Source organism: Lissotriton vulgaris, chromosome 7 (assembly GCF_964263255.1).
Source record: "Lissotriton vulgaris chromosome 7, aLisVul1.2, whole genome shotgun sequence".
NCBI classification, from domain to species: domain Eukaryota; kingdom Metazoa; phylum Chordata; class Amphibia; order Caudata; family Salamandridae; genus Lissotriton; species Lissotriton vulgaris.
In genome coordinates this window covers 1,365,805,465-1,365,949,643 of record NC_141695.1, presented here as the reverse complement: position 1 = coordinate 1,365,949,643, position 144,179 = coordinate 1,365,805,465, and the positions used below count along the sequence as shown (strand labels likewise).

General features: G+C 45.8%; 1 protein-coding gene and 1 pseudogene across 1 annotated transcript; both read left to right on the top strand.

Annotated features, from left to right (window-relative positions):
• Positions 1-23,783: 23,783 nt before the first annotated feature.
• LOC147703715 (endogenous retrovirus group V member 1 Env polyprotein-like) lies at positions 23,784-84,494 on the top strand (annotated as a pseudogene).
• Positions 84,495-89,918: 5,424 nt separating this feature from the next.
• Positions 89,919-142,034, top strand: LOC147703714 (uncharacterized). Its single transcript, XM_086929545.1, has 6 exons — positions 89,919-90,406; positions 112,833-112,844; positions 114,959-115,032; positions 138,993-139,082; positions 140,604-140,744; positions 141,670-142,034. Exons 1-6 carry the CDS (start codon positions 89,919-89,921, stop codon positions 142,032-142,034), a joined length of 1,170 nt encoding a protein of 389 aa, XP_086785671.1.
• The last annotated feature ends 2,145 nt before the right edge of the window (positions 142,035-144,179 follow it).

The following is a 144,179-nucleotide window of genomic DNA, read 5'->3' as shown; positions in this document are numbered from 1 at the left end:
GCGGGATCCCAGGCTCGTCAGCCCGCTGCTCAAGGGAGCTTTAAGTTACAAAGAGGGGTGGGGTCGCACACTACTCGCACACCGGCGGAAGTTGCCCCTGAGGACTCTGGTCATTGTAGTAGAGTGTTCGCGATGCATCATCTTTCGATCTTGCTATCTTCGCTGTCTTCGCCATCCCTGGACACGTGTTTCGGGTTATCAACCCTCGTCAGCAGGGATAGGCAGTGTTCTGGGGTCGCCGATGGCTGCCAATATCTGCCAGGTATAGTACCACTCCGGCGCGTAGGGGCGGGATCCCAGGCTCGTCAGCCCGCTGCTCAAGGGAGCTTTAAGTTACAAAGAGGGGTGGGGTCGCACACTACTCGCACACCGGCGGAAGTTGCCCCTGAGGACTCTGGTCATTGTAGTAGAGTGTTCGCGATGCATCATCTTTCGATCTTGCTATCTTCGCTGTCTTCGCCATCCCTGGACATGTTTTTCGGGTTATCAACCCTCGTCAGCAGGGATAGGCAGTGTTCTGGGGTCGCCGATGGCTGCCAATATCTGCCAGGTATAGTACCACTCCGGCGCGTAGGTGCGGGATGCCAGGCTCGTCAGCCCGCTGCTCAAGGAAGCTTTAAGTTACAAAGAGGGGTGGGGTCGCACACTACTCGCACACCGGCGGAAGTTGCCCCTGAGGACTCTGGTCATTGTAGTAGAGTGTTCGCGATGCATCATCTTTCGATCTTGCTATCTTCGCTGTCTTCGCCATCCCTGGACACGTGTTTCGGGTTATCAACCCTCGTCAGCAGGGATAGGCAGTGTTCTGGGGTCGCCGATGGCTGCCAATATCTGCCAGGTATAGTACCACTCCGGCGCGTAGGTGCGGGATCCCAGGCTCGTCAGACCGCTGCTCAAGGGAGCTTTAAGTTACAAAGAGGGGTGGGGTCGCACACTACTCACACACCGGCGGAAGTTGCCCCTGAGGACTCTGGTCATTGTCGTAGAGTATTCGCGATGCATCATCTTTCGATCTTGCTATCTTCGCTGTCTTTGCCATCCCTGGACACGTGTTTCGGGTTATCAACCCTCGTCAGCAGGGATAGGCAGTGTTCTGGGGTCGCCAATGGCTGCCAATATCTGCCAGGTATAGTACCACTCCGGCGCGTAGGTGCGGGATCCCAGGCTCGTCAGCCCGCTGCTCAAGGGAGCTTTAAGTTACAAAGAGGGGTGGAGTCGCACACTACTCGCACACCGGCGGAAGTTGCCCCTGAGGACTCTGGTCATTGTAGTAGAGTGTTCGCGATGCATCATCTTTCGATCTTGCTATCTTCGCTGTCTTCGCCATCCCTGGACACGTGTTTCGGGTTATCCACCCTCGTCAGCAGGGATAGGCAGTGTTCTGGGGTCGCCGATGGCTGCCAATATCTGCCAGGTATAGTACCACTCCGGTGCGTAGGTGCGGGATCCCAGGCTCGTCAGCCCGCTGCTCAAGGGAGCTTTAAGTTACAAAGAGGGGGGGGTCGCACACTACTCGCACACCTGCGGAAGTTGCCCCTGAGGACTCTGGTCATTGTAGTAGAGTGTTCGCGATGCATCATCTTTCGATCTTGCTATCTTCGCTGTCTTCGCCATCCCTGGACATGTGTTTCAATCAATCAATCAATCAGTGACACTTATAGAGCGCGCTACATACCTGTAGGGTCTCAAGGCGCTTGGGGGAGGGGGGCGTGCCGCTACTGCTCGAACAGCCAGGTCTTCAGCTTCTTCCTGAAGGAGAGGTGGTCTTGGGTCAGGCGCAGGTTGGTCGGGAGGGAGTTCCAGGTCTTGGCGGCCAGGTAGGAGAAGGACCTTCCTCCTGTAGTCGCTCTTCGGATGCGGGGGACGGCGGCGAGGGCGTGGTTGGCTGATCGGAGGTGGCGTTATCAGGGATAGGCAGTGTTCTGGGGTCGCCGATGGCTGCCAATATCTGCCAGGTATAGTACCACTCCGGCGCATAGGTGCGGGATCCCAGGCTCATCAGCCCGCTGCTCAAGGGAGCTTTAAGTTACAAAGAGGGGTGGGGTCGCACACTACTCGCACACCGGCGGAAGTTGCCCCTGAGGACTCTGGTCATTGTAGTAGAGTGTTCGCGATGCATCATCTTTCGATCTTGCTATCTTCGCTGTCTTCGCCATCCCTGGACACGTGTTTCGGGTTATCAACCCTCGTCAGCAGGGATAGGCAGTGTTCTGGGGTCGCCGATGGCTGCCAATATCTGCCAGGTATAGTACCACTCCGGCGCGTAGGGGCGGGATCCCAGGCTCGTCAGCCCGCTGCTCAAGGGAGCTTTAAGTTACAAAGAGGGGTGGGGTCGCACACTACTCGCACACCGGCGGAAGTTGCCCCTGAGGACTCTGGTCATTGTAGTAGAGTGTTCGCGATGCATCATCTTTCGATCTTGCTATCTTCGCTGTCTTCGCCATCCCTGGACATGTTTTTCGGGTTATCAACCCTCGTCAGCAGGGATAGGCAGTGTTCTGGGGTCGCCGATGGCTGCCAATATCTGCCAGGTATAGTACCACTCCGGCGCGTAGGTGCGGGATGCCAGGCTCGTCAGCCCGCTGCTCAAGGAAGCTTTAAGTTACAAAGAGGGGTGGGGTCGCACACTACTCGCACACCGGCGGAAGTTGCCCCTGAGGACTCTGGTCATTGTAGTAGAGTGTTCGCGATGCATCATCTTTCGATCTTGCTATCTTCGCTGTCTTCGCCATCCCTGGACACGTGTTTCGGGTTATCAACCCTCGTCAGCAGGGATAGGCAGTGTTCTGGGGTCGCCGATGGCTGCCAATATCTGCCAGGTATAGTACCACTCCGGCGCGTAGGTGCGGGATCCCAGGCTCGTCAGACCGCTGCTCAAGGGAGCTTTAAGTTACAAAGAGGGGTGGGGTCGCACACTACTCACACACCGGCGGAAGTTGCCCCTGAGGACTCTGGTCATTGTCGTAGAGTATTCGCGATGCATCATCTTTCGATCTTGCTATCTTCGCTGTCTTTGCCATCCCTGGACACGTGTTTCGGGTTATCAACCCTCGTCAGCAGGGATAGGCAGTGTTCTGGGGTCGCCAATGGCTGCCAATATCTGCCAGGTATAGTACCACTCCGGCGCGTAGGTGCGGGATCCCAGGCTCGTCAGCCCGCTGCTCAAGGGAGCTTTAAGTTACAAAGAGGGGTGGAGTCGCACACTACTCGCACACCGGCGGAAGTTGCCCCTGAGGACTCTGGTCATTGTAGTAGAGTGTTCGCGATGCATCATCTTTCGATCTTGCTATCTTCGCTGTCTTCGCCATCCCTGGACACGTGTTTCGGGTTATCCACCCTCGTCAGCAGGGATAGGCAGTGTTCTGGGGTCGCCGATGGCTGCCAATATCTGCCAGGTATAGTACCACTCCGGTGCGTAGGTGCGGGATCCCAGGCTCGTCAGCCCGCTGCTCAAGGGAGCTTTAAGTTACAAAGAGGGGGGGGTCGCACACTACTCGCACACCTGCGGAAGTTGCCCCTGAGGACTCTGGTCATTGTAGTAGAGTGTTCGCGATGCATCATCTTTCGATCTTGCTATCTTCGCTGTCTTCGCCATCCCTGGACATGTGTTTCAATCAATCAATCAATCAGTGACACTTATAGAGCGCGCTACATACCTGTAGGGTCTCAAGGCGCTTGGGGGAGGGGGGCGTGCCGCTACTGCTCGAACAGCCAGGTCTTCAGCTTCTTCCTGAAGGAGAGGTGGTCTTGGGTCAGGCGCAGGTTGGTCGGGAGGGAGTTCCAGGTCTTGGCGGCCAGGTAGGAGAAGGACCTTCCTCCTGTAGTCGCTCTTCGGATGCGGGGGACGGCGGCGAGGGCGTGGTTGGCTGATCGGAGGTGGCGTTATCAGGGATAGGCAGTGTTCTGGGGTCGCCGATGGCTGCCAATATCTGCCAGGTATAGTACCACTCCGGCGCATAGGTGCGGGATCCCAGGCTCATCAGCCCGCTGCTCAAGGGAGCTTTAAGTTACAAAGAGGGGTGGGGTCGCACACTACTCGCACACCGGCGGAAGTTGCCCCTGAGGACTCTGGTCATTGTAGTAGAGTGTTCGCGATGCATCATCTTTCGATCTTGCTATCTTCGCTGTCTTCGCCATCCCTGGACACGTTTTTCGGGTTATCAACCCTCGTCAGCAGGGATAGGCAGTGTTCTGGGGTCGCCGATGGCTGCCAATATCTGCCAGTTATAGTACCACTCCGGCGCGTAGGTGCGGGATCCCAGGCTCGTCAGCCCGCTGCTCAAGGGAGCTTTAAGTTACAAAGAGGGGTGGGGTCGCACACTACTCGCACACCGGCGGAAGTTGCCCCTGAGGACTCTGGTCATTGTAGTAGAGTATTCGCGATGCATCATCTTTCGATCTTGCTATCTTCGCTGTCTTCGCCATCCCTGGACACGTGTTTTGGGTTATCAACCCTCGTCAGCAGGGATAGGCAGTGTTCTGGGGTCGCCGATGGCTGCCAATATCTGCCAGGTATAGTACCACTCCGGCGCGTAGGTGCGGGATCCCAGGCTCATCAGCCCGCTGCTCAAGGGAGCTTTAAGTTACAAAGAGGGGTGGGGTCGCACACTACTCGCACACCAGCGGAAGTTGCCCCTGAGGACTCTGGTCATTGTAGTAGAGTGTTCGCGATGCATCATCTTTCGATCTTGCTATCTTTGCTGTCTTCGCCATCCCTGGACACGTGTTTCGGGTTATCAACCCTCGTCAGCAGGGATAGGCAGTGTTCTGGGGTCGCCGATGGCTGCCAATATCTGCCAGGTATAGTACCACTCCGGCGCGTAGGTGCGGGATCCCAGGCTCGTCAGCCCGCTGCTCAAGGGAGCTTTAAGTTACAAAGAGGGGGGGTCGCACACTACTCGCACACCGGCGGAAGTTGCCCCTGAGGACTCTGGTCATTGTAGTAGAGTGTTCGCGATGCATCATCTTTCGATCTTGCTATCTTCGCTGTCTTCGCCATCCCTGGACACGTGTTTCGGGTTATCAACCCTCGTCAGCAGGGATAGGCAGTGTTCTGGGGTCGCCGATGGCTGCCAATATCTGCCAGGTATAGTACCACTCCGGCGCGTAGGTGCGGGATCCCAGGCTCGTCAGCCCGCTGCTCATGGGAGCTTTAAGTTACAAAGAGGGGTAGGGTCGCACACTACTCGCACACCGGCGGAAGTTGCCCCTGAGGACTCTGGTCATTGTAGTAGAGTGTTCGCGATGCATCATCTTTCGATCTTGCTATCTTCGCTGTCTTCGCCATCCCTGGACACGTGTTTCGGGTTATCAACCCTCGTCAGCAGGGATAGGCAGTGTTCTGGGGTCGCCGATGGCTGCCAATATCTGCCAGGCATAGTGCCACTCCGGCGCGTAGGTGAGGGATCCCAGGCTCGTCAGCCCGCTGCTCAAGGGAGCTTTAAGTTACAAAGAGGGGTGGGGTTGCACACTACTCGCACACCGGCGGAAGTTGCCCCTGAGGACTCTGGTCATTGTAGTAGAGTGTTCGCGATGCATCATCTTTCGATCTTGCTATCTTCGCTGTCTTCGCCATCCCTGGACACGTGTTTCGAGTTATCAACCCTCGTCAGCAGGGATAGGCAGTGTTCTGGGGTCGCCGATGGCTGCCAATATCTGCCAGGTATAGTACCACTCCGGCGCGTAGGTGCGGGATCCCAGGCTCGTCAGCCCGCTGCTCAAGGGAGCTTTAAGTTACAAAGAGGGGTGGGGTTGCACACTACTCACACACCGGCGGAAGTTGCCCCTGAGGACTCTGGTCATTGTAGTAGAGTGTTCGCGATGCATCATCTTTCGATCTTGCTATCTTCGCTGTCTTCGCCATCCCTGGACACGTGTTTTGGGTTATCAACCCTCGTCAGCAGGGATAGGCAGTGTTCTGGGGTCGCCGATGGCTGCCAGGTATAGTACCACTCCGGCGCGTAGGTGCGGGATCCCAGCCTAGGACACTATAGAAAACATTCTCTCTACCAGAGATGACATTACCCCAACTCAGAATTCATACTGCAATGCCTGGAGTTTGTCCTCCTTGAAAATTACTTTGATTTCAATAATACCCTGTTTAAACAAACTAACGGTGTCAGCATGGGGGCCAGTTGTGCCCCTAGCATCGCCTGTTTATACATGGGAGAATTTGAACGCACCAACATCTTCAACGAAATGGCCCCCTTCCATGAAAATATCAGAGGTTGGCGTCGATTTATCAACAATATCTTTCTGATTTGGGGGGGGGGCCACACGTCCCTGGAGGAATACATCTTATGGCTGAATGCGGCTGACCCCAATCTACGTTTCACCAGCCACCATAGCCATCAAAGGATTGAATTCCTGGACATTTGGGTAGAACATCAGGATAATCTTTTAAAAGTATCCTTATACACCAAGCCCACTGCCAGGAACACCCTTTTACAATACCCCAGCTTTCATCCCAGGAATCAAAAAGACAGCATCCCATACAGCCAGTTCCTTCGTATCAGAAGGAACTGTACTGATATGAGCGATTATTTACTACAATCTGACATCTTGAAAGAAAAGCTATTTCATCGAGGCTACCCCAGAAAGCTTATCAAGGACTCATTCAAAAGAGCCAGATACGCCAATCGAGACCTGATGTTTGAACCCTCCATACCTGAGCCCCTGGAACGACTGGTTTACATCACACGTCACTCCAACATGAACCATAAAATCAGTCAGGCTATCAGCTCTAGCTGGCACCTGCTTAACTTGGAGAAAGAGCAAACTCCCCTTGATCGACCGATATTTGCGTTCAGAAGGAACAAAAACCTGAAAAACCATCTTGTCAGGGGGAGAATGCCGGAGGCCCCTCCCAGTATCCAAAAGGCCATCACTAATTCGGACCCTATTTTTGGCAACCACCAATTTGGCACCTGCCATGCTTGCCCACACGCCATCATAGGCGACTCAGTGAGCACCACCGAGTGGATGCTATCGGTGGCACGAAACAAAAAAATGACCAACTGTCGAACTGCCAATATTATTTACATCATCCTCTGTCCCTGTAACTTGCCCTATGTGGGTGAGACCGGACGTGAATGCCGCCTGAGAATCGGGAAACACAAATCCAACATTCGAAATAAAAAAACATCTGCCCCACTAGTTTCCCACTGGCTGGATAAAGGCCACAGTGAAAAAGACCTCTGATGGTTCATTTTGGAGAAAATAATGGCACAGCCTGGAAATGATCCTGTCAACCTCCGTAAGAAAAGAGAGGTTTTCTAGATCTTTATGTTCAATTCAGTCTCTAAAGGCCATAATGAAGAATGTCCATGGTCCAATGCCATTCTCTGAACCCTATGCTCTAGAACCATGGCCCGCCTGAAAGCAGTATGACTGAAAGATCTGACCCCTACTATCTTTCACCGCTATTTGTCTCCCCAGTGAGCTTCTCTCTTTTTAACCTCCAGCTATATTTCGGTTGTGAGGCCTTTTGCCTCTAAAGAGCTTCGATCTCCTGATTATAATGAGGTCTCCTATCTCTCAACCTTATGCTTATCCACTACAAGATGGCCGCTGCTATCTATTCGATCCCCTTATACACTCCGTGGGATCTGGTAAGAATCCTAATTTGCAACTTTGCGGGTTTGCAACAATTCCGGGTTGCCTCTTGACTCACTCATAGATGGCCAACTGTGCTCCTCGGATCTATATCAGTGCCCAACAGCGTTAATCCTTATAAGAGCCCCCTATGTTTGACCCTCGTATCTGACTCCCTACCTGCCCTAAGATGGCCGCCGCGTTGACTCTGTCCTATCCCCTAGTCCGCCTTTTGTGTTGCCCACCCCATCTTGTGGAAATGGCTCCCAAATGCCGCAGGACCGTTCTCGCGCGTCGCGTTTCTCTTCCACACCTGATCCAGTTCCGCAAACGAACTTTAAAAGGCTGCCCCTACACTCGGCATTTCTCTGTTCACCTCCCTCTAAGAGAGGACGTCGCTACGCAGCTCTTGCCGACTTTGAAGATCCAGGTAATGCCTAACCCCGCCAGCACCGCAGCAGCGCGCCAACTCCCTTGATACCGGCTTTATTGGCCGCTCTTTAAATATTCTTTTTCCCTTATAGATCCTTCCCCTCCCCTGCTGGCGATCCTGTATGTGCCCCATCCTCTTCAGGACCCGTCTATGACCCTGGACGACCCTAAGATCCTGATCGGCTAAAAATGCCCCTATCCCCGTCGCCATGGGGTAAGAGTGTATTCTGCTGTGATCTTGCACCCTGCCCCCTTATCGGTTTTGGATGCATGTTGAATAGGTGTTTATTTAACTCTGACAGGGCCCTCCCTGGCTTCCTGCGACCCTATCATTGACCCGAACTTGACGGGAAATCAATCCAGGTTTTAATAAATGACCCATCTGAGACGCCTTTCTCCTGCTACGTTTGGGAATTCAGACCTACTCCAGTGGAATTTTTGGTCGCTATTTTGCCGAATTTAGGTAAACCCGCTACCTTCTCCCCCTGCACCCCTAATCATTTTCTAGTCATCTAGCTCTGAATTTGACCAAACCGCCTTTCCCTTATTATTCTCTTTAGGTGTTTCATCTCCTTATCCACAGAACTTGTTCCCTAAATCTTTAAAATCCGCCTGACTAAACTAATATCCTATACAGAAGAAGAATATCCCTGGGACACTCGATGTTTTACCAGGTAATTCTCTCTTGATTGCCCTCGTCGCCCTCCTCCCCCCCACATCCCCCCTCTAATCCTTAGGAAGCTTAGACGCAATCAACCCCCGCAAACGCTTACAAACGGTGTCTGATTCTAACTGTGCCTCTATCTATAGGAATACCCGGGGTGTTTCTTGCTGTGAACCTTGAAACTTCCTAAATATCCACCCACTGGATTCTTCAACCTAGATCCCCGCCTCCAGAGAATCACATACCATTTGATGCAGAGAACTTTCCCTGATGCCCACGAAGTCCGCTAGACGGTAGACTTCTTTAACAATTTCAATTTTCAATTCAAAAAGTGCTTTATTCGAGTATTACTCATAAAAGCAAGACAAACATACATACAATTAAAAAAGCAATTAAATTTACATGATCAATCAAACAAGCACATACGTATTTTGACAATTTAAAAACAATGACACATCATATGTACAGGTGCAAAAATCATTATCGTCGACAAATAGAGACCAGAGGGGAATGATCATAATAACAGTGTAAATATCCCCGGGAGATCATACATTAAAAAAGAATTCATTGCATTAAAAAATCAATATTAAGCCGATGACAGATTACATAAACAGAGAATAGACAAGTGTCTAGCAGTCTCTGGTCATTTAAAAAAAAAAAAAAAAATTCAGAGAATAAACGTTAGTTTAGCAGTCTCTGGCTATTTACTAAACAGTTACAGAGAATAGACAAACGTCTAGCAGTCTCTGAACGACTTGATGGCAGTATTTAACTTGCCAGCAGTCTCATCCTTATAACCCACGCCCATCCCAGGTACTTTGCAATTGCAATATTGATCCATTCTTCAGTGGTAGATTTTACTATACGCAGTGCCACCATACTACTTTTTGTACCTAAATTCCTACACATAGGAGCCAACCAGGCTTGCCTTGGGGCAGCATATACTGGGCAACAAAACAGAAAATGACCTAGGGTTTCTTTTCCTACCCCACAGGCTGGACATAGTACTGCCCCCCCTGTTTTCCATTTAGCTGTTAAGTTACAGAGTGGGAGCGAACCTACCCTCAATTGAAATAACAATTTCCTGTCCAGGGGGTTCATTATGTAGTCCCAGTACTTTTCATAAATGGGGAACATTTTAGTTTCTAAGTAGCCAGTGGTCATAGTCCCACTGTTGGTGTTAAGTAAGCTACTATTAGCTACGTGTTCCCAAAATATGTCTTTTAACACAGTCTTAGAGGGAAATAAAGCCCCAGCAGGATCTGCCCATAAGGCATGAAGTCCTAGATTGAACAGTGCAGTCTTTAATGTTTTAAACCACCTGATTTTATTGTAATGATCAGCTTTAATGACATCAGAGAACCCCTCCGCATAATGAGAGAGTTCTGGTGTGGTCCAAAGTCTGCGCCAGAATAATATCGGGCGCAGTTTGGCCTTTTCCGTAAGCTCTCTTCTACCTAACTCGTAACGCAGGGGCAATAGTGGGCTGCTCTGTGGAGTACCCGTCAATGACCTCAAAAATTTATTTTCGGATAGTTGGAGTTCATGGAGGTTTTCATACCCCCATAGCTCCGCACCATACAAGGCAGACCCAATTACTTTTGCCTCGTATATTGTCAGTGGTGGTTTAATTGGTTTAGTCATTGACTTCCTATGCTCCTTAATTATAGCCCCAGATAGCTGCTTGTGCCTTAATGTAGCGATGTTAAGGTGTTGCTGCCACTTATTGTCATTGGAGATCAAGATCCCCAGATAGGTGAAGGATTTTACAACTTCGAGAATGCGGCCACTCATGGTAATATTCGATTTAAAATTTCTATGTGGGTTAAAAGCCATGAGTTTTGTCTTGGTCGCATTCACCTCAAGTCCATGGTCAGTACAGAACCCGTCAAATATTGCCAATGCTTTTTGTAAGCCACTGGGGGTTTATGATAAAATTAAAGTGTCATCGGCGAACATTAAAATGGGGACTTTCTCCCCAGCAAGAGAAGGGGCATCCACAGCCTGAGATTGCATGGGGGAAACAACACCATTAACAAAGAGGGTAAACAGAGTAGGGGCCATTGAACATCCCTGCCGAACCCCGCGCTCAACAGGAAATTCGGCAGTGTTGTTCCCGTATCCTCCCCATCTTATTTTGGCATAGTTGCCCTCATGCAGTCGCATAATTAAAATCAACAGATCCCCAGGGACCCCTAGTGTCTCAAGCACTTCCCACAGTTTCGCCCTCGGTACCAGGTCGAAGGCAGCCCGCAAATCAACAAATGCTGCATACAGGCTGCCTCCCCCTAGCACCACGGTCTTCCACTGTATTAGTTGAAAACGGAAGACTTGATCCACAGTGCTGGTTGCCCTGCGAAATCCGGCCTGAAAGGGGGATAAAATGTTGTGTTCATCAACCCAATCCAGCAACCTGTTGACAACTACTCGGCCCACTATTTTCTGGATGGTATCTTTTAAACTAATGGGGCGATAGTTACCGGGCTGTGCCCGATCTCCTTTTTTGTATATAGGGATGATTACAGCACCCCTCCAAGTCACTGGGATATCTGCCCCCCTGGTAATCAAATTTATCAACAAAAGAATGTATCTGCACCATCTATCAGTGTCATTCAGGAAAACATCTGCCGGCACCCCGTCAATACCAGGAGCCCGCCCACTACGAACAGTTTTTAAGGCAGCGAGTATTTCATTCTTAGTGAAGATGTCATCCCCAGTAGGTAAACCGTGCGTGCACCTTCTATCCACTGCCTGATCTCTAGAAGCATACTGCTCGCTAAAGAACTTAACCCAAGCATCCTGGGGGACATTATTAGTGCTTGCTTCTTCTATCCTATCATGTCCCCATTTAACTATATGCCAAAATAACCTGGAGTCCTTACGGTCGCTAGCATTTTTCAGGTTGTTCCAGTGTGCCTCATCCCAATCTTTTTTCGCTCTTACTATACATTGTTTGTAATGCTTCCTGGCAGATCTAATTGCCTCTAAATTCTTGTTCTTAATCGCATCACCCAAGGAGGTTCTTGCCAGCCTACATTCGTGATTGTACCAACGTGCTGGTCTGTGGGCATGCATCTTTTTATTTGCCGGTTTCAGGAAATGGCCTCTAATTTCATCAAAGAGAGCTTCATGGACCTTGGTGGCATTATTTATACTAGAAAGAAGCCCAGTTTCACCCTCAAGGGCCATGATGGCCTTGTCAGTTGCCATGTTTATTTTTTCCATAACCAGCTGATCAGTTTTAACACTAGTCCACCTCAGCCTACGTAAATCGTTTGTAGGTACAATCAACGGGGGTAAGGGATCGATAGAAGCACTGGGGGCAATCACATCAGACAGCCACCATTTGTGGAGGACGCAAAGAGGATTATGGTCACTCTCAAGCCTTTCCTTAACCTCCATATCAACAATGGATGACCATAGGGCCATACAGCATATAACATAGTCAATACGTCTCTTGGATCTTCCATTGTCAAAGGTCATGGCTGATACTCTGTCTGACTTAGTACGACCATTCAGAGCCCTTAGCCCATATTCAAGGCACATAGCATTGAGGCTTAAGATATCCTCGGTCCAGCGAGTTATTGGGGTTAAATCAAGTGCAGGGATTTCCCACAGATTATCTTCCTCCGCACCTAAAAAAGCCTCACCAGTATCAAGGGGTTCAAAAGTACGGTTTAGGTCTCCTGCCAGTATGATGTTATTCCCAGAAGAGTGAGTGTCTAGGTAACTGTACAGTGACGATAAGACCGCAGATTTACCAGCATTTCCCCCTCTAACATATAAGTTATAGATGTCAATGGGAGTAGAGGAGTCCCTCTCTAGTCTAATGAGCTGGATGTCTTTGTGATTTAGCTCTATATTTTTTACTAGGATCTTCAGGGACTGACGGACCCATATAGTGAGACCTCCCATTGGTCTCCCCTTGGGACCTTTGATGGTCGGTACATAATAATTCAGATACCCCAATGCATAAACAGGATCACAGGCCCAAGTTTCTTGGAAAATACAGACGTCATACTTGCTGACAAATTCAAACCACTCTCCACAATCCATTTTGGAACATAGCCCAGCTATATTTCAAGATAGTAGGTTCCCAGAGGCATGCTCCCCACATAAATCAGAACTGAGAACAGGCCTGTTCGTATTTACATCCACATTGACATTACCTTCTACTATTAGATGTGTTAATCCTACTAAAACGTCTGGAGTACATAACCCTTTTGGAGAGCCTATGGCTCGATTATGCCCCCCTGTTGCACACAAGGATGAGGGTATTTGCAGCTGAGGCATACAATTAGTTATTTGTCAATCACAAGCATCTAGATTGGAAAGAGCAGAAAATCTGTTTTCTAAACCTAGTCCCCACTCAACGGAACCAAAATTCTTACTAGCCCTTTTGGTTACAACGTTCCATTTTGTTCTTAAGGTGCTTGGATTGGGGCCTCTGCCTTTTCGAGGGTAAAAGAAGTCAAGGGTCAGTGGTACGATAGAAGTGGAGCGTCTCTGTGGCGGAAAAATATTAGGCAGTATATTAGGTAATGCATCAGGGTGTGAGAGATTAAGCACAACGCAATCGCCCTTGAACTTTTTTTCTCTGTTCCCAATCCATTCCACTCTTCTTGCATTTACCAGTTCCTCAGCCAGTTGCTGTTTCCCCCACGGAGATATGGCCATGTTGTTGGTTAGCCAAGATAAAGATTTATTTACAAGCGATGCTGTTGATTCAGCTTCACCGGAAGCCAGAGGGGGTACATTTGCTAAAACAAGAACTAATGGCGAGGCTTCCACCACCAGCTCAAATGACCCTTTCGAGGTATTAGGTTCAACAATAGAATGGGCGGGGGGTGCAACACCAGAGCTAATTTCCGGTAGGTTCATCAGAGGAGCCACTGGGGGGTTTGGAATAACAGTGGGTGGCAATTTATTTGCTAAAATGTCATTAACCAGAGGTTGTACATTGGACGTAATGACTTCAGGGAGTTTCCCTACTTCACCCAGCGTTTTACCAAGAAGACCTTCCAGTTTAGTCACTTCAGCGGATAGCTTATCAATTTTGCTTATCAGAGGTTTGACTATACCTTTGATTTTTATGTCCATCAGACTGCAAAATTTCTGAAGTAGAATATTAGAGAAGGTTGCATATGTTTCCCCCGAGGGATCATCCTCCTCCACACAAGAGGTTTTCCTTGGTGGTGTTGCAATTTTGTTTTTAGCTGACCTTAACCCCGGTCATTTTTGTATAGCTTTTCTTTTAACCCCTGTAATCCTTGGTGCTGGAATTGGAACAATGGGAGGGGTAATAAGCTCACAGATCATAGGACTCAGAGGCACTACGTCAATGTCATTGATATCTTCGGTGCTGGCCACTATGCCACTTGGTTGAATGGTGACAGTATCCTGTGAGGGAGCTTGTGCCACTCCGGAGAGGCTAGTGTTTATCAGGTTAAAAGGATCCTCTGTTTCTATATCTACTAGTGGGGATTGTGTGGATGAATCCAAACCCAGAGAGGACCTTCTATCACTGTTTATTTTCGCCACTACCTGGACTAAATAGTTCTCCATAGTGTTAGTTGCAGGCGTTGACTTTTTACCAGGCAAACCAGGCATGTGTGCAGATGGCTAGGTAACAGGACGTAATGTTGGGATATGAAGAAGCGAATTACCTGACAGACGATAGGTTTGCAGCTCAATGAACGTCTGTAGGCCTGTAGGTGTTTGGGCAGAGTTCCTGGCCCAACCCAACCTTGTCCGACCTCGGACGGCCTCAGACGGCCCGCCCTTTGCCCGGGCTTAGCCCGCGCGCGTCCCGCGTGCGCGCTCCCCAGAGCAATTATATAGTTAGAGGAGGTGGGGGCGGGAAGAGGACCAGCTGCGGCAGATTAACAACACACTGCCCGCTGGTCCTCGCAGTCCCGCTGGAGTCCGGTTTCAATCACTTCACCGCCCACTGGCCCGAGTCTCCTTCCTTGAGCGGCACCCGCGGAGCGGGAGCCGCAAAAAGTGGACAGATTAAGGCTGAAGTCCTGGGGGTATAACGGCAATCAAACACACCACTCCCGTAGTTTCCCAGGCAGAGGAATCCGCCGAAATGCAGGTAGCGCAGCACTTATCAGAATCCGGGAGGTGGGGGCGGGAAGAGGACCAGCTGTGGCAGATTAACAACACACTGCCCGCTGGTCCTCGCAGTCCCGCTGGAGTCCGGTTTCAATCACTTCACCGCCCACTGGCCCGAGTCTCCTTCCTTGAGCGGCACCCGCGGAGCGGGAGCCGCGAAAAGTGGACAGATTAAGGCTGAAGTCCTGGGGGTATAACGGCAATCAAACACACCACTCCCGTAGTTTCCCAGGACTTTTTTAACGTGAAAAGAGGTAAGCCCCGTTCTCCTACCCAGTATCAGATCGGCTAATACTCCTATGCCTCTTCAAATTATTCTGGAGACATCCCCGTGCGGTGAAAATGCTTTTCCCCACATGCGGAAAATCCTTCCTAAACCACTCTCTGTCGACCATCTTCCGATCCACTGCTGGAATCTGAAATTAGGTCTATTAATGCTTTGAATGTCCGCTTTACCATCATGCTACTAATGAAATAAAAATGAAAAAAGAAAAAACTGCTCACTGTTGCTTTAAATCTTGAACTGTCCTGTTGCTACCCCCTGTTCTTAAAGTGAGGAATTCTTTAGTATAAATGGATTGTACGTTTGCAAGCATACTGGTTCTCTGCCTGGTTAGTGTATATTACCCGGGGCTCATCCACGCTCTGCCCCATGTGTTCCTCCCATTGAGGAAGAACCCAAATACTTTGAGTGACCTCGTTTTCAGAGCCTAGACACGCACCTTGATTTAGCCTAATATATGAATGTTTTTTAAACTTCTTTTTATATACTTGTACCTGTATAAAACATTTTTTTAATCATGCCAATCATGATAAATGTATTCTAGAATTCTTGAATGTATATATCAGATATGTATCAACTCATATGACTTAAATATAATAAACTCCCTCTTTCATTCACAGTGTGTATGTCCCCACCCCTTGGTCCTAGCAGCTTTAAAATCTGTTACCTGCAGGCTATAATGTACCTCCATTATTTTATGTGTGTGATTGTATTATTATAGTGAGTTAGTTTGAGAGTGAGTGTATGTTTAGTGAATGACTGCGGAAGTGTGTGGGACATGAATACATGTTTTGTTCTCTGTGAAGCCTAATTGTGACCTACATTATATGTAATGTACAATACACTGTTGCACATTTGTCTTAAAGTCCATACATGGATTTAAATATGAACCACCATTTTATTAATAAATCAACTCTATTTTCATAAAAAGGTGTATCTAACTTGTGTGATGTTTTGTTGACTCTGATACTGTGGAAATAAAATTGACAATTGTGCCCCATCATTTCCCTATTTCTGCCTGACAGCCATTTTTCTATTCAGTCAAGCACCCATTTTGTGTGACATCCATTTTGTCTTCAGACCCACAAGCAAGACACCCTGCCTCTGGCACCCCATTCATTGACCACACATTTCTGTGGTTCTGCCAATTCTGGGAACCAGCAGCAGATAGTTCCTGTTTTCTTAACTGTAAGACACCCTGCACCTGGCATCTTAGTTCATTGAACACTCCTTCCTGTGCTTCAGCCAATTCCCAGAAACAGCAGACAGTTCCTGTCTTAAGAAATAGTTCCTGGCCTTGACTGCAAGCCAGAAAGCAAATGGTCTCTGTTTTACACAAGATAGTTCCTTTTTTTGACTCTTGTGGTTCAGCCAATTCCCAGAGCCAGCAAGATAGTTCCTGCTTTACACAAGATGGTTCCTGTTCTTGACTCTAAGCCAGAGATAAACCCCCAAATGAGTAAGGGCCTTCAACTGAAAGAGAACACATTTCCACACATCTTATGCCCTCTCACGAGACACAAGACACGCCCCTACCTTGACACATCTGTTGGAAATTACTGCTTGTCACTTCCCTTTTTTTTGTCATTTCTCTTTTCTTCTTTTGCCTATTGACTGAAAACTGTATAAATATTCTGTTGTGTGAATAAAGCTGCAGACCACTCCTGTACCCGCTTGGTGCTGGAGCTCTCCCCTTAACTCGAGTTACTGGACCCTTTTTTTTGTACTCGAGCACCATGGACTACTCTCCTTGCTTTAACTGAAATTATGATTATTAAGTATAGAAATTCTGAGATGAGGTAATATTGAATTAATTTACCACATTAATTGGCGCCCAACAGGGACGTTCCCTTTTCCCCACGCGCCAGCGATATTGGACCCGGTACTGTCCCCTCCTGACCTTTGACGGACTACAAAATATACAACGCGGGGAATTCCCGCTAACTCCCTCGAGGCAAAGAGGGGGACCAACTGCGGCCCGGCATCCACACGAGGCGGTGAGGAAAATTGCGGAACGTCCTGAACCAGAGCCCAACCTGTGAAGAGACGAGTCCGAGGTTCTGCGAGCCCCACCTTAGAAGCTGCACGCATTTCAAGATCTTCAAGAGGCCTTCCACTTATTTTTTCGGTGAGTACTGCTGAAAAGTATAAAGACGAGCCCACAGCTTTTGTGGGTGCAGTAAAGATACATGTTTTTGTTGGTTTCTCACCTATCTTTGGTGAGGACTGTTAAACTAGTATAAAAGACGGACTCACCACTTTGTGGGTGCGGTAAAGATACATATGTTTGTTGGTTTCTCACTTATTTTGTGAGGACTGCTAAACTAGTATAAAAGACGGACTCACCACTTTCGTGGGTACGGTAAAGTTATATATTCTGTTTGTTTTTTTCTTTTTCTCTCAATTCTAAATCTTTGAAAAGTCTTGCCATCATGCCTATTTTCTCGAAAATACGTAAGATAGCAACCAAAAGGAGTATTCTTGAGAGGGAAATTCCCCTTCCTCCTTGGGATACTCCAGGACACTTCATGTATGCAAAACATGGTGTCAGTGCAATTATTTATTGTGATTTATGGGTGGATTATACTAAAGACCTAGAACACAGATATAGATGGCCTGAAAATGGTACTTTTGACATGGAATGTATTATAAAATTAGAGGAACAGTTGTGGAAGAAAAAGGGTGTCCGCCAGTCACAAAGTGACTTGGTGGAATTATGGAGAAAAGAAGCCCATAGGAGGCAACAGAAGGAATTGCATAAAGTTGAAATGGGTAAGAGAATGTCAGAGCAGGCCAAGAAAGAACACTTACAAGAAATAGGGAAAGAAGTAGTTAGTGAAAGGAATAAAAGGGAACAATCAGCCATTTCTACTTGTTTTTATCCTGTATTGCCATCTACACCTGAAAACCTTAACATTGCACCACCTGACACAACCTACTGCCCCATCACCAGAGGATACTTTCACCAATTTCCTCTTAGATACTCCACCTCCATATGAGGTTCCAGTAATTCAACACCCTCTGCCTCCGCCACCCCTTTTACAACATAACACTCCACCTCTTACTCCAGAAGGGGGTGCCGTAGGTCCAGACCCAGGTAAAACAATTCCCGACTGCCCCTATGACCCGACTCCGAGCAACACAGGGGAGGTGGGCCGAATAAGTAAAATACTTCGTGACTCCTGGGAAGAAATAAGACATCTACCAGCAATTGACACGTACGTACTGGAGAGAACTCACGAACCATTAACGCTATGACTACAAGAAGATCACACCCTGTACAAATGCACATGTATAGGTTCCTCCTTTGCTGTTTCATAAAACACATACAAGCAGAGGAAAGAAATGTACCAGTTTCACTTTTTGACATATTAGATTCCGCATCCGACCACACTAGTCTAGAACTTATAAATGATGCACTAGACAGGTTCACCCGTAAGGTGACCCGTATTCTGCAAAACTTGCAAACAAATGAAGAGAATAAGAAACTTGAGGAGGAAATTACTGAACCTACTGAAAAAGTCCTACCCATTCGTTCTTCCGCCCCTAATTCACGAACACCCCCGCCTACATTCCTCCAAAGTCACTCTGAACGGTCATCTCCAGATGAGTTATTTGAAAATACATCCAATGCATTAGACTACTGGTTAGACCAGGAACCTCCGCTTACACCGGAGGAGGAGGAAATAGCCAGAACTGTGACCCTATGGGTCTCTCAATATAAGATATAAGACAATGATCTCATAGCCCAACTTTTTCTAGCATTACCACGCTCACATCAAAGATTAGCAAGTCTCTACGTGGTACAACATCTCATCACACTCAATGACACTCATTTTAAACATGATCCAAGACTCGAAGATTTTCTGTCTAACTGCGTTGATAACATGTTCCTCCACAATAGTTCGGTTTTTCTCAACACATTTATAGATTTTAGACAGAAATACCAGAAAACGACTGAATATAAATCTTTCAATAATACTTGTGGACCAATTAATAGACTTCCTCAAACACGTCAGTTCCCCATGAGAGAGGTCCACCCCAGAGCTGACACGAATGGCGCGCTACAACGCGTTTTTATTTATGTACCCTTGACAAAACTTGAGTTACTAAGGATAAAATAGATGGTTCCCTCTCACTCAAAGGATCCTGCTGGATTCTTTAAAGAATTAGGAGATGTATTAATGATGGGAACATATACTCTTTCTGATATCACAGCAATTCTGAAATTATTGTTGCCATCGGGTATATATGACAAACTAAGAGAAAAAGATTGGGAAGTAGCAGGTGAACACATTAGATGGACCGAACTTCAGAATGACGAAAATACTAGAGTAGCAGGTCAAGGTATAGGAGACAGACTAAAAGCACTTCCTGGCACTATTTTAAAGGTGCTACCACGTTACTGACAGTGAAAAAGGAGGACTGGGATACCATTTCCTCCTGCAAACAGAAACATGGTGAAGACATAGGAGATTATTACACCAGACTTGAAAAATGTTTTGCGGTAAATAGCGGCCTTACCCCGACAAGCGAAGCTTACCCGCATCTGTTTGTTTCCAAATTAGTAGACAACGCCTTGCCAGCTATTAAGGAAAGAGTACTAAAAGTAGGAAGTACCTGGCAAGCACATACACCATCACAGGTGTTACAAATGCTACAATATCACCAAAATTGCATTAGGGATGAAGAAGAAAATGATAAGAAACGCATGAAAGACACCAAGATGAAAGCATTAGTAGCCCAAACTGCACCCCAGTGCCAACAGACACCAGGTAGCCAGACAAACGTGAAGAGCACTTGTAATTATTGCAAAAAGATGGGACATTTTGTTAAAGACTGCCCTGTCTTAAAGCACAATTTGGCTACTGGTAAGACACAGCCTCATCCATATCAGCCAAAACAGAATGTTTCCCAAGGCAGTTCAACACCTTCAGTTCCACCGACAACAAAAATGGCCCAAATGAACATTATAGACAGCGACTACACTGAATACTACCCAGATTTTTCATGATGTTGCCCAGGGAGAGAAGATGACAAACTGCCCCTAATCCCCATCCCAGTAGATCAGAATGGCCCATTTATAGAGGTCCGACTTCTTGGGAAGGATAAAAAATTTCTAATAGACACTGGGGCCAGTAAAACAACAATAAGCCATCAAGAGGTCCCAGAGGCTCCTCTCTCGGGTTCAAAAAGTATTTCTCTGGGTTTCTCCGGACAACCTGTGACAAACTCCACGTCAAAACCACTGCCCTTGCAGGTTGGTCCTCTCACAACAACTACAGATCTTATATTGACAAAATCATGTCCAGAAAATTTGCTTGATATAAAAACATTGAAAGAATTAGGAGCCGTTATTGTTTGCTCACCTAAAGATGTCAGATTATTTCTACGAGATTTTAAGGGCAACTCACACAAGTAGAGAATTAGACGAGCGTTTGAAAGATTTGCCACACACCCTTTGGGCCACTGATTCCACCACAGTAGGATGTATCGAAATAACACCTCACAAGGTTACACTGAAAGAGGGAGCCCAACTACCACGTATAAGACAATACAAAATTCCACCTCAAGCTGAACAAGCATTAATGTTAATTATTCAGGACCTAATACAGTCAGGTGTGATTAAAGAAACAACTTCGAACATTTGCAAATCACCTGTTTTACCAGTTCATAAAAAAGTGGAACCAGGAACACCACCTGTCTACAGACTAGTGGTGGATTTGAGAGAGCTCAATAAATGTGTCATTCCACAACACCCTGTGGTCCCAGACATCTCCACTTTACTCACAGCCATAGATGCAGAAGCAACGCATTTTTCTGTCATTGACTTAAAAAACGCATTCTTCAGTATACCCATTCACCCAGACAGTCAATACCTTTTCGGCTTCTCCTTACAAGGACGAAGTTTCCAATTCACAAGAGCTCCTCAAGGTTTCACCGAAAGTCCAAGTGTATATAGCCAAGCGCTGAAAAGACAATTGGATACTATTCAAATGCCCACGGATACAGCCATACTACAATATGTTGATGATATCCTCATTACGGCCAGATCCGACGCAGCATGTGCTGAAGCATCACTACTAGTACTAGAATTCCTACCTGCAAATGGCCATAAAGTTTCCCCTGGTAAGCTCCAATTTTGTTTACAGCAAGTGGCATACTTAGGGCACTTGCTGTCAAAGAAGGGTAGGCAGCTTACACAGGAACGCATCCAGCTCATACAACAAATACCACAACCAACAGCACAGAAACAAGTTTGAGCTTCTGTTGGTCTCACCTCATATTGTAGACAGTGGATCCCACAATTTGCACTCATTTCTAAACCATTAGTGCAGCTGACAAAACTCGAAGCTGGCGCTACTCCACAATTACCCTGGACAGATGAACACACGCAAGCTTTTCAGTCTCTTAAAAAGGCTATGTGTCAAGCCCCAGTGTTAGCAACACCTGATTACACCAAAGATTTTACATTGTTTGTAACAGAAAACTCAGGTACAGCACTATCAGTCCTGACCCAACTTCAAGCAGACAGACATAGACCATGTGGTTATTTTTCAAGTACATTAGATCCAGTAGCACAAGCATTACCTGCATGTCTAAAATCAGTAGCAGCTACTGCACAAGCTATTAGACAAAGCGATGCTATTGTATTGGGACATCATCTGATAGTCCAGATCCCACACGCTGTAGAACTTCTGATAAACAGAACGCAAACACAGCATCTGACAATAACCAGACTCACCGGATATGAGATGACGCTTTTTCAGCCACATATTGAGATTAGACGATGCAACATTTTAAACCCAGCAACACTGTTGCCACTGACCTCTCCTACTGGACAACTTCACGATTGTATTGACATAACTGATTTAGTGACCAAACCCAGACCAGATTTACAAGATACTCCCCTTTCTAAGGCAGAAATGACACTTTTTGTTGATGGTTCTTGCATGAGACTCCCCACTGGAGAACTAGCAGCAGCCTATGCTGTCACAAATGGTACAAACACCTTGGAAGCACACAAGATAGAGATACTGTCAGCACAAGCAGCCGAACTCAGCACTAACACAAGCATGTCACTTAGCAAAAGGAAAATCAGTTAACATTTACACTGATTCACAGTACGCTTTCGGGGTTGTACACAACTTCGGCACATTGTGGAAAGAGAGAGGATTCCTCACATCACATGGGTCTAAAATACAGCATGCTACACTCATCACTGCCCTCCTAGAGGCCAGTCAGTTACCATCGAAAGTTGCAGTATTAAAGTGTAAAGCACACACAAAAGGAACCGATGAAATATCAAAAGGAAATGATTCCGCAGACAGTGCAGCCAAATTAGCAGCAAACACAGAATTGAATATACTACACCGCCAATACGCAATACGAGACCCCTTTTCTGACATCCAGTATGTCCTAAGTAACACCACACCACAGGAACTGCTAGAATGGAAGGAAAAAGGAGGGGTCCTTACAGATCAGGGTTGGATGACACCTGAAAGAGCAGTATGGTTTCTGCCGGATGCTATGGTACAGGTTATAATAAACACCATACATGGACCAGCGCATCTGGGAGAAAAAGCAATGTTAGACAGCATACAGAACATATGGCACAACAAACATTTGAGAGCTGCAGCCAAACAAAAAGTTAAAACGTGCATGATTTGTAATCAGTTCAACCCAGGTAAAGGCACAAAGGTGGAGCAGGGTGGATTCCAACCCCCTGACCATCCATTTGAAGTTCTCCAAAGGAACTATATCCAGATGGAGAGATGTAGAGGTCACAAGTATGTGCTAGTTGTAGTATGTGCTCTGACCAGATGGACAGAAGCCTATCCCGTCCCAGATTACACTGCAATGACAACTGCTAAGCAACTAGTAAGAGAATATTTCCCGAGATATAGGTTGCCCCGTGTCATCTAATCAGACAACGGCCAGCCCTTCTCCTCTGAACTCATGAAGCAAGTGTCTCTTCTGTTAGGGTACACTTGGAAATTTCACTGTGTAAGACATCCTCAAGCAGCAGGTCTAGTAGAGAGACACAACCAGACTTTGAAGACAAAATTGGCCGAGATATGTACAGACAAAGGCGTGGACTGGATGGTAGCCTTACCGGTTGCCCTCTTCTACATGCGTATGGTAGCACATTCCAGAACTGGTCTATCTCCGTATGAGGTGGTCTTTGGCAGACCACCAAATATGTGGGGTATGCCAATGCCTAAAAAAATTACTGATGTAGACAGCAGAATATTGACTGATTACCTGGCTTCCTTGATGTCTGCACTCCAATCTTGTCGTTCACAGGTGGCTGCAGCCTTCCCTGACAAAACAGCCCCTGGAGAACACACCATCCGACCCGGCGACTGGGTGATGATAAGAAACTTCGACAGGACCAGTCCTCTTCAGCCCAGGTGGAAGACTTCGAAGCTTGCGCTCCTAACCACACGGACGGCGGTGAAGGTCGAAGGCAGGAAGGGCTGGCTACACGCGAGCCACTGCCGAAAATATTTTGGACAAAGAAACACTGTTGCCGGCGAACCCGCCAACCCTAGTGACATTGTAACAGAACAATCTTTTGTGCCCTTGGAACTGAACCCACAACAAGAATATAAATCAAAGTTGAGGTCTGCCATCCGGACTCTGGCTAATTAAGTCCACTGGGCGCAGGTCCAGTGGTGAAGCGGTTGGAGCATGGGGATGGATTTAAACACCTTGACTATGTGGGAAAAAGACAGAATGAAACACAGAAAGAAGAACTTTAAGAACTTGCGTAGGGGTTCTATCATATGTTTAATGATATTGTTTTTCTTCATAACCATTATGACGTGTCTTGGTTGGATCCTCCACACTGTTTTTCCTCCAACACCACACACCTCTCATGCACCCAACAGCACTCAGGAACATACATATCATGACCTACCCCCTCATGAACAAGCCCATAGACTAGCCTTGCAAAACAATACCTTTATACAGATGTTACACTACACTCATCAGGCCAGCAATAGCACAAATTGCTGGACATGTGGTCGCCTCCCACCTCATCAGAAAAAGGGAGGGATGCCTCTTTTCCCCTTTCCATTTTCCTATAATGGGACTTGTGAAGCCTGGTTCGCCCTAATAACAGCTGACGATACTACCCCCACCTCCTGCCCTGACGGAAATAATTCATGCAAGAATGGGTGGCCATGGGGGGACTTAAACAAGGTACTTAATGCTGCCTGTTACCCAAATAAAGATGGAAATCCTCAGGCGACAGGTACAGTCCTAGAAAGTGAAGAATACAAGCAAGGGAACATGACCATGTCCTACAAGATGTTAAATACTAAACCTAAAAAGAATGCTGGTCCCCCTTCCATCTCGGTTTCACCAGTAAAAGGACACCTGTGCATCCAGAAAAATGGCTCTGTTCCATTAGGACACAGTGACTGTCATACCACTAAAAGTTTTGAAGACAGAGGAAAGTCCTAATTTCTAGCATCTCGCCATACTTATTTCATCTGTGGCCAAACGGCATATGTGCAGCTGCCCTTGAACTGGGGGGGAACTTGCTATATAGCATTCCTGTTACCCCCTGTCTTTGTGGCCCCATCCACTTACCACCGAGACCTCCTGGTGCTCCATGTCAGACATAAAAGAACGATCAATACCTCCTTGGTTGACCAAACAGAAACCTCATGGGAACAGTATACAGATTTTAACAAAGGGTTCTTCTTCTTTGTTGGGCCTGTACAGAACAGCAAGCTTATACGCAGGTTGACAAGGACCTTAGAGGCTGTTGTAAACCAGACGGCGTCTGCCCTGGGGAGCTTAACCCAGGAGCAGTCCGCCATACGATTGGTTACTTTCCAAAATCGCCTTGTCCTTGACATCATCCTGGTTGACAGAGGCGGAGCCTGTAAAATTATAGGCTCTAGCTGCTGTATATTTATTCCTGATAATTCCCCATCTGTATACACGGCCATAACAAAATTACACAAGATAGCCGTAAGTTTACATCAAGAACCTGGCACTTGGACGTGGTCTGATTGGTTCTGGAAGATAATATCGTCCTGGGGATGGCAACTGCTGTCAGCAGCAGGTATAATATTCCTGATAATAACTGGATGCTGCCTTTGCATCCAATGTGGCCCTGCCCTATGCGGTCTATGCGCTGCAAACTGCATTCCTAAACCACTTGTCCAGCAGAGAGAAAGGGAAAGAATTATGCTACAAGAATGTATAGATGATCTCATGCAAATTGAGATATAATGTAGGTACACTCTGGGGCAAGGAGGGAATGTGGAAATAAAATTGACAATTGTGCCCCATAATTTCCCTGTTTCTGCCTGACAGCCATTTTTCTATTCAGACAAGCACCCATTTTGTGTGACATCCATTTTGTCTTTTATGTGTGTGATTGTATTATTATAGTGAGTTAGTTTGAGAGTGAGTGTATGTTTAGTGAATGACTGCGGAAGTGTGTGGGACATGAATAAATGTTTTGTTCTCTGTGAAGCCTAATTGTGACCTACATTATATGTAATGTACAATACACTGTTGCACATTTGTCTTAAAGTCCATACATGGATTTAAATATGAACCACCATTTTATTAATAAATCAACTCTATTTTCATAAAAAGGTGTATCTAACTTGTGTGATGTTTTGTTGACTCTGATACTGTGGAAATAAAATTGACAATTGTGCCCCATCATTTCCCTATTTCTGCCTGACAGCCATTTTTCTATTCAGACAAGCACCCATTTTGTGTGACATCCATTTTGTCTTCAGACCCACAAGCAAGACACCCTGCCTCTGGCACCCCATTCATTGACCACACATTTCTGTGGTTCTGCCAATTCTGAGAACCAGCAGCAGATAGTTCCTGTTTTCTTAACTGTAAGACACCCTGCACCTGGCATCTTAGTTCATTGACCACCCCTTCCTGTACTTAAGCCAATTCCCAGAACCAACAGACAGCTCCTGTCTTAAGAAATAGTTCCTGTCATTGACTGCAAGCCAGAGAGCAGATGGTCTCTGTTTGACACAAGATAGTTCCTCTTTTTGACTCTTGTGGTTCAGCCAATTCCCAGAACCAGCAAGATAGTTCCTGTTTTACACAAGATGGTTCCTGTTCTTGACTCTAAGCCAGAGATAAACCCCTGAATGAGTAAGGGCCATCAACTGAAAGAGAACACATTTCCACACATCACATGCCCTCTCACGAGACACAAGACACGCCCCTACCTCGACACATCTGTTGGAAATTACTGCTTGTCACTTCCCTTTTTCTTGTCACTTCTCTTTTCTTCTTTTGCCTATTGACTGAAAACTGTATAAATATTCTGATGTGTGAATAAAGCTGCAGACCACTCCTGCTCCCGCTTGGTGCTGGAGCTCTCCCCTTAACTCGAGTTACTGGACCCTTTTTTTTGTACTCGAGCACCATGGACTACTCTCCTTGCTTTAACTGAAATTATGATTATTAAGTATAGAAATTCTGAGATGAGGTAATATTGAATTAATTTACCACAATACGTAGAATTGTGTCACCACTCCCCATATCATTAGGATCCCCCCTTTTGGGACCCACAAATTAACTCTGGCAGGGTTTACTTGTTCTATTTAGCCGACATCAGAAAATGTTGACTATCAAAACATAATAAGCAAATACAATCACAACATTAAAAAAGTTGGTCCTTTTGTCGACGCGTTTCGGTGTCTTTTCTTTATGTGTAAACACCTTCCTCAGGACAGAACATTAAAAAACATCAAGTCTTCAATCCTCCTAAATGTAGAGGATCTGAGTCTAAACTCTGGTACGATACTTCAGGCATTCACCGCAGTATAGAAGAGGCAATCCATTTATGTGGTGCCTAAATTCAGCTGCCCACTCTAAATGCTTTCCGTCATCTCAATCCTATCAATCATAACAATCGGAGGTCGTTTTGTAATCACCCCTTCGTTGGTTCCTTGTGAACGAGGGTACTGTTCAATTCTTTCTTCAGATTTGTTGAAATAAATAGTCGTAGGGTTATTATTAATTAACCCCAGTGGACCTTCTGCCGCCACTTCTTAAATATTTGTGGGGCGGTAGGGACCTTCATGTGTCCTTCCGACAGCATAATTGAGAAACACAGAAAGGAAATATTTTTGTTTATTACTTGTATTACCCGGTCCTTTCTGGTTTTTCTGGAGAACTCTCTTTGTTTGGAGTTTTACAGAGATATGTGCCACTCCTGCGCACACTCCTATGCTGGTGCAAAAAGGACTGTCGTGTGCCAATGTGGGCACCCTTGCACCGTGGTGCAAGGGTGTCAGTGTTGGCACTTGACTGTTTTTTTTGTGCGAGTGCAAGGGGAAACACATGGGGTGCACCAAATTTCTATGACTGCGGTGCATTCCTGTGTTTTTGAAATTACGCAAAGTGGCACTGCTAAATTTCTTGCACCACTCCATTGTGCCATTTCTAGTTGAATATGCCCCTTGGTAAGTACATGTCACCATTCACAGCAATACTACCATGTGTGGGCTGCCTGACACATATCACCCTATAACAACCTGCTTATGCCAGTCCATTGAATAGGGGCACGCATGATGTAGGTGTTGTAGGCACATAAGAGTCAATGTATGATCAGGGTGCCATCACTATGTGTCAGTAAGTTGGCTGCCAGGACCAAAATCCCAACAGCCAGAGTAGGCATTTACGCATACAAGTGCATGAGACTGATTAAAACAATGTGTGACACCCTGCAGATAACCAACTCTGATCCTGATGAAATTGGGTGAACATCAGTAATCGTAATCTGACTAGACAAACAGGGCCCATCCACCCAGAGAAGGCACACATAGGTAGTGAGAAAACGCTGAGATCAAGTCATCTGAAAGGGAAATACAGTGAGATTTGCAATCCACACCCTTGTGTAACAGGTTTCCTGAGCATCAATGAGGAAATGAGGTGCATATCCACGAGGGGAATGCGCCACCTGAACGTCACCTTTCCCTACGTTCTGGTGAAATAATGTCCTGCACCATATTTACTGAGTGATGTTAAGTCACTTTGTGTGGCTTAACTCCACTTTGTAAATATGGTAACCTTTCATACAGTTTTATGTGGCAAAGAGGCTTGCAATGGGTGTTGCTGTGGGTTGTCCACCGCAATGCCCATTTATTTTAACACTGTCCCATATTTACAAGGATCTGCAAATCTGAGTCAGTGCCAAAAAAGTATGTGATGCAAAAGCAGGCGTTAATTTGGCGCAACAAGAACTATTTTAAATTCTTCTCATTATTGATATTTTAAATGTGAGCTGCATTGTGCAGCACACATGGAGCAAAATGCATTTACTGATTGTTTTTGTGCAGGAAGGTGTCCCTACCTGCCCAAAAACAAAACTCATTAGATAATGACGACCTGCTACTTTTTTTGTGTGCGAAAAAGCAGCAGATATAGAAGTAGCAAATTTCCATTATTGATTGTTTATGTGCTGGAAGAGACACCTTCCTGCGCATAAACATTCATCCCTGCAATACAGGTACCCTTGCAGTATGGTGCAAGGGTGATGCTAGTTAGAAATGTTCTGCATAAGCATAAGGGAAAACACAGGGGTGCACCATAATCTTGTATATACACCACATCGCTGCATTAATGAAATGACTGCAAAATTTTCTGCTGCGCTTCCCAATTTCCTCGTATATATGCCCCCGAAATTAAAATGTATTGCACCTTCATTATTAACTTGATTACTCAAGTCAACATCTAAGAGAGGTCAGCAATAGTAATTCTTCTTTGCATTGCAGAGGATGCACCTTTATCTCCTGGCCAGCAGCCTGTCACTGACTTTCAGCGATGATGGAGATGAGGACACCCTCCATACCATCGACCAGGACACCATCCAAGAACAACTGGACTCCATCGGGACACCATCTCCGGACATGGTTAGGGTCAACAGCGTAGTGGGGTCTCCACATTCCCTGCCTACCAACCAATACGCACCACCTGCCTCCCCACCCAGAGCCCTGGACTCCGATGATCCACAGATTACCTTCCAGTGCACCGTGGTAGGAGTCCAGTGGGAGCTGTAAAGCAGGTGTGGGCTGGGATGGAGACCATCGCGGCCACCCTAGAGGGAATCCATGGGCGGCTCACTCTCAATAGAGCCTCCTACTCTCCGCCGCCTCCAGCAGTCCCTGGCTGCCATCGCTGGTGCCATGAGTCAGAGGCATGAACAAATGCCCTGCCAGAGTGGCACCAGTAACGTGGCCAACCAGCTGGAGGCAATAAGGAGCATCTTAGAGTCCGTGAAGGGGAATCAGGACTCCCAATTTGCTGCCATGGCTGCCTACCACCGCAACATTGCTTTCTGTGTTGCAAAACCAGCAGATCTTCCTCACTGCTGTGCTGCCTCATGTGTTGGCACAGATGAATGCTGCTGCAGAAACGAGATACCCATCTTACGGCCCTGATGTGTGTGTGCCTCCCTCGGCTGACACATCCACAACACCACCCTCATGGGAGACACCACACGCATCAGAGGAGGAATATGTGGATGGCACATCTTTCCAAAGAAAAGTGTCTAGTAGCAGTCATCTTTGTCACATATCCAGTTTCCCCTTTGCCCTAAGCTTATGAACATGCCAGGGAACATCTGCTGCCACTGTCCTGATTTTGCCCTGGTCCCCATTGCCAATTGCGGACTGTTAATGTCACCTATCCTCCCTAATGACATTGTTGTCATCCTCCTCACTGAAGCACTTCTAACCTCCACGTGTTCCATGACATGTTCCCCACATGGATGCCTATTTGGACATCTGTTAGACTTGGCATCTTTTAGCATGTTTCCCCTGACGTTTTGATTTCTGACCTCCAGGTTTTGACTCTGTTTTTGCTGGTTTAATGATTCTGCGCACTTTCCTCACTGCGGTCCAGTGGTAAAGTGCAAGTGCTACTGTATAAAATGTGTTATGGATTGGTGTTTCCATGATTGGTATATTTGATTTATGTGTCAGTCCCTAGTAAAGTGCACTCCCTCATGTGATGACTGGAAAGACGCCTGGGGCCCCATTAGGATGGCGGCCGGGCTTTGCCTGCCCGCCATCCTATCGGAAATCGGGACCGCCCGCTCTAAGGGCGGGGGTCCCGCACGCACCATTAGGATGTGCCCGCCACTGTGGCGGGCACATCCTGTATTTTTAGTATTGTGGCGGGCGGAGCTCTGTGCTCCGCCCGCCACAATACTAGAAATGCTTTGTAGCATTTACATAATCAAAGCGGCAGGCACCGCGCGGTGCCTACCGCTTTGATTATGTAAATGCAGGGGGGTACCACAGGTACCCCCCCGGGTGCCACCCCCCTTTGGCCTTCACTCTGGGGGCCCACAGGGGGCCCCCAGAGTGAACACCGCATGCCTTTCCGTGGCGGCATTGCCGCCACAGAAAGGCATTGAAAAATGCCCATTGTAATATTGCGGGCGGTGTCTGACAGACACCGCCTGCATGTTACTCGTTTTCCGCCCCGGCCGCAAGGCGACCGGGGCGGAAAAGTGGCGGGCGGTGTTTGCCTCCACTGCGGTCCCCCCCCGCCATTCTAATGTGGCGGGGGGGAAAAGGGTGGCGGGCGGATCGCCACCGCCACCATGGCGGTGGCGATCCGCCCGACATCCTAAAGGACCCCCTTGTGTCTTGACAAGGCGTCTTTCCAGTCATCCTACGATTGATGTTTACAGTCATGTTGATTATAATAACTCACCTTCGGAGTAAGAATTTTAGTCCCTGAGCTCCCCGGCAGCTGGTATGAGATAAGCAAGCTGCTTGAGGTCTACAGTGAGCAAGTGTCCAGTAGTGGTGTGGCAGCAAATTGTGTGGCCCTGAAGAATCTGCCAAAAATGTTCATGGCAAAGAAACATGTCGGCGTTAGGTAATGGTTTGCTAAATTAGCTACCAGCCTTTTTAATTCAACAGAGTACACCCATGTTTCAATAAAACTTGCGGAAGGGTGGCACTGTTGATTTTAAGCACTTTTGTTTCTCACAAGCAGATTCATTTTGCTACCACATTTTTCCCTGCACTTCTTTGTTTGTTGTTTTGGACACACTTTCTTTTGAACCGAATGATGACCAATGATGAGAAAGGGGCCCAGTCTGAAGTTTACATACTAGTTGCCCTGATGGTGGTGTTCCCGTGAGGTGTCATTCGGTTCTTAACACATTTTTTTACCTTTATGTGCTACACATTTGGCATTGATTTAAGGTTCCAGACAAATGTTTGGACTCGCTCTAGCTGACTGTCAGAGAACGTTTGGTCATTAGGTTTTGTCCTTTTTAGTTAGAAATATTTTGGACGTTGTGCAGTATGACATCCCCGAACAAAATATAAAATACTGGGGAATATAACGGTGAGCCGTACTTTTTGACTGATCTGAGATAAGCCTGACTGCTCGTGCCAAGCTACCAAGGGGTGAGCAGGAGTTATTTTAGGAGTGTAACTCCCTTATACTGACTAGAGTGGTGGTTCCGGCCTGGCTTCGGTGCAAACCTTATACAACAAAAATTGGTATCAAAGGAAACAATACTGAACACTTTTTCTCAAGTAGAGCACATTTAATTACCCTCTCAGAAATAATCATTGTTCATAGTGAATGTATCAAAATCAATCTATCACACACACAGGGCAATGACGCCTATCCAAAAACCCCTCTTTAACCACTAAAAATCTAACCCACCCCTACAAAACCAATAAAAGCACAAACCCTACACTATCACTATGACTACACTAACCTAACCTAAGCTATAACAAGCATTTGCAATGCAATCGGTCTCGCTTTTGGGACTTTCTAAGTATTCAGCCATGCAGCACAGGCTGGCACAGCTGTGGAAAAGGCAATCATGTGGGATGTGTCAGTCACTTATTAGGTCACACACTGACATTGTGCAGTAATACGTCTAAATTATACATGGTACTTACCCCAGACTAACGTCTGCAGTTACAATGTGCTGTGCGATGAATCTGACAATGGAATCTTGGAGGAGGGGCCACGGGGTGTGTGGTGGCTGCCGGGGTGTGGCTGGTAGTGCTTTCGCCAGCAGGGCTGCTGATATGTGCAGTATCTCTCGGCTGCCAGATGTAAGTGGCGTCTACTAGTGCTTCTGTACCAACAGCTGTTGGATGTAGGCAGTGTTTGTTGGCTTTGATACCTAGGCATTCTAGTGAAGGTGGTGTCTGTCGCTTTTTGCGTGTCATACCGGTGGAAGGAATGTTCAAAGTACAAGTGTAAATACTAAATGTACTAAAAGTACAGATGGTATTTATAAAACAAGCATGTGCCTTGGGGTCTACTCTGGAAGGGAGTGTATGTAAACTTTGAAGATGGGTGCATATTAGCAACAAAACCAGACCAACTTTACTATAGGCGAGGTGGCTGCGTTGTCACTGCTACAGTATCTACGGACAGCTCTTTCTGGGCAAGGTGTACTGGAAAGAACTGCAATGTTAAAAAGACTGCACATGTTTAAAAAATAACATAAAAACACATCTAGTGAGTTTGGAATTTAAAGTAAACCCACCTCAGATCGGACGACTGCAGCCATGCTGAAAGCCCCAGGCTGCGGCACACCTGCACCAGAGACACCGGGGCCACGGTGCGAATGTTGAGAGTTGATGCCTTGGGGTGGCGTACTGCCTTACCCTAGTAGTTTTCCCAATTATTATACACCCAATTGGTGTTGGTTTGTGTAGGGTTAAGGATATTATTACAACGCACAATAGGGACACTTTGCAATTACTGTTTTTAATTGCTGCCAGGTTTTGAGACTGAGGAGGACCCGACGCACTTAAAACCTTGCATGTAAGTAGCAGGGTTGCTGGGTTTTGAATACTTTTAGTGTAAGCACAGTCAAGAGTTTGAAAACCTTTTCCCGGGAGAATGTGCAGAGAAAATGAGTGGCTACTTTAAGTAACAGTTCATCATAGAATGTACTGCCCATTCTTATAATGGATTTTGGGAAATATGTAATACTTTTATGGATTTCACGGATTGCTTCTTTAGAATGTACGTATTTCTTTTATAGAGCTTTCTTGTGATTAGGAGCTACTTCGTAGCACTAGTGAGTTGACAGAAGTTCGCCTGTGTTGTCCCTTTCCTGACAAATGGAGATTGTAAGATTCAGTACTTTCCAACGCTGGTTCTCGGTAAGCCTGGACTGTCTGTCTGGGCGCCTGGTGTGGTTCAGTCGACTGTTGCCCTAAATCTGTCATTAGCCAAGAAAACGTCATGGAGTGAGCTATACTACCTGTGATAAAGACCAGTGCATTTTGGCATCAACAGTACATCGGAGGCGAATTGCCTTTAGTAGAAAGGGATCAGACAGGGGCTTTAAGTAGGCCGGGTCCTGCCGGTGCTCAGCACAGGCAGTTTTCAAAAGCAGGTACCGAGACGGGTCCCTATTGGGCTCTCCATTTTATCCTCAGGATGAAAAACAACCCTTAACTTTGCAATAGTACAAGCCGTCACTGCCTTTGATGTGAGTTCAAAGAGACATTTTTTTTTTTTTCAATTCAATTCAATCTTTATTATGTTTTGGAACTCCATAGAGGTCCACATAAAAAAAACACACAATACAAAACTCCATTCATTACCAGAGAGACAGTTTACAACAATTACCGCAATACAAAGTAATTCATAGATACATATATCATAGGCAATCCTTCAATAAATAGCTAAAAAGCATTTAAAAAAATTAAAAATGTTAAAACAGAATCTCTCATTTGGGGGGTTATATAGGGCAGACATAAAGGAATTAGCATTTAAAATACCCATTTGCAAGCATATTTGCCTTAACCATTTTCGACGAAATGGACGTAGCGCTGGACATATAAAAAGAACATGCATTCGGTCTTGAGTGGACAGGTGACAAAAGTCACAGATTGCAGGGACTCCATACCATTTAAACAAAAGATTATTTAGGGGTAGCAAGCCCTGCCTCAGGAGTAACCAGAATCTCCGGACGCCGTGGGGCAAATTCCAAGTGACGTAAGGTTGCACTAATTTTCTTGCGAATGAGTCAGTAAGGGGATTAATACCTTTCTTAGCAAGGATCAAGGCACTGTCCAATCTGTAGGTAAGGTCCCATGAGGCCTCTTTCAAGACAGACTTTAACTGGGCTGCGGATAAGGAAAAGAGGGTACTCTCCTCCAACTGCAGAAGCGATACAGCCTTTCTAAAGTTTTTAACAATTAGGGAATATTCTCCTAAACCTCCCAATAATTCTGCCATTAAAAGGATCTCATAGTCCCCGTTTCTCCTCTGGCTATGCTTGCGACCCAGCGAACTACAGCTGCCAGGCCCTGCACCCAACTGCTGCGCAGACCAAACTCAAGTCTGCAAGCGGCCACTGAGCAGGCGGAATTAATAGAGGTTACACTTCTTAACAATTTTCCTTCAACCACATTTAAAAAATCCCAATGCTTTAAGTCGACCAGTTCCAATCCATACAAGAGGGTAGGGGAATTTTTGCCCTGAAGACTTCCAATAAATAAGAAAAGTGCCTTCTTCCCATTGCCGAGTACAATGCACTTAAGCTTCTCCCTTGGGATAAGGCTTTCCGGGCATTGTTGTCGATATGGGATTTATCACTTAGGGTGTCTGAGATTAATTTTCCTAAGAGACATGTTTTTCAGTTTTATATAGAGCGAGCTTGGTGCGCTTTACATGAGCACCAGTTACTGAGAGGCAAGGAAGATGCCTTCTGTTTCAAGAACAAAAGCCTTCGGACATGCCAGATTCATGACTTTGTCAGCATTTTGGCTCCCATTTTAAATATGCAAATAATGGGGGGGTGTCGCATTTTCCACTGAAAATGCATCTTTTGATTACCTTGTAATGCTGCTGCAGTTCGAAGATTCTACACAAAATCAAAATCTGGCAGACAGTTAGCATGTTTGGCACTTGGCATCTCGAGCTATTTGCCTGAACCATAAAAGAGAAGAAAGGGCAAAGTAAAGGCCGGAGGAGGCTAGTGTTTTGCTAAAAACGTAGACAGTGTTAGATGACTGCGTTAAAGTTAAGATACCAGTGGGAATAAGAACTTTATTTGATTAAAAGTATAATCATAAAAGCAAAACATACATACCATACATATACAAAACTGAGAGATTAAAATTACCAAAATGTAATAGGATACCAGTGGTCGGCTTGATAACTCTTTGTGAAGCTGGAGGCTGGTTGCAGAGCTTGGGCAAAGAAGAGTCCCTCTGCCCAACTTTTCATTACATTCCCATAGGCAATCGCTGTTGGCAGAAGAGTGGTTTGAACGCTGGGATTGGCTGTAGGCCTGGCCAAGGAATATAACCAACAGCCATGCACCGTGGGGGGTTTTTGCATGGTGGGTTGATTGCATGGCTTGGCCTAAGGCAAGCTTCTCCCGTTCTGGGTCTGAAAGAAGCTTGCAGTGCAGCTGCCTGCATTGTGACTGTTGTGTCTCTGAGGCATATTTGGACTACTACTATCAAGGCTCTACTTCAGTGCTTAATTTGAGCCAGTGGTGGCCGGAGGGGCTCACCAGAATTTATTTTTTAGCACCATACTTTGACCCACAGCAAGAGGGAGAAAAAACACAAAAGGAGGAGGAAGAGAAAGCCCAAAAACAGGCACAAAGGGTGAAAGCAGGAATGACAACGAACCTATGAGGGTAAAACTAAGTAGTAGGGAGTGTCTGGTTATTGAAGAAAGGCATGAGGTGATATCAAGTCTACATGGCCTTGGTATACAGCACTCCGGAGATTAGTCGGCGCCACCTGTGGGCTTCTGAGAAATACGTTGGGCACCCGCACTTATTATTTTACTAATTAAGCACTGCTTCTACCGGCTCTTTGTGTGTGGCAGTTTTGTACTGTAGCCAATCCTGTTTTACTTGCGCAGGCTTCTTCTGTACTGTGAGTGATTAAAGCTACCACTGCTTCTGGCCGCGATGAACCTGTTGTGTCGGTCATGGACGTATGCGCTCCTGTACAGCTGTGCGTGGGAAGATAGAGCAGCTGCAGGCTGAGCTGTACAAACCTGCTGTGTACGAGTGTGTTACTCATCTGTGTCACACTGCCGTCCAGGACGATGCTTGGTTTGTTGTGTGCACGCATGATGGAAGCTTGCACTGCTGGTGTGCGACACTGCATGAATCTGCGCTGTGGGGGTGGGTGGGGGTTTATATCTTTCTTGTACTGCTGGTGCCAGTGCTGTGAATGCTGCCGCCCAAGCCGTAATATTGGGCGTGGGAAAAGAGCCACACTCCTGCTCCAAAAAACAAGCATTTGCAATGCAATGGTCTCGGCATCATTAAAGGTAGAGCTATTGGCATTGCACATGACATTTCTTTTTTTTCTTTAAATCATAAATAAATGGCATTGTCATTTACAATGCCATTTCACAGCACTCTGCACTCAACAGCACACACCACTCTGCACCTGCACTCACTACTCTGCACTCACTACTCTGCACTCACTACTCTGCACTCACTACTCTGCACTCACTACTCTGCATTCTGCACACTCACTCTGCACTCACTACTCTGCACTCACTACTCTGCACTCACTACTCTGCGCTCACTACTCTGCACTCACTACTCTGCACTCACAAGAACTTACAAAAGAACAAAGTGAGACAAAAATAGCAGCTTGTGTTTTTGCAGTGATGGAGACAGCCGTGCTTCAGCTTGTAAAATAAGTACTTAAAGCAACAACAACAAATCTATACCAGTGCTGCATGCGGTGACTTCCTGAACATCTCAAAACCAGCGTTCATTGTGTAGCAATTAGAGAACGCGCTTTGAAGGCGAACAATTTTCAAGGACGAACATTAAAGATATTTTACCCTTAGACTGTAAGTTTACAGTTTTCTCGAAAATTGAAGCAAGCATCAAACCTTGAAGGACTTGATCGAGCATGGTTAGGGAAAAACATCTTGACCAACCACCTGTGTAGCTGCCCACGTGTGAATCGAGCAGCGGATGCCGTTTCTTCGGGCATGATTCACACAAGTAAATAAATATGCAGCTCAAGTGTGTGATGAGGTCACTGGATGGGCACGTGCAGAAAGAACCGAGGGTGTAGTCGTGAACACTGCCAAAACAGCTTTCAGACAAGGGCTTCAAGAGAGGTTTAGTGCACTAAAGTTTGGCGCGCATTCCAACAAGCACTGGTGAAGGCAAAAGGTGTTGCCTTTTAATCAGATTGTCAAGTTATTGACTTTGCAAATGCTTGCTAGCAAAGAATTGTGTAAAAAATAAAAAAAAACTGTTCAAAATACTGGAGGAATAGGAAATGCATATCTTATGGTAATTCGAAAATGTATAGTGAATTCACTATTTTCAGTATTTGATTTTTTTGGGTGCTTTATTTTGCAAATACTTCTTGCTCAAGAAACTCTGAACATCATTTAAAAAGAAATCTTGAAGTGGCCTATAACTTTATGTTTTCACCTTAATGTGCCCACAAGTATTTTATTCTTATCTACTGGTATATGTATTGCTCTAGTTCGCAGCAATTCCTTATCAAACCAGAAAAATATCTTTGCACGGTCTTGCAGTTAAACCACAGGCATAATGTAAAATGTACTTTACTGTTTTGATTTCATTGTTCCTAATTCTTTCTTCCGAGGCCTGTCAGGGCATATGGTGAAAAACAAATAAAAGGCACACACTCCTCGAACTTCAATCATGGTTGACTACACTACTCTGACACTGTTGCCACTAGGCCACCAGTTCTACAAACCCATTAACTTAGCAAAAATATTTTGACCTCAAATGCGGTTGTGTTAGCCATTTATTATATTTTGGGGCAGAGGTGAGAAATGCTGTCTACAGCGTGATGTGCAACTTTTCAGGTATGGTTTCTAGTTAGAGCCACATGCTTTTGTGATAGACGACTAAGCAGTGAACCCAATGTAAGCAGGGTGCAAGGAATAAAAGTAACGTTTTCTCCAAATATGCTCAATTATATGCATACTCGAGGGACGTGTTCCAGAGGTCCAGGTTAATGTATATGAGAAAGATCCATGAATTTAAGAAAAACATTAGGGCTTTAGGAAGCGTTTATTCATTTGGAATGAAACATGATCAGCATATTAACATATCTATATTCAATGTTCTCAATGTTGCACATTTCACTTAATTAAAATACTTACAAAAGCAAGTGCACATTTACCGACTCACTTAATCTCACTCAGTGAATTTATTAAACAGACATTAAACACACACAGTCCCTTTCTCAATTAAAATATCGATTTGAGCTTTCACATTTCATGCTGGGGGTAAGAAAATGCCTCTTTTTGGCAAAGTCACCTCAACTTTTTTTTGACTGATGCAGCTGTTTTTTTTTTACTCTGTGCACTGGGACATGCACAAAAAATAGGCATTTCTGCCTACAAACATACCACATGGCTGTTCCTAACAACACATAAAACAGTATCGCGCATACGCTGCTTAGCACCCACATGCTACAGGCGTGTTGCTAACCTTACTTATACCACCAGAGCACTGCTGCTCACACAGATACCCAGGTGCACTTCTAACATGACAAACGCGGGGGGGCACTACTAAACAAACACCTATCACAGGTTCAACACAAACTACACACATGATTTTAAATAGTGGTGCTAACTGCGCACCTTTCACAGGTGAAATACAAACTACACGAAGGGTGCACTGCTAACCACCCCGCCATCACGAGGGCCCTGCCAGCTGCACGGCACCGGTGACCTGTTCACCACCCCGGCATGACAAGAGTGCCAAGACACACACGTGCCACATACACTGTTCTTACCACACTGTTATCACAAAAACCACAGGTGCACTGCAAACCACACACACATTCCACAGGTGCACTGCTACTCACACACATGCCACAGATGCAGTGCGGGGCACACCGTTACCACAGCTACACTGCAAACAGTGCCAAATGCATACCGCAGTCCCAAGACTAACCACATCCATGCCGCATGTCTAGGGCTAACTACATAGAAAGCACAGACGTGTTGCTAACAACGCACACACAGCACGTGCAGTGCCAACCACACTGGGAGGACAGGTGCAGCTTCCCAAACACACCCTCCCGGGGCACTGTCCCCGGGCGGGCACCCCCTCCGCGTGCCCTGCGCGCGCCACGGCGGCCGCACTGCCCTTACCTCAGGGGGTGTGCCAGGGTGAACCGCCGCTGCACACGGCTGCTCCGATTCAACAGCAGCTTCCGAAACAGCAGAGGCGAGTTGCGGGGCGAGTTCAGCGGCGAGTTGCGGGGCGAGTGGCGGGGGGAGTTGAGGGGAGAGTGGCGGGGGGAGCTGAGCGGGGAGGTCCGCAGAGAGATCACATGACATGACCAGCGCCACCGGGGTCGGGACCTTCTTGGAATTCAGCATCTTTGGCGTCCGGGGGCCACAAATCCTCTCGAGAGTCAAAAGCCACCAATTGGGGGGTATCTTCTATTGGGCTAGCAAAGAATCATCGTGGCTAGCTGCCCGGGCTGCTCCTTGGCACAGAGTGGGCTGGCAGAGGATGACACAGAGCATCAGTTTCAAAGTCTAACAGAGTCCTGGAGAGAAGCAACAGGCAAAAGTCCGCCTGCAACTCCGAGTCCCATCAGCCTCTTCTCTCTGTTTCTATTAGTTTTATTGTTGTTGTAATTATTAATGATCCAACAAGGCGCCCGCTCCACAGCCAGGTGGAGTAACTCCCACTGCCCCCGGAATTCCGCCGCGGCCGCACCGGAAGTCAGGCAAGGTCGCCCATGACGGGGGCGGAGCCGCGACCGGAAGAGGAGGCAGGCGGAGGAAATGCGTGGAGCGGCCCGGGGCTCCTGCGAGCGTGGAGAGCCCCGGGGCCGACAACAGGACGTTGCACACGTGTTGCGGGGCTCCCTTGACCAAGAGGGAGTCCCGGGAAAGGAGCCGCAGCGTCAACTCTCCCTGCCGGTGCGGAGAGCGGAGTACCCCAGATCGCCACAGTAAGTTAAAGGGGAGAGGGGGGGGCGGTGCGCGCGCGTGTGTGTGCGCGCGTGTATGTGTGTGTGTGTGTGTGTGTGTGTGTGTGTGTATGAGTGGGGGGGTTCTGTATGTATGTGCGTGCGTGAGCGCTTCTGTTTCTATGTATGCGCATGCGTGTGTTGTGTGGGAGCCTCGCGCAGCGCCCGTACTAATGCGCGTGCCAGTTTAGATTCGCCTGCGCGCGGCCAGGAGTGTCTCCTGGGGAGAACACTCGCTGACAAAAGATCTCGGCGGAGACGCGCTTCCGCGCGTTGACGCCGAGACCTAAAAAGGATGAAACTGTGAAAAGGAAGCAAATTTAAAATTGCAGTGACAGCGCCCAGAAGCCAGGGCTTTGAGGAATCGTTCATTTGCCACTACCACGCTAGCAAAGTCCTCGCTCACCTCCTGCTAACTTGCTCCGAATCCTCATCTCCTGTACAATCGTTAGCCAAGCTTTAAATGGCTAACAATCAGGCCCCCGGGAGAGCCAGTCACAGGTCTTAATGACACCCATCTGTGCTCAGCGGAGGAGAGAGGACCACTGCTGCTCGCCCTGTCCCAAAACAGCTTCTGAACACCTACAGATGGACACCTGAAGGGGCTGGGCCACTAGAAACCACAAGTACTGGCACATTCTGTCTTTGCCAATGCAGACATAGTGCCGTCGCTAATGTTGGTTAGCATCGGCAAAAGTGCTTTAAGCAAACGCATACCGAAAAAAAAGCACCCGCTGATTCAATCGTGAGAAAGTGAGAACACAGGGGCATATTACCAAGCAATAGCGATAATTATCGCTATTGCTTGGTTAGAGACAAACATTTACCGCAGCGCTGCGGCGATTTTTACCGCAAATAAACCTTGGTATTACCAAGGTTTAACGCAAATGCGGTAAAAATCGCCGCAAAGCATGAATATCGCTGAAAAGTCAGCGATATTCATGCATTAGCGAGCTAATGCTCTTAGCCATGTTATCCACCTCCCATTGGATAACATGGCTAAGAACTGCTCAGGGCAGGTGTAAGCTTTTGGAGATATTCCCGCTTAGCGCGAATATCTCCAAAAGTTGGTAATAGGAGATAGCGATGTTAGCGACTGTTTTCAGTTGCTAACATCTTGGCACGCCCACTTTGCATCTCATTAGTGATAAATATCACTGACATGCAAAGTGGGGCCCAAGATGGTCGCTATCTTCTACTAGCTGTCGCTAACAGGTGTTAGCGGCAGCTAGGTAATAGGGAGATAATTTTATCTCCGCTTTCTTGGCTTTTAAAGCCAAAAAAGCGGAGATAAACCCCCTTGATAATATGCCCCACACTTATGCCCCCAGAAATCCCTCGGGGCTCCACGCGCAGTGCAACGGGCATGGTGCCCGACAGACATGCGGCTCCCATTAAATTAAGCGGACGCCTTGATTAAATGAGGCACTAGGAGGCCCCAGGTTGGATGATTAAAAATAAAAAAATTAAAAAAAGAAGAATAATAGTAATGTAGACAGTGGGCGCAGGGCTAGAATCTCTAGCGTGGCGCACCTGCATATTAAATTAAGGCAAGCGCCGTAGTAGAACATAAAGCACAGAATTTGCAGAAAATATCAAAAGTAAAAGCATCGCTTTACGAGAGCACTTTTAAAGCTTAGGATAGTTACGTATTAAGGGATATATCAACAAGGCGCCGATAAAAAAGTATCGCCGAAAAGCGGCGATAATTTTATCGCTATATCAGCAAGGTCACGCTATCGCGTGAATCCTTGCCTCAGCGCCTTTTCCGTAACGCCCACCTTTGCATCTCTAATGAGATGCAAAGTGGGCATTCCAGCTCAAAATAACTGGAGAAATGTCGCTAATCAACATTTCTCCAATTATCAATGGGCACGCTAACAAGCATAGCGATAAGAAAAGTAGCGCTAACCTTGGTTATCGTTACTTTCCTTACGCCTGCTTTGCCTTTGACTAAACAATGTTAGCCAATGGGTGGTGGATTATAGGGCTGAGACCACCCAGCCCTATCAACGAGGATATTGCAGTTTTCCGTGGAACATCGCTGGAAAACCAGCGATGTTCCATGGAAAGCATCGCTATCACAGGAATTATTATCGCCATTGCGCTATTCGTTGGTAATATAGCGCTAGCATGGCGATATTTATCTGTGATAGCCGGCGATAATATTTCCTCAGGCTAAGGGTGGCCAGCGATAATTATCGCTGCCGCTTGTTGATATGACCCTGTATACCTCTAACAGTTAGTCTCAATTTGATTTGGCATTCAAAATAACGAACAGTCTGGTGGCTTACGGCACATCTCAAAAGATATGGCTATTAATGAATAGTTGTAAACACCAAATGTCATTCGGAGGCACAAAACTGGGTCCTACGCACTGAAAAAGTACTCACTATTATAGCGCAATATATAGCACCTAGTAAGACTACACCCGTAACATTTACAACAAACGCTCTCGGCTTCTGATGCCACATACATTCAGATGAGTGCATTGAAACTGGCAGGGATGGGCGTGTGCATGGCATGGGCCTGCGACTACAGTGCAGAGCGAGGTCTTCATCTGGACGGCTTACCTAGAGTTGCTGCTTCGCATTCCTCTGCCCCCTACCCGTCCTTCATCTTCCGTCAATTTCTTTGCTCCCTGGGCGACATCCGCCATCAAAGATCTTTGAGCCGGCTCTAGGCTCATGGTGGCCCTGGGCAAGGAGCGTAGGTAGGGGGCCCGGAAGAGGGGGTCCGGGCGGGGCAGAGCGCGCAGGCCAGTAAAGAGGGGAGGGGGCCAGGGTGTTTAGAAGTGGAACAGAGCCGGAGGCCGTCAAATCCCTGCCAGGGGCCACCACGCAAATATGTATCCATCCTCAGAGGATTAATATATTAAGGATATATATTGGTGTGGTGGCCCCTGGGGTGTGGTGGCCCTGTGCAGGTGCACAGCTTGCACATGCCTAAAGCCGGCCCTGCGCCTACTCAAAGGCAGCCACCGATACCCATGGAAAGCACAATGCACACGTATATGCGAAGCTTTCTCAAGGGCGAGCATCCATCTTGTTGATGATTGGCATGCCTGATAGTACGCCTATCAGGCTTTACAATCAGAGAGGGAACTATGAATGTTACTAACTTTTTTAATTAATGCGTGAAGAGTTTAAGCTATTGACATTGTAAATGACAATGTTTTTTATTGATCTGTTTTGATAATTAACACATAAATAAAATTCATTGTAATTGTCATTTACAATGCCAATACCTCTGTTACGTGAAATGTCATTTGTCTGGGTGTAATTGCGGTGCCGGATCTGTGAGTTTAACGTCTACTGGGGATATCGGTTTGTATTAGTCTGTCAGTCATAGGATCGAATCATAGCAGGGGAGACTCAACTTTTCATCCTTCTAAGGTCAACAAAACGAGTAACATTCAGTTGCATCATTAGATCTATTATTTGGGTCCTAAGGCAGGGGACACATCCTAAAAAAAGAAGTGGGTTGACGCTGACGTCACAACGGGAAGTGACATCACGAAAGGTGGCTTGCACTCATTTGCAGTTTATAGTTATCAAGCTCCCGGTAAAATAAGTGGGGGGACGCCGTCCACCCGCGTGGTACCCAGACTCGAGCCCTGTTCTAAGGGATAGATTATGTTGTGTTTTGTAAAAGCCCAGTATTAGCAGTGCACAGTGTGCGTTTCAGGCGTGCAGGAGCCAGCATAGCTGGCAAGCACATGCACCGCCGCCAATTTGTTCTTTGCTTTGTGGTGTTGAAGCAGCAGTGGGCCATGCTGCAGAGGGTTGTATGACGACCCATCGAGTGCAACGTCCTCGTGTGCGTTCGCATCGCAGACAAAACATCGCAATGGCACTTACATCGGCCATTTTCTCATCGCACGACGTTGCGCCGCAAAGGCGGCCTTGAAACAGGATCGCGTGTCACATCGGCGACATAACATCGCGCGACATGACAACGCTAGATTTTTTGTAGTTGTACTCGAGAAGCCTTTCTCTCCCGGCTCAGCCGCCCCTCAAGAAAAGTTGATTATTTCCAACACTGATGTCACTTCCCCAGCAGTACAATGCGATAATATTAAAAATGTCTGTCCCTGCTACGGAAACTCATTTTATCTGTGCTGCATCTATTGCAATGCCAAATTGCCTGTCCCTGGCTTTGTTACCCCCCCCTGCGGAAACTAGCTCCTTGTTAATTTGTGGCCAGCCACCTACTCATCCAGCTCACAAACAGATGAATCGATATCAAAACACAATACAGCATTACAACTTCCAGTGCTGCCACTTACTCCAAGTCCCCATGAATATTTAAGTCCAAAGGTGGATGCCAATTTAATGCTCACGAACTCCGCCTTTCAACACGGCGGCGCTCCACTCAGGCAAAGCACCTAGCACCCAGAAGTGAACTGAAAGCATGTTCATTCTAACAATCAGGGCACCCCTCTTCAGGAGAGAAGCGCCTAGAAGTAGTGCAGGTCATGCTACTTATATTCACACATCTCATTCATTTTTTTCTTTTATCTAGATCTTCCTTTCCATTATTAAGTTTGAACTCCAACCTTAGGTAAACACAGTTTAGGCAGCTGTTAGCAGGATACTAAACGAAAGCTGAACAGTAGTCCGGCTCAAGGCGGTGTACTCGCACAACTGCAGCATCCTTGACCACGGCTGGTCTCTTTCAGAAATGTGAAAACAGCATCCCTTGCTTCCTCGATAAAGGACAGGCAGCTGTTGGAAATGTGATGTACGCTCTGGTGATGGAAGCTGTGGATCTTGCTGGCAAAGAATATATAGAAAAATAATGGGTCAAGCAAATAGAGGAGCCACATGTGCCTACTTGTGAGGAGTTGTAAACTTGACTGAAAAAATATATATGCTCTTGCTATCAGTGGATGGTAGGAGGCTTGAACCTCGCCTGTCAGCACCAAAGTCTGTGTATGTTTCCGTCAGACCACATGTCGTTGCAGTGATTGATGCTGATGTTTCGCTTTCTTAAATAAACATAGTTCGAAATATGCGCTGCTTTGCTTGTTTGTGCTAGTATATGCGCTGCGCTGCTTCCCATTGTAAGTAAATTCGATGTCATCAGCAATTGTGCTCGCATATTGTACATCATTTAAAAAACATGATTCAGAGCAACATTTGGCATGTCAGGACCAGACCGTATTTTAGTGCTGGCTTTGGCTTACCTGTCTCGCCTGTGTCATGCATCACAAACATGTAATACAGAAACATACACTGACTGAAATAAACATTGTTCTTTAATAATTGTGCTCGCTTCCCATATGCGTTGCTTAAAGTAAACACTAGCAGGTGTTTAAGAAATATCATATGTTAATGTGAACATATTTAAGTATATTTTTGTTAATTCCAAAATATATATGCTCGTGCTATCAGTGGATATGCGTTGCTTAAAGTAAACACTAGCAGGTGTTTAAGAAATATCATATGTTAATGTGAACATATTTAAGTATATTTTTGATAATTCCAAAATAATATATCTGCTCTTGCTATCAGTGGATGGTAGGAGGCTTGAACCTCGCCTGTCAGCACCAAAGTCTGTGTATGTTTTTGTCAGACCACATGTGGTTGCAGTGATTGACGCTGATGTTTTGCTTACTTAAATAAACATACTTCGAAATATGCGCATACTTCGAAATATGCGCTGCTTTGCTTGTTTGTGCTAGCATATGCACTGCTTCCCATTGTAAGTAAATTCGATGTCATCAGCAACTGTGCTCGCATATTGAAATGACATAAATACACATTCTTCTTTAATAATTGTGCTCGCTTTATTGAACGTGTTGAGCATGTGAGCGACTTAAATAAACATTGTTCTTTTATAAACATTTTTGTTTTATAACTGTGCAAACATATTTAAGTATGTGCTCGCATATTGAAATGCCATAAATACACCTTCTTCTTTAATAATTGTGCTCGCTTTATTGAACGTGTTGAGCATGTCAGCGACTTAAATAAACATTGTTCTTTTCTAATTGTGCTCGCAAAGTGTCAGCATATGCGCTGCTTCCAAGTAAATTCGATGTCATAGTTACCGATGTAATAGTCAATGCGATGCACATGCATGCGTCCTGATGGCATGCGATGTGATGACGGGCACGATGTAATCGCCTCGTTGAAAAGTCAGCGCGATGCGATGTATCCGATGTACGGGGCGCTTCCCGCTGCAGAGGAGTGCACAGCTGATTCTATGGAACAAAGTTCCCATCCATCCCTGAAACTGTTTCCACAGACCTGCACACCTAGCCTGGCAGAGACTGCCTGCATTCAGAGACTAGGAAAGATCGGGGTGCAATAGGTAGATGGTGAAATGTCTTGTAATATACCTCAATAGCTTGAGTGCCCCTGTGGAGAGCTCTATCAGTAACATGAAGGCCACAGAGCTAATTCCTGGTGGGGCTGATTCACTCTCTCATCCTTATGCCGTTAATAAAGCCTTATAGCCCACCGTAGAGGGCTATACCGGCTATTAAAGGCCCTCTCCTGCGTTTAAGGCCCGAGCCAAAGGTGAGGACCTTTAACAAGGGAGAGGGACTTTAACCCTTTCGCTGCGGCGGCTATTCCGCCGCAGCGCAAACAGGGCGGGGCAGCCGCGCGGCGGCCGCATGCTGGTGACAGAACCGCTCCATCACCAGCCGCGGTTGAGCTGTGCTCATGACGGAGCGGTTCCGTCATGGCCTGCCCCGCTCAATAGAACGCGCCGCGCAGGCGCGGCGGCTGGGCCATGACGGAACCGCTCCGTCATCAGCACAGCGCTACCGCAGCTGATGTCGGAGCGGTTCCGTCATCAGCAGGGGAGGGGTTAATAGCCGGTATAGCCCAGCTACGAAGGGCTATGAGGCTATTAGAACATTCTGTCACCAGAGGGCAGAATGTTCTAACAAATAAAACAAAGCATTCAGGGAGCACGAGGGGATTGAAATCCCCTCAGGCTCCCTGAAGCCTTTGTGCATAGCCAGAGCTGTGAACAAAGAAACATTGGAATGTTGGAGCTCTGGGCTTATACCAGCCATTATAAGTCCGGAGCACTCCATTGTTTTCAATGGAGCTCCCAACATTCCAATGTTCTAATATAGCCTTATAGCCTGCCGTAGAGGGCTATACCGGCTATTAAAGGCCCTCTCCAGCGTTAAAGGCCCCGAGCCGAAGGCGAGGGCCTTTAACAAGGGAGAGGGACTTTAATAACGGTATAGCCCATCTGTGAAGGGCTATAAGGCTATTAGAAGATTCTGTCACTAGAGGACAGAATGTTCAAACAAAAAAACAAAGCCTTTTGTGAGCGTGAGGGGATTGGAATCCCCTCAGGCTCCCTGAACCATTTGTTCACAGCCAGAGCTGTGAACAAAGAAACATTGGAATGTTGGAGCTCCAGGCTTATACCAGCCATTATAAGCCCAGAGCACTCCATTGTTTTCAATGGAGCTCCCAACATTCCAATGTTCCAATAATAGGTGCATCCTTGTGTTGTGGTATAAGAACCAGTGTCAACTGGTAATAGGTAACCCTGGCATTTAGTAGTGCCAAGGATTGGCTGCTATAAAAAACTTTGGAAACAAAACAGGTGATGGGCCGAATGTGGATCAATGTCACACATTCACCCCAGTCCAAAGATCTGGGCCCAAATCCATCGTTTTTTTGCACTCCACACCAACCTGGGTTAGACAATGGCGATATGCAAATCAGCTCTGACCCTGTGCCCCATGGGAACAGTCCAGTCCGAACTACAAAAGCCATGTCCTTCCCAGAACGGAATCAAGCATCCGAGGACCGGACCGGTTTCGAGGTAACACCTCTCATCAGCCCGGCTAGCTTGACTCCAGTGGTGTGGAGTGCCTGGGACCCACGTCTGAGCATCCCCAGCGCACTTATGGCGAATTTGCAAACAAAACAGGTGATGGACCGAATGTGGATCAATGTCACACATTCACCCCAGTCCAAAGATCTGGGCCCAAATCCATCGTTTTTTTGCACTCCACACCACCCTGGGTTAGACAATGGCGATATGCAAATCAGCTCTTGAAGGACTGGGTTTTTCTAAGACCCAGCGGTGCCAGGGATAACACCTGAAACCTTCGTGGGTTACCTGTTCAGGCGTACAAATGACAGAGACACGGGACACTTCCTTCGGCGTCAAAGATTCGAGGTTTATTTACTGCAGGGAACACAGAAGTCACAAGAAGTACATAGCATGTAAGTTCAAGGAGACTGCTTCAAATTGTATCTGTGGATCGCTCCTTTTATACAGTTTTTCGTCATACGACAACATGGCAAACAAAAGATTACAATCCGGTTCCCACAGTAAATTTCATAGGGGGTCGCTTTCATGTATTCAGGGTCCCGGAACATAATTACAGTAGCATCGCCAGTTCCCAACTGTAAAAGAACATCTTCCCACCATTAGTGCATTCCATTCGGCTGTAAACAAATCAAGGAAGAGTCAGAAACAGGTGCAGAGGAAGACGAGGATAGCGAACAGATCGAAAAGAGTGTAAAGGGGGTGGTATTAGGAAACACGATTTCAGGGATCAAAGGAGACGTGCCTAATGAATGCACAACTGAGACAATAGACCGGCACGGCAAGATGAGCCTCGAGTGGGGCCATCTGCCTTGCAGTGTCATCCCCCTCGTCATAAAGACATCCTCAAAGGAACACGTGTCTTCCGCAAGAGTTTGGGAATCCCAGGGTCATGAAGCGAACAGTGTCCGTTCGCTGGCTACTGGAGGGCAAGAAACAAAATGGATGCCATATCTAAAATGGAACCCGTGGGTTCAGATAAAGAAACCCACGAAACAAATGAACGGTTTAGGTTAGCACAGCGAAAACGCGTACACCCACTAAACTCGTCATTTGCGGTTCATAGATACCAGACTCGACCATATTCGAGCGAGTCGAAAACACCACTTACAATTGTCACGGAACCTCAGACGCTCCTTTTGCCCTCATGTAGGCAAGCACTAGTCGCAATCAGAATCGATCTCGATATTCATCAGACCATCCAGATGTTGCTGCAACATCATTCTATCCATCAATGTTTCCTTGGTAACAGGGGGCCGTCTTATACACGTCGTAGCACAGAGGCCACATAAGGCAGGACCACACTGCACACAAAGACAACACGTGAACAGAAATGCTACAACAACCCCAATGATCATCAGAATTTTCCAACCCCACATCGACATTAGGCCCCAAAACCACCCTAGTAGCGTCCAATCCCCTACGTCCACGTGTATGGACTCGGAGATCTTATGCAACTTCGAGATGGCTTGATAGACAGTTGGAGCGTTGTCAGGAATGAAAATGCAGCAACTCGAATGGATCACTTACATACTCCACCTCGATCTGCAAGGACAACGTCTAAAACCATACGGTTTTGTAACGTCATAAGCCTGTCCGCCTGAAGCTCTGCTGTTATATTACCAAGGGCACTTGCAGTGATATTAGCAGTCGATTCCACCACTCGAGTCAACTGTCTCAGGTTCCTACTATTGATCATAGGTCCCCAAAACGGCAAGAAACCCTTAAAGAAGTCTCCTGCTTCTTGACCGGCAGTGTCTTCTTCGCTAATCACGCCTCTCACGACTCTGGTTTTGTGATAATCCGACCCAACAGTAAAGGTCGGCGGCAACAGATTCGCAATATAACAGGTGCCTGAGAAATCACGAGGCAACCATGTATATGCGTGGTCATAACAAACAAAGTACGTACCCTTGGCAGTCAAAAGAACAGGGGAAGAGAGCGTTGGTAAAGCATACGTTTCCGTACAAGCACTCCTCCCGAGCTGCACTCGCGGACTTCGGCCAAGGCCTTTCAAACAGAAATTACCGAGATGGGGTACGATCCAGATCGGAGACGAGCTTTTAAGCTGCTGATCACCCACTGACCTGCTATACTCAGCCTCACTCAGATCTCTGTATGCTCGCACCTCTTCCTCTGGGATAAGCGATGCGTCAAAGATATCCCTATCTAAATCGGCAATCGCTCTTGCCAAAGGCTTGTGGTACGGGCCAGGACCTTGATCTGCAGTGCGTGGCTCTCGATGGGGGTAGGAATCTAGTGCGCTACGAAACATTGTTTGGAATGCTCGAGCTGAACCCTGGGAACTGTAAGGAAGGACCAAGTACGGAATTCCCCTATCTGTGGTATGTGGCATTAACCCACACACCCAACAGTTGGAAGTGTTCTTCACCAACTGATGTTGATGGAGGAGCTGAACGAAGGAATTGTTCATGAATTCCGCACGTCTAACCTGCTCGTGTTGGGGTAAGAGGTGAAAGGAATGAGGAGAAACAGTGGAAGTAGGTTTAGGTTCAGAAGAAGGGGTAGGATGAAGCAGAAGGCAATAGTGACTGTATCGCATAATACACTCCACCCACCAATAACGAGGAAACAGTTAGGAACAGTAGGAACACCTGAAACATAAAGCAGTTAGTACGTGCAATCCTATGCAATTCAAATCTTTGTGCTTGAGTCTTCTCCACTTTCGACAGCTTTGAGAAAGCCATCCTCTAAAACCGTCCGCAACGTTCTGTGTAGCAATGGTCAATCCCCAGGAGTTCCTAGGAATCGACGGCCTCCAACCTAGTGTCAGGACCTACTAAACAGAAGGAAGTACCCGCACGGCCCTACGGTCACCTGGATGTAGGGTTCTTTTAATCAAGCAATATATACAAAATCTCCTAGCTGTGGACAAAAACACATGTGTGGAAAAGAACTCAGAATACAAACAGAAACCACAATTATTCAAAATGTTCAGGATGATAATGGGGGTAACGTGGATTTCAAACGAAAAAACAAAAATAATTTTATTAGTCTCTAGTATTGGAACGAAGAAAATATCTAGTTCTTCCAGGACGAGTCTGCTCTTCAAAGAATTGGTCGGATGATGAAACAGAGTCCTGTCGGTCAGACGATAGTTCAGATCTTGAATTCTCCAATGGCAAAGGTTCAATAGTATTATCTGGCTGCACTGAAGTATCTCCCACAGGCTGAGCGTCACTGAAAGGCACAAAGTTCGACAAAGCTTCCGTTTCAGATGCGGCAATGCCAGTCCTCACCCACGAGTCCGCTGGTAAAGGTATTGGTACCTTTTTGGTGTGGGTGGCGTGCACCCAATGTTTGCGTCCCTCCAAACGAACAGCGGTTCTCGTGGCGAGTAGCACTTGGAAGGGTCCAATGAACCTCGGCTCGAGGTTTCGCTTCCGGCCAAAATTCCTTGTCACCACCCAGTCTCCGGGTTGGAGCTGGTGGCCTGGACCCTCCGTCTGCGCCGGCAGTGCTTCAAAGACCTGTTGATGAATTAACCTCAGTTTAGCAGTCAGATCATGAAGATAATCAATCAGCATTGGATATTCAAGACTTGTGAATGCACTGGGTCTAGGAACCCCCCAAATATTTGCAGGACGGCCGAACACAATCTCATATGGGCTGAGCCCTACTCGAGAGTGTACAGTCGCCCTAGTTGACAGAAGAGCCAGAGGCAAAGCGTCGGGCCACGACAGACCAGTCGTAGCCTGAATCTTTGCGAGTTTTAGTTTTAGAGTACCATTGTACCCCTCAACCAAACCTGCTGACTGGGGATGGTTGGCGCTATGGAATTTTTGTGTAATTCCAAGGCCCTTACACACACTCTTCATCACACTTCCCACAAACTCACTTCCTTTATCAGACCATACAATCCGTGGCATTCCATACCGAGGAAAGTATTCCTTCAGTAGGAATTTCGCTGTGGACAGGGCAGTATTGTCTTTAAGAGGATAAGCTTCGATCCATCGGGAGAATGCGCAAACCACAACTAAAACGTACTTCAGGTTATTACATCGCTCCATATGGATGAAGTCTAGCTGAATTACCTCAAAGGGACAAGTAGGAGGAGCAAAGTGACCAGGGGGTGTAGGAGTGCCCTTTCCAGGATTGTACATCATACATATCATGCAATTCTTGACCAATCTCTCAGCACACTTAGCAATACCATCATTCTTCCAAACGGGGAACAACAACTTGCAGATACCTTTCGCACTAATATGTGACAAACCGTGTGCCATGGTCACAACAGCTAACACATATGCATCCGGCAACATCCATCTTTGCTTCTCCGACAAATCGATCCAACATCCATTCGCATCCAATTTTCCTGTGCTCTCCTTCCACTTGGTCTTTTCAGTTTCGGTGGCCTCATTCTGAATCGCTTTCACGCTTTCAATAGTGTCCTCACACATACCAGTTTCTGCAGGCCACCTTACCGAACTCGTCACATACATTCTAGTTGTAAGGTTTCTCGCAGTCTCCTTAGCGATCTCATCAGTAACCGCATTGCCATGACCAACATCATCTGTCACCTTACGGTGCGCACTGCATTTAATAATCGCCACCTGTTTGGGCAATGTGAGTGCGTCTAAAAGTTTGTGCTGTCCATGCTGGATCTTCGTACCATGCGATGTCATAAAACCTCTCTCTCGCCACAATCGTCCAAAGCGATGGGCGACGCCAAAGGCATACTGGCTGTTGGTAAACACATTCACCCGCTTCCCTTTCGACAAAACACACGCTCTCGTCAATGCAATTAACTCCGCCGCCTGAGCAGAATTCTGATTCAATCTCGCAGTTTCCACAACCGTACTCAACGTTACCACAGCATACGCAGTCGTCACATCACCATTCGGCAACTTAAAACATGAACCGTCCACATACAAAGTACCATCGGGGTCTTCCAATGGAGTGTTTTTTAGGTCAACACGACCCTTCGTTTCTTCCTCAGTCCGCAAATAACAATCATGTGGTAATACCTCGTCTGATTCCACATTGATAGGCAACAATGTCGCCGGGTTCAGAACATTGCAGCGCTTTATTTGGATGTGACTTGCCAAAAGCGTCAACTCTTAACCGGACAACCTTGCGCTAGTCAAGTGTTGGGTTTTCGTACGATTTAAGAGAGTGTCAACTGCATGCGGAACCATCACCGTAAGCATATTATCTATGACCAATCCCGCAGATTGTCGGATGGACACTGCAGCTGCCGCTGTCGCTCTTAGACAACTCGGCAATGCTCTAGCTACTGGGTCCAAGGTCGAGTAAAAATATGCACATGGACGCTGCTTACCGCCAAATTGTTGTGTCAAAACACTCAATGCACAACCCTCTCTCTCGTGAACATATAGTGTAAACGGCTTGCTGTAGTCAGGAGTACCTAACACAGGGGCCGAACACAACGCATCACACAGTTCAGAAAAACTTTTCCGACACTCTTCCGTCCATGGCAAAGGAGTCGGAACATCCTTGCACGTGAGGGCTACCAATGGCTTCGCTAGCAATGAAAAATTTGGAATCCATTGCCTGCAGTATGACGTGATACCTAAAAAGGCACGCACATCTCTCTGAGTTGTTGGCACAGTCATTCGAGCAATCGCTGCAATTCTCTCTGGGGTCAACCTTCTTCCCTCCTTTGACAATAAGTGACCTAGATAGGTTACTTCTTGGCAACAATATTGCAGTTTAGAAGGAGACACCTTATGATGTAAGTCATAGAGATGTTGTAACAGAGACACCGTAGCAGTTTTGCAAATCTCACGTGTGTCCGCAGCCACCAATAAGTCATTGACATATTGGATCAAAGCCGCACCAGCCGGTAACACAAACGCGTCAAGCTGGGTTTTCAGGGCTTGGCTGTATATAGATGGACTTTCACAATAGCCCTGAGGAGCGCATTTAAACCTAAAGCTGCGTCCACCTAACGAGAAACCGAATAGGTCCCTGCTTTCCTCAGCAATCGGAATGCTAAAGAAAGCATTCTTCAAATCGATCACTGAGAACCAAGAAGCAGTTGCTGGAATCAGAGTCAGTAAAGCCGTAATGTCAGGCACCACAGGGAACTGAGGAATCACAATGTTGTTCACCTCCCGTAAATCAATGACAAAACGATAAACAGGAGGCTTAGATGGATCAGTGCGTTTCAGAATAGGTAACACAGGGCTATTACACACGTTTCCCCGAGTCTCCTCGATAACATCTTTCTCAATCAAGTCATAGATGATCGATAACAATGCTCGCTCACCATCAAGGGAGATACGATACTGGGGAATACGTGGCAATCGCACATTTGATTTCAATTGGACAACATAAGGGGAGATATCAAGCAGGACCACGTCATTGGGACCCGTTGCCCACAAAGATGCAGGAAGAGAACTCAATTCCGGTGGGAGCTTATCAGATGACAAGTACATGGGAGAGATTACTCTCTGACTCAATGTGAGCTCCACACCCGCAGGAGAACAATACAAAGTCACATATAACCTTTTCAGCAAATCCAGGCCCAAAAGATTTTCACCACAACCAGTAGTCAAAATCAGAGGAGCTTTCAGCTCACGAGGCCCAATTGTAAGGGGCAAAGGGCGAGAAACCGGATTGCTAACGGGGGCGCCAGAGAATCCAACAGAAACATTTGTTAAGCCAGACAAAGGTGCGCCAGGGAGTTTCGAATGCATGATGGAACTTTTCGCTGCACCAGTGTCCAACAGAAAAGGCTCAACGACGCCCGATGTGGTAACTGCGACGTAAGGCCCTCTCTGATCAACCGGAACTGATACTACTCCCTCTCTCTGTCTATGGCTGTCCTAGTAGTTACCGTCATCAATATCATGCTCGATGTAACAATCATCCACATGATACTGTGCTGATCTCCCCGACGAGGAACCACGCTGATCAAAGCAATTATTGGAATCAGACAAATTATTAGAACGTTCATTTTGATTCTGATTAACACCACGACCTCTACCTCGAGAAGCTGGTTGAGGACCACTACGACCTCCTCTAGACGAATTACCGTTATTCCGATCGCGCAAAACTGGACAATCAAATTTCAAATGACCCTCACCTCTACAATAGGCACACTGATTGTACCCAAGCATAGATCTCTGCGAAGGAGAGTCATTCCGTGACTGCGACCTAGTGGGCTGCGATTGTGATCTAATCCGCTATTGAGAATCGTTTTGATTTGAGCGCGGAGGATACGCTTGTTGTAACAAAACTTTCGTTTTGAGCTCTTTCGTCTTTTTATCCGCACGATCATTTTCCTCCTTTTCTCTATTTTCATAATATTGAGCCGTGGCCAATATCTGAGCAGAGGTAGAAACAGCCCACGCACTTTCTGAATTTTTCAATTTGTTGCTAAGTTCAGGCAACAAATTCGATACAAATTTATCCACAAACAATCTCTGACCTCCCTCAGTGCCCATATCTTGACCACTGTGATCGATGAATGCCTCCTCAAATCTCGTACAGAAATCGGAGACACTCTTGTCCTTCTTTTGCTTACAGGCAGACAATTTATCCCAATTGACTTTCATAGCTGGCATAAGTGTCTTCATAAGCGTAATTATTCTTTGAGGCAAAGCCGTAATTAACTGCTCAGGCTTAGCCCTACCAACCTGTAATGCATCAGCCACCACAAGAGCAGCCCAATCACCGCCTAACTCAGCTGCGTGATTCTCTTGACGGATTTTTGCCCAAACCGGTTGCGGTACGACATTGCCGAACAACATATTGATGTCGGCAAGATTCATTATCGTAGCATCCACTAATTGGGACAATTGTTTATAGTACCCTGCAGGATTCTTGCGAGGGTCAGGCAAAGATTGCTTAACCTGCAAAACTTCCGATCGTTTCCATGGAAGGTGTATCCACACTCTCTGGAAGTGTGGCAGGATAGCAGGATTAGCAGTCGCATCACCTGGCATATACACTGGGGGAACTTCACGCATGGGATATTGACCAGGCGTTGCCATCCATTCTTCAGTATCATCTTTAAACAATGCACGAGGTATTACAGTGGGACGAAAGGATAGAAGATGTTCTACAGCACGTCGAACATTATTACCCACGATCATACCACTCGAAAACTGAAGCTGTAGTTCAGTAACATCGATCGGTACTTCGTTTACTTCATCATTTGATATCGCTTCACGTAAAAATTTACACATTTCGTCAAAAACGAACCTCTGTGTGGCTCATTGAATTGAGAAAAGGTCTCAAGAATTATGCGTGGGGGATTTTTAAGGGGATACCTAATCCAATTACGCGCCATATTGATTAACGTGTCACGTTCCCTACCACCAGGAAGCTGACTTCGTCGTTGGGGAACATCAGAAACGTCGGACCCAAGAGTCGGTCCAAAAGGAGAATAGAGATTAGCAACAGTATTAGGAATGCGTCTTCGAAGAGACGGAGAAGAAGAAAAAAGTACAGGAGCAACAATATGAGGACTAAACACCGGAGCAGTAGAAGCGGTAGGAGTAGGTGCAAGAGCAGAAGTGACAGAAGGAGCAGTTTGAGAAGACATAGGTAATGGAGCGGTAGGAACAGAAGCAGGTAAAGGAATAGGAACAAAAGGATTCGCAGGGACAGGACCAATAACAGGCTGACCAGCAGCCGCCGGAACAACAGGTTGGGGGACAGGAGAAACCACAGGGGCTGCGGTATCTTGTGCATATGGAGGTGGCGACTTCAATAGATAGGACAACAAAGGGTCCTCTACTGCTTCCTCTCCCTTCTTATCTGTACCCGTTGGTAAAGCGGGATAACATTTATCCACTGTCATACGTTGTAATCTATCAAAAACTTCCTTTTCCTTCTCTTCTTTGTCTCGCTGAAACTGCTCTGCATTTCTCATCGTCGTAACGATACCTTCTCTCTTATTACGCTTAAGCTGCTTGATTTCTTTCTGCTTTGACTCTTTGCGCCATAACCAAAAGGAATCAAACATGGCCGGCCTTGCTTTTCTTTGAAACAATTTAGCTTCAAGATTATCTAAAATTGATGTTTCGAAACTACCATGAGGTGGCCAACTAAGGACACCGTCATCTTTTGTATAGCGGACCCAGCAATCATTATATGCAATAGGACCCACTCCATGTCGACTATATAATTCATAAACCGGAGTTCCAACTGGAGGTATCGGACATGAGTCCTCCAATCGGGAATCCGCACCACAACCTTTAAAACAACTGAACAAAGTACTACGGCCAGGCATCGCGCACACTAACCGAGTTTCACAAACGTCAAGGGTTATTGGATTACAATGTCCCCGCAAAAATGCAAAAACCCTCGGTTTTTGGCGACTGCAGTCGTCAAATAGAACAACTAAGAGCAAAATACGAAGAACCACAAATGCAATAGAACCATGCAACAACTAAGCACCCACAACAACTAAGGATTCTGGGGAGCGACCCACAAATACTTAACTCAAAGAACAATGGCGTCACCAGGAAGGCCCGTCAATCGTCTCGCTGTACAAAGGTCTACGCCAGGCGCCAAAACAGGTCTACAGTCAGGGCAGTAGACCGTCGCAGCCGTCAGGAGGCGGGGATCTTCGCGGGAAAAGTCTTCGGGCCACTTGTTTCGACAACAGGATCGATGAAGCGGGGTGCACCTTCCCTCGGAGATTTCACACGAAGTTCCTCACGATCGTCGGGCTTTGGACCGGTACCGCTGATGCAGCCCCACGTTGGGCACCAACTGAAGGACTGGGTTTTTCTAAGACCCAGCGGTGCCAGGGATAACACCTGAAACCTTCATGGGTTACCTGTTCCGGCGTACAAATGACAGAGACACGGGACACTTCCTTCGGCGTCAAAGATTCGAGGTTTATTTACTGCAGGGAACACAGAAGTCACAAGAAGTACATAGCATGTAAGTTCAAGGAGACTGCTTCAAATTGTATCTGTGGATCGCTCCTTTTATACAGTTTTTCGTCATACGACAACATGGCAAACAAAAGATTACAACCCGGTTCCCACAGTAAATTTCATAGGGGGTCGCTTTCATGTATTCAGGGTCCCGGGACATAATTACAGTAGCATCGCCAGTTCCCAACTGTAAAAGTACATCTTCCCACCATTAGTGCATTCCATTCGGCTGTAAACGAATCAAGGAAGAGTCAGAAACAGGTGCAGAGGAAGACGAGGATAGCGAACAGATTGAAAAGAGTGTAAAGGGGGTGTGTTAGAACTGGCTATTTCTGGTAGGCTAAGGCTGACGCCATAGCCAGGCAGAAACCACCATTCTAGTCAGGGCAAGGAAGTCACACGCCAAGATAACCTCTGCTCACCCCCTTGGTAGCTTGGCTCAAGCAGTAAGGCTAAACTCGGAGGCAATGTGTAAAGCATTTGCGCCAGCGCACAACAGCAACAACATACTAGGCACACCACAGAAGAGACTCCACACAAGGTTATTATAAAAATAACTTTTGTATTGTAAAAACACATCAGATAAAATCACACATATACATTGTGCCAACTGGCACAGGCAATATTCACAGGGATTATGTACACAAGACAGGGCCACAAGGGCCACTGTCATATTCAGATATCGCACTTCTAGATAAAATGTAGAATATAAAATCACTTCTAGAATGAAATAGTAAAACATAAAATGGTAATCACAAAGATAACAACCAGTAACCACTGGTAACAGGAACCAGGACCTTACTAGGACCACCTGTACTAAGAAAGAAGAACCACCTAAGTATCACACAGCATTAGGGGTCTAAGAAAGAATACATTACTCATGATGCAATAAACCTACATTCAGAGGAGTAGAAAAGACAACCACCTAAGTATCACTCAGCATTTAGGGGTCTAGGAAAAGGACACATTACCCATGATGCAATAACCTACATTCAGAGGAGTAAGAATAGAGCACATGATGCAATAAACTACAGTCAGGGGTGCAGCGCAAGAAGACACATGATGACTAAACATTCAGAGGTGCAGCGCATGGAAAGGAAGACACATAATGCATAAACATTCAGAGGTGCTAAGAATCAATAGCGCAAAAACTCACACAAGCAATAACTATTTAAAAGCATAGAAATCACATTGCGCCTACACTACATAAGCCACTACCTGTGGCAGTCCCTAGGCCAACTGGCCTTGTGGGGCAAAGATGCCCTGGGTCCAAAGTCAGGGCGCGCTGCCATGCAGCGCCAGTCCAAAGTACAAAAAGCCTAAACGTGGCAGGTGCCCACAAAGTGCTGGGCACCTGGGCATCGCAATAAAATAAACTGCGACAGGGTCCTCACTGACCCTTGGGCGCAAACTGCGCCATGCTGGAGCCACACAGGCTCTGGGACACATACACTGTGCACGTTGGAGCCACACAGGCTCTGGCCAACACTGGTCAAACGTTGGAGCCACACAGGCTCTTAAAAACACATATGGCCCCTCTGAGCCATGCAGGCTCTCTCAGCGAAATACCCCCTCTGAGCCTAGCAGGCTCGTAGAACATCTATGGGGTCGTTGGAGCCCCCTCTGGGGCTCGATGTCACGGAAATGGCCCCCGAGCCTCTCTGGGCCCATAAAACAAATCTGCCCCCTTAGAGCCTCCATGGCTCTGAACACACGTTAGGGGCAAGGAGCCTCTCGGGGCTCTACACGCGTTGGGGCGACCCGCTGCCAACCGGGGCCGCCCTTGAAGCCCTCGTGGCTTCATATGCACCAGGAGCGTGACGTTGGGGCGGCCCACTGCCATCTGGGGCCGCCCTTGAAGCCTTCGTGGCTTCAATGCATCGAGCGCGAGCTCGCGCTTTGGGAGGGGCGGACACCGACGACGTGTCCCGGCGCCCCTCCCCTCTTCTCTGCCTCGCCCTGCCCCAGCCCAGACTCACCGGCGGGCTCCTCCGGGCGGCGGCTCTTCCTCGCTCGCGGTGGGGGCAGGCACCGTCAATGTGCCTCGCGCCCCCGCCGCGTCTCTCCGCCTCTCTCCTCCAATGCCGCCGGGCTCCCTCAGCTCACGGGAGCCCGGCCGACCTGCGGCCATACAGCGCCATCTTCACTCCTCTCCCCGGCCATCTTCAAAACACGCCCGGGAGCCAGCCAATGACAGCGCGGCTCCCGGGACCAGCCCCTGGGAGATGCCGAGCCGTCAGCCAATCAGGGCGCGGCCTCGGCGATGACGCGGCGGCGCTGGGCCAATCCCAGCGCGGCGTTACTGGAGGGGCTCGTCTCGCTGGGCCAATAGGAGCGCGGCGGCTTCGATCTTCGCTACCGCAGCTCCTGGTCCTCGTCCTGGCCCCGGGCAGCGGCAATCACGGCGTGGGCAGCCAAAGTCGGACAAAATTAACAATAAGCGAGGTGGGCACTCGCCAGGGCGGCCAAAGCGCTCCTCAGCGCTATAATCCAAATAAAATTCTCTACAGCGCCAGAAAACAGGCAGAGCGCTCCCAGGCGCTCCGGGGGAAGCACAGCGCTTCCTGCAGGCAAATGCAGCTCCTCCATGCTGCAACAAGGTCCCAGAGATTCCAAGGGGCAAGCAAAGTCCCCCCCTCAGCCCAGCAAGGCAGAGGGGTCCCCCAGGAGTCCAGGAAAGTCCATCAGAGGTCCAGGAGCTGGGCAGGACCCAGGGATTCCCCTGAGCCCCAGCAGCAGCATGCCCCTGGCAGATTCAAGTCAGAAACAAGAACAATTTGGAAGGGGATACAACCCCTTTTTATACAGTGCAAAACCTTTGAAGTTCTTTGAAGTCCTTTGAAGCAGGCAGTGTGAGAACCAGCTGGACTGGTTTAGAGGGAAGTCCCCTTCAGTATCAGGGACAGAGGTGTCAGTCGCCCAGCGGGAGGTGGAGCCAGCTTTGTAGTTACACAGGAACAGCCCTTCACTATCAGGTGCCATCTCCTCCCACTTCCCTGGCAGCAGATGCTGCCTTTCATCCATGGGCTGACTTCAGACAACCTCCTGGGCTCTCCAGCCCCTGTCATCCTCAAACCAGACAGTCAATCCACAAGCAGGCCCATGCACTCTGGGCCAGGCTCACCAGCCAATCACACGCTAGCACCAACGTGCACAAATATGCCAACTTCCAAAAGTAGGACTTCTAGACTAGACACAGCCATGCTGCATACATCATTTTGCAGCATTCATTCTCACGAGTTCTCTCATACCAAACTCGCCCCTGCACTCCCCACGCATCAGGAACTACCATGGGCATACATACTCCCCATTCATTCCTATGGGAGGGCAGGTCACTCACCATTCATCCACAGAGAGCTCAAGCACTTTATACTGTACCACAGTGAAAAAGTGCGCAGAGGCCTAAAATCACCAATACCAGGTTCCATAAATAGGCTAGGAAAACGCAAAAAGTCTAGGGGTGAACCTGCCTAATGGGCCGGGTCCAACACAACCCCCTTCCAGCCAAAACGCAGGGTAGACCAATCACACCACTGATGGGCTTCACTGCTTTGGGCGACAAAACCACGGACACGGCCTCGCACAGCAGGGACACCGTCCAGTTTTTCGCCACTCTGAACCTACCTGGTTTCCTCCAAATAATAACTCTCTGACTCAACTAGGGTACCCCACTGGTACACACTAGTCATCCACAGCCAAGACCAGGCCATAGGCCATCCAAATCACAGGTCCTAACTAATCCACAGAGTGGGGGGTAGTAACCCCTGGCATACAATAGCCATGCTCCACTCTCTCTCTCAGTGTAGCTACAACCACCACTGATCCAACAACCTAGGGACCATACCCTCAGGCTGACCAGAGGTCACGGGAAAGAATGCCCCACCCTACCTCTACTTCTGGGTTTCCGCACCCTCACAGAAAAGCACTTCACCAGAACACAATTCTCCTACCAGATCAGGACCTCACTCCATCACTGGTCTACCACCTGGAAACTATTCTACTTCTGAGGTACAAAGCACACAGCACAGTCCCTCTTCAAGCAGGTGGGGGGACACAGCACACAGCAAAGCCCCCTTTCCTCTACCTTGGTGAAAACAACAAACTGCAGGTGAGCCCCAGAACACACAGCAAGGGCAGCCCCCTCAGTCTCTTCAGCTGATCCACTTTGGTAGAGATTCCTCTTGACCTAGAAGTTTCCTAATCTCCCAACCTAAGATCTAAACCCTCAGGTTACACCGGGGTCAGAAGTAAGGACACCGTCCCTCTGCACCCCCTTCCAGTATCAGTATGTCTCAGGCTAGACAGAGCACACGCCAGCGGCGTATCAGCGACACATTCTCCTCCAGTACTCCCTATCAGGTCAGGCCACACCCCAACCCGGCTTTCCCCCCTCCTCGGGGAACGACCTCCAGAGGCCCCACAAATGGTCAAGCACTCTAGACGGTCAAATGCTCAGCGAGCCAGGACTTCTGCACCCTCCACTTAGGAGCGGTACTGCCCAACACTAGGACCGCCGGAGTTCTGGTTACAGACACTCCCCGTCCTCTAGACACAGGAAGATCCTCCTCAAATGACCTATGTACAGCTTAGACCCCTGACCTGGCGCTCCCTTAAGGAACCCTCCAGGCCCTGAGATAGGGTTTCAGGCCAACGTGGGACACACCGTCCCACACTCACTCCGCCTCCACTGAGACAGGGCGTGAGCCCCTACACCCCTACCATACTACTGGGACCAAGCTGGGTTGCACATGAACCTCTTCCCCTTTATAGGATCATCAGATACACAAGCCACTCCTTTTGGAACCACTCCCTAATGCCTCTGCAAGACATCTAGCACACCGCCAGACATCCACCTTCTTGTCCAGTGCCTCTGCAGGACCTCCTGCACACCACCAGAGGTACACCTCTCATGCAAGCTCTTTAACAAAAAGAAAACTCACACCAACTCCTCCAGTTCAGCACATCACTCATTCGCACACTCCCCCCCTCAGACTGGTAAGGCAGTTACTACCACCCCTGATCACTCAACCTGACCACACGTGACACAGGTACCAAACTCTGGGAGCGGGGAATGGGAATTAACACACTGGACACATTAAAGCTGCCACCACTGGATCCTACCACACTGGGGAATCCAGACACACACACTACACTCAGGGAACAACCACCCTCCTGAGCTAGTCATTTCTCCTCACACTCCCTCTCTTCCATCTACCCACACAGGGACAGGATTTGGGATTGGACAAGGGACCCAGCAAGGGATTCCTAATCTATGGGAACCTCCCCCCTCTAATGGCGTCCCGCCCTGTCACTTTCTCTCATCTGCCACTAAACATAAAGCGCAGAAACACATTTGAAAATGACACTCTTTGAGGAAAAAAATCAAAAACAATAATCCCAAACATGTGACTATCTGAAAAAAACAATTGCAGAGTTTTGTAATGTAGCCAGTTGTCGCTATGGCACTGCGCAAACACAAGTCCAAAATCCGCACTGCTGACCAACAATGTTAGAACTGGCTATTTCTGGTAGGCTAAGGCTGACGCCATAGCCAGGCAGAAACCACCATTCTAGTCAGGGCAAGGAAGTCACACGCCAAGATAACCTCTGCTCACCCCCTTGGTAGCTTGGCTCAAGCAGTAAGGCTAAACTCGGAGGCAATGTGTAAAGCATTTGCGCCAGCGCACAACAGCAACAACATACTAGGCACACCACAGAAGAGACTCCACACAAGGTTATTATAAAAATAACTTTTGTATTGTAAAAACACATCAGATAAAATCACACATATACATTGTGCCAACTGGCACAGGCAATATTCACAGGGATTATGTACACAAGACAGGGCCACAAGGGCCACTGTCATATTCAGATATCGCACTTCTAGATAAAATGTAGAATATAAAATCACTTCTAGAATGAAATAGTAAAACATAAAATGGTAATCACAAAGATAACAACCAGTAACCACTGGTAACAGGAACCAGGACCTTACTAGGACCACCTGTACTAAGAAAGAAGAACCACCTAAGTATCACACAGCATTAGGGGTCTAAGAAAGAATACATTACTCATGATGCAATAAACCTACATTCAGAGGAGTAGAAAAGACAACCACCTAAGTATCACTCAGCATTTAGGGGTCTAGGAAAAGGACACATTACCCATGATGCAATAACCTACATTCAGAGGAGTAAGAATAGAGCACATGATGCAATAAACTACAGTCAGGGGTGCAGCGCAAGAAGACACATGATGACTAAACATTCAGAGGTGCAGCGCATGGAAAGGAAGACACATAATGCATAAACATTCAGAGGTGCTAAGAATCAATAGCGCAAAAACTCACACAAGCAATAACTATTTAAAAGCATAGAAATCACATTGCGCCTACACTACATAAGCCACTACCTGTGGCAGTCCCTAGGCCAACTGGCCTTGTGGGGCAAAGATGCCCTGGGTCCAAAGTCAGGGCGCGCTGCCATGCAGCGCCAGTCCAAAGTACAAAAAGCCTAAACGTGGCAGGTGCCCACAAAGTGCTGGGCACCTGGGCATCGCAATAAAATAAACTGCGACAGGGTCCTCACTGACCCTTGGGCGCAAACTGCGCCATGCTGGAGCCACACAGGCTCTGGGACACATACACTGTGCACGTTGGAGCCACACAGGCTCTGGCCAACACTGGTCAAACGTTGGAGCCACACAGGCTCTTAAAAACACATATGGCCCCTCTGAGCCATGCAGGCTCTCTCAGCGAAATACCCCCTCTGAGCCTAGCAGGCTCGTAGAACATCTATGGGGTCGTTGGAGCCCCCTCTGGGGCTCGATGTCACGGAAATGGCCCCCGAGCCTCTCTGGGCCCATAAAACAAATCTGCCCCCTTAGAGCCTCCATGGCTCTGAACACACGTTAGGGGCAAGGAGCCTCTCGGGGCTCTACACGCGTTGGGGCGACCCGCTGCCAACCGGGGCCGCCCTTGAAGCCCTCGTGGCTTCATATGCACCAGGAGCGTGACGTTGGGGCGGCCCACTGCCATCTGGGGCCGCCCTTGAAGCCTTCGTGGCTTCAATGCATCGAGCGCGAGCTCGCGCTTCGGGAGGGGCGGACACCGACGACGTGTCCCGGCGCCCCTCCCCTCTTCTCTGCCTCGCCCTGCCCCAGCCCAGACTCACCGGCGGGCTCCTCCGGGCGGCGGCTCTTCCTCGCTCGCGGTGGGGGCAGGCACCGTCAATGTGCCTCGCGCCCCCGCCACGTCTCTCCGCCTCTCTCCTCCAATGCCGCCGGGCTCCCTCAGCTCACGGGAGCCCGGCCGACCTGCGGCCATACAGCGCCATCTTCACTCCTCTCCCCGGCCATCTTCAAAACACGCCCGGGAGCCAGCCAATGACAGCGCGGCTCCCGGGACCAGCCCCTGGGAGATGCCGAGCCGTCAGCCAATCAGGGCGCGGCCTCGGCGATGACGCGGCGGCGCTGGGCCAATCCCAGCGCGGCGTTACTGGAGGGGCTCGTCTCGCTGGGCCAATAGGAGCGCGGCGGCTTCGATCTTCGCTACCGCAGCTCCTGGTCCTCGTCCTGGCCCCGGGCAGCGGCAATCACGGCGTGGGCATCCAAAGTCGGACAAAATTAACAATAAGCGAGGTGGGCACTCGCCAGGGCGGCCAAAGCGCTCCTCAGCGCTATAATCCAAATAAAATTCTCTACAGCGCCAGAAAACAGGCAGAGCGCTCCCAGGCGCTCCGGGGGAAGCACAGCGCTTCCTGCAGGCAAATGCAGCTCCTCCATGCTGCAACAAGGTCCCAGAGATTCCAAGGGGCAAGCAAAGTCCCCCCCTCAGCCCAGCAAGGCAGAGGGGTCCCCCAGGAGTCCAGGAAAGTCCATCAGAGGTCCAGGAGCTGGGCAGGACCCAGGGATTCCCCTGAGCCCCAGCAGCAGCATGCCCCTGGCAGATTCAAGTCAGAAACAAGAACAATTTGGAAGGGGATACAACCCCTTTTTATACAGTGCAAAACCTTTGAAGTTCTTTGAAGTCCTTTGAAGCAGGCAGTGTGAGAACCAGCTGGACTGGTTTAGAGGGAAGTCCCCTTCAGTATCAGGGACAGAGGTGTCAGTCGCCCAGCGGGAGGTGGAGCCAGCTTTGTAGTTACACAGGAACAGCCCTTCACTATCAGGTGCCATCTCCTCCCACTTCCCTGGCAGCAGATGCTGCCTTTCATCCATGGGCTGACTTCAGACAACCTCCTGGGCTCTCCAGCCCCTGTCATCCTCAAACCAGACAGTCAATCCACAAGCAGGCCCATGCACTCTGGGCCAGGCTCACCAGCCAATCACACGCTAGCACCAACGTGCACAAATATGCCAACTTCCAAAAGTAGGACTTCTAGACTAGACACAGCCATGCTGCATACATCATTTTGCAGCATTCATTCTCACGAGTTCTCTCATACCAAACTCGCCCCTGCACTCCCCACGCATCAGGAACTACCATGGGCATACATACTCCCCATTCATTCCTATGGGAGGGCAGGTCACTCACCATTCATCCACAGAGAGCTCAAGCACTTTATACTGTACCACAGTGAAAAAGTGCGTAGAGGCCTAAAATCACCAATACCAGGTTCCATAAATAGGCTAGGAAAACGCAAAAAGTCTAGGGGTGAACCTGCCTAATGGGCCGGGTCCAACAGGGTGGTATTAGGAAACACGATTTCAGGGATCAAAGGAGACGTGCCTAATGAATGCACAACTGAGACAATAGACCGGCACGGCAAGATGAGCCTCGAGCGGGGCCATCTGCCTTGCAGTGTCATCCCCCTCGTCATAAAGACATCCTCAAAGGAACACGTGTCTTCCGCAAGAGTTTGGGAATCCCAGGGTCATGAAGCGAACAGTGTCCATTCGCTGGCTACTTGAGGGCAAGAAACAAAATGGATGCCATATCTAAAATGGAACCCGTGGGTTCAGATAAAGAAACCCACGAAACAGACGAATGGTTTAGGTTAGCACAGCGAAAACGCGTACACCCACTAAACTCGTCATTTGCGATTCATAGATACCAGACTCGACCATATTCGAGCGAGTCGAAAACACCACTTACAATTGTCACGGAACCTCACTCTGACCCTGTGCCCCATGGGAACAGTCCAGTCCGAACTACAAAAGCCATGTCCTTCCCAGAACGGAATCAAGCATCCGAGGACCGGACCGGTTTCGAGGTAACACCTCTCATCAGCCCGGCTAGCTTGACTCCAGTGGTGTGGAGTGCCTGGGACCCACGTCTGAGCATCCCCAGCGCACTTATGGCGAATTTGCAAACAAAACAGGTGATGGACCGAATGTGGATCAATGTCACACATTCACCCCGGTCCGGTCCTCAGATGCTTGATTCCGTTCTGGGAAGGACATGGCTTTTGTAGTTCGGACTGGACTGTTCCCATGGGGCACAGGGTCAGAGCTGATTGCATATCGCCATTGTCTAACCCAGGGTGGTGTGGAGTGCAAAAAAACGATGGATTTGGGCCCAGATCTTTGGACTGGGGTGAATGTGTGACATTGATCCACATTCTGTCCATCACCTGTTTTGTTTGCAATTACCGCCATAAGTGCGCTGGGGATGCTCAGACGTGGGTCCCAGGCACTCCACACCACTGGAGTCAAGCTAGCCGGGCTGATGAGAGGTGTTACCTCGAAACCGGTCCGGTCCTCGGATGCTTGATTCCGTTCTGGGAAGGACATGGCTTTTGTAGTTCGGACTGGACTGTTCCCATGGGGCACAGGGTCAGAGCTGATTTGCATATCACCATCGTCTAACCCAGGGTGGTGTGGAGTGCAAAAAAAACGATGGATTTGGGCCCAGATCTTTGGACTGGGGTGAATGTGTGACATTGATCCACATTCTGTCCATCACCTGTTTTGTTTGCAATTACCGCCATAAGTGCGCTGGGGATGCTCAGACGTGGGTCCCAGGCACTCCACACCACTGGAGTCAAGCTAGCAGGGCTGATGAGAGGTGTTACCTCGAAACCGGTCCGGTCCTCGGATGCTTGATTCCGTTCTGGGAAGGACATGGCTTTTGTAGTTCGGACTGGATTGTTCCCATGGGGCACAGGGTCAGAGCTGATTTGCATATCGCCATTGTCTAACCCAGGGTGGTGTGGAGTGCAAAAAAACGATGGATTTGGGCTAAGATCTTTGGACTGGGGTGAATGTGTGACATTGATCCACATTCTGTCCATCACCTGTTTTGTTTGCAATAAAAAACTTTGGGTCCGGCAGTTAATTTTGTACAAATTAAGCTCCGAGCAACAAAGCCTGTTAGAAGGCCCAGGTAACAGAACTATGTGTGGGGGAAGTATCTGGCACCTCCACGATGTACTGGGCCATGTCAACCACGTGTGTTTACAAGGAATGACGGGGCAAGTGTAAGTTGGTAGGTTGGATGTGTTGTGTTTTTACTTAGGCCTGAATAATATGTGGATGTGTGAGGGGTTTGAAAGAGCGTGTGATGCTTATAACCAGGGTCAATGGAAGTAAGTGATTCTGCAGCTGCAGCGTTTTAAATCTACCACACAATCAAGCATCTGCTCCATAATTTGCAGATTTTAGCAAAAACATTTTTTGTATCTCGAACAGATCAAACCGTGCTGAAAATACAGCGACATGTATTGCCACACAATGATAGGCCATACGAAAGATTGCCTGGTCACCTTTAGTGGCTTATTCTCCTATTTGGGTATTAAAACTAGTGAGGGGAAACCTTAATCAAGACGTGTAAAAATGACAAAATAATGAAGTAATATACTGAAAGAATTTGTGCCCCATTATACAGCATAATTTTCCTTTTCTCCCCACATAATTTAGTCAACCTTGCCGCATAATTTGTCCCTCATAATTCCACTACCTGTTTATAACATAGGATTTGTGATGGAGGTGAAGATGTTCCACACAGTTCTGTATGATTTTGGTCTCCAACAAGGCGAGCAGCTGTTTGTCATCCTCATTATTAGTGGGCTCTGGTTATGTGGTAAATCGAAAATTTCCGTTAAGTTTGTTTAAGAAGAATCAGTAATATGACTTTAGGTGGTTGACCAGTAGGCCTTGATATCCCTTATTTGCCACATTTCAGGGTCACCCTTCCTGACTTACCCATTTGTAAACACATAATAAAGCAAGCATTAGCAAAGGAAATAGTTCTGATGTTGTCATATTAAAACAAGCCTACATTGGCCTACAGTGCCCTTGTGGGAGGCAGCACCCTGCAAGAAACAGCTCGGGCATGGTAGAAGTGCCTGCGGAGCTGCAAGACACTTGAAAATGAAAAACAACTCTTTTTAAAAAGAAAAAAAAATAGGAAACACTGAAATTGACCAAGGAGACCCAAGCATAAAAAGGGGCTATTTGTTTTTTCAATCGGCTGTGTACAGGCTACATGAAGTAACTCACAATGATTGCATTCAATGGCTAAAGTGAGCTCACCGTTTGCCCCATGCTGTATGCTCCCGTGGGCAAAAGGCAAATGTGACTAGCACAACATGCCAATGGATGAAGAGTGCAGGCTAAAAGGTGCCTATTCGTAAACATACTATAAATATTTTGTGGGTTGAATCAAAAGGTATCGGTTGCCACTACAACTACGCAATAGTGTGGCCCCATTCAAAGAAAAGGTTTAAAAAATGCACACATAGATTTCCAACACTGTCAATACAGATTTCTGGATTTTTGGAATTCACAAAGATTTCCATGGTTATGCCTGCCAGACTGTGACAGTCCAAGGTTTTTAGCTGAGCTCTGGGGAAAGTTGTAAATATCTTTCTGCTCATGTAACAAGTCATTTTCGCCTGCGCAATCGCTTGCAATGTATAATTGTGCATGGAGGTGGAGAATGCTTTCTTTTCTTTGCACATGTCTTACTTCCTTCCTTTCCCTTTTACCCTCTCTCTAGAGGCTTGTTTTCCCACATGGAGAAAAATGCACCGTCACTAATTTTGGAGTTGCTCTGTCCTCCCACACTGGAAAGGGATTTTCTCATGCTTTTGGCAAGAGTAAATCTCTAACCTTTCCCACATTTCTGGCCTGTCGCATGGGTAGGAAGGAGACGCAGGGATCTTTAAGCACATGCGAATGCCCACCAAAGTATGTGGCCTAATGGCCAGCGCTGCAGGCTTTGGAGCTTGGGACCACGGTACGAATCTCGGCGGCGGATCAACATTCTGTGACCCTGGGCAAATCACGAAACCCCCCTGTGCCTAGTAAAAAAAATATGTACCCTTGTGTAATGTAACTAGTGATCATGTAAGACGCTCCAATAACTTCGGGACTTAATTACATAAACCAGCATAAATAAAAAGTATTTATTTGTGGTTGTGCACAAATGCCTGGAGATTACCCCCACTCTACTCATTGCAACGGAGCAGCACATTTACTCAGTGTTGGACTTGGCCTTTTTCCCCAACATTTTTCGCTTTTGACCCCCTTGTCTAGGATGTCTCCCCCATGGGATTAAACCTGTATAGGCCATGAGTGGTGTGAGACACCTTGTTAATATGTAATGCTATGTAATGGTGTGAGCACTTGTAAATTTCCCCATTTTAAAAATGCACCTGACTAAAAGGTACTGTGTTTAAAATGGATGCCATGGCCATGGGTTTTGCCACTGGACTGCCATAGGTCAGCGGTCTAGATAATATTACCCAGCTACCCCTATCTTTTGGAGGGAAAGCCTGGCACCCAGGGTGCTCACCCCCTCCCCTTAAGTCAGTTTAGGCCAGCTTTGCCAACATTCTAGCAGGTTCTGGCACTGCCTAAGAAGAGGGTATAAGTAAGGGGGAAGTGCCACCAGAGAGTCAGTCAGAGCTGGGACAAGGAAGAGAGGGGACCTGCTGTGAGGTGCTACCGCCACATGGGCCTGTGAGCTGGGCCCTGCACCCCTATAAACCCCCCCTCTGCTGTCCCCATGGGCCCCTGACAAGGGAGGGCCCCTATCCAGGTCACTGACGCTGTTTGATCCAGGTACCACGCCAGAGCTGAGTGGGAGAAGCGCCCAGGAGGTGAGGAGTGGGACTGTCAACCCCCCTCTTGTGAAGCTGTGACCCTGGGGAAGTGCTGGGTCGTGAGGAGCTGGCTGGAGGAACTGTTGCCCCTTTTGAGGTACTGCCTGGCAAGCGCTATTCTGGGGAGGTTGATGACCCCAAGGAAGTTGTGGCCCCCTGTGGAAGCGCTGGACTGGGAGGAGCTGCCCGGGGAGGATTGTGTCCCCGAGGAACTGTGTCTCGCTGACCTGCCTCAGTCAACCAGCCCCTGTACTGCCTAACCAGCGGTGCGCTGTGAATAGCGCCATAGTGCTGAGGAGACTGTGAGGGGAAATAGCGTTGGAGGAGCCTACCCTCGTTGTGGCGCGTTTGCTGCATGATTAATAAATAATAAAGGGGAGCCTACCCCTTATTGCGGCCGTCCTCAACGCTGCAGCCCGAGGAGTGTTGGTGCTGCCCTGCGCCGGGGATAGATTGTTGAAAATCACCGCCACGGCCCGGCGCCACCTTAGAGGGACCCCTGCTGCTGCTAGCGCTGTTGCGGCTGCCCCCGGAGTGAGGAGAGGGCCGCCGGAGTGAAGTCAGGGCCGCGCTAGGCCCTGAAGCCGTCAGGGCCTGCGTCACGTGACGGGGGCGTCCGGCCCCCTCATTGGCTGCGCCCCCGCCGCGCACGGATTGGCTGCCCAGCCGGGAAGCCAGGAAGAAGCCTGCGGAAGCTGCCGAAAAGCCCCGGGTTCCCGTGAGGCAGAGGGAACCCGGGCGAAGCTGATGGAGGTGTGGCGGGGCTCCCGTGGTGAAGAGGGAGCCCCTATGGAGTCGGTAAACCGAAGGGAGGCCGGAAGAAGCTAGCCGGCTGTGTTGCGGGGCTCCCGTGGTGAAGAGGGAGCCCCGATAGTGCCTACCCCGCCGGTGAGTGCCCCAAAGAGAGCCCGCCCTGGCCTAAGGAAGCCCCGGGTCCCCGTGAGGAAGTATGGGCCCGGGTGAAGAGGGAGACCGGCTGTCGTGAGGAGGGGGCATCGAAGCACGGGTTCGGTGCCTGCCCCAGCCCCTGCCTCAGAAGCCCGGTGAAGCGCTGTTGCTGGCGGGGCTCTTCTGAGCTGTAGAGAGCCCCGCGCACCCAAGTTGGCCGCATTGAACCCCCCGGGCCCCCGTAAGGAGGAGAGGCCCGGGTGATGCCGAGAGAAGGGGGGGCCTCGAGGCACATTGCCGGTGCCTGCCCCCTCCCCTGGAAAGGAGCCCTGCGTCCTGTTGTGGAGAGCCCAAGGTTCCTGAGAAAGGAGAGGAGCCCGGCGGAGGGCCGAAGCCAGCTGGAGGCGTTTTGTGGGGCCCCCAAAGTGGAGAGGGAGCCCCGGTTGTGCAGCAGAGGCCTGAGTGAGGCCTTGCGGGCCCCGAGTGGCCTATGCAGGATTGAGGAGCATCAAGTGCAGCCGGTGAGTGGGGCCTGTCTTAAGTTGGTGGAGGGGGGGCAACGGGGTACATTGCCGGTGCCCGCCCCCGGGGACTGTGTTACCTTAGCAGGTGTCCCGTCTGGCAGGAGGCCCCTGCAACTTGGGCTCGAGAAGGATTGAACTGCCCTAAATCGCCTGCACCTAACTGTCCTACCAGGCAACTCGGGAGCAAGCCGGTTGCCCTTATTGAATATTTTGGGATAGAGAGCCACATTCCCCCTCATTGCAAAGATGGGTTCCTACTGTATGGGTTGCCCTGAGGTCCCCAGTTATTAAGGAAGCCTGAGGAAGGAAATGTCTAAGGGAACCTAGAAGTATAGGGGTGCAAATGGTTGCCTGCTGAATGTTACCTGCTCATGCCAGGGCTTGATACGCTGAACCAGGTGATATGCCTAATGTAATGCACATTTTTACCCGTTGCCTGATGTTCCCTTGATTTAGGCCTGCTCCTCCTGATGTTTAATACCGCTAGGTTTATGGTAGAGGAAGCCTTGCTGTTTTATTACAGGTGTTCCTGGTCCAGAAGTATGGCCCCTCCCTGATGTTAGTACTGGGTGTTCTGCCTAATGTTGGTCTATAGGTTGACCTGGCGTGTCATTCCAGGCCCCTGGTTATATCCCAGTGCTTATTTAATCCAGGTGTTCCTGTTTGTTGGGATTTACGGTGATGCCCTGAAGTTTTCTTTTACAGAGGTGGGTTAGCGTGAAACTACCAAGGATGAGAGCCTGAGTTGGCCCCGCCATTGTGACCCAAGGTTTACTCAATAACAATGTAAACATTCTTCTTTATTTTCAGCTTTGGACTTACAGACTCAGCCCTTACTTTCCATGTAAATAATTCCCCCTTTATACACTTGGCTCTGGCGCCAATTGGCGTCCTGTTGTGACACTACTGTTTTGCATTTTTGCCTTGCAGGTTGGAAACACTACTAAACTACTTATCTTTTTCAAACTCAAACTGGTGTCCTGCCTCTTTTGTGGTGTGCCTGGTGTGTTGACTGTGGGTACTGCGTGAATGCTTCACATGTCCTCCGAAGTTTGGCCTGCCCGCTTGGTTCCATGCTACCCCCTTGGAGATTTGGATAACCCCCATTTCTTACACTCAGGCATACATCTGTGTTATTCTTTTTCTTTTTATGAGTGTGAAGTGCAAAAAGCGATTCTACTTTTCAAAAACACATGCTGGCTTAAAAATGTATACGCGTCGGTGTCGTTCGTGTCTGACAAGCACTGAGTAAACAATATGCAGCATCGAGCCGGCAGAAAGTGCAGTAAATCACCTGTGTAATGAGACAATCAGAGCCGGCAGCAGTGGCCCATTATTAAACGAGCTGCAACAAGATAACTTTCTCTCCCCTGGCTTCTACTCTGTTCAGATGGCAAACACGAGGAAAATAATAATCAACAGATACAAAGCAAGAGCACATTGTAAAATAACTCGGTCTCTCGAACTCAGCAAATAGATGTGTAAAGTGAGCCTGCTCAGCAGAACAGGTTCAGCAGCTCTGTGGAGCAGGCAACCAGAGCAGCACCCTGGAGGCAGACTGGCGGTGCACACATTTCAATCTCTCTACCACCTCACAGATTCCGCAAACTGAAAACAGCGCTGTGCACCCACGAGCAGAGGGCTAAGAAAAGGAGTTGCGAGGGGTAGGAGGAGTTGTGGGAGGCACAGGGACAAAATAGTGCTACTGCTCACAATTTAAACAAGCATTTGCAATGCAATAGGACTCGCATTTAAGCGAGACCTATTGCATTGGAAAGGGGAGTGCGGGCCGGCACTTGGGGAAGGGGGGCGAGAGGGGGGCAGAGAAGTCACAGACTGTGGGAGGGGGCGTGGCGGACACAGGGAAGAAAATAGTGTTTCGAGTAAAGGGGCCAGTAGGCATGGAAGGATACAAATACCTGACATGGCTGTCATGGGGAGGGACTAACAAGCTAAAAACCAATCAGAAGGCAGCATTTATAACCTAAGCCAATGAAGCAGATGGGCCGGAGAGTGGACGGAGCTTCCACAAAGCTTCCACACTATAGTGTATACTGCATGCCTTGCCAGAGAAGGTGATTTAAATTGTTTGGGGCGGCGTTACTGATCTTGTACCAGCAGGCAATGAATGCTCCTTGCCTTGCCAGGGACTGTTTCATTTGGCGGAACTCCAGCCAAATCTGTGCTTTTGAAAAATAGTTCGGGAAATTAAGCATGATTCTGTATGCCTTGAATACAGCGCTGTACACATTTGTTGGGTCTCTTCCTCTCAGGGCGTCCCTGCCATATGTGATTGTTGGTAGTATTTTAGTTTCAGCTACCCGGGAGAGAAGGAGCAGTGTCAGACCTGTCAGTTTTGATTTGAGGTTCCTCAGTATCACTTCTAAAGCCAGCCCTTTCCTTTTGATGGCTTCTCTCTGTGTGGCGAATAGGCTCCCATTGTTGATAACTATGCCTAGTTATTTGCAGTTGACTGCAAACTGAATCTATGCGTTTCCCAAGGTACCAGGCAGGGTTTTTTCCTGCCATTTTTGATGGTCCTTGTTTTTGTCTTCTCAAGGTCTACTTCCAGGGAGCTCTCCGCAGTGTATGCCTACATTGCATTGAGAAGGTGGTGCAGACCCACCTGTGTGTGGCTGACCAGGACCACATCATCGGCATACAGAAGGCTGCATAGTGTCATGCCCCACAGCCTGGGGTCATGCTAAATGTAGGATTTTAGAATATGCGTCAGATCCACCATGTAGTTGTAGAGGATGAATAGTGTGAGGGTGAGCACACAACCCAGTTTTAGCCCTTTGGTGGTTGAGATTCACCTGTAGAGGTGTGTGCACTCGCACAGCTTCAAATGCACCCAGGTGTCTGTGTGGAGTAGGAATAACGTGTCCAGCAAAGCCAGCAGGATGTTCCAGTTAGCCAGTTTCTTCCAGAGCCTTGCCCGATCTATGCTGCCAAAAGCTGCCTGAAAGTCAATTAAGCAGAAGTGGAGAGGCGACTTGGAGGACTGCGCCTTGTTTATGAGTAGTGTATTTGCCAAGATGTTGGTTATTGTGCCAGTTGTTTTGGAAATTCCGGTTTGGTTAAGTGGAATGATTGCATTTGTTGACGCCCAAGTTGTGAGTTCTTTTAGCAGGGTGCCTGGAAAGTATTTTGCCTTGCTGTTGATCAAGGCGATCATGTGATAGTGTTTTGGTGAGGATTTGTCTCCGCTTTTGTACATTGAAGAGATGACTGAGCCTTTCCAAGAGCCTGGGAGTTTACCCAATGATCTAATTTCACAGAAGAGGGGATCTAAAGCCTCTGCTCAATAGTCCGCATCTTTCTTGTATAGTGTCGTAGGGATGCCTTTGGGGCTCAGGTCCCTTCTCTCTTGCATTTAACAATTTGGCGTTTGATTAGGGCTATGTGAGATTGACTGGGGTTGTGGTGATGGCCATCAGTTATGTGGGGGAAGTATGGTGTAGGGCCCCCTCTGCAATCCATGTCTGTGATAGGGGTATCTTCTGTCGGGTTTGTAGCAGTTCAGAAGTCTTGACAATTGAAGTGGGCTCTCAGAAAGTTTGCCCAAGTCTCCTCTGAGATGTTAGATAGATACCACTACCCCATGGAATTGGCACATGATTTTGATTAACGTGCCCCAGAAGCAAGTACTATTTTTTGACTTGATGTCATAAAATAACTTTGCCCAAAACTCATTTTCCCGAATTCTCTTGACATCCCAATTTAATTTTTTGAACAAGCTTCTTTGTTAGCGGAGTGGTAGTTGGTTGAAGGAATTCCCAGGTTTGTGTCTCAGTGACCTAAGCATGGTGTTTATGGCCCTATTGATTTGCTTCAGGTGTTTCCACTGGGCGATGGGAATTCTTCCCTCTTCCCTGGATGTTAGGTGAGAGGTTATGTTATGTTAATATAACTTTTTAGGTGCACGAATACCCGGAGGTGTCTTGGCGCTATATCTTGTTTTGGGTGAAATGGCAAAGGAGTTTGCTAGGCTGGTAGTGACGCTTTTCCATCTGTTGATGAAGCCACTTGCGGTTGTTGCTTGTGCTTGTAGTAGATTTACAGCAGATTAGAATACCCCCTTTGTAATTGCTAACATAGTTTTGATTCTCTTGAAGTTGATCGTATAGCTGGAGTGTGGTACTCCTGCCGAGCATTACAATACGATGGAATTTGCTAGGAGGAGCGTCTCCTGTGGTCGCTGGTTGCTGTCCCCTTTGATCCCTAGACAGAATGGGGAGACACGATGGAACAGTGAGAGGGAGACAATGTAATGTAATGTAATGTAATGTAATGTAAAAATTACTTATAAAGCGCAGCATACACCGGACGGTTTCTTGGCGCTGTTCACTATATTCGGTGGGAGGCAGAGGGGGGTGAGAAAAGCCTATGAATAGGCACTGCGGAAGAGGTGGGTTTTAAGGAGAGACCTAAATTGAAGATGGGAGCAAGAGAGTCTAAGTTCCAATGGGAGAGAGTTCCAAAATGAGGGGGCCAGAAAAGAAAATCTGAGACCTCCATGTTTTTTGCGCCTGTATCTGGGTGCCTGGAGGAGTGCTTGGTCAGAGGATCGGAGGTGCCTGGAGGGGACATAGCGATGTAGGAGGGAAGAGATGAAGGAAGGGCCGATGCCGGCCAAAGATTTATGAGTCAGACAGCCAAGTTTGAACTTGCAGCGCTCTGATACAGGAAGCCAATGAAGGGTTTTGAGCAGAGGGTGGACGTGATGATGTTTGGGTTGATGATAAATTAGGCGAGCTGCCTGGTTTTGTATCAACTGCAATCGTTTGATCTGATATTGAGGGATTCCTACATACAGAGCGTTAGCGTAGTCGATCCGAGAGATGACTAGGGCCAGCAATGCCAGAGTGAGGGCTTCGGTGGTCAGGAAGTGGGCTATTTTTCGGATCTTCCTAAGCTGAAAAAAGCAAGAGGACACAGTGGCATTGACCTGATGTTTCATAGAGAGATCGTGGGAGATGTAAACCCCTAGGCTTTTCACTTTGTCAGCAGGGTGGGGGGGGGGGCAAGTGAGAGGGGCCAGAAAGTGGAGTTCCAAGGGTTGGATGGGCCTCCGACAAGAACAAGCTCCGTCTTGTCGGGATTAAGTTTGAGATGGTGGGCGCCCATCCAATTGCTAATATGGCAGAGGGTGGATTGGAAATTTTGGGCCGCATCGTCAGAGGAGTCAAGGTTGAAGACAAGCTGAATGTTGTCTGCATAATTAAATGCAGAGACATTCCAACCCCGGAGGGAACGGATCAGGGGGGTGAGATACAGGTTAAAAAGAAGTGGTGACAAGGACGAACCCTGTGGAACACCGCAGGTAAGCATCCTCCTGTCAGCCGAAAACTGGGAGAGTCGGACAGATTGGTGGCGGTCCGTCAGAAAGGAACGGACCCAGTTAAGGGCCGTCCCACCGATGCCCGCTTCTTTGACACGGTCGACCAAGATGGTGTGGTCGACCGTGTCAAAGGCAGCCGACAGATCCAGAAGGACCAAGGCTTGGCTGATGTTGGAGTCAGCGCCTCTACGGAGTTCCTCCATGACAGAGAGGATAACCGCCTCGGTCGAGTGTGCAGGTCTGAACCCGGCTTGCTGGGAATCAAGGAAGTTGGAGTCTTCGATGAAGGAACTGAGGACGCTGGTCGCGTGAGACTCAAGTACCTTACTCAAGTAAGGGAGCAGGGAAATGGGGCGGCAATTGCCCAGAACCCCGGGATCAGCGTTGGGTTTTTTTAATATAGGGACCACCTCAGCGTTCTTAAACTGGCTGGGAACCTGACCGAGCAGTAGAGAGTTGTTCAGAAGGGCCAGCGGAGGGGCGGGGCAAGCCGAGAAGGCGGCCCAGAGAATCGTAGGGGGGCAACAATCTGTGGGGGAACCAGATGAAATTTTATTAAGTAGGGAGAGAAAGTCTTCCTCTGGTATGGAGGGGAGCTGAGTGAGGGAGTGGGGGTTAAAGGAGGGGGTGACCTCAGAGAGGGCCGTCGCCGGCGGTCCGGAAGATATACTGTTTTTGATTTTACTGATTTACTGACCACTCAACCCAGCTACCTAACACCCGATCTCTCAATTTACATCCTGATGATCCTGCATCCTTTATTTATGGAACATAATGTCAATACACTTAGTACTATACTGGACATATTAGATGTCATGTTCTATAAAGATACATGTATCACCAGTTAACTATGTATCACCTTATACATCACGTGCATAAGCAGTATATATATGTCATTTTTCCCATATAATGTATGAACATCAAGGAGTCATTAGATAATTGTTTGCTGTTTTATATATTGCTTATTTAAACTGTTCCTGTATATCTGTTTATCTGTCCAAATGTATGTATTAATTACAGATTGTATGCAATCACTGAGGCTTCAACATACCCAGAATGAATATAACATCGTGGGGTTAATAAGCCACATCACCAGTGTCGATTATAGCCCCTTGATATTGCCAACCAAATGGTGTAATAACATACCCAATCAGTGTCAACTAATATGTATGAGCGAACATACATTGGTTCCATCCAATAAAGAAAATCGTTGGAGTGACACTCGACTGTACCCTGACTTCAGGAATGGCGATGTGTCCTCTATCCCATTAGTCAATAAAGATTTAATCTGAATATAGAAACTTTTCCCTTTGACTCGCGTTTTACACAAACGGAGAGTCCTTCCTCGATTTCGAATGGTGATCCTCTCTGATAGGCTAACTCGCGCCCACGTGACTATTCCAACACGGAAGTAATCCGTGCGGCCGACAAGCGGTGCTCACTTTCGGACTGACGCTGATAGAGACCAACACGCTAGACTGGCTCTCCATTGATCTTTTGAATTGCTTGGCGGAACCCAGCCTAATCGGAGGATTCCCTTGGCGGTACCAGGCTCCACCAATACGGACGCTCGAGGTATGAACTCGGCGGGAGTTTTCCAGCACCCCCGCCCCAGTATTAAGATTTTAGCCATTCGCCAACACACTATTTGAATTATTCCCTGACTATGTCCCATCCGATTTCATTCACCAGGTGACAATCGGACTCGAAATATTTTGAAAATAAACACGAAACCGGAGCATTACCACCGGAACGCCCGAGGGGGCACCGGTAGGAACGCGCTATCACTGCTAATAGCGGTAAGCCCGCTTCCAATTTATTCAATAGACATTGCACTGTCTGTACATAACGGGGAGCTTACTATCTTTCACTCCTCCACAGGCTCTACTCAGAACTCCTGCCTGATTCAAAGCTTTTACATCCCTTGACCACCAACAGCAACTAGGTGAGTCTATCTTCATGCGGACTAAAGAGACACTAGGAGTCACTTACCCTTGGGAGAGGGGTTTTGACCCAGTATTCTTTTTCCGCCCATTAGGTGATTCATTCATCCTGAAGCATAGACGGAGGTCTATATTCCTGCCACCGCATCGGTAATGTACCCAATACCCAAACTATACCACACATGCAAATTAGTTGTATTCAGTCACTAAAACCAATCTCATTCATGTACCCTAGGTGATCTATTCAGTTGGATAACGGCCCAGCAAATCCGCTGCTCAAACCCCCCCTCCCCCCCTCCTGTGTCCTGAAGAAGACCCGCAGCTGAGGTCCCCAATACCCCAAGAGCATCAGGGTCGAAACGTCGACGCCCACCCATTGACCTGCCTGTATCCCTCCAAGTGTCCATTTCCCCATATCCCCCAACCAACAACTATAGGGGACAGGCATATAAGACAGCGGAGGCTATCCCGCTTTGTTTTGTGTAAATAATACAACTGTGTATCTACTTTGTTTCTTTCCCTTCAAATTTCCTTTTCACTTGAGCACCCCTTTCCCTTCCTCACTGACTATATACTTGATAGTCTATTGCGCCGTTTAGATAACTGTTTTTTATATAACTGTAAATAAATCTTTGAATTTTTTTGATATAACGAATATACATTGTGTGGTTATACTTTGATTGCAATAACAATTGTTTTGGGTTTTTCATCAATCTTGTGTATCAATCTTTCTGCGTTGGTTTATAACTGAATATATCTCTCCCATTGTTTTTGATTGAATCAATATATGCGAATTTAATTGCATAAATGAGAAACAAATGAAACTCATTCAAATGCTTACTTAAACTACAGTCAAGGACCAGTTTTCTTTATACAATTCATACCCAGGTCCTTTGATTCTGTGGGTGAACCCCATTGATTTAATGGTCAGCCCACCTGATAGGTTGCTATATTTAGACCGCTTCACTGCTGGCGTGGAACAACACATGAACCCTTATAGAGGGAGTGGTTCGGGCAGCAAGGTTTTTCTGAAGCAGAATTCTATCAAAAGATTTTATATAGAGCAGGAACTCTGGGTTTGATACTTTGCTTGCTAGGCCACTAACGCTTCATGAGACGAACGCAGAGTGGGTTTGTTCTGCGCGAGGAGGGCACCCTGGTGCTGGTTTTGTCAATGGATGCCAGCGAGGCTGTTTATAGGTCTGGATATCCACCTGAGGTCAGAGTGCAAATTTGATTGCTATGGAGGAGGCTGAAACCTCCTCCTAGTAGGCGACTGTCCCAGAGCTCCCCTAAGTACCGAGCAGGTCATTCTTGTCGGACTATTGGTTGTGTTGATCTCATTGGTGTACAAAGGAGAGTGCTAGCCCATATTGTAGTGAGAAGTCATTTTTATGCTTCAAGCCTTAAATGTTTGATATTCAGCTGGTACTTTTGGGGCAATTGATGATGATCTCCAGGTGGCCTTCGGGACTTTGCGCTTCGAGAGAGCTTCTGACCTGATGAACTTAATTGCGAGCAAGTTAGGTGACCTTATTTTAGGTAAGTTTGGAATGATTGACAGCAGCAGTAGGATATTGCCCCTATTCAGGACGTCTCAGCTGCCCCTTGATTTGAACTCAGGTTTGAAAAGTAGGATGCTGGAGTCCAGCAGGGAGCTAGAAGAGGGCTGTGCTGTATGGCTCATCCCCCTGGGGTATTGGCTGGGTGGACCGACCCAGTTGGCACATTTTGCACTATTCACTTAGATGACTTAGCGAGGGCTGATATCTGCTGGTGATTGGTGTAGGATTCCTTCTGTGCCAGAGGACCTGTTTGGTGGGCCCCATGTGCCCCAGGGGATATTTGTGGACCTGTTTCCAATCAGGGTTGGCTGCTGTTGAAGTAGGAGGTCTGGTGGGCTTTGTATGTGTTGTGGTCAGCTCTTTACTGGGCCTGCCCCCAGCGCTGTTCTAGCGCTGATGGTTCTACTGGCTGCTACCAGGTTCCTTACTGGGCTCCCCTTTGGAACTGGGTCAATTGTGGGAGGTGGCAAGGATTGTGTTGTGCTGTAAGCCTGTGTGAGCTGGTTGTGTTTCCTATGAAATTACTTGGGAGACTCCTGTTTGTGTGTGAGGTGGCCCTTTTATATCCTCCGGGGATGATGATTCCAATACTTCCAGCGTGTCTGTCCTCCTGAGGTTTATGTGGTGGAGGAGAGATTCTTCTGAGTACAGTTGGATGGTGGCTCCTGGGATGTCCAGTGAATGAGGGGCCATACTGGAGGGTGTGTCCTCTGAGTGAATTTGTTGGTTCGGAAAAGGAGGCACAAAGCTGATTGATTTGTGGCTGTTCTTTGCTTCAGGCCCTTCCTCCTTTGCATCTGTCTTTGTTTGGCATTTGCTGTTTGAGCTGGAACATCCTCAGGTGCTGAGAGTACTGTGGTAGGGGTTACTTGCTGATCTGCGATAGGAAGAGGGGCTGCTCTCCCAGGTCAGCTGCCGATGTTGGGTGTGTGATTGTTTGTGGGAGCAGGTGGCTCCATGCTTCACATCCTGTGGTCAGGCGCTCTTGAGCCAAGAGTGCCCTCACTGGTGGTGGACTCATTCTTGAGTTATTATATGATGTTGTTGAGCACAGTGGGGAGAGTAGACAGTTTGTCCACTATTGCCCCACATCTGCAGCTCAGTTTTGCCTCAGACTCTACCCTTTTTTTTTTAGCGAATTGAGGTCTCCAACTTCTAATCGATGCCAGCGACATAGAGAGCCGAGATGTTAAGTTGAGTCAGCTGAATGTCCATCTTCTCGTATTGGCACGCAACTCCTCAACTTTCCTGCTGTCTGCACACGGCGCCGTCCTGCCCTCTCTTCTACCTCGCAGCAATCGACGCAGCGATTGGTTGTCAAGCACAGCCATGGTGTAATCCTCTCTCCGGTCGAGACCTCTAGAGAATAGGAAATATGGACTTCAGACCCATGTTCTCGGTTAGCCTGGTATGTTCTGAACTTTTTATAATAGATACTGGTTGGCTAAATGTGGTTGTTTTTCCCGGGAACATGAAATTAATACATAGGGTGGCAGTTCAACGTTCTCTCCCACAATACGTGCCTTGACACATATTTTCTCTTTCTGAAACCCCTCCTGCCTTGTGTGGTGTAAGCAGGGTTTCCTTAATTTCTATTGTAGTTCTTAAAATTTGGTAGATTTTTCGGGCATAATAGATTACTAAAAAGCATAGTTCATATTTTATCCAATTTTCCATGATATATTGGTGACTTCTACACAATCATAAACGTGTGCACATATCGCGTTGGACCTCGAGCTGGTATTCATATCAGGTGAGGGTGCAAAGCCCCATACTAGTAGTCTGGACAGCGCTCAAGCTGCAGCAAATAGGTTCTCCTCTTACCAGTGGATGGCATTGTTCACCTAGCTCTCGGTTTTAGTTGAACGCTCTAACTAAGAGTTTTTTCTTCATCCAACTAACAGATAGTATTATTCAGCGCTAATCTTTTCGATGGCCATATCACGTTTGTAGATCGAGCCTAGCTGCGCGCATGCGCTGCTCTGCGAGGCTTCTTGTGGCTTCTCCAGCTTCTCCATGTGTGTCTGACTCCTCCCACACATTGGATTGCCTTTTGCATGTGTCTTTCAATAATGAAAGCACACAAATGGCTAAAGGCGGGTGCCTGGCCCACCTCTTTTCAAATGTTCACTCCCACGGCGTTTTGCTCTCTGGAGTGAGCAGCGACGAGCAGGGTGGCAGCTGCATTTTTCGTGGGTCAGGTTAATATTTCCACGCAATGGGCGTACTTTTGCTTGTTTTGTATTTTGACTGGTTGTTTTACTCATTGGTGGGAGTTTTTCTTCTGGGATTTTATGTTGTAAGTTCTACATTGAGGAGCCTGGATTACCGTACCTTTCATCTCATTCACCGCACATTGTGTTTCGTTTAATGCTCTTTATATTGTGCCTGAAAAATGTAAATTCACTGCACATTTAACATCTTATATCACAATTTATTTTACCCCGTTCTTTTTAGCTAAAAACATGGGTTACCAGACATCCAGTTCTACAATGTTTTTTAAATCAGAAAAGCGCTTATAAAAGCCAAAATAGCACAGCACACGCTATCAATTATCCAATATGTGACAAAACTCAACAGATTAGGCCATCAAGTGTCGCACCTGTATACGCTTCTACAGCCAAGCGCCACAAAAATTAACGATAAACCATTGAATTACTGGGCAAAACAACTCAACACACCACTAAGCGAAACTCTGGGCCTCCCACTCTTGTAACAAAATCTCCCCAGCACTATCCCAGACACAATTTTGGCTTCTTCACAAGACCTAATGGACCCCAGCACGGCAAGCTGCGATAGGCCTCAGGGAAAACAACACTTGCTGGAATTGCGACAGTAAAAAAGGGGGACCTAGCCCACCTCATCGTCTACTGCCTTAAAATAAACATTTTCTGGGACATAATCTTCCTTTTCATAAAAAAAGCGATGGGGTGCACACTGATGCCAGAGTTCTCTACCCTTACCAACGCATTCATGACCACAACACTTGACTTGCAGCACAACAGGGATCTACTAGACCTACTATTGACCTTGGCAGTGAAAATGGTCCTATCCAACTGAAAAGATACAGCAAAGATATCTTTCAAGGGCTGGCTAAATTGGGTGACATACCTCAGTGGAGCTGATAGCATTGCATTACAAAACTTACCCTGGAGACCAGCTTCTAGGGGGATGTGGAAACTGCTGGACGAGTATCTGGACCCATATGAACCCCCGTGAGATTCCCGGGGGGGGGGGGGGGGGGGGGGCTGCCCGCAAGTCAAAACGCTCCCCGATTAGGCCGTTGCAAAAGTAGTTTTCTTGTAGCGATCTTCTCCCTCTCTTCTCTACTCCCCCATTCTCTTTCAGCTGTCCTTAATCTTCTAACAAGACATCAGAATGAGGAACAGTCTAACTTGTATATCACCTACCTGTAACCAAACAACTGTTACCAAGATTGACTTGTACCCTGTAACAGAAAAGCGATTTTACCTGTATGAAAAACTCAATAACATGCTTTGAAATAAAAAAAAGTTTGCTTGCTTAAGTTACTGGCCATGGCGAGGGGGGGCCGCAACTACAATCCCCAGCATTACCGCAATCATGTGATCGCTCACGGTCCCTACATTAGATCTTCGGCTAAAGGAATCATTTTCCAGGAGTAGTTTGGATATTCCGATGCCCACTATCTTGACCTTAACAGATATGACTCTCCCCCCTCGTGTGAACCCCATTGTTAGAGCCACTCATTCAATCCTGTGCATTACCACTCTAAACCTGCGCCCGGTATGCAAGGGTCGCAACTACATTTCCCAGCACCACCATGTACACATGTGATTTGCTGTAGGTCTTAGCAATTTTCCCCTATTTGATGACATTGTATGGTCCTGCTGCCTGTTCCCTCTCCTTCGGCATGGCGAACAGCTGTGCTCATCAGAATCTCCAGGTAATGCCAGCAAAGACACATGTTCTCTTATTTCAGGGGGCTGCAATTTGTTTTTCTATACACATTTTGATTTTGGTACATTGTTGCATCATTAAGCACCGCCGCTTTCAGTTTGGGCTGTGTGATTTTGTACTTAATCCCCCCTTTAAATTATTTTATTCTTCTTTTGACCAGTGAAAGAATGTGCTATGTGCATAGTGCTTTCAAGTTACCCCTTGCAAAATCTACAGTCAGTATGTGGACCTTTGAATTGGCTGAAGACTCTAAACATGATATAAAGTAAGGTGGCGGTGCAGGTTAACTCACTAAGGTCAGCAGATCTGGCTCGCTTATTTTCTTGCTTTTTCTATCAAAGCTTACAAATTTCCTTTTTTTACACTGCTGTTAACAGTCTTACTTCCTTACATGTCAAGTGAGTTTGTTCTGGGAGTGTGGCTTCTGACTTGTTATACTATGTCTTTATTTCCTGAGCGTCCCTTACTGCACGTGACCCCTGCATCAGTGCCCTGCACAAGTACCTAAATGCAGTCTAAGCAAGATGTGCACTGCACAACCCCGTCCAAAATTAGTACTCTTTTACTCCTCACATGTAGTTAGGGTTTCAGTACCATCCAGTCAAAAGGTGTAATGTATTAAACAAATTAAGAACAGTACATTTTATTGCACCCAGGATAATGTGCTGAATGGTTAAATACTTTTAAGGTCCCAAAGGCGAGACCTATTGGCTATGCCAATGCTTGTTGAGAATTACTTCTCTCAAAATGGCTCATCGGGCTTCTTTAGTTTTACCTCCTTGTGTGAATGCTAACACATGGTATCAGCGGCACTTCATTTTGGTTGCTTTTAAACAGATCGTAAAATTAATCTTTGATCTTTCAGATGGTGATGTCTTGTTTGTGAGAATTACTTTAATCTAAACAGGTGAGGGCGTTCTTTGTTTTACCTCCTGCTCTGCATGCTAACACTTGGCATCAGCGTTTGTTAAATGTGGTTTCTTTTAAAAAAGAGGGATTATTTCTTACTACGTGTGTGGACAGATCACGGGTTTTTGATCTCTCATGCTTCTGAAAAATGGTGGGTTATACATTTAACTCCATTAATTCGTTTTTCAAACAGTGAGTTACAGAGTAATATACTTGACATGAACAGATGTATATTGTGTTTTAGGTGTTGTGATATTTGGAGACCTCACAAGAATATGATGATTCTCCCCACTCCTGTCTTAAGCCTGCACATTTTATCTTCCACTAGGATTCTGGTGATCCGCTAAAACTGAGAAACTTTTTCTACATACTGTGTAGATGTTTGTGTCAGGGTAAGATCATCTAAATACCTTTTGACAATTTATTGTTATTTATTGGGACACAGTATTTAGCTGTTGTTTTATTTATTATTTTTATTGTTGGTTGCTACCTGTATAAGTCCTGATGAGGACCCCAATAAAATTGGTATAGGAGTTGAAACATCAACTATTTGTCCAGTGGACTGCCATTTAATGTGGAGCGAGAAAACTGAACTTTCAATAACAAAGTTTTGTTTTACTTGCATGATTTTGCCATACAGTCAATAGATTTTGACTTGCTGGTTTATCACAAAGTTCACCAGATTCACCTTAGTCACTATCCATGTGCACTGTGTCGTTCTTTGGAGTACCTACCGTGTCCTAGATTGTTTTACTATGCCATTATCTTATTACTGGATTGAAAATAACAATAATATATTTACATAAATATAATTGTGTATGTATTTTTTTTCCACACATTGCCAAGAAAGCATAGGCTAATATGCTTTTCCAAGGGAATCATTGTAAATTGTTTGTTTAGACCTATATAATTTCATTACGTCACCCGTGGCATATTTACCAGCTCATCAATAGGAATTAGAGTGAGTCTCTGGCCTTAAAATTAACTATAACAAGTTACAGGGCCTGCAAATAAGCAACCTTACCTAAACATTTCATACTACAAGGATGGGTTCCCCTAGATCGACAGCCCAATCACATATCTGGGGGCCAATCTCCCCTTCTCGCATAAAGATGTTTATGGCTAATAGTCCACAACTTTTAGATGCGCCATACAAAGACCTGTATCGATGGGGAAAGCTATTAATTTCATGACTAGGAGAATCACAAGCATAAAAAATCTCCACCTACAGCAACAAGTGCTGGCCAGAGTCCCTCATAATACACTATTCAAGCTAAAGGCTGAGGGAGGGTTGTCATTCCCAGATATATTCAAGCAGCTGAAATCCAACCGTCCCTGAATTGGAACCACAATCCCAAGCACAAACCACTGATCCGAGTTGAACAAGCACATCAACAACTCGTCTGGCTCCAACCAAAGGCTTGACCCTATACCAAATTAATGATTTGTCCTAAGATAAACAGATAACAACATTGGCAACAAATATTGAGAAAAAGAGCAGCCACTTCATATCCGTCTCTGCTGAACTAGGTGCTTCACAACCCTGACTTCACACCGGGTTTTGAGAACCCAAGATTTCATAGATGGAATAAGCATACATCGCCACGGTTAGGCGACTTCTATAGTGAAGGTAGACCATTAGACCATTAGAGAGAACCTTGGTTTGGTAAAGACTGGCAATTATAGATTGATGCAGGCTCCTCACTGGGCCCACAGTAGGATCTACAGATTTCAGTAAATAGGGGAGAATTGGACCTAGAGGCATAATTTTATAATAAGCTGTGCAAGAGAAGCATAACATGGGTTTATTGATTCATGTCCGATGTCTGTCCGATCGCCAAGCACAAATATGTTGTTAACTGGGAATGTGACCTAGGGGAGATATTACCAGATAGCACGTTGACCGTGATTTGGAAGGGGGCAGCGGGAAAAAAACATGTACATAACATAAAGAAAATGCATACGAGATCCTCACAAGATGATACTTCACCCTGTAAGATTAAACGCAATGTATGGAAGCTCAGCTTTGTTGGAAGGGGTATGGAGAGAGGGAAACGCTGTTCCATGCATGGTAGTGATGCGTCCAGATCCAATTGTTTTGGCGGAAAATGATATCCCAAATCAGAACAATTACAAGTCTTACAGTACCGCCCAAAACAAAGGCGTTATTACTGGGGGAACGAGGGGAAAACAGTTTTACTCTCTCACTACACCATTGGGAAAATTGATATCTTACCTCTTTGTGGCTGCTAGATTGACTGTAGCCCAAGTATGGAAAGAACCATATACCCCCATTCTCATAGATACATCTGCCAGTGGATTCCTCACCTTGTGAATATCCCCTTGCGTCAGCAACATTCGGAAATTCTTTTTGTAGCTTCGCGCCGACGTGGACTTGGACGTCATAGAGACACGGCATCGCACGCGACTCCGCTGACGTCACTGACGCCCATAATAGGCCCACGCCGGCGTGATGACATCAGTTCCCTTTTTTCCGCGTCGTCGACGCTAACGGTTTCGGGGAATCTCAGTAGCTTTCTAGTGACTTTGTTGCTATTTCCTTCGTTTATCTGCTTCTTTGTTTCGTGACGATGTCTATGAAGAAGACTGGCTTCAAGCCCTGCAAGGAAGGCGGGAAGATGATGTCCATCACGGACCCGCACGAGGACTGCTTATGGTGCTTAGGCTCTGATCATGGGTGTTCATCTTGTAGAAAGATGAACCCGAAGGCCCTGCGAGAAAGAGAAACCAAGCTCCTGGTGGCGAAGTTGAATGGTGACAAAGGTAGGAAGTCGTCACGATCTCGTTCGAGAAGGGCGAGGTCGAGATCGAAGTCAAGATCTAGATCTCGAGAAGAGTCGACCTCGAAGTCCTCGACGGAACATGCTTCAAAGTCAATAAGGAAGCATAAGAAGAGGAGACATGAGTCCCGACGTCACTCGGGAAAGGAGTCGGACTTGAGATCGAAGTCGCCAAAGAAGGTTCGATCGAAGGTGATCCCACCGCAGGAAGCTTTGAATCGGGAAGGTGAGGCTTTGCCTTCGGAGTCGCAGGTGCAGTCGCCGACTCCAGCTTCCGATCCGTCTCCGGCGCCGTCCCCGGCCCGAGAGGAAGAAGTTCAGGTGGAAGGGGAATCTGTGCCTGTGGAAGAACCGGATTCATTACCACCTCAAGTCCAGCCTGAGGGTGTTCAGCCACCTTTTCCTGCCCCAGGCCAAGACCCATCAGCGTTTTTGAACGCAATATATGGCGTCTTTACGAGGGCTTGGTGCCCCCTCTGGAGCACCTTCGGGTCCCATGGGTCCACTCGCCTACAATTTGTGGGTGCCACACTCCTATGCCCCGGCTCCATTTATGCCATTTATGCCAGCCCTGATGCCGCCATGGCATTACATGGCTCCGCCGAAGTCGTCGACGCCGGTCCCGGCGTCACCCGCTCCAAGTCGAACTCGAGTACAACCCACTGGGCCATCGGATTCGATACCGACGTCGGTTCCGGCTCCCTTGGAGTCGATGGTGGATCCAGTGGAGAGGCGTGTTAAGGAGAGGTCCAGGAGGGAGGCAAAACGCCTTTTGGAGGAGCAGAGATATGTTGACTCTCATCCTGATGTGGAGGAAGGTGAACTAGAAGAAGACTGCTTTGAAGACCTGGCAGATGCTAGTGGCCTGGATTTTTCCCCGGAATGGGAGATACCATCAGGTTCAGATGCACCTTCAAAGGACGTCCAGCCTTATCATGTAGTAATGAGGAAGGCTGCGGGACTACTTAGTTTGACTTTGCCAACAGTTGAATCTAAGTCTAATCTTCTTACTGAGGTCCTACGCTCACCTAGTTCGGTGGTGGAACCATTGCTTCCGTTTAATGAGGCTTAAACAGAGCCTATTATGGAGGTGTGGAAAAAGCCTCAAACTGCTCCGGCTGTTTCCAAAAGTGTGGCAAGGAGGCCAAGAAACAGGATCAGGTGGCCAAAAAGACTTTCTCCTCGGCAAGTATGGCATTGAAGTCCACTAATGCCACTTGTCTCATGGGGAGATATGTGCAGGCACTTATGGATTCAATGCGCTCTTTGGCTCCTAAGATTCCTGATGGAAGTAGGAGTGATTTTGAGGAAGTGTTGTCTGACGCTCAAGCGGCGGCACGACAAGTAATACAAAGCGGTTTGGACACTGCTGATTCTGTAGCTTGCATCCTGGGCACTGCGGTTGCCATGAGAAGGTCGGCTTGGCTAAAATCATCAGACTTTTCTGTTGATGTTCAAGCAGCTTTATTGGGTCTGCCATATGATGGTGTTGGTCTCTTTGGCAAAAAGGCCGATACTGCCTTAGAGAGGTTTAAGGACAGTAGAGCTACTGCCAAATCTTTAGGTCTCCAGATCAGAGGTTCTTCGGCCAGAAGATTCAGAGGTTTTGGACGCTCTTCCTTTCGCAATTATCGACAAGGCCAGCAGCAGCAACAACAACAGCAGCAGCAGAATACCTTGTACAGATCTTGCAGGGGAAAGCAAAGAGCTTGTCCTCGTGGACGTCAGGCCTCTTCCTCCTCCGCCTCCTCCAAACCCCCAGCCACAGAAAAGCAGCCCTAGATCCGCCATTCAGGATCATGCAGGTCAAGTGGGGGGTCGGCTTACCCACTTTCTACGGGATTGGGAATCGGTTACATCAGATCTTTGGGTTCTCAATCTCGTAGAAAATGGGTATGCCCTTCCCTTTCGGGAATTCCCTCCCAATTACCCTCCTTGCCAAGATTTCTGCACGGAGGAACATCTGTTGCTTCTACAGGAGGAAGTGCAGACCCTATTAAGAAAGGGTGCAATAGAGGTGGTTCCAGAGCAGGAAAGGGGTCAGAAATGCTACTCCCGGTATTTCCTGATTCCCAAGAAGGATGGCAGACTTCGTCCAATCCTGGATCTCAGGATCTTGAATCTCTATCTGAAACAAGAGAAATTCAAGATGCTCACCCTTGCGCAGGTTCTTCAAGCGCTGCTGGAAGAAGACTGGATGATGTCGCTCGACTTGCAGGATGCCTATTTTCACATCCCAATCCTGAAGTCGCACAGGAAGTATCTCCGTTTTACGGTGGGGGTCGCAACACTATCAGTTTGCGGTCCTTCCTTTTGGAATTACTACTGCGCCTCGAGTCTTCACCAAGGTGATGGCGGTGGTGGCAGCACATCTCAGAAGGTCGGGGATTCCAGTATTCCCCTATTTGGACGACTGGCTGATCAAAGCAGAGTCGTCAGAGAGAGTGCTCCAACATCTGCAAGAGACAACTCAGTTGTTGTACAGGTTGGGTTTTTCGATAAATGTACCCAAGTCTCACCTGGTGCCCTCCCAGCGCATCCTGTTCATAGGTGCTGTACTGGACACAACTGTATGTCATGCATTCCCTCCTCCTCAAAGGATTCGCGACATTCAGGAAATGATTCCTTTATTTTACAATGGAGCGGTCGTTCCAGTCCTGAAGGTCCTTCGCCTGCTCGATCTGATGGCTTCATGCATTCTGTTGGTCAACCATGCACGCTGGCACATGAGGGCACTCCAGTGGTGCCTCCGCAGACAGTGGTATCAGCACAACGGAGATCTCAAGGAGTAGGTGAGGATCTCCAGAGAAGCTGCAGCGGATCTGACTTGGTGGGGCGTGGAAGGCAACCTGTCTCAGGGGAACCCTTTTCAACTGCCTCCTCCGGTGGCCACAGTAATAACGGATGCATCCACTCTAGGGTGGGGTGCTCATCTGGGGGACCTGGAGGTCAAGGGTCTTAGGTCTCCAGAGGAAAGGTTGATTCATATCAACCTTCTGGAATTGCGGGCGATACGTTTGGCGCTCAAGGCCTTCCTCCCTTCCCTTCGCGGTCGGTCGGTCCAAGTCCTGACGGACAACACGACCGCGATGTGGTACATCAACAAGCAGGGAGGAGTGGGGTCGCAGTGTCTCAGTAGGGAGGCTCTGTGGCTCTGGTCCTGGGTTCAGGACCATCAGATTTGTCTGATGGCAAATCATATGGCCGGAGTTCTGAACGTTCGTGCGGACACTCTCAGTCGCCAATTCTCGGCCGACCACGAGTGGAGGCTCCATCCAGAGGTAGTTCACGACATCTTTCAGATGTGGGGAACTCCTCGGGTGGACCTGTTCGCCACTCACGAGAATGCTCACTCTCCGTCTTTTTGCAGTCTCCAGTATCCAATGCAAGGAGCCTTGGGGGACGCGTTTCAGTTGAGTTGGGGAAGACAACTCCTTTACGTGTTTCCTCCCATACCTTTGATTCCTCGGTCTGAGGAAGATTCGCCAAGACCGGGCCCAAGTCATATTGGTCTCCCCGGTATGGCCAAGAAGGGTGTGGTACACAGATCTTCTCCACCTCTCCTCTCACCCGCCGCTTCGTCTCCCTCTCAGGGCAGACCTCCTCTCTCAGATGGAGGGGCAGGTTCTACATCCCCACCTCCAAACATTACACCTTCATGCCTGGAGATTGAACGGGGCAACCTGAATTCCTTTTCTCTCCCACACGATGTGGTGGATGTCATATTATCGGCTAGGCGTGACTCCACTAAATCCATTTATTCCTACAGATGGTCTAAATTTGTCACCTGGTATGGAGAGAAATCTGTAGACCCTTGGAAAGCCCATTTATCTGATATTCTCCAATTTGCTCTCTCTTTGGCGCAGCAAGGGCTTGCTGTTGCCACTGTCAAGGGTTATCTCTCGGCCTTGTCGGCATTTCTATGTTTGCCGGACCAGCCATCCCTTTTCAAATCTCCTGTAGTTTTAAGATTTTTGAAGGGTCTCACTAATAAATTCCCTCCTACTCCCTTTATTGTGCCTCAATGGGACTTAAATCTTGTCCTAACATACTTGATGGGTGCTCCCTTTGAGCCCTTACACAAGTGTCCTATGAGGCTTTTGACTTTTAAGACAGTCTTCCTCGTTGCAATTACCTCGGCAAGGAGGGTAAGTGAGCTTCAAGCTCTTAGTTCCAAGCCCCCATTCTTGACCATTCATGCTGAACGAATGGTTCTTAGGACCAGGGCTGCTTTTCTCCCTAAGTTGGTGACTCCCTTCCACCTAGGACAATCCATTACCCTCCCTACCTTTTATCCTCCACCGCACCCTTCCAAGGAGGAGGAGAGATTACACCGTCTGGACCCTAGGAGGGCGGTGAGCTTTTACCTGGCCGGAACTAAAGACTGTCGAGTGGATGACCAACTCATCATTGGGTTTGCTGGCTGCAAAAAATGAAGAGCAGTTTATAAAATAACTCTTTCAAGATGGATCATCCTCTGTATAAAGATCTGCTACTCTTTGGCCGGTAAGGAGCCTCCAGAGGGTATAAGGGCTCATTCTACAAGAGCTAAGTCGTCAACCTCTGCATTGTCTAGAGGTGTTCCTGTAGAGGATATTTGTAGGGCCGCAACTTGGTCCTCCCTCCACACTTTCGCAAAGCATTACTGATGGATACCGAGGTGAGGAGGGACGGCCACTTTGCGCGCTCTGTCCTCCAGGATTTTCTGGTATAGGAGAGTGGACACCCTCCTCCGGGAGTGGGGACTGCTGTGGGACTATATTCACAAGGTGAGGAATCCACTGGCAGATGTATCTATCAGAAGAACAAGTTACTTACCTTCGGTAACGCTTTTTCTTGTAGATACAGTATCTGCCTGTGGATTCCTCACTGACCCACCCGCCTCCCCGTTGTCCACTCTTCTATACCAGAGTAACTGTATTGTATGTGTTTTATGGTCAAAGAAAATATGTTATTTCAGATGTTTTCTTACATTTGCTTCACACTGTGTGTTATCTTGACTATCATGTACTGTGTATACTATGTATATATATACTGTCATTGGTCCGTCCGTGTTCCTCGAAGGCACGGAAAAAAGGGCGGAACTGATGTCATCACGCCGGCGGGGGCCTATTATGGGCGTCTGTGACGTCAGCGGAGTCGCGTGCGATGCCGTGTCTCTATGACGTCCAAGTCCACGTCGGCGCGAAGCTACGAAAAGAATTTCCGAATGTTGCTGACGCAAGGGGATATTCACAAGGTGAGGAATCCACAGGCAGATACTGTATCTACCAGAAAAAGCGTTACCGAAGGTAAGTAACTTGTTCTACTGGGCCGTTGCTGGGGGAAGGAATGGTTCCTTTATGCAATAGAAAACTGACAGTGTCAGCCAGGTACCAGGTATACCAAATTGAGAGGCTTCAGAGAACAGGTTCTGGAAGTGACCCAAATACAACATCGGAAATAAATTATACAATAAAAAATACACTGTATGGCCGCCAATAAAGTTCTCACAGATGATGAAACCTGATGTAAAGTGTTCACCCTAACTGGGCCTGCAAGCAGAGCAAGAGAATACTAGTTTGAGAAGTTCATACACACAAATATCGTTTTGTACTTCTTTTCTTTAGGATGCAATATAAAATATTCAATTTTTACAATGATACCTTTCCTGAGACAGCGGCGATCTATCCACTGCATGTACTAAACTTAAATAAAGGGGATTACAAAAAAGTTTGTTTTGTTGCTTGGGGAAGAAAAATGCTTTTTGTGTTAATTCTCAAAATCAGTGCCTATCATTTTGGGGAAAATATAGGATTTTTTTTCCTTTTAAGTGAATGTAGGTATTTCTTTCCTTTGATGTGGATTTCCTTGTGGAAAATGTGACTATTATTTCGTTTTATTGAATGTACATGTGTTTCATGCATTTCCCTCAATTATGTGCATCCTGTATTTTCCTGTGAAAAGTATAAACTTTAGGGTGAAAAGGTTTAGACAACATAAAGCTTCAGTGGAAAATAAGGATACTTGTAATAATTTGTAGGAAATATTGACATTTTGCAACTTCTGGACATTCTGTGAAGTGTGCCTTTTGTGTTGAAAACATGATTAAATTTGCTCTGCAGACAACTATATTAATTTTGTCTCGTGTGCAATAGGGGTGTAACCCCTGCACCACTACCCAAGGTGTCCTGTGCCACTCCTACCATTCCTCGTTGCATTGCTGCATCCCCACAGTGTCGTGATCATCATTGCGTTGACCCTCTCAGCTTTCCTAACTCCATTGTCAGATGTCCCAAGAGCAGCCCATCGTGGCCACAGCCCAGCCATTGGCCTCTGTGTTCCACTGCTGCTGGCCTTCTCTGCTGTCAGTAAAATGTGCTGCAGACTCAAAGAAAGGTCCTGCCATGCCTACAGGCTGCACCAGTTGCTCACTTTAAGTAGAAAGCAAATGTAAACAAATCTCCATTGGCAAACAACACTTTCTTATCCTTCACTGTTATATGCCCTTTTTGTGGTCAACATGTTCATTACCGTGGGACTCATTCTTATGAGATGATTTTGCGGTTATTTTGCAAATAGCAAAATTGCAAAAGACTGAAGGCTTTGCTTTTGGAAGCGAATAGGACAGTTTCCCCATCTCTGTCAATTAGCACTTGCAAGGTAAGGGTTTCCTAGTGCTTCTCCCAGAGGCTTCCAGGAACATGCTGGTACTCCAGTATCTACCCTTGTCTCGGTGATCGCCTCTTAAGATTCAAGCCACCCACAACTCTCCCACGTGAAATCTTATAATCACGTTGGACTTCTTTCACTTTTTAACAGGACGGAAGACTTCTTCGGGGGATCTTCACATTTGTACATACTGATGAGGAGGTAATGCTTCAATTACTTACTGCTAATCTTATTACACCAGTTCCACCTTCCTTGCCCAGTCTTTATCTACTACCCTCCCCTGCTGTGTGGATTTAGGATTTCATCTGTTGCAGCAAGCGTAGCCAATTCAGGCGTTGAGTTTGTGGGTCTCTGGGATAGAGGTCTTAGGGGAGGCCAAGGTGCAAATTGGTCGGAAATGGTTTGCGGTCGCATTTGTCCCATCTGGAGGGCAACTGGTCGTGTAGCATTTCCCTGGACTGTCTGTTCCCATTGGGCCAGGACCAAGTCTGATCTGTTATGGATGGTCTCTGTCTAGAATGACAGAGTGGGCAGAAGAAAAATAGGCCGTAAAAATGCCTAAGCGGTTGAGATTCATTCACGTATTCCCCCATCACTTTTTGATTTTCTACATGATGCCCCACGTGTGACGAGTACACACAAAAATGGGTACCGCGCTCACTGTTGCCTTGGATTCAAGTTGCACCACTTTGAAGAAAGAGATTTAGGCTAACACTAGTCTGGGGTCGCTTCTCTTTCCTTCTGGCGATCACTCGGTCCGGCAGATCGAGGTAGACAGTTCCACCTGGTGCAGGATTACTTGTGATTTGCGTATGGCTGGTGTCTGTCTACAGGGGTAGAGTGGGCAAAACAGAAATGGACAGAAATAAAGCCAGTGTTAATTAAAATGGGCTCATGTTAATTCAAGCCTTCCACCCATCACTTTTTAGTTTTCCTGAATATCTAGTTTAAACCTGGTGATTTTTTTTAAAACTCTGCTAACTTGTTTAAGCTGCCAACCGAAGAAAGGGTTTAACCTAATGGTGGGACATTACTTTTTTCAAATATATTTTCAGATCTGTTCCGAGCCTGGCTAATATGAGAGTTAAAGAAGGCAGTCTTTGCGTTATATATGTTCCTATGAAGTAAAGTCTCAGAGAGCAGAAGTGGTGTGAGGGAACATTTTTCAACCATACCCTTTCCGGTTTCCTAATTTCCTGCCTCTGTCTGTTTAAATCTCAGGGGTACCCAAGTGCTGACGGTGTAGCTCACTTCCCTTTCTTTTTATGTAGAGCTGAGGCCCTGTCTCAATGTAACGTGAGGAGGAGGGTGGACACGGCGTGGGTTGAACTCATGGGGTTCATTTCTGATGTGCCCCTGAACAAGGCTTCAATGGAATCGAGTGTTGGTGTCACTTCCCTAGATGGCAGGAAAGAAGCCAAAGGTGATCCAGCAATATAAAATCTAGGGCCTTGTGGACAGCAAAGAATCTTTATTATTTATAATGTGTTTCATCATAATCAATAAAGGTTGAAAGTTCCCTTAAAGATGTTGAGCCAATCATGGTCTAAAAGGGTTTATTAACAAAGGAAAAATGAAGAGCCTGTGAAACACAGGTCCAGCCAGCCCGTTCAACAAACGAACACACAGGTGCCACAGACTGACACCAAGAGAAGTGAAGACCCCCTTCTGTTTATTTCAAGAACGTAAACATTTTGGACGGGCACTCTAGCCAATGCTTTTGCATCACAGGAGACAAGATACGAAAGAGGGGCCCAAAAACACCAGAGTGGGGCCCTTCCGTTAGGCCTTTATTATTTAGCATGAGCACAAGAACATGGCTAAAGCAATTAAAGTCACGCTACTCAATGAAATGATACCACATGAACATTATGTGGGGTGAGGTGTTCAAGACATTATGCTCTAAGAAATCTGGGGTGCTGACTGAATGGAAGTGTATTAAATGATATTACTGAGAATGAGGGGGGTTGCTGGATGCTAGTGGTCAGGCATTTGATCTGATGGATGGGTACGAATGAGTGTGGGGAGGCATGAGGGGGTCGTGTTTCAGTGAATTTTTGCACCGCCCACCGTTATTTCTGATGGAGGAACCTTCTGGAAGAGGCAATCATGTGGCACTTGAGAGAATGTATTAAACCAGATGTCCGTCAAACTCAGGTGGTCGAGGTTCTGATTTCGAGTCATGTCATGCCATTCTTCGGGGTGAGCTATGGCTGCTCAGTCGGTGATGAACAAAGCTTTAATGAAGTGTAACACTTTTGTGGTGAAAGGGGTCTGAAGAGGAAGACTTTTCATTTGGGTGAGATTATTAGGTGCTTCGGTACACTTTAATCAATCTATCCTTATCTAGTGTGTAGACTGTTTTTGACATTGGAAGTTTGGGTGTTCCCTAAGGGGGTTGACTGGTCAGAGGTCCACTTCTCGTCAAGATGAGTTGTGAGCAGGCCTGGGTGACTCTGTACTACACTGAAGTGCAGCAGTCATCAGAGGGACAGGTATACACAGTGATAAGAGTGAGGGGTGATGGGTATTTCAGTGCTGCTGTAGACACTTGCACTGAGGGTGACGCTGTGTCTTTGAAAGTGAGTCAATGGTTCCCCTATGACCCTGTCAGTCTGCGAATGCCCACATCTGAGTATGGCGCTGTGTCTGGGTGCAGGACTCTGCATCTAAAACTGTACATGTATGTATGTATGTATGTGCACCAATGTGCCTGTGACTGAAACCCTCTGTCTCCGAGAGTACCTGTTGTGCTCTGCAGCTCACCAAGCTCTAAGAACGAGTTCCCCGAACGCCCAGTGACTTCAAGGGGTGTTTCTGCACAGTGTTGGGGTTAGCTGGAGCTAGGCTGTGGAGCTGTAAGGGGCACTGCTTACCAGAGCTGAAATAAAGCAGCACACGGTTACCTCTTGCCTCATATGGTTCTTGCTGCGCCGATCACTCAAAATACACTATAAATTGCCAAAAATGTCTTCTGAAGGAGAGCAGTGGCTGGCGGAAAAGCCACAAATAAAGGTAATTCTTTGCTCCCCCTGCTCTCATGAAGCCAACTGTTCTCTGGAGTTCTGCTGCGTAATAGGGGCCTACAGTGTGGCATTTTTACCGAAGTTTTGGATACTATTTACCACTTTGGATGTGCGTGCAATGGACTTTGCCATTAACGACTCATATTAATGGCAGTTATCTGTGCTACTGTTTCATTCTTTATGGTCAGGTATGCCTCTGGCGAGTTCCAGCACCATGGTCCAATGACACTTCGATTTTACATGAGCTCGTTTTTTCAGGACCCGCATAGTCGCCATGTTGGAAGAAGGATAGCAGAGCTCTGTTTAACATTTTTAATTTCTTTTAATTTGAATTTGCCTTCACACCAATGTTTGTGGAATGTCATTTTCTACTTACCTATAGCTGGAACTTGCAGAGCCAGTTTTGTTACAAGTTGTGCATGGCAAGACTTCTTTTTTAATTACATGTCTACCACTGAGGAAGAGAACTTTACACCTGACAAGACCAAGAGCCTTTTATTGCATTCACTGGGACCAGAAGGAGTAAAGCTTAAGATAGAAAGAAAATTAAATGGCCTGAAGGGAAAAACGTTTTTCAAATGCCCTGGATGACCTAGTTAGATATTTCTCACTCTCAGCTTGCATAGCAATAGACGGTTATTTGTTCTTTCATCGGAAGCAGAAAGATAAGGAATCTATTGAAGATTATGTTGTTGCTTTAACAAAACCGCTCTTATACTGGTGTTTTGGTACTTTACATGATATGTTTATCAGAGGCCAAGGGCGTGATATAGACTTTGGAATAAGGTAGTTACTTTGTCAGGGCGACAGAGTAAAATTCTCCGTTGCCCTGATGGAGTACCTATCCTCCAAAGTTAGAGTTGTCCCCCAGCCAGCTGGAAAACTCTAATAATTGACAGGAACTGCTGTCATAGTGCTTCCTACCAAGGACTTAAAAGCTTGACAGAAGACTCTTTCATACGTGACGGTCACTCATCAAACTTGTAACAAGTTTTTGTTTCTTCAAAAACAACACCCCAAAGTGGTATTTTGCTTTTGAAAAAAATAAAAAGGAATGACCCTCATACCATAGCAGATTTCTCCCACCATACGGGGGTCATTTAAACATTTTTACTGTCCCGTACCACCATGTTTTTTTATGGCAGTAGGAAGATTCAAAACTGGCCATTCAACACTCAACTGTAAGTTGGATGGGTGGTTGAATGGTCAAGCCTCCGATGGTCCTTTACTCCGTAGGGCCGTAAGAAGAATATCACAGTGACAGAGACAAATAGTCTTCATTGTTGAGATAAGTATTGTCAGCCGGACTGTAAATCAGGCAGGTGGACCATCAGTATGGTGGAGTGGGGACTCCGTCGCCATTGCGCCGGAGTATCCTCTCCACCAACTCTAAATTAGCCTCCAAAATATTATGCATACTAATAACCAAGCTGTACAAATAAAGAGTGTGGGTAAATGGTGATGCCAACTTAAGGCATGTAATGGCCACCATTTGTAATTAAGAGTTATCTGAACTATTTGAAAGACCCACACTCAATAGAATTAAAATGAAAAATGCTATTTGTAAATTTCGGATAAGAAATACTTAAAAATTAGGTGAATCTATAAGGATAACCGTAAGAAACAACCTTTTTAATAGAGAATAAAAGCTTTTAAATAAAAAACAGTTGACTCTATTCTAAAGTGCTAGGGATGAGCAAATGCTGACCACTTGACTAACAGCAAAAAGTGTCCCTCAATAAACCAAAGATGTTATGGTCGTGGGATAGGCGGTAAGGGTGGGCGTAAAATCCGTTTTGCGGGCGAATTTGCGGATTTTCCACGATTTCGCGATCCGCGAATCTCGCGAAATCGCGGTAAAATCCGCGAATCAGCGGGGACGAATTTTCAGCCAAGCAAGGATTACAGCAGCAGGTGCAAAAGTTGAACCTAATTTCTTTGTAACCTTTTACAAAAGGGTTACAAACAAATTGACTTCAACTTGGACACCTGCTGCTAAATGCTCCCTGGCGCCTCGTTGCCTACTTGCAACTATTCTCTGACCCTGCTCTGACCCTTGAAGCAGGGTCACAGAATAGTTACAAGTAGGCAACGAGGCACCTGTCCAAGGAATTAAACCTCATCAGGAAGCACTTACAGATATAAAAAACAGGAAGAAGGGAGAGGATGGCAAATACACCCATTTTGAGTTGTCAGGAGGGGTTAAACTAAAAGAGACCTTTACAGCACAATTTTCATATGTATTTTGCAAAAAGTAAAAAGCTGTATGTTCTGTAGGGGCAACTCAGGAATCTGGCCCTTCAGAGATCCGACCTCTCTTTCTTTCTCTCGTTCTCTCTCTCTCCCTCTCTCTTTCCCTCTCTTTCTCTCTCTGTCAGGATTGCGCTCAGCAGGATTCTCATGTAGTTACAATGCTCCACCTCCGGACCCTCCGAACACCCCGAAGTTAATACACAGGGTGTTCAGACGATACGGTGAGGGAAAAAACCCCAAAAGGGGAAAAAACCCAACAGAAAAGAGGAGAAGGGGAAAGGGCAGCAGGGGAACAGAAGCTGAAAATACAGAACATACAAAGGTTAATACAGCTCAATGTAATTCCCTACTCTCTTGTATTCTCGCTAAATCAACATTACTAAAGCATCACCTGTAAAGAACGACTTGCACAGCCTTTTCCCTGTACTGCTGGCTTCCCTTTGTAATCTGTGCAGGTACAAGGACAACAGGTTAACATATGGAGTAGTACTCTCCACTCTAATAATAACTGTGTTCTCACAAACACCTACCCCTTCTATATGCCAATGCTGCTTTAAACTGAATCCTTAATATAACCAAAAAGCAATAATGATGAAGTTCGATGCAACAGTAAAATATGCAAATGCGTCTTTGCAATAAGATTTTCTCTAACCGATAAATAAGAACAACCAAACACGGCAAGGCGTAGTTAATTCACTACTACCCTCCGCTTTGATATTTGTAATCCAATGAAGATGCCTTTCGTGTGTTCATGACGGTGATGCGGAGGTATGGAACTCCACCCCCTGCATTCCGCCACACCAATTAAGAAGATTAAATCAGCAAAGACAGTAATTAGTACATAGGCGCAGAGCACCCGAAAACCAAAGATCCCCGCTAAATGTAAAGTGACTCCTCGCAGCCGCGAGGCTCAAATGAACTTGCAACAAAGAAAAGTACGAACACAAACACACGCTCGTGAAAGAGCGCATCCACAGGTTTACCCAAAGGCTTCTCCCTCTGGACTTCAAAACCCCTCGATCCTCCGACCGGGCAAGAAACCACAGGAACACGCTGGAAGTAAACTGGAAACTGCCGCTATGAATGGTAACACAGAATAACGAGCCCCGAACACCGGATCCGCCCAGCATTTCACCTCTTCCGCCGGGGCATGTGGGTAATGTAGTCTTACGCCTAAGCCTCATGGGAATTGTAGTTTTTGGCAGGCACGCTCGCTCTAGATCCTGACACTCTCTTTCTATCTATCTATCTATCTATCTATCTATCTATCTATCTATCTATCTATCTATCTATCTATCTCTCTCTCCCTCTCCCATAAACGACTGCATGGGTAACTTCGCTATGCAAGCGGCTCGCGAAGACGCAAAAAGCCCCGCGAACACACAAAAAACCCAGCGAACACGCAAAAAACCCTGCGAACACGCAAAAAACAAAAATCCGCAAATTCGCACAAATTCGCGAATTTTGCAGATCACGAATTCGCAAATCCGCAAATTTGCCGATCGCGAATTCGCAAAATTCACCCATGCTTAATAGGCGGACATTTTGTTAAAGTGTGCCGAAAAAATACCAATTACGAAGACAACTATTCAGAGAAAGCGATGCCTGGATTTCTTCTAGTAGCAGGAAACCAAACAATGCCAATTGTGTATTAATTCTAGGGGGAAATAATTAAGCAACTGTCCTAGGCTTAAATAAAAACTCTAGAATAAACCAGTGATCTAAAATAAAGATTGATTATTATTAAATTATTATTATTATTATTAAAAAGGATTTGGTACCGCGCACATACACCAATTGGTTTCTTGGCGCTCGAGACCGGGTGGGAGGAGAACATTCAGGGGCAGGGCCGCTAGCCATGCGCCAGACGGAACAGGTAAGTTTTTAGAGAGTTTCGAAAGCAACGATAATCGGTAGACAGACGAATGGCAAGAGGGAGGGAATTCCAGGTAGCCGGAGCAAGGAAGGAGAAGCAAGCTCCTCCATGTTTCTTGCGGTTAAACCTAGGGGTGATCAGAAGGTTATGAGCCGAGGATCTGAGGTGACGGGAAGGGACATAAGCAAGTAAACAGGAAGAAATAAAGGCAGGAGCGCATGAAAACAGAGATTTGAAAATGGTGCAGGCCATTTTAAAAACACACCGCTGTGCAACTGGGAGCCAGTGTAAAGTTTTCAGCAAAGGGGTGACATGCTGATGTTTAGGCTGCCGAAAAATTAGTCTGGCTGCCTGATTCTGGACCAGTTGAAGTCGGGAAAGATGGCAGGCAGGGACCCCCACGTATAGACAGTTGGCATAATCTAGACGTGGGGTGATGAGGGCAAGGATAACAAGAATAAGGGCCTCTTGAGATAGAAACCTGCGAATCTTCCCGATTCGGCGGAGGTGGAAAAAACAAGCCGAAGTGACGGTGTTAATGTGAGGCCGCATTGAGAGGTCACTAGAAATAGTGACCCCCAAGCTCTTCACTGTGTTCACTGGACAAGGAGGGGAACCCAAAGCTACAGGCCAGAAGTTGGGAGACCAGGGAGTAAGAGAACCACCGGTCACCACCAGCTCCGTTTTACTGGGGTTGAGCTTAAGTTGACTAAGGTTCATCCACTCATAGATGAAGAGCATAGCGTTTTGAAAATTAGAACAGGAGGAGGGAGAAGAATTGAGAGGAAAAATAAGCTGCAGATCATCTGCATAGTTAAAAGCAATAAGTGAAAACTGACGAAGGGAGACAAGAAGGGGCTGCATATAAAGATTGAACAGAAGCGGGGACAAAGCAGAACCCTGGGGGACACCACAGGAAAGAGAGGATAGAGGGGCAGAGAAGGAAGAAAGCCGGACAGATTGAAAACGAGAATGAAGAAAAGATACCACCCATGACAGGGCCAAGCCAGAAATGCCAGCATTTCTGACACGGTCGACCAAGATACCATGGTCGACCGTGTCGAAAGCGGCTGAGAGGTCTAAGAGTACAAGGGCCTGGTACAGATTCCTGTCAGCTCCCTGTTTCAGTGTGTCCATGACTGCCACCACAACTGCCTCAGTGGAATGGGTGGGTCTAAACCCAGCCTGTCGGTCGTCGAGGAAATGAGTTTCCTCGATAAAGGCACTGAGGCAGCGGGTGACATAGGTCTCTAAGACCTTTCCTAAGTAAGGGAGGAGGGAGATGGGGCGGTAGTTGGCTAACGTGGAGGGGTCAAGGCCCGTTTTTTTTTTAAATGGGAACCACCACAGCGCTTTTAAAAGCATTAGGGACAGAGATTGACAGAAGAGATTGGTTTAAAAGATCAAGAGGGGGGCCGGGGCAAGCCGCGAAGGCAGCTCTTAAGATGGACGTGGGGCAGCAATCGTTAGGCGAGCCGGAGCTCACAGTCTGAAGCAATGAGAGAAAAGTATCCAGGGAGATGGGGGGAAATTTAGAGAACGAGTGGGGATTCGGGGGGGGGGAGAACAGAATCATGAGGCAGAGTAGTGAGGGGAATGTTATTTTTAATCGCGGAAATTTTGTCGGAAAAAAAAGAGTTGAGAGAGTTACACAGAGCTTGTGTGGGAAGGGGCTGAGGGGTGACCCGATCAGGAAGGGAGAGCTCAGCTACAATAGAAAAAATTTCTTTGGTCTTGGATGCCGAGGTCAAGACCTTCTGAGAAAAATAAGATAATTTGGCCGAAATGATCGACCGTTTATAAGCCTTTAATAAATCAGAATACGTGACTTGGAGTAAAGGGTCATAATTCCGCCGCCAACGGCGCTCAGCCTGTCTAAGGCGGAGTTTGTCCGCCTTAAGAGTGGAGGTAAACCAGCGCTGAGCGTCGTGGGGGCGTTTGGACTTAACAGTTTTGATGGGGGCAACGACATCACAGGCAGAGGACAGCCATTGATCAAAAGAGCTAGCTTGGGAGTCCAAATCAGAATAGTCAGGGAGAGATGATGAGGCAAGAATAGAGTGGAAATGGGGGATGTCAGCCTGTTTCCAATTTCGAACCTGAAGGTTATGGGGGATCGGGGGACGGGTGGGCAAGAGTAAATGCAAGGGAAAGGAAATAAAGAAGTGATCAGACCAGGGGCAAGGATAGACCAAGGGAGAGGGGATGTCAAGGTTAGTGGACCAGATCTGATCTAGTGTGTGGCCTTTATTGTGTGTGGCCACGAAGATGTGTTTGGAGAAATTTAAACCAAGCAGTGAGTCAGTGAACTCACGGGAGAGGGAGGATTCCTGGGGGTCTGAGGGCCAGTAGTTGAAGTCGCCCGCCACCAAAACCCTGGCGGAATTGATGGCAATTTGCGAGATCATACTACTAAATAAGGATGGGAAGAGAGGCGAGTTGCCAGGGGGACGGTAAACTAATATACAGATAAATGAGGAGTTGGGAGAGGTAAATTTCAGTGTAAGGATGTCCGTATTAGCTATGGGTGGAGTGGAAAGGGTAGTGAACTGTAAGTGAGAGCGAATGATAGCAGCGACTCCGCCGCCAGGTCTGCCAGGGTTTCTATCAGAATGGAGAATATAGTAGCCTGCAGGGATGGCGGCCAAGATGTCAGGGTAAGAGTCAGCATTTAACCATGTTTCCGTGAGGAGTAAGATGTCGATAAAACCTCCATCTAGGAGTTGGAATATGTCTAACTGATGTTTAGGGAGTGAACGAGTATTGAGATAGAGTAATGTGAGAGGGTCACTACCACTAGGACTGGGCAGAGTCAGCCGAGATGCAGCAGAGGGAGGTGAGGAAGTGGGAAGGGAAGGTGAGGAAGGAATTATAAGCGGGGGAGAGGATAGAATGTTATTTCCTCGGATGGTAGCTATAGCATGGGGAGCAAGAAGGACATGATGGGAAAGGGCACGAAAGGCCGGAGAGGAATACACCAGACGTTGAGCAGCATGCCTGGCCCCTGGCCTCGGTCGGCCGCGGACGGGCGCAGACGGGCTCGACTTATGCGCGACTTCGGCGCGAAGTCGGCGCTCCCGCTGCGCTCGTCCGCTGCGCTTCCTCCAGATGGCCATTTAAGCCGTCCAACGTGAGGCACTAGACCGCTCACCTGCGCGGTCTGGAGGCAGGGCGGAAGTGCCGGAAAGCGGAAGTGGCGCTCTTGCAGGGACCCTCCGCAGCAAACGGCACACAGCCGGGGCGGACCGGGGTCAGGAGCGGGTGAGTAGCGGTTGGCAAATAAGCGTCACAACATGAATGCAAGCGCTATCAGCCTTAGCGCGAACAACAGGGATTAAAACACGAGCGCTGAAGCTAGTAATCAGCTTCAGAGCTCCAAATATTAAAACGCCAAAAGGGCTACATCTCAGCATCAGCTGAAAGGAATAAAACGAAATGAAAAGCGCTTGTCAGCCGCGCTGCAGCACACGAGTGGTCTACAAACCACCAAGTCAATCAGCGGGGCCGGCAAAGCACGTTATGAACCCTCGCTCAGCAGACACTAGACCGCTCACCTGTGCGGTCTGGAGGCAGGGCGGAAGTGCCGGAATTGACATTCAGGTCAATATGGTGTCTAACTGAGGACCCCCTACCTAATTCTAGACAGCTGTAGACAAAATGCGAGGAAAGGTACGTCGTTGGTACATTAAGAAAATTGTTCTAGCCACCTAATGTATAAGAAAAGTAGACGGTCTGTGGTATATTTATAGGAAGAATGGTGCCACACCAGAGAGTAACACATGTATTTATTTTTTTCCTCTTTCCGAACCAGCTAATCAAAAGTAACGGTGATGCAAGGCGAGGAGAACCACTGACCTCCCCAAAGCTAGTGAGCAAAGACCACTAGATACATAAACACAGCAATCCCCAGCACCCGTTGAGGGTGTCTGTAGGAAGGTGGCTACCTGACTATGGTTACCCCAGATTTTTTGCCTTGTGTTTAGCTAGTTTTCGACTTAGTTGGCCTGGTTCCCTGCTAATCAGGGCCCCAGGCTATCTGCTCTCTCTGTAAAATGGATTCCATGTACCCTAGGTGCATAACTAAATTGGCTTGGGTCACCTTATCAGCCCCTGTACAGTGCACTATAGGTGCCCAGGGCATAGGTGCATCCACGGCCTACCAGGGGCTGCAGCATAACGTTTGCCACCCCTGGCTGGCTATCCAAAATTGACACAACTGACTGATCACTCAGCTGGGGCAAGGTGGTGTAATCACCCCTTGCTTAGATATAGTATGCCTATATCTAAACCTAACTGGACACATATATACCTATAAGTCACTCCTATGGCAGGCCTTAACAATCCTGGAGGCACAGTGCTTGGTTTTATGTGAGATGGTACTCTAGCATTAGCTGAGCCTGTCTGCAGCTGTCGGGACCAATTCCCTTAACTGTTCCGGGATAATACCATACCATATACTATTAAGTGCATTATAATCCTCGCGGTTATTTGTTAACTTCGGTTTGGCTTTATCAAAACATGTCGTGTAAGGAGTCATACGATTTGGAATACTATCCCCTCGACAGTCCTGTCGACGGGGATAGCATTCCACCCCTCTAGAGGGAGACGACATGTTACTGTGCTAAAACGCGGTTGATTTTAAAAGGAGCCTCAGCACCATAAAATGGATGCTTCTGCCACAGACCGCGGGTGTTATATTCTAAGCCATGTTAAGTTGTGTACTGTATCTTTAATGAAATTGTTATGTTCTACTGTCACTGTGTTTGTGAGGTCATCGCATCTTGTCCATGGTGGAATGTTATGTTTCAATACATGAGACAAACTGCATCAAGCACAGACGAGACTGGCAGAGATGTGTAGGTTTTATTGAATAAATCTTACTTTATTCATCCACCTGTCTTATGGATTTACTACATATTTTTGGCGACGCAGGCCTACACAGCTGAACCCACGCATCTATCTACAATTTTTTTTTTCAAAAGGATTTTCTTCTTAAATCCACATCAAGCCAACTGCCTCAGCTGCCACATTTCTTCAATGAAGTCTTCAATTTTACTTTACTTTCAACAAGCTTGAAGACCAGCTTTACATCAAAGACTTTCAAAACAAGCTTTCAAGATAAGACTACATCTTCAACGCTTTGAGATAAGTGACTCTAAATTTATTTAAATATTTTCAAAGCTGTACCTTCGATTTCCAGCTCTTTTTCTGCTGTATACAACATATAACTTACTTCTCTACAACTCTCTTAATTACAGTGTGTGACTTTCAACTAGCGTGTGTTTCAAACTGTGGCAATACGATTTTCTTTTATGTGCAGTGAAAAACGGAAAAACGGAACTTACTATTTGTTTGTTTTGTTCAACCCGCACAATCTCTTGCACATTGTTCAATTATATATATCAGAACTTTGCTTGCATTTTGTCCAGCTTTCCAAAGCGAGCGAAAGAGCGAGACGTTTGTGCGAGAGTGTGAAGCGCTCATTTAAAAAAAAAATATATACACTGAGGCTTTACCGGCATTTTGTTCAGCGTCCCAGAGCGAGCGAAGGAGCGAGACTTCTGCGCAAGAGTGTGAAGCGCTGACAACACGTCAATACGTAACAGAACGAGACTTGTACTCGTGCAAGACTTTTCTACGTCTTCCAATTGAATATCTCTTTGCGCATGCTCCTTAGTGTTGCCAACCATCGTGAAGCTATTTTCCAACCACGCAGTAACCCTCTTTCCAACCAGGGAACAACGCTGTTGCCAACCACTAAATAATGCCATTTTAAACCACGCTCTTCATTTTTTTTCTCTATTGGCAGAAAGTGTGACATCATTGCCTTTGTTTTCTCAATTCTATTCCTTGATGGTCATGTTCTACAGTGTCACACTGCTTTCTACAGAGATTCCATTCTTCAACAAATTAACATTCTTTTCTCAAGAGAACCATTGTTTTTTTACATAGACTGTGGAAGCATCATTCTACCTACAACAAAGAAGAATATATCATTTTTTTTGTCTTCAATTGAAACTTTAAATTCTATTTATTACAAGGAATCGACATAACACTTTTGTTTATTTAGGAAAAATGAGTTTATGAAATAGTGCCTCTGTGACCTATATTTATTTTTCTTTTTTTTTCATTTTATTTTTATTTCTATGATGTCTTCTTTACAGTCTATCAATGCTCCTCCTTCTTTTCTTGACACTCCAGGAGATCCTCCAGTAAAGTGGGATATTTGGTTTGACGCCTTCGAGACATATTTAGGTGCCATTGGAGCTTCGAGGTATCGGCCTGAAAGAAAGAAATGTCTTTTATTGCATTCTCTTGGGTTCGAAGGTAGATCTATCTTCAAGCACCTACCTGATCCTCCTGGAGATAACGAAGTTATTGATGAGTATCAAACTACCATTACGAAACTAAAACTTAGGTTTGATAAGCAACCCAATTTGATTGTGCTTAGACACAAATTCTTTATGAGGAAGCAATCTGAAAGTGAAGATGTTGATGCTTATGTTTCCACTCTCAGGAAGTTAGCTTCTGTCTGTCTTTTTGAGAACTTTACTGAGCAATTAATCGTGACCAATTTATTGGTCATTGTAAAGATAAACAGATTAGACTGAAGTTACTTTCTATGGACAACCCTTCTCTTGATGAAACCATTAAAGTAGCAAAAAGTATAGAGACATCTCATATTTCCCTTAAAGAATTAGAAGACAAACCAGTGGATAGCATCAATTTTGTTGGTAGTTCAAGGAAAGTAAAGAATAAATCCACAAAGACTGCGAGCAATTTTTCTCCAAGGTTCAAAGATGCTGTTTCTGTACCTAACAATATTTGTCTACAATGTGGAAGTTCTACTCATAGTAAAGGAGCGAAATGCCCAGCGTTTAATTCTATGTGTAACTATTGTAAAAAAATAGGACATTTTGCCACTGTTTGTTTAAAAAAGAAATTTCAAAAGAAAACTATAGCTTGTGTGGTAGAATCAGATAATGACTCAGATACTGAAACTATCTCAGTTGTCACTGACCATATAGAGTCTGGCGACACATCAATACCTCTTACAGGTGATCCGTCAACTTGTGTTGATCCTATAGTTGAAATACTTGTTGGTGATAAGAAACTTGATCTTCTAGCAGATTCAGGTGCAAGGATCACCATGATTACTGAGGAACTGTTTCATGAAACGTGGGGAGAGAGAGAATTATTTCCTCCTGACAGAAAACCTATTTCCTATGAAAGACGTAAAATTGCATTACTAGGATTTTTCGAGGATTACTTAGAGTTTAAAGGTAGGAGAATAAGGGGGAACGTTTATGTAGCTGTCAAGGGATTGAATATTTTAGGGTGGTTTCACCAGGGTCTTTTTGGCATGCAACTTAGACCAGGCACAAAAGAACAAGTATTGCTTGTCTCTTGTGAAGAGGAAAGCACTACGTGGGTCAATGAATTTCCTTCTGTTTTTAGTGATCAACTAGGTAAGATCACTGGGTTCAAACATAAGATTATAGTTAAGGATGGAGCAACTCCTATTAAACACAAGCTCAGGAGTGTTCCCTTTAGCATTAAAGAGGACCTTAACAAAGAGATAACTATGTTATGTGAAAAGGGAATTATAGAACCTACTGACTCATCATTATGGTTGTCTCCTCTTGTGGTCGCACGCAAGAGAGATGGTAAACTAAGGGTGTGTGTGGACCTCAGATCCTTGAACAAGGAGATTTGGGTGGACTCCCACCCTTTGCATAAAATTACGGACCTATTTCCCAGTATCAAAGGTGCGAACATTTTTTCGAAATTAGACCTGGCTAGTGCCTGTCATCAAATAGAGCTTCACCCTGAATCACGATCTTTAACAGCTTTTGTGTCTCCACTTGGTACTTTCCGCTACAAAAGGATGCCTTTTGGACTAGCCTCTGCGGCTTCAGTATTTCAGAGGGTGATGCAAGATATGTTGAGAGATGTTGAGGGTGTTCTTGTTTTCCAAGATGATGTTTTGATATATGCCAAAGATGATGAAAAACATGATAGCATTGTTAGGAAGGTCTTGGAATTTTTTTAAAAAAATTGGAGTCGTATTGAAAACTGAAAAGTGCAAGTTTAGTTGCTGTGAGATAGAATACCTAGGTCATTTACTTTCTCATGAAGGAATCAAACCAAGACAAGGTTTAATTGATGCTATTATGAAGGCACCTGTACCTAAAGACAGGTCTGGGGTTAAGTCGTTGCTTGGATTGTTGGAATACTATTCAAGATTTGTCCCTAGCTATGCAACACTAGTTAGACCCATTAGCAATCTGCTCAAGTTTTCTACTAAATTTTCATGGACAGCAGACTGTGATCGTGCTTTCATGGAGGTGAAGGATATTTTGAAGAAAAGCGATGCTCTTACACCATTTGACCCTGATTTGCCTTGTTTTATTACTATAGATGCGAGCAAGGTGGGTTTAGGGGCTATTCTTACTCAAAGTTCTGGTGAACTAGAATATACGGTTGCTTTTGCCTCCATGGTTCTAAGGAGTGCTGAGATTCAATACTCTGGTATAGAGAAAGAACTGTTGGCTTGTGTATGGGCTATTGATAAGTATCGACCTTATGTTTGGGGTAGGCATTTCAGCTTAATCACAGATCACAAGCCACTGGTGTCTATTTTGTCTGCTGGTCCTAGCAAATGTTGTACACCTATGATCACTAGGATGGTTACCAAGTTACTTCAATATCAATTTGATGTCACACATATTTCTGGTGGTAAAAACACACGAGCTGACTTTTTGTCACGTTATCCACAGAGTAGCGATGTGAGTGAGGGTACAAGTTTTCAAGACTTAAATGATGAAGATGAGTAGGATTGTTTTGTGGCATCAATAGATGTACCCATTTTAGCAGTTGGGTCTGAGGAAGATTGGAGGGCATTTTTGTTAAAGGACAAGGTGTTGCAAGAGGTGTTCAATTTTATCGAGAATGGGTGGCCAAAGGAGAAGTCTTTGTCTTCCAAGTTACAACCATATTGGAAGGTAGAGTCAGAAATTTCAATTGAGGATGGTTTAATACTGAGATGTGAGAAGCTTATTCCACCTCATTGTCTTAGACGTATCATTATGAAAGAAGCTCATGAGGGGCATTTAGGTATGTCTCTTACAATACGTCGTGTATGACAAGATTTTTGGTGGCCAAGCATGGATAGTGTATCAGGATGTTTGTTGAAAATTGTCCAGTGTGCTGTTTTTCTGAAAAATCACTTAAAGTTGTTGTTCCACCTTTGTCTCCTATTGAATGTCCAACTAGCCCATGGGTCAAAGTAGGTATTGACATTATGGGTCCTTATGAAGTTTTACCTTTGGGGATGACGTTCATTGTTGTTTTGATGGATTATACATCCAAGTGGCCTGAAGTAAAAGTGGTAAAGGAAGCTAATTCATCTAGTGTTATCAAGTTTCTCAAGGAAGTATTTTTGAGAGAAGGTTTTCCTCAGTTTATTATCTCAGATAATGGGACTCAGTTTGTAAGTGTGGAATTTCAAACTTTTCTTAAATCCTGTGGAGTCAAACACCTTAGAAGCTCACTCTATTATCCACAAACCAACGGTCTTGTGGAAAGAATGAACCGTGTTGTGGGTGATTGTGTTAGGTGGGCAGTAAAGGGCAGGCATGATGTTTTTGCATCCATTGAAAGCATGCTTTGGTTTTACAGGACAACGCTGCACTCTTCCACGTTTCGCCTTTTGAAGTACTAAGGGGAAGGAAAGCTAATACCAGTTTTCGACCTGGGTGGATGTGTAAGTGGTCTCACTCTTTAGTTGATGTTGAGTCGGTTTTAGAAACAGTCAAAACTAATTCTGAAATGACTCAAAATAAGGGGAAAGCATGGTTTGACAAAAAAGAAAAACGTTAAGATGGTTACGTTGTGTGTTGGAGATTTTGTTAGAATTAAGAATTCCACTCACACAAAGAAAGGGAAGTGTAAATATAGTGAACCCATCAAGATTGTGCGTATCGGTGTCAATGCTGTTCAAGTAGAAGGTGGGTGTTAGTGGAATATTTCGAAAGTTGTAAAAGTAAAAGCAAGTGTAGTTTCTGGAAATCATGATGAACATGACAGCAACATGAATTTATCTCGTAGGAAGAGTACTAGATCTATTAATTTTCTTTGTAGATTTCGTGATTAGGTACTGTTATACTTCTTTATTTTGTAGTATCTTTAGTTAGTTTTTTTTCCTTATTTTCTGTTATTTTCCCTGGTGTCATGTTTTAGTTAAATTTTAGACAATGTATTATTGCTGTTCACACTTACTGCTTCTTTTTCCTTTAGGAAGAAAAGGAGGTATGTTATATTCTAAGCCATGTTAAGTTGTGTACTGTATCTTTAATGAAATTGTTATGTTCTACTGTCACTGTGTTTGTGAGGTCATCGCATCTTGTCCATGGTGGAATGTTATGTTTCAATACATGAGACAAACTGCATCAAGCACAGACGAGACTGGCAGATGAAGAGCTGTGTAGGTTTTATTGAATAAATCTTTCTTTATTCATCCACCTGTCTTATGGATTTACTACAACGGGTCTGACCTCCTGCTGCTGACCAAAACTAAGCTAAGGAGGCCTGGACAAAGGGTTTCCTGTCACAGGGAGGTGTCACACCACCCCAGACAGGAGATAGTGGATTGTAGCAGGGAGGTTTGAAAGAAACCAGACAGTGCCTGGGGAGCACAAGGCTTCCCCTTGCATAATCCGGTCAAACCGGTTCTGGGGCACACCAGCCCCAGTCCCAGTGCGACTCTGGACAAAGGGAAAGGGGTGTAACCACCCCCTTCCTGGGTCCCACCCATAGGAGGGACCTAGCAGGTAATCCAGCCCACCAGATTGGTATAAGAGTGGGAACAATGCCCAAGCATGCAGATTATCCTGACTGAAACTTATGAAACGAAACTCTGGACCCTTCGACGTCCTACTCGATGTAGAAGACTGAAGAATCTCCCTTGTGGTCAAGGAGTGACCACCCTGTGCAAACAGGCACCATCCAGCACCTCGATGTTTTCTTTGTTGCAGTTCCCGCCGGAACTCCAGCAACAGAGATCGACAAGACCAAGCGAGCCTGCCTTCTAACAGCCCGATCCACAGTCCCTGTAGAGCTGAGACCCGTGGAGGTGACCGGAAGCGTGGGGCCCGCCATCTTGGAAAGACCACCAGACGCTGACCGTGCAGCCCACGAGTGACCCTCGAAGCTGTACATCGGGGTTTGAGAAGCCCCATGATGACTGTTGATAATGATGACTTAACATGTTGGATAAAGAGCTACATATGGTTCAACAATCTGTGTGTAATGACACTTGTGTTTTCTTCCACAATGTAAGTTGCCACTGTTTATCATCGGGACATATGTAGTGTTACCGATACTCAAAACCTTGATTATAAACATGCTGTGATAGTGACTGTCTCATGCATTACTATATCAATTCCCTATAGTAATTTGAACTATATTTTTTCCACCAGAGGATGGAGTGTAAATGGTGATTCAGTGATTGTCTGTTAGGTGGTATATTCTTTTGTTTTGTTTTGTGTAGCCTTGATAAAGTCGCTGGACGATTTCCCATGTATGCTCCGAAACACGTGTCTGCTGTTTGAAGACCCTGAAATGAAAGGAACAAGAAAAGGATTCACACACTTGTATTTTATTATTTATGCTTACGCTGTGCATCTGTGAAATATTTGAGACACCATCAACGTGTGCTGGGGATTGCTGTGTCACCTGATGTATAAGTCCAGACAGTTTTATTGGTAAATCAATTTCAATTTTTGAGGTCAGAACGGTGACCTTTGACTTTAAAGGGATGAGGGGTATCAGGTAACTTTATGTTACTAACAGTGAACATTTGGTGTTAGTTTAGATTGACCAAAGATCCTTTGATATCATTTTCGATCCTAACAGTCCTGATCAGGTCTTAGCTATTGGGGAAAGTGAAGAAACAGCTTGTATGGTTTCAGAAGTGAACCCAAAATTGTTCTGTGGGGGTACTGGCAGACTTGAAAGTTTTCCCCAATGTAATGTCTTAAAAGAGGGTGTTTGTTGTGTGGCTCACAAGGCTAAGAACATACCCATGATTGTCACAAACTGATTGGAAGAACAAATAAAGAGACTAGTGGTGGCTGAAATAACTGAGCCAGCTGACCCCTGATGTGGATTGCTCCACTTATCATGGCCCGATGTATCAATGGGGAGCTACGTCTGTGCTTTGACCTAAGGGACACAAACAACAATATCCATTTGATCAATTTCCCCACCCTAGTATTGATGAGCTTCTGATGGCGACTAGAGGACAACGTTTGTTCTCTGTTTTTGCTTTATCTTCTGAATTTCACTAGAAACCTTCAGAGTGGAAGAGTAGCAGCTTGGTAACATAAATTAGAATGACTGGGTACTTCTCTTTTTTTTTAAAGGATGCTGTTTGACCTTGCCTCGGTGGCTGCTGTTTTTCAAAAGCTCTTGCATAAGATTGTTAAAGATGCTAAAAGTATTATTTTCATCCAAGACATCATTCTTGGGGAAGGATAAGGAGGTCATTATAAAGCTTTTAGGAAGTTGTTGGGAGTTTTGGAAAGAAAGGGTAATAACATATCCAGGACATGAGAATAAAAAGATGCCATTGAAGGAACTGCTAGATGCCATTAAGGGGGGTTGTGCATCATACAACAAGGATGACTTAAGATAATTCTTGGCTTCGCAGATTTTTATTCCAAGCTTGTCAAAATCTTTGCAGAAAAACATCATCTCTTGTGGTGAGGTATTTGTTAAGGAAGAAATGGAAATTTGATTGGACTTGTGATGCCCAGAATGTGTTTGCCACTACAAAAAAGCTAATGTGTGATACTAAGACACTTCAGGGTTTTGACTCTAAATCTGAAAGCACTATCTTTACTGATGCCATCAAGAAAGGGTTGGGGAAAGTTATCAGTCAATGAAATTGTGAGAGTTATGAAGTAGTTGTGGCTTTTGTTTCATGGCCTCTCACGCCAACTGAAGAAATATTCTTGGTTATTGATAGGAAGGCTTTGTGATATGTGTGCACTGTGGAGTGTTTTCAACATTTTTGTGGGGTATGTAGTTCCGGTCAGGACTGACCACAGACCACTTAGGGAGGTATTATCAAATGAAGGTCTAATGAAAGCATGGCCATGTAACCCAAGTCTTTCTATAAGACTCCAGGTTTACAACTTCACAGTTCAGTATGTACTGGGAATTAACAACCACATTTCCGTCTGCTTGTACAGAAAAAATATTCCAATGAAGGAGTACCCAGTGCATCAATGCGAGAACTACCAAGTTGTGTGAGTGGGCAAGGATGAGATTGAAGCTGCTGGTAAGTATGAATGGGTAAAGGTGTATTAGGAGGTTTTTGTTTTGGAAAAAGATAAGTGTTTGTGTTTTTTGAGAGGAAAGCCTGGAATAAAAGAAACTGGATGAAAAGCTGAGAGTTCTAGCTCGAATTGTCAGAAGATTCAGGTTATGTGGTGAGGAACAGGAGGATTGTACCTCTCGGTCGATAGTTCAACTTTAACATGAAGAGCATTTGGACTTTGTTAAAGGTAAGTGGATAATCAAATGTTTGCATTCTGGCGAAGAATTGATATTAAACGTGTAATTATAGATTGCGTTTACTTCGGAAATTTACAGAGGTATGCTCCTTGCCTCAGCCAGATTCAGGAAATAACAGGAGGAATGCTAGACATGGTGGCCCATTTATGGCACTCAGTTGAGGGGTGATGGGCAGAACCTTTTCAGCATTTTTCTGAAGGGGTTATGTCCCGAAGTGACATGCACCACATTAGAAATGAGTGTGACATGAAGATGTAGGGTTAAGAGTAATGAAGATTAACGCTAAGTGATCAGGGCATGCACGGGGTGTGTATATATATATATATATATATATATATATATATATATATATATATATATATATATAACTATATCTATATATGTATATATGTATATATATATGATTCAGGTGATCTCCATTTTGGGATACGAAAAGGGCTTTGACAAAGACCTCCTGGTCGAGACGTGTCAGCCATCTAAATAAATCTTTCTTGGACTTACCTAGAAACCTAGAGTGTGGGCACTTTTCTTGTGGAGCAGCTGCGTCAGCAAGGACTTTCAAATATATATATATATATATATTCACTGAAAAAACCATAGGTTTGAGACCATATATAGTTAGGAATTAGCATTTACCAAACCTTATTTTACTCACACAAAACCATTGAAATTCGCATATACGCGGACCGGTAGCGAAACAATCAAAAAAAAAAAATTAGATACATATAAAATATATTTTTCCTTTAAAAGAAGAAAATATTTTACACCATTTGATACTTGCTATTAAAAAACCATTGAAATTCACTGAAAAAACCATAGGTTATAGACCATATATAGTTAGGAATTAGCATTTACAAAACCTTGACAGTGATGTCACTGACCATGTCATGAATGATGTAATATGTGACATCATCAGCAGTGGATTGCGGGTGCGCGATATATAGTTAGTGCAACTAACTATATATGCGAATTTCAATGGTTTTGTGTGAGTAAAATATGGTTTGGTAAATGCTAATTCCTAACTATATATGGTCTCAAACCTATGGTTTTTTCAGTGAATTTTCAAGGTTTTGTAAATGCTAATTCCTAACTATATATGGTCTATAACCTATGGTTTTTTCAGTGAATTTCAATGTTTTTTTAATAGCAAGTATCAAATGGTGTAAAATATTTTCTTCTTTTAAAGGAAAAATATATTTTATATGTATCTAATTTAAGATTTTTTTTTTGATTGTTTCGCTACCGGTCCGCGCACCGGGTAGCTTCCTGTTAGCTCAATTTGGTGCCGCGACCCGATTCGCGCACCGGGAAATGTTCTGTTAGCGCAACGACCGCGATCGAACACAACATCGTGACACGTCGCGTAAACGCGACGTATCGCGTTGCCGCGTAATGCGTCTTATGATGCGCCGCGTTAGCGCACCGGGAAGTGCTTAGGTCCGCGTCCCGAGGCGCGAAACGCAACACCCCGGAAGCGAGCCGGGCGCGTGACGGAACGCGTAACGTAAGCGTAACAGGTCATGTGACCTGAAAATAACACTTTTCATTGGTTCATTACATTTTTTTCACAAATGATGAAAGCCCCCACCTTTTTTCCTCACTCTGACTTTCATCTTTGTGAAAGGAAGACCTACTTTCCATATTTTCTAAAATGGCAAGTTTTGTAGCTGCAGCTGCTGGAGCCAATCCACCACCACCACCACCACCAAAAAAGGATGGACCACCTCCTCAGGTCCTCCTTTATCAAGAGGAGGAAGAAGAGGAAGAGGAGCAAGAGAGGAGGCAGTTTTTGCTTGAAGAGCCAAGGAGGTCCCATGTGAAGAATAATTATATCTGGCAATTCTTCACATTTCCCCGGGGCCAAAAAAAAGTAAATGCCCGTTATGTCACATGTCTCATCTGTGACAAAGTTCTGTCCCGAGGGACAGAAAAAAAGTACAGCTTCGGGAATCACACCATGCATCGCCACATGGAGAGGTGGCACCCTGTTAATTATAGTGCTGCGCAGGTACGTGACCTGCAGGAAAACCCCCCTCCTGTGGCCAGTACATCAACCGAACAGGCAGTGACGGGACCTGAGACGAGGGAGACGGTCCCAAACATCCAGATGAACTTCAGGGACCTGAAGCATATCTGCATTTTTTGCGGCCAATTAATTTGCTATGGCGAGAAAAGTATACGTCTAATCAACAGACCTAAAGAAAATCATAAATGTACAAAACGCCCCAGAAAGTAAATTATCTCTTTTTTTTGTTGCTCCTGTTGAGCCCTTTATAATGACTGATTTTCGTTTCCCCCCCCAAAAAAATCAAAAAAAATATAAAACCGTTCTTAAAATACAAAAAAAGTAAAAAAATGTTCATAAAAATAATAAAAAAAATTAAAACAACAAAAACAATTAAAAAAAAGTTCTTTTCAGAACTACCTCCCATTTATAAAAAATTGCTAGAATGTTTAGCACTCTGGCAACCTCTTTTTCTTTTGATTCGCTTCCCGGTTCGCGCGCCGGTACGCGAACCGGAAGCGAAACAAAAAAAAATGTAAATAAAAAGGAAGAGTGAGTATAAGGGAAGGAAACAGATAGTAATGTTCAAAGAAAGACAGCTAGAGAGAGTAACGCAGAGATGCTGTTTAATAGATCTATTTTCCAAAGAAAAGATATAAGAGGGTATCATTGAGAAAAACAAAATAGATAAGGAAGTGAAAGAAAAAAAGGAGAGTAGAAGAATAATAAACAAGAGTTACTTGGAGAATGTGAGTGAATGTTCAAATTAAGTAGAAAAACAGTAAAGGATGTGGAATGAGAGGTAGGGATAGAACCGGACTAAAATAACAACTGTGAGGGAAGGTGTTAAAAAAACAGTGAGCGAAAGTAAATAGGAATAAAACAAGATGTGTGACAGTGAATAAGGTTAAAACATGTGGAATAACAGAGAGAAAAAACAGAAAGCAGAAAAGAAGAAGTGACAGAAAAGGAATAATTGAAGCAGCAAAGAAATGTAAATAACATAGTGTGCTTCAACTACAGGGAGAAAGCATAATGAACAAGTAGTGAAAGAGTGAAGAGACAGAGACAGTGAGAGTAATAGAGACAGACTGAGTGAACAGGAGTGAGGAACTATGAGAACAGAGGGACTGAGAAAAGGAGTGGAAGGAGTAGAATAAGTAAGTAATTGAAAAGGAATGAGGGAAGTAGCAAAGGCAGGAAACTGAGGGTTAAAGAAATGAAGCAGTGGAACTAATAGAAGTTAAATGTGATAGAGATGTAACGGAAAGAGTACTAAACACTTACCTTATAATTATCGTTAATTTAGTCACTTGTTATTTTTATACTTTCAATCTGTGAAAGAAAGAACAAAAATTTAAAAAATATTAAAACATGTATTTAAAAATTAGAAAAGACAAGGGAAAAGATTAAAAATCATCCAATTTTACAAAGAAATAAAGTTAGAGATAAACATGCAGAAAGAAAGAGAAAGAAACGGTGATAGACAGACAGAGACAAAAAGAAATTGTAATACAGTAAATTACTAAGAGAAAAAAAGGAAGATAGTTTCATTGACAGAAAAGAAGGATGAAAGAGAAAACTAAATTGAAGATGTGTAACATACTAAAAGAAAGTGAGAAAGGTAAACTATATAAGGAAAGGGTGAATAAGGAAAAAAGTGTGAGGGAGAGAGGAGACAGAAGAAGTGAAGGAAAGACTGTCAGATACAGACTGAGTAAGGCAAGAAAGAAAAATAAGTAAGTGAGGGTGAGTTATACTAACTGATTGCACCAAAAAAGGAGAACCTAAACATTTTTCATTTAGAAAACAAAGGGAGGAAAGATGGAAAAGACAAGCGAAACATAGGGTCTAAAAGCTGGAAAATGGTGCAAGGGAGAAAAGAAAAATGCAGAGTTAGAATAGGGAAACAATGTTTCAAAGATAAGTGCAGTTAGAGAACAAGGGTGAAAGAGAATAAAACAAAAGGCAATGTGAGTATCTAAAGAGGATTGATAGAAGGTAGTAAAAGATGAGTGAGCATGAGACAAGATGAATACATATTAAAAATCACAATTCAAAGTACAAAATTAATTATACATATCAAATGGTTTATTTTTGCTGTTCTCAGAATATATCAAATTTCACTAAAAACAGTGAGTTGAAGGTATTCATCATATAACAGCGGGGAAAAAAAAACACAATCAAAATGATTGTGTTTAAAAAACCCATATAATATAACCAATCAGAAATCAGAACTCCTCAAAAGTAACTTACTTTCCATGACTTCAAAGGATGTCCTATGAACAGCTTATACTCTGTTGTGCTGTTATTATTTTCTGCCCGCCACTTTCTGAAAGAAAAGCTCCATCGTTTTGACAAAAATGTGACATACAATAAATGACTTCCCGCTCTCTACCGCACTTCTCCTCAAGGCCATTTATAACTCTTGGAATTCTTCTAAGCAAATCCCATCATTTTCTTTTTCCACAACTTTCATAAAGAAAACGTCCAAGATTAGTTTCACAATCCTGTACTAGTAATATCTCACCCTTCTTGCTCACTCATGTTCCACATTTCCTATAACACTGATACTGCTTACTATGAGGCACACTTACTCTACCTCTATGACTACTACAATTATTTAATTCTCTTGAGCACTGTTAATCACAAAGCAATTTAAAACAGCACACTAAATTATATCAACACCTAGAATCATTATAGGCCAGTTACCTACCCTAAATTCTCACTTCTGAAAACACAAAGTAAGAATTTTTTAAGTCAAAAGGCAACATTGCTTCATAGTCAAATGGTAATCATTGCCGAAAGACCAGCCTTTTTTACATTTCAAATAAGCTGTGTAATATCCTGATGTTGTCAAAGGACCATCATGTCATATAATAGCTGCAGTTACAAATGTTCTTCCTGAAATCGACGACTGTGTAGCCAAAACATTTTTAATTAGAGTTGACAACTTACTTTCATCCGGTTTATATAGTTGGAATTGTAAAATGACATTTCACCCATAAGTTTCTATAAATAATGTGGACAGCATTGCAGACTTACATTACCTCTACTCCTTGTTTTGATCTGCTGCTTGAATTAGCTTATTAAAACAAACAGTTTTCGATCTGTACTACACTTATCCACAAGGCCATATAGTGTAGGAGCCATTAGAACCTCTTGAAATTCCTCAGAGCAAATCCCGAGATTCCTTCCCTAAAATGTTGGTTGTAAGAAGACCAGGTAAGAATTTTTAAGGTCAAAAGGCAATCTTTTTTTGAAAGTTAAAACAGAATCATTGCAGAATGACCAGCCGTTTCCAGACTTCAAATAAGTTGTGTAATGTCCTGATGTTGTTGAAGGACCGTCATGATATATAATTGCTGCAGTTAGAAAAGTCCTTCCTGATATTGACAACTGCGAAGCCACAACATTTTTAATTAAAGTTGTCAATTTTGTTCCATCAGGCCTACATCGTTGGAGCATTAAAATGACATACTGGCCATATCTTCGTATAAATAATGTGGACAGCATTGCAGACTTACATTGGCTACACTCCATGTTTTGATCGGCTGCTTTTACTAGCTTATTAAAGGATACTGATTTACTGTCTGGCAAAGTTAAATATATAAATCTTTCTGAGTCTACACTAGTAGTACTTGATACCCTACAGTTCTCTCAGTCATGCTGCCATTGATAAGAAAGGCCAAACAGATGATCTACATCTATACCTTCATCTTGCAATACATCAAGCATATACATTAAAAACTCCTGACAATCTTGCTGAATATTTTGAGAGAATTGTGTTTGACCTGAACATTTGTCTAACAGATTTCGAATTTCAGACACACTTTCTACTCTTGTTCTATCAGCGCTACATTTCTCTAACACAGAATTCAACAAACAGCAAAAACTTTGATCCGAATTGATCACAATCTGTTCTTTTAAAGTTTCTAGAGAAAAGACAACATTAACCACTACATTAGCATAGCAGTTGACACCAGAACTATTTTCAAATTGAAAATCAACAACATCTTCAACAGAATTCATTTTCTTTCTGCTTACAATTTTGGGTTCATCGACTTTTTGTCTTTTTGCTACAACCTCCCTACTATTGGTGACATTTCTTCGTTTCCGGCCTACCACACGTTTCTCAAACAAAGGATATTGAGGCAAATGTGGCGCATACTCTCTTCTTAACCTATTGTATTCCTTAACACAATCTAGATCCGCACAAATGTTTGTGACATCACACTCAATCAAGTACAATCCCGATAAAGTTCTGACTCGTGACAATGCTACATAAGCCATACCCTCTTTGAACACAGAACTGCCAATATTCACCAAAGCACTGTCTACACTTAAACCTTGTGATTTATGGATTGTCACCGCATATGCCAAGCAAACAGGAAACTGCTTACGGCGAACATATAAGTCTTTTACAAGCAAAAACCTAGCAGAGCAATGACCAATTAGCTGTACTTCCTCAATGCCATCAAATTTAATTTTTAAAAATTCAATTCCATCTCTTTTTCTGTATTTCTCAAAATCAACAACATTACCCATTGCTCCATTTACTAGACCTCTTTCAACATGTAAATTCCTTCTCAAAATGATACGGCAATTTAAGCACACATTCAGAGTCTTTTCAAAACCAGCAGTTTTAGATATAGTCTTCTCTAATGAATCCAATTTAGATTTCAAATTCTCAGACAAAATAATTGTTGCTCCCATATGCTCTATTCTGTCAATAGCTTCCAGTTTCACAATCTCTTGGTTTTCTAAATTCAACATTTTGTTGTTGAAGATGGAACATTCTGCAAGAGTTGGCATCAAACATATTCCAGATTTCTTCTCAGTAATTTTCTGAAAAATATTCTCTGGCAGAACGTCTTCTTCTGGATACAAATTTGACAGTAATTGTGCATGTAAAGCTTCTTTCCCACGCTCGGTCACTTTCCCGATTCTAACATCTTGTAGAATATTCTTGTAATCTTCATCCTTCGCCTGACGCATATTTTCACGCAGCTCAGCATAATTGAAGTTTAACCATATTTTAACGTTGCCAATGCTCCCTAGGCACTTCCTGGTATCTTCATGCGTAAGCAGTTTAAACACTGGTTGTCCTTTCACTGGTATCAGCTGCAGAAGATCACCGAAAACAATGATGTGTTTGCCACCAAATAACACATCATACTCTGTTTTAAGAACTTCCTGCATTCTCAAATGCACAAAGGCAAGCATGACATTGGAAACCATGCTTACTTCGTCAATGATAAGAAGTTTCATCTTCTTCAGGACTCTAGATACTTCACAACAAGCATCTCCAGATAACTTGTGGTATTGTAATTTGTTATCATGCTCCACTGGCAGCATCAGTAGCCGATGCAAAGTAATACCTTTAATGTTATGTGCTGCCAGTCCAGTTGGAGCGGTGACAACACAAGACAGCGATGACTCAGTCCTTTTCTGCAGATAACATGAAATTGCTTTAATGAGGAAACTTTTTCCAGTTCCTGCTTCTCCACTCACATACAGTCGGACAGGCTTCAACGACGTACATGAGCACTCTTTCTTCTCATGACTTAATCCATGATCAATTTGGTTGGTAACTTCGTCATATATTTTCCTCTGCTCAACGTTGAGTTGTCTTTCCAAATCTTCTAAGTTAACCGCATCCTCCTGAGCATGTGCCATGGCTCTTTCCACTTCAATCATGGCAGTGGCAGCTTCATTTTCGATAACTGATCCTCCTAGTGGATCCTGACTCAATGAAACAGAACTCTGACTGCCCTGAGAACTGTCTCTAGCAATCTCAGCTGCAATTGTTGCTTCCTGCTCGATTTCTGCATTCAACATTTCTAGATATTTTGGAAAAACAGGACATTCTATGGACTCCTTGGCTGCATTGAAAGAGTCTTCGTAACAGAGGAAATCTCCAAGCAGTTCCTCTGCTGCACGCCAAGGCTTGAAAAGTTGCAAAAGAGCTAAATAGAAAAACTCTTTTCTTTCTGGAGATTCGCAACTCAATTTTCGATGATTTACCAATTGACATTTTCTTTGCTTGACCAGACATCCCTCACTTCCAATTACAGCATACACTCCTTTATCAATATCCTCTTTGATGTTCCTCTTGAAAATATAATTTTGTAGAACCTCATACAGACAAACATTCTCCTGGTGACTGCTTCTATTTGGATAATATGTATCCAACATGTTGGTCTTCAAAATATCTGTACTGCTTGGCTCCTTCTCCGCCAAATACTCAATTTCCTGTACAGGTTTCAGAACTCGATTACGCGTTGCAGCAAGACCAAGACTCGCCCAAATGATACTCCTAGATTTGGCATAGAGACTTGCTGAAGATAACCGGTCAGAACATTCGTAAGCTCCGATTTCCCGATGCGACAACATCTTCAGACTGAAACTGTACAACTTCTTACTGAGGCTCTTTTCATGGCAAATGTCCTCCCACATATCCTTCAGTTCTGTCTTTTCTTTTTTTGTGATGTAAGACGTCACATACCGAGCCACAGCCATACAGTTGTCAGCCACAAACTGTATATCCATGTTTGCATTCCACATGGACAAAATCACTGGGTTGTAGTCGTTGATGTACTTGGACTCTTCGTTTCTTTTCAAATTGTATGTATTTTTGGGTGATTTCCTCGTCACATTATGTCGCAGCGAAGACATCAAATTGTTCACTCTTCCTTTAGATATCACCGATCGTGGAAATCCAAAACGACATTTTGTGTAGTACTTGTTCTTGTTTCTGAATTTACGACGACAGTACTTTCCACAACGATGGCTTTGAAACCGTAAAACTTGTTCTCTTAGTCTTCCTTTGACTTTGGAACAGCACATGTAGAATACTGTTCGATGAAACTCATCACTAAGTCATCCGGATCTGTTCCAAATTTGGGTGCATCTTTGATCCATAGCAGCATATGTATATGAGGAGCACCTCTTGCTTGATACTCTTTTCTCCAGAAGAAATCCAACACCTTTCCAAGAGGTGGATTTTTCTTGTTCGTGATGAAAGACATCATAGCTTCAAATCTATGATTGAAGTACCTGCATACATTCACTGGATCCAAAGAGCACAGTTCTCCGGGTGTCTTGAATACAATATTTTCAATGTTTCCATTTGCCTCTTGTAGAAATTCAAGTAAGTCTTCCCAGCCATACTCAGCACAGCTGAGAGTGAGGAACCATGTGGGAGTTCCTAAGTTCCTCAGCATACATTTTAAGTCACCATGACGATGGTACCAATACTCATTAGTACCACGCTGACATGCCATGAGATTATTCAGGTGAGAATCCAAAATACTGTCTTGCACATTGACTTTATCCATAAAGTCCCTTGCCGAGATATTTCGCAGTTGTACACCACTTTTCAAGATGTGGTTCACTGCATAAGACAGTCCAGACAGATCACTTTCAAACAGTAGATGAAACAAATAGGGAATGCATTGACGAAACCTAGGATCTTCTGTATACAATCGTAAAGTCCGGTATTCAGAAGCAGGAATTTGATCAGGTCGCTCATCATATCGTCCTCCTCGACCTGTGGGAAATAACTGTGGAAAACACTGAGCTTCCAAACTTTCCTCCCAAACACTAATGGGACTCCCTTTGGCTTGTTTCATTTGAAACAACTCAATAGCATTCCCCATGACTTCCTTGGAATGCAAAGGATGAACACTATAATGTTCATATATTTCTTCATTTTTAGAGGCTTCTACTTTCACAATTTGTCCAGCCCACAAATCACTGTCCTCTTCTTCACTTACTTCCTCTTCTGCAACACATACATTCTTGTAGTACTCATTGTTTTTTATCAAATACAATGTTGCCTTTTTGACTTTCCTAACATCCACTAAATCTTGCCAGAATTTCTTACTCTTTGTCGGAACCCCATTAACTAGGATAACCAGAGGTTCCTCTTCCAATTTCTCTACTCCAATTGTATTAATGTTTTTCTTCAAATCTAAAGGCAAATAAACAACTCTTCCCTTTAATCCTCTCTGTAAATCTGATGGAGGCAATTTCCCTGTCTTTGGCTCCATTCGTACAATAGCCATAAAGGGATGCACACTTTGAATCAAAATAGATTCATAAGTATTTAAATCCTTCAATTCAGAAGGAATGTCAACCAATTCCAGATTATTATGAACCGCTCTAGCAGGCATCCGGTTTTGGTTTAATTTGTTAAAACAATAAGTACACATACGTTGGTCCGATCCCAAATCAAAACAATTTTCTACCATCAAGTATGTGGCAAAATCCTTCCATTCACTATTGTTTTCCATTTCACTTTTTGCATATAAATCCACTAACTTAGTCTGATTCTTATAATAAGTCCGTCGACAACACACACAAGTGAAATTAGGCCTCTCACTTGATTTCACCTGAAAGATGGAAATTTCCTTGTGAAACTTATCTATATTAGAAATCTGTACACTCTCTTCCACATTACCTTCTTCTACTGGGTCAATTTCAACATTGTTCTCTTTACTAGCAAAGTAACAGAACTCAATTTCTTCACAAATATTCTTCACATGTAGTTCGGAACCATGCAAAAGATCACTGCTTAATTGTTTAAGCATAATTGCTGGACTCTTAGCATAATACAACATTCTCACTAATTTCCTCACTTTATTATGATGCACTGCTATCATCCTGAAATGATGAAAAACACTCTGGCTTACTCTTCTGGAAAGACAAGCCAGTGAATGACCATGCAAACCTGTCACTTCTCTCAATCTGCAAGGATCTAATTTTTGCAACAACTTCATTTTCTGTTTTAAACTTTTCCTATTAAATGTACGAACAAAATCACAAAGCAAATTGATGGAATCCTGTCGCACACTGCAAACACTACTACACTTCCAGGTGTACACTGGACCCTTAGGACGTCTTCCTAAAACTTCATCACCTAACACCTCTTCTGCATCTGCAGACACATGTTTTTCTTTTTCAACCGGACAACCGTCTTTCACCTCATATGCTCGACCACTGGTGTCAACTGCATGCACCAAATCATTGTCCTGGAAGTAACTCTCCTCATTGAAAAATGCCTCACAACTTGAACTATGCATCCATTCTCCTGAGAAAACTTCACAAAAATTAGTATGATTAACTACTCTCTTCCATCTACTATTTGATTTGAAATCATAAATTGCCTTGTTTAGTTTCCTAATTCTATTGATTACCAAAATAAACAACTTTCGCTTAATTTCGAAAGCCTGATCAATAATTTTCTCTACATTTTTCTTTTTCTTATAAAATGCCACTTTCTGTTGACCTTTCTTAACATTTTTTAACAAATTGACAATTATCCTGTTGCGGAACATTCGTCTACGAATGTCCCTGAACTGATTTTCCCTTCTACTGCCATGCACAGAGTTATCTCCTGCTCTAGCAGAAACTTTTTTGACGGGCCTTTCCTTTCCCTTTAAATTGTCTCTCTTCTTCTGCACTAAAACATGTTCTGTAGTGGTATTTTTTCGTCTGCAAATTCTTTTTAAAAAGGATTTCATTTTCTTACCCGGAGATTTTTTGGCGACTTGACATGTTTTTTATAGTAGAGGACTGCTGCAAATGTTTACCAAGGTGGGGTGTAAGTCGCTTTGCTTCTTTTCTTGTCCTCTGCCTTGAGGGCATTTTTGAATTTTTCAAAAGATCTTGAGTTGAATCTGTGGATTTTTTTAAAAAAAATTGTTATTAACCACTATTACCAAACAGTAAACCAATAACAGTAGGCAAACAATTAACACACTAGTTGTCAATTCTACCTACAGTAATTTAACAACATAGACACATTTTAAACTCTCAAATAGTAGCAATGGAATGGAATGCTTCTACATATGACCTGTGCTCTGTTATATGTTAATCTCAACTAATTTCGAGACTCTATTTCACTGTTATATTAAAGACACTTCACACAGGGTGTTTTTGAAAACTTTTATATAATTTTAATTCAACATCTAGAGATTGTTCCTCATCTAGAGATTGTTCCACATCTAGAGATTGTTCCTCCTCTAGAGATTGTTCCTCCTCTAGAGATTGTTCCTCATCTAGAGATTGTTCCACATCTAGAGATTGCTCCACATCAGACATTGTTGATGTTATTGTTATTAACTTAAAATTGCCAAGCACACATGAAGGCATATTTACAAGGCCCTTGCACCAGGGGGAAGTGACTTAAAATTGCCAAGCACACATGGGGGCGTATTTACAAGGCCCTTGCACCAGGGGGAAGTGACTTAAAATTGCCAAGCACACATGGGGGCGTATTTACAAGGCCCTTGCACCAGGGGGAAGTGACTTAAAATTGCCAAGCACACATGAGGGCGTATTTACAACCCTTGCACCAGGGGAAAGTGACTTAAAATTGCCAAGCAGACATGAGAGCGTATTTACAAGGCCCTTGCACCAGGGGGAAGTGACTTAAAATTGCCAAGCACACATAACGGCGTATTTACAAGGCCCTTGCACCAGGAGGAAGTGACTTGAAATGGCCAAGCACACATGAGGGCATATTTACAAGGCCCTTGCACCAGGGGGAAGTGACTTGAAATGGCCAAGCACACATGGGGGCGTATTTACAAGGCCCTTGCACCAGGGGGAAGTGACTTGAAATGGCCAAGCACACATGACGGCATATTTACAAGGACCTTGCACCAGGGGGAAGTGACTTAAAATTGCCAAGCACACATGAGGGCGTATTTACAAGGCCCTTGCACCAGGGGGAAGTGACTTAAAATGGCCAAGTACACATGGGGGTGTATTTACAAGGCCCTTGCACCACTTATGCGTCACTTTTAACATTTACAATGTGGAGCACCATGGGGCAAAAACGGCACAGATGCGTCACGCATCTGTACCGCAAAAGCGGCGCATTGCAGGAGTCAAGTCGCAAGCGCGACATGACTCCTGCGATGCACAGGGGCGAGCCATACATTGCATGGTGCGTCACTCCTTACGCCTGCTTGAAGCAGGCGTAAGGATTTGATTCAGCAATGCCATAAAGCTGACTCAGTGAAATCTTGTAGATTTCACTGCGTTAGTTTTACAGGGCTTTCATGCGAGAGAACGCCCACCCTGCGACAGAACGGCCACATGAAACCTGACACAGGTTTCATGTGGCGCAGGGCTTTACAGCATGACACATCTGCCTAGATGCGTCACGTTGTAAATATGTAGCAACATGGCACATCTTTTGCACCGCCGCTGCGTCACAAAAGTGACGCAACGGCAGTGCAAAAGAGGCGCACGGCCATCATAAATCTGTCCCTAACATTTTAAATGATTGGTTCAGGATGCCGATAAGGTGTGGCCTATCCATAGGTTTGTTTGAGGTGAGGCCTACTCAGGGTTGCAGATGAAATTTAGGCTTGTGGAAGAGTACAGAGGAGATAATACATGTGCAGGCCTACAGATGAAGTGAGTCATGTCCACTGCACTCTTGAACAAAGGCCAGACCTCCACTGTCTCCCTGGACAGGCCTAAACCTCATCTGCACAATGTGATTAGTAATGTTAGGAAACATAGGTGATGTAATTAAAAAACGTGCAAATATTTTTGCTCATTTCACAATCACATCACCTGTGTTTCCTCAGCTTAGGTATCTCATTGTGCATATGTAGTCTAGCATATCCAAGAGTACGCAGAAGGTGAGGACTGAATGCAGCAGTGCAATGTACATAACTCACCTGCTTTGACAATTACAGAAGCCTCAGCATATCCATGCCCCCTAAACAGTCCTAAATGTATATCATTATTATCATAGTGACTATGAAACTCTAGCAGTACATATTGTGAAACCTAAATGTCTTAAAGTAACGATTTTTTAAGCGACAAACAAGCAAATTATTCTCCCAGATTGATGGTGAAAAGTGAAATATTTATTTAAAGAAGCAGACACCATTTTGTCCTTGTCATAAATGTAAAAAGCATTACTTTTCTTTATGAACCATTTTCATGTCATAATTTAAAAACACAGCACAGCTCCTATGTACAAGTACACCCTGTCAGTACTTAAATTTGCCAAGCACACATGGGGGCGTATTTACAAGGACCTTGCACCACGGTGAAATGACTTCAATTTGCCAAGCACTCATGAGGGTGTATTTACAAGGACCTTGCACCAACTTTAAAGTCACTTTTAAAGTGGGGAAAATGACGTGAATGTGGCTCATAAGCCTTGTAAATATACCCCCATGTTGACTATGAAACTCTTGCAGAACATATTGTGAAACCTAAATGACTTCAAGGAACGAGTTTTTAAACCGACAAACAAGCAAATTATTCTCCCATATTCATGGTGGGAAGTGAAATATTTATTTAAAGAAGCAGACACCATTTTGTCCTTCTCATAAATGTAAAAAGCATTTCTTTTTTTTAAAAAACGACTTTCTGGTCATAATTTGAAAACACAGCACAGCTCCTATGTACAAGCACATCCCGTCAGTACTAATACTTCACATTATCTCTAATTATAATTTGCCAAAGAAGCAAAATCTTTTTGGAAAACAAAATGAAAACACTTGACACAAAACAACATTTTAAATGCACAGCTGGCTTCCTTATTTTCTCCATAAACTATACTAGTCTCTATCTAAATTAAATTAATCTTTTCTCACCTTAGCAAATGCTTTTTGAATTTCAAAACAGTCTCAGAAACACACCAATTTTTCTTTAGCAGAGCAAAGGGTATGCACTCCAGAGGCTGCAACCAACAATGGCACAGAAATGCTGTATTTCATCACACATATCTCTCATGTCACCCAATCAAAACTCTTCCCTCACTTTTTTCAAATCAACACCCTTCCCCCCTCTGCCCTTTCTGCCTTTTTTCCATAGCAACTACCTCCTGAAAGACCTCTCATGTTTACAAGTTCACACAACAATGTTTCAAATGAACTCTGAACTCTCAGTACACCTGCTTATCCAGTGCAATGTTACTTAAAATGATTTTTTCTTAACCATTTGAATTACATCTTTCAAAGAACACATCCATGCACCCTAACTTTCTGTTTTCAGCAATCAAAATCCACCAATCACTGCTACTGAATCATTAGCACTAAAACTCCACAATTTTTTTCATTACAAACTCCTACTGTTCCAACTGCCATTTCATTCCCACACTTCATCTGACTGCAGCAGAACCTCCTTTCACCATGTTTTCTGTCTGGATTCTTGGACATAGTTCAAGTTCAAGTTCAAGTTCGGGCATTTGTATAGCGCACTACTCACCCGGTGGGTCTCAAGGCGCTTGGGGAAGGGGTTCATTATTTGTCGAATAGCCAGGTTTTGAGTTCTTTTCTGAAGGAGATGTGGTTTTGAGTAAGGCGGAGGTGAGTGGGGAGTGAGTTCCAGGTCTTGGCAGCCAGGAAGGAGAATGATCTACCACCCATGGTGGATTTTCGGATGCGCGGGACTGCGGCGAGGGCTTGATTGGACGATCTAAGTTGGCGGGTGGGTTTGTAGAAGGACAGTCGAGTGTTGAGGCATTCGGGTCCTAGATTGTAGAGGGATTTGTGTGCGTGGGTGAGAAGGCAGAAAGTAATTCTTTTGTTGACGGGAAGCCAGTGGAGGTCTTTTAAGTGTCCGGTGATGTGATCTTGGCGAGGGATGTCTAGTATGAGTCTCGCTGATGCGTTTTGGATGCGTTGGAGTTTTTTCTGTAATTTTGTTGGGATTCCGGCGTAGAGGGTGTTTCCGTAATCCAGTTGACCCGTGACCCGTGCGTGGGTGACAGTCTTTCTTGACTCAAGGGGGATCCAGCGGAAGATCTTTTTGAGAATGCGAAGTACGTTGAAGCAGGAGGATGAGACTGCGTTGACTTGTCTGGACATCGAGAGAGAGGAGTCTAGGATGAAGCCAAGGTTACGTGCATGGTCTGTGGGAGTGGGTGCTGTGCCCAACGCGGAGGGCCACCAAGAGTCGTCCCAGGCAGAGGGGGAAGATCCTAGGATGAGGACCTCGGTTTTGTCTGAGTTGAGTTTTAGGTGGCTATGTTTCATCCATTCGGCTACTTCTTTCATGCCTTCGTGAAGATTGGTTTTGGCGGTGTTGGGGTCTTTGGTGAGGCGAGTATTAACTGGGTGTCGTCGGCGTAAGAGATGATGTTGAGGTTGTGTTGACGCACGATGGGGGCAAGAGGACTCATGTAAACATTGAAGAGGGTGGGACTGAGTGAAGATCCTTGTGGTACGCCACAGATGACTTCAGTGGCCTCTGAGTTCAATGGGGGAAGTCGGACTCTTTGAGTTCTCCCAGCGAGGAATGAGATGATCCAGTCCAAGGCTTTTCCTTGTATGCCGATGTTGCTGAGGCGTTGTATCAGGGTGCTGTGGCAGACTGTGTCAAAAGCGGCGGAGAGGTCGAGAAGAATGTGGGCCACAGTTTCTCCGTTGTCTAGTAGTGTTCGGATGTCGTCGGTCGCTGCGATGAGGGCAGTTTCGGTGCTGTGTTTGGCTCGAAACCCGGATTGAGATGGATCGAGGGAGTTGTTGGATTCAAGGAAGGCGGCGAGTTGGTTATTGACGGCTTTCTCAATGACTTTGGCCGGGAATGGGAGGAGGGATATGGGTCGGTAGTTTTTGAGATCCGAGGGGTCTGCTGTGGGTTTCTTCAGAAGGGCGCTGAGTTCGGCGTGTTTCCAGCTATCTGGAAAGGTGGCAGAGTTGAACGAGCAGTTGATGACGTCACAGAGATGGGGTGCGATGATGGAGTCAGCTTTGTTGAAGATGTAGTGGGGGCAGGGGTCGGTTGGTGAGCCAGAGTGGATTGAGTTCATTAAGCGGGTGGTGTCTTCAGTGGTGATTGGGTTCCAGTTGCTAAGGATGTTAGTTGGCGGAGTAGGATCAGAGGGGGGTGGGGAGGGCTGATCGCTGGGGGTATTCTCGAAGCTGTTGTGGATGTCGGCAATTTTGTTGTAGAAGAAGGAGGATAGCGCATCGCAGAGGTCTTGGGAGGGAGTGATGTCGTTAGATGCTGCGGTGGGGTTGGTGAATTCTTTGACAATGTTGAAGAGTTCCTTGCTGTTGTGAGAGTTGTTGTCTAGGCGATCCTTGAATGCTGATATCTTGGCGGATCGAATCAGTTGGTGGTGTTTGCGGGTGGCTGCCTTGAGGGTGACCATGTTGTCGGTGGTAGGGTTTTTTCTCCATGTTTTCTCCAGGGTGCGGCATAGCTTCTTGGATTTTTTAAGGTCATCGTTGAACCAGGGAGCCTTTTTGCTGGCTGTTTTGATCTGGTGCTTTTTCAGGGGTGCTAATTCGTCGGCACTGTGGGTGACCGCTTGGTTTGGGTCCAGTGAGAGGGAGGGAGGGTTTTGGTTTAGTGATGTGAGGAGTTGGTCGGAGGTGATTTTGTTCCAGTTTCTCTGAGGAATAGGTTGTGGGCGGTTGTGGTTCAGGGTGGTTTTGTAGCTGAAGTGAACACAGCTGTGGTCCATCCAATGGAGAGCTGTGGTGCGATCGAAGGAGATATGCTTGCTGGACGTGAAGATAGGGTCGAGTGTGTGTCCGGCTGCATGGGTGGAGGTGTCAACAAGTTGTTTTAGTCCGAGGTTGGCCAGGTTGTCCAGAAGGGTGGTGGTGTTGTTGTTGTGTTTGTTTTCAAGGTGGAAGTTGAGGTCTCCTAAAAGAATGTAGTTCTCGGAGGCGAGGGCATGTGGGCTGACGAAGTCCGTGATGTCATCGCTGAATTGAGTGCGGGTACCTGGAGGCCTGTAGATGAGGGTGCCTCTAAGTGTGGTCCTGGGGTCGGTGTGGATCTGGAAGTGGAGATGTTCGGCGGTTGGAAGAGTATCGTCGGAGCTGGTCGTGATTTTGATGGTGTTCCTGTGGATGATGGCGATGCCTCCTCCTGTTTGATTGATGCAGTCTTTTCGGATAATCTTGTAAGTGTCCGGTATGGCTATGGCGATGTCGGGTGCTGATGATGTGTTCATCCATGTTTCTGTGAGGAAGGCGATGTCCGGTGACGTAGTGTCGAGTAGGTCCTAGAGTTCAGTTGCGTGTCTGTGGACTGAGCGGGTGTTAAGCAGGATACACTTCAGGCGGTTGGAGTCGGAGCTGTGTGTGGGGGAAGTAGATTTGGTGAGGGTCCTGAAGCAGTTGAACTTGCAGGAGAGGCAGGCGAATGGGCCGTGGGTACGTCCTGGGATGGTTTCGTAGCATTGTGGTGTGCGTCCGGGGTTGAGGGCGAGGAGAGTTGCGGCATCATATGTGATTTTAGTGGGTTGAGGGGGACAGGCGCTGGGCGTGGTCCAGGCGTAGACGTGCTTACCTTTGGCGCACCTTCGGCATGCATAGGGCGCGACCGCTGCGCGTGAATGCTGCGCGCAGATACATCTGTCATATGTGGATGGTGGGAGGGGGAGGGGCGAGGGAGGGACAGCTGGGAGGCCGAGGGCGGGGTGTAGGTCTGGGCAGGGAGGCACAACAACACACGTGAAGATGGCTGCTGGCAATAAACCAAACAGGATTGGGGCAATACTACGCTGCTATGCGATCAGACATTCAACTGAAATTAAATAAATTAAGGCACAACGCGGCAGCAAGCAGATACAAATGAGCGTGTTCGAGTCAATTAATTAAATAATTCGATTTGGCAGCGCGGCTAAATAAGAGCATCAAAGTTCAAACTTAGCAGCAATGCGGGGAGGCAGCAATCAGAGTCAATTTCAAGTGCTACGATACCACTGCAGTCGGGGTGAGGAGCTGCGTGGGGGAGCGACCGCCTTTGGAAGGATCAGGACGGTCACAGAGGAAATGGCGGAGGGTCGGGCCAGGAGATTCAGTGGGAGGGAGGGACAGCTGGGAGGCCGAGGGCAGGGTGTAGGTCCGGGCAGGGAGGCACAACAACACACGTGAAGATGGCTGCTGGCAATAAACCAAACAGGATTGGGGCAATACTACGCTATAAGATCAGACATTCAACTGAAATGAAATAAATTAAGGCACAATGCAGCAGCAAGCAGACACAAATGAGCGTGTTCGAGTCAATTATTTAAATAATTCGATTTGGCAGCGCGGCTAAAAAAGAGCATCAAAGTTCTATATTAGGAGCAATGCGAGGAGGCTGCAATCACATTAAAATCCAAGTGCGACGATTAAAAGCATCAAAGTTCAAACTTAGCAGCAATGCGGGGAGGCAGCAATCAGAGTCAATTTCAAGCACTACGATACCACAGCAGTCGGGGTGAGGAGCTGCGTGGGGGAGCGACCGCCTTTGCAGAAATTTACACAACCTCAATTTACAAAATGTGGAAATCAAATGGATTGGCCAGAGAGGATGAGCCTCCTCAGCCACCCTTAGAAAACCTAGGGGGTCCGGATACGTCTCCCGTGCCCCCTTATACCCTATCCCAAATTGTTTTTCCTCCATCTTGTGATTGAATTCGACCGAAACACAAAATGGCGAACTCCCGTTACGCTACCGGTGAGCTACCCGGTTCGCGTACCGGGTAGCGCTTCTACCGCGAAAAATCGAAACTTTTATTTTTTTATTTTTTGCCCCACGGGACCCTTTAATAGCCCCCACATCATTCCTAGGGGGTCAGGAGGGGTCTACCTTGCCCCCTTTCATTAATTTCCCCCTTCGTTTTTCTCCACCTCTTGTCTCTCTATCCTACCGAGAGACAAGATGGCGGCCGTTCCGGACTGTTTAGAATGTTGACAGACACCGGAGAGCCAATCAGCTTCACTTCGCAAAGTTCCGTTACGCGTCAGGTACGCGAACCGGGGCGCTAACCGGAGCGCTGTTACAGATATATATATTTTTTTGAACGTTAATTTATCAAAATCCACTGGAGCACATATATTGAGACATAGCAAAGGCACGTCGGGCAAACAATATCTACAATTTTGCCAAGTTTCGTGGAAATCCATTCAGCCGTTCGAGCTAAAAGTGAGTCCAACCGCCCTATGGAAAATTGCATGGGAAAAACACGTTTTGGGACCCCCCTTTTTTCTCGGCCCCCCCTTGACGAAACCCCCTCAAACTTTCAGGGAAGGACCGGGGCGCCGCATGGCCATTTTGAGGAAATTTTCAGGCAGATATGTTTTCGGGATAGACATAGAAGGCATACTATGGTATCAGATATTCATTGTTACATTTCAGAATGAATGAGTTTAAACATTGCAACTTAAATCTTCATCATATTGCACAGGCTTTGTTTTTGTTACTACAAAGTTTGTTAAAAATCTGTGCAAAATAGCCTAAATGTGCAAAAAGTCGCAATGTAAACATTTGACAATTTACCCTGATTGATGCATACAAGTCTGTAGCACAGACTACAATACAATTCGACACAGTTTATTTAGAACATGTGCAAAATGGCGCTAATGTGCAAAGTATCGCAATGTAAACATATCAACTTCCGAATATGGAATATCATAGAATGCAGCAGCAATCATAACCGCACTTACATATTGAGTAGTAAACCTTGATTTGTATATTTTTATTCAAAGCAAACATCGTTATTAAACACTTGTTGTGTTGGTCAGCTTTGAAATGAGCTGACATCCCCTGATGGCCTCCCGTTCATCCTGGATACCATACTGTCTGTGTGCAAAGTGCCCAGATGTAAACAATAAAAATACATTAAGGTGCTTTACATAATGTATAACCCTGGGCGTAGTTTGCGGAGCCGCACTCCGCGGAGCTACGCGAAGACGCACTTGTACTCCGCAACCTACGCGTAGCTCCGCAGACAAGCGTAGTTGCTTGCTAGACCCGTTCGCGTGCCGTTTTTCGTCTTCGGGAGCGCGGTGCACGTGTTCGGGGCGCTGCCTGCATGCTCGGGATGGCGAGCGCGCTAAGTTACCCAAGAGGTTTGTCCCGCCCGCTTGCGTTCCCTTATTTCCTGTTCCGGGTCACAAGTAACGTGTTCGGGTTGTGCAAGACATGTTCGGGAACTCATCTTCTCGTTCGCACTACAAAAGTGCGTGATCGCGCTAAATATCGCGCGAACCTACCTACGCGGTCGCGATGGGCGCAGCCATCTTGGATTTCACACTCTGGTTTTGGGCCTACTTTAGCATCTAGCTCATATCTCTTCAATCCTGGTCTTTTTACCCACTTTTTCAAACTTTCTTTAGTTATTACCTATCTCTCTCTGTGCCTAGGTTTATATTTTTCATTTTATTTCTACTTTTACAACTTTTCTATTGTTTTATTTTACTTCCTTCTTTTACCTTGCTTCTTCTTTCCCCTACCTTTTTGTCTTGAACTTTTCTTCTCCCCTCGACCCAGAACCATGGTGAAGGGCGCCAGCAGCAGCGGCGGCTCAAAGGGCAAGGTGCCTGTGCCCAAAAAAACCTGGCTGCCTTGCGGCAGAATGCGCCCCCAGGGATGACGGCCCGCCAACTTTTTGGGGAGGAGGAGGTGGCTGCCCTTGTCTTTTTTATCCAGCGCCACCTCCCCTTGACCTTGGCAGCAGGCTGCAGGCCCGGCTCCGGCTACCAGATTGAAGAGCGTCTCCGGCGGTGGGCGAAGGTGCGCCGGGCAGTCTTCCGCTGCTCCGGTATCCGGCGTACCCACCATCAGCTGTCCCACCGCTGGGCAGACATTTTGGACCGGGAGCAGGACCTGTTGGACCTGCTTGGTGTCGAGGTCGTGGGTCTTGGTGAGTGGTTACCCAAAAAAAAGTGTATATATATATATATATATATATATATATATATATATATATATATATATATATATGTATATATATATGTATATATATATATATATATATCTCTATAGTAGTATAAGTATTGTTATTGTATCTTTCTAAATCTTGGCTGAATAAGTAACGCGATGACTGGTGCTCCTAGTTACATTTCCGATGTATTCCGTTATATCTACTGTAATTGTATGACACTTGTCTGTGCTGCTCTTGCGTGTTGTTTCAACTTGGCGCTAGATTTTGCTGTTTATTGATGTGAGATTTTATTTATTGTAGAGAACTGAAGTTAGTTAATGCTATTAATAGAGTCTTGTTCTTCCTTTGTCCGTCAGTGAAATAGCGGTGGATGGATAATTGTACGTAGTTTGCATATTGTATCATTTTTTTCACGGCCTTCTCTTCTGCATGAATCCTCCTCTGGCAATGAATGCTAAAGTTACTTTGTTCTTCTTACCTCAGCCAGGGCCGGCTTTAGGCATGTGCAAGCTGTGCAACTGCACAGGGCCACCAAACGCCAGGGGCCACCACACCAATATATATCCTTAATTTAATAATCCTCTGAGGATGGATACATATTTGCGTGGCGGCCCCTGGCAGGGATTTGGTGCCTGTTCCACTGCCAAACACCCTGACTCCCCCCTCTTCACTGGCCTCCGTGCTCCACCCGACCTCCTCTTCCGGGGCCCCCTACCTACGCTCCCTACCCAGGACCAACATGAGCCTAGAGCCGCCCCTGCCTCAGCCCTCCATAGAACTGATGTAGTTTGTTTAGTGAGTGGGTAGGCTTAGCAGCAGTAGCATTCAGTCAGTAGCAGAACAAAATATGATGCAACGAACGTACAATTTCGTGTATGCACAAAGTTAAGCATGTCTCCTCCTTGTGATCTATGCATTTTGCTGGCAAAAATAAAAAAGAAATGCCTACTTACAGATAATTGATTACCCCATTCTTGAATCGGTGGTGTTGTTCAGGTGTTACTGCCTCTGTGTTACTTAGTAATCTGCAATCAGAATGTTTATGGAACATTTGATTTGTTTTCTCCAAGTATACAGTCAGTGAATCCTGCAAGGCAGTAGTCATTTGGTAGGTCAATGTTTGTTTCTTTGAATGTTCTAGCAGTGGTTTTTGAAATGATGTCTATGTTTCACAGCACTCAATGTTTTTCTCTTTCTTTATTATTTCTTACATGAACCACAGAACCCAGGGGCAAGCAGAAGGCTGGGACCGAGTCGGCGGGTGAACCACAGGCACAGAGCTCCTCTACTGAGGATCCTGCTGCTGTCCCCAGTAAGTCCAACAGTGCTTTCTTTTGGAACAATGATATTTCCCTAACTTTCTAACGGAGCTTTTTTTTCCAACCGATTAATGACATTTCCTTCCTAAATACATTTTGACAAATGCTTTTTTGATTTTCATTATGTTTTCAAAATTTTGGGTATCTGTCCCTGCCTTTCTGTTCCTTCAAAGAGCCTCTGCTATGACTCTCTGTGCTACTACTAGTATTATACTTTCTGTAGGTAAGCTTGCCCTGTTTCCCACTCTTTAGTTAAGGTATTAATCTTTTCAAAAAATCTGTGATAGAATAGCTGTAGGCACAGGGTCCACTCCTGTCTTATGCTTTTTCCTCTGTAATGTCTCTGATTTGCCAATTGACACCAACCAAGTATGCATCCAGATGTTGCTCTAGTATTTTGTAAACGTTAGTATACCACTACTACTCTTGTGGGTATTCTTCTATGCAGTCACATACATAACTATGTATGCACCAGAAAATTGGATGTTGGTGATAGGCAGGTTGGACCTTACTTACACCTCAGTCACAGAACTCTGAGGAACCCACAATTCACTGAACAACAACCTATATGGGCTCAGTCATTGGTCAATTATTCAATTATCCCACTCCTGAACCCCAATACCAAGATGCCCAATGCTTTTATTACACAATCCATAACCTAAGTAACCCCCTTTTGCTCACTCACTCGTGTAAGTCTACAAGACAACAGACACTGAAAATATACTTCCGAGTCAATGTGGTACTTCAAAAGCTTTATTTTGTTAGAAGTAAGTAAGTAACATCAATGTTTTTAAGTTGTTCCGTGAAATACGTCAAGGCCCACCAGAAAAAATCCAGAGTTAAAAAAGGCTGAATAAAGTAATCTACATTTGTACAGCTACCAGTGCACAATAGGGAAATGTGGGAAATGTCGGAGACCCCTCACCATTGAACGTATACTGGTTACATATGCCTCTTTTTGGTAAGCTCTGGAAATCTCTGCTTCGTAGAAGGAAATCTTCTCATCTGCCGAAAAATAATGACAAAAGTGGTGCACGTTAGACAGTATGAAATACATTTATGCAAGTTTTTTGCAGTCATGCTAAAAAAAAGGTGTAACCTGTAAGCAAACTCGATTCCACAATCCACATACAAAAAGTAAATAGGGGCCTTTTTATTTTCCAACCTCTTCAGGTGTATGCATTGAACAATCATGTGGCCTCAAAGGCTTCTTCTCGTACTGCGCAACAAGCTGTGAGGTAGCATGCGCAAAACTGTAGACATTGATGTACAAAGGTTACATGGTTCAGTCTAAATTTCCAAGGACTAGAGTAGCAGTAGAGATGAGATGAGCTTGGGTACCATACCATAACAAATTAATGCTAATATGTGTAGTGACTCTGCTGTACTATGCAATGTGGACTACTACTGATTACGTTGTACTTAACTGTTTTGCAGAACTCCAAGTCCATTCTTGGTGAACAAGTACAATGGGGGCTGTGCATCCATCTAAAAAGGTGTACTTATTTTTATAGGTGCAGAACCGGTACCATCCACCAGTGCCGACGGGGACAGCGGTGCAGCGTCAGCAGAGGCGATCCCGGAGGGGACAGGACCAGAGGCACCTACACCAGCACCAGCAGCAGTGGGGGAGGAGCCAACAGCGGTGGGCGATGGTAAGTTACATTCAATAGTGATCCGCATTACTTGGTGGGAGGGGAAAACTTCCTCACTGTACTCTGAGATTTATAATGAACTTGAAGTTCTACTGGACAATATATGACGCCACCTTTATTTGTCATTACCATGCTTAGCATTACCACCAGCGAGAATTGATAAAATAACAGGTCTCTTCTATCTGACTACAACTCAGCTGTGAAAGGTTGGTGGCAGACTAAAAGTCTTATCCACAACATGACCGCGATGGATTAACACTAAGGAGATCGATTTTAAGTATGATGAAAGGAGCAAGGAAAAAGCACCAATCATCTAATATAGAAGGATACTTTGGAATCAGCAATGCAGGTGGCTGATAGCAGTCGGATGCATGGGTTGTTGTGGAAGCATGGAAAGGGGAAAACACAGCTGCCTGCGTGGGTGGGAGACACACCCAATATCGGTGGGTAGTGGATAGTCTCAGCAGCGGTGTTTTGGTCAAACCCAAAGGCAAGGGAAGGAGGGGACGACTGGATGCATGGGTCGTTGCTGGCGAAACACAAACCACCTAAGGTTTGTTGCGCGATATAAAGACTGATAGTCTCTACTAGACATTTACTACTAGCTGGCCCCTGTTAATTAATGTTAGTTTGAGACTGTTCCCGGAAGCAGAGTATATGATATAAAACGAGATATGAAAAAGACAGGTGTTCGTATGTGTGTGACCGTTGAAGTACACCCATGCTACTAGGGCAGGCATAATGCCGTGCCAAAAAGTCCAACAAATTAATTATATAGGCCGTAGAATGTTCAAGATGGATACAACACCATTTTTTGTACTCAGCTTGCTTGCTAGTGCTACTGTGCCACTATGTGTTGAATAAATTTTGTGTTCTTGATTTGCTGGGATTTTGGATTACAACAATTCTGTCTCTTTCTTTATAGTTACTCCTTCAAAACCAACAAGAAAGGAGTTGGCAGTCCGGGCCCGGCAGCGGAAACTGCAGGCCATCGTTGAGGCCTACCGCCGGCTGGTGCCTCAGGCCGAGGAGGAGGAGGAGGCAGCGGCAGCAGCTGCTGCCTCTTCCAATGCCCCGGCCCCCAAGCCTGCAGGAGTACGTCGCCGTGGTCAGGCAGCCGCCCGCAGCCGGATTTTTTCATCATCGGCCGCCCCCCCACAACATGCATGCCAATGTAGGTGCCGTCAATTTCAAAAAAGGATTCTCCTCCGGGTAGCGAGGCTTGAGGATGAAATAGAGGAGCGGGTGAAGCTCATTGTGGACAAACACTTGAAAGCCCGCAGGCTTTGAGATGGACCCTGTTTGTTTGCCCCTTTTCAATCCTTTTGTTGGTGGGTGGGAATTGGGTGTTGGGGTTTACATTGAACTTGGAAATTTGGTTGAGGTTAGGGGAGGGTAGGGACAGCTGTGGGGTAAGATTTAATATATATTTTATTTTTGTATCATCTTTCTTTATATTATGGTAAAATAAATGAGAGACAAAGTTATTTGCAAAAGAAAACATTTGAAGTTCATTTGTGTTTGTTGGGGGGGTGGAGGGGGACTTTTTCACCAAATAATGTACGTTGTGCAACATCGCAAGGTTTAATTGGCCATGCAGGTCAGCGGACAGTGCTTTTGAATAAAAAAATATATTGGCCACATCTTTAACATGCAGACAGATAGATGCGGTAAACCCTCACCGAGTTATATTTGTAGTATTAGAAGAACTACCAGTCTGTCTTGCGTTATACCTCACAGCAAACTTATCTTACCTGTGATTGCTGATGATGATTGATGATGAAGTGTGGCACTGCAAGGGCTGCATTTGTTTCCCAAGACAATGTCGAAGAATCTGTGGTTCTGAACTTCTGTGATAGTAGTAGTAGACAGACCCTGCCAGTAGCATTTTGAGACAAAAAGAAAGAGGCAGTCATTTGCGTGATAGACAATGTGGGGGTAGTATAAGTATTAAGTACAGTACATTACACGACTGACCCAAAAACAATATTGCAACTGCTAAACTGAAACAAAACAATGGTTTTGGGGACTGGAAACTAAGTGCAAGAGAAGATAAGAAGTTCAACTGTAGTTGTAGTACTCACGTCAACGTCAAACTTTTCTAAATCATAATGCTGTAAACTTAAACCCAAACAATGACGCCAATTCATTAGATGTATTCGTTGTTTGATGGTAATGGTAAATTATTTGGCATTATACACAGAGCTTGAGTTGGGAAGCAGAAGAAGATCCTGGCCATGCCTTGTTGAAATTTCACTATTGTTGCTTTCACCACATCTGCCCCAGCAAGTGCGTGATCAAATTGTTGGTGTATAATATTTAATGTAACAAACATCACACCTCAATGAAACCACGCAGCCCGGGGGAAGAGGGATAGGGTTTGTTGAATGGATGGGTACGGGTGTTTTGGGAAAGGTTTGAGAAAGAAAAACAGTACGCATGGAGACAACAAAAGCAAAACAATGAAGACGATGATTCATGATGTTAATCCACTAGCCAATGAATGTAAGGAATAAACGTAGGAAAAGGACACGCTGAATATCATTCTTGGTTTCCCGCCATCCAATTGCTTGATGATGAGGATTAGTGGTAAGGGTGAGTTGATGCTCATAGTATAATAGCAGTGGGTGAAAAACGTCCAGCCTGTGTGGATTGAAAAAGAAAAGGCAGATACAAAAGAATGTGAATGACCTAAACAAATTGTAATACAGTGAAGATCAAAAAAATAATACAAGAGGAGTAGTCGTAAGAGAGGACTTTCAGACTGAGGCAGCTTCGATACAATATGTATAAGTCTACTAGTTGCACATCATTATTAATCTAGAAGTACAAGAAAAGACTGGAGCCAGCACAGAACAGACCCACGACACAGGGTCGCCCGTAACACAAACTGCATTTCCCTAAAAATTTCACTGAGCCAGAGAAACGGGCATAAAAAAGCAACCTAGCATTTTCAAAATTAATCAACAAAATCAGTGCGTCATTCTCAGTCATCAATCATACCACTATTGTACTCTACCACTGCACAGTGCACACACATGTAGTAGCCTGGGTCTACTGTGCTGTGCCTCTTATTTGTATTTACCTTGTATTCCACTCCAAGAAACATCGTACATCAATCAGCTCAGATCCAACTGCCTGACAGCGTGCAAAGATATGGTGGTCACCATCATTATCAGGTGTGGCACGTCTAGTCCAACAGCAACAGCAACTCAGTCTGTAGTGAGTGACTACGATAAATTAAGGCCTGACTGCACCTGTAGTAGTAGGAACACAAGTGCGTAAATAATTTATATTATTAAATAACATGGAAAAATTGGCTATCACGTGAGTCTGAAGTTACTAGTATACTTCAACTCCATGCACATTTGCTCAGAGTCAGCTAAACATCCAATGCAATGCATGGCATCATTCATTTAATATACCTGTCTTGCT

What these genes read in the sequence shown, in the direction of transcription:
- LOC147703714 (XM_086929545.1), top strand. Translation starts at nt 89,919, where the DNA reads ATGGCATTGAAGTCCACTAATGCCACTTGTCTCATGGGGAGATATGTG. An exon ending in GATTGTTAAAGATGCTAAAA is followed by an intron (nt 115,033 to 138,992) that starts GTATTATTTTCA and finishes CATGAACCACAG; the next exon opens with AACCCAGGGGCAAGCAGAAG. An exon ending in GGATCCTGCTGCTGTCCCCA is followed by an intron (nt 139,083 to 140,603) that starts GTAAGTCCAACA and finishes TTATTTTTATAG; the next exon opens with GTGCAGAACCGGTACCATCC.